Here is a 144,179-nt window from a genome sequence, read left to right as displayed (position 1 = left end):
GAAACAAAACATGTGTCAAGGCTCTACTATGAGCCAGACCCTATACTAGGCACAAAAGGCATTCAACAATATAGTTAATCAGGGCTCATAGTCGTTGAGGGTTTACTATATGCCACGTTCTTTGTGTGGATTTTCCTTTTTATTCTCAAAGCAACTACTACGGGGTGACAAACAGCAAGTCCAGTTTACTTGGACTTGCTGTTTGATGATAAAACTACTTCTCAGAGTGGTTAAACATCTTTCCCAAGATCACACAGCCAGTAAGTGGAGAAAGCAGAAATTTTACCCAGCTCTTCTAACTCCAGAGTCCGTATTCTTAACCACTAACTTACTCTGCCTTCCAAAGATGAATACGATTAGATAGAACCTCCTGTGAAGAGGTTCACGGATGAATGGAGGAGAAAGATTCATAAATAACTGCTGTGGAAGTACAGAGAAATGCGCAATTAAATTTGTGCAGAGCTGGAGCAAATGAATGTGTGAGAAAGTATTGCAAAGAAGGCAACATATGAACTTGAAGGAAAGAAACGAGGGATTAGAGATAGGCATTCCAGAGGCAACAGCGTGGGGCAGAAATACTGTAAATCTGTAAGATGTGTTGGGGAAGGAATTATGAGTAGCAGAGTGTGGCTTGAGCATAGTACGTTGGCTCCTTCTTTCCTAGGCTTTCAATGGCTGCATGGAACCTCACAACCCTGCCTTCCTAACACCTGTGGAGCAGGGAGAAATTACAACACCACATCAACCCCCTGGGAAAATGCCCACATGAGCAGGTCTCTACAGCTCCACTAGCCCCCAGCTTAAAGCATGAAATTTTGAGATAACCTCAGTTAATCTATAGAAGAAGGAATTTTCTCCAGTCATGGAACCAGCATAGACTGATTGTAGCTTTTAAGACCATGACCTCCTTGTCCCCCTTCATTTAAGTTGATCCCACACTCCACATGACACCAACCTATAGGCAACCACAACAAATGAGTTAGGGTTCAGAAATGGGTGTGAAGAATGCTACTGAAGATCAGACAATGGAGTAAGTAGAAAGAATCAAAATGCAAGCATACATGGCAAAAAAAAAAAAAAAAAAAATCCATTCAAAAACTTCTCAAGAGCCTAAAGTGATCCAGGCTCAGGTCTATGCTAGAAAGCAAAAATATTCCCTTTATTTGATATTATTTTAGCATTTAAATAAAGTGTAATGGAAGCCCATTGTGAAGATGGAAGAAAACTGACTTTTTTTCTTTATAACGGCATCCATTAGTTTCTGCCTCAATCTTCCACTTATAAGTGTAAGCTTGGATTCATTTAATCCAAGTTAAAGTTTTATCAATTACAACTCATAGGGGGTAGTTAAAATAGGAATCAAGGCAAAATATATTCTGGTCTGTTCCACAGTTGAGCATCCACTGGGTTTAAGTCCTGACCCCTTATGTTGTTCCCACATACCCAAAAGAAAACATTATTCACTTGATTTCCATATAGAAAAATCAAGGAGTCATATAGGAACTTATTTTTGCATGACTGGAGGGTAGTGACAACGTAAAATATTTGCTCTGTGATGAGTTATACTTAGAATGGGATAGATAAGGATTTAGACTTACTATCCTTAGACATCCAGTCTCCTGGTGTTTCAATCCATATTACTAGATGGACACCTTTGAATGTAATCTTAGAAATATTTTCTATAGGAGTTTAAGTATATTTTTACATGAGCTTGTGATACTGCTGCCTATAAGGCCTAATAAACAAAACAAGCAAAGAAAAAAGTGAGTGACTTGGTTTAAAAAAAAATCAGTAGGGAACCAAGCACAGTGGCTAAGACTTGTAATTCCAATGCTTTGGGAGGCCAAGTCGAGTGGATAACCAGAGGCCAGGAGTTTAACACCAGACTGGGCAGCGTAGGGAAACCCCATCTCTACAAAAAATACAAAAATCAGCCTGGCATGGTGGTGCACACCTGTAGTCCCAGCTACTTGGGAAGCTAGGGCCAGTTATGTAAGCCTGGAAGTTCGAGGTTACAGTGAGCTATGATCGCCCCACACTAGCCTAGGAGACAGTAAGACTTTGTCTCCGGGGAAAAAAAAAAAATCAGTGGAAATAGCCAAGCCGTTAACTTTATATATTAAATAAATTAACATATTATTTGCATTCTGAAAGGGATTTTGAATAATATTCTTGAATAAAATATCCAAGTTTATAATAATTATTGTGATAGTAGTAGGGTCTAAAATGAATAATTTTTCCTCTATTATTTTTAAATGTTGAGTATTTTGCACTCTGAGATAGTTATTGTCATCCTCGCCTTACACTTAAAGAAACTATGTCTTTAAGAGGTTAAATACCTTACCCAGGTTCATACAGCTTATAAGCAGTGTTACATGGACTCAAATCCAAATCTACAAATGCTAAAGACTGAGTATCAGTACTGTATTTTACTGTCTAAAATGAAGTGGCAGATTTAATCCCTAAAGAATATATAAACTCAGAAATCCAGATTTGCAGACAGCTTGCAAATGCTATATTTTAATGTTCTCACAAAATGTTTAATTATCTGCCCTATCCTTCATCTAATCCAAAAACTATCCACTTGTGGACTCAGAGAGCCATGGTCATCCCTGCAACCAGCTCTGGCCTTAGTTCAGAGCCATGTGAAGGGCTGAGAGCCTCAGGACCACTCAGCATCAAACTCATGTCTGCTGTTTACATCCTATGCTTGTTATTCAGATCTTTTGAATAGCTTCTAATCTCTTGTTATTGAAAGGTTTTGACCTGGACTCATGACCCCATGTTTCAAAAAAACTTTTTTTCACCTCCTGACCTTGTATGTTCCGGAATCCTAACCTCGGTATCTGATCCCTGATGCCTGTCTCCCTGGATTCTAGACCTCTTACATGCTAATCTCTCCCTCAGCTGACCTCTCTGGAATTAATCAGTGACCCACCTGCCAGTACCTTTTGTGCCTAACCAACAAACTCCCAGTCCTGGCCTCTTTGGCTTTATCTCTAGTCCATTGTCTCCCAAACCCTGTTAGAATATGCTTTGAAGAAATGGTCTGATTTTCAAAGATACAAAATCAGTTTGAAACTTTGTAACACATGACCCTTGAAAATAAGCCTAGGTACAAACTCCCAAACTGAAGACATGCTGACTACATGTCAACAGACCACAACACCAGTCATGAGTCAAAAGAGGAAGGTGAGCAGGAGAGGGGACAGATATCAAGGAGCCACTTGAATGCTAAAGTATTTTCAAAAACAGAATTATCTATGTCTGGCTTATCTATTCTACTAAATTATAATCTCCTTAAAAGCAAAGACTTGAACTTTTTTCCATATTAGATTCCACACAATGTTGGTCTGGTGCCTGGTACTAGCCAGGCACCATATTATTGAATTAATGAATATAGCAATTGATTAATGTTTAATGAATTGGCTTCAGATCTCCCCATCCTCTAGGATATCTTTAGCACCTCTGTAAATGAGTAAATAATGCACGTCTATGATCCTCTATAGTAATATACTGCCCCATGCCGTCTGGATTTCAGAAGCCAAGAAAAGACTGAAAGTGTTTGTCTTGTGGTCTAACATTCATCTGCACTTTCTGAAACGAAAAGAAAGTAAAATAAACTGAAAATAGGCAAAGAGAATAACACTAGTCATGTTGTTCAGGCATATTTACAAAAAAAAAAGTCTTTCAAGGTGTGTCTGGACAGATTAAAGTGAATTACAACTCAAGGGAAAAGCAAAAGAAAACACAACACTCCACTCTTAACATATATTTGAGAACAAATGGAAAATAACTCTGCAACTTTGAAAATGAGGAGTGTGGCCCTCAGGATTTCAAAATGGACTGCCTTCCTTCTGCTGGAACAACGGCACCATACTACTGAACAAACAGCTGAGGGGGCCATGTTCTATCCTGCAGCCCCCACATGTTTGCATTAGTGAGGTAAGCGGCTCAAAGGGGAACTTAAAAGAAGACTTGTATTGTTCATGGAGCCTTTCAAGCGTAGTAAGGGTGGAATTCCATCTGTTCAGTTCAGCTCGGTTCAGTGAGCCAGTTCACTTGTAATGGTTCACTGAGTTGTGACACCTAGTAGAAATTACAACCAATGTTTTTAAAAACCTTTATGTTATCATTTATGAAACTGTGTGGCTTGATCATTTTAAAGTTTTCATCTCCTTGTGTTTTTGATCTGTTGCCAGGGTACCTCTTCCCTGGTCTTAAAAAAAAAAAAAAAGTGAAAAACTAGCATTGAAAATGCCACTAAAAAGAGGAATATATTTGTTGAGCTCTGTTTTGCATACTGGCTTAATTTGTGCATGATTTCAGACAAAGACAGAAGTTACAAAGCTTTCACTCCGGGTTTGCATTCACCTTGTCTCCTAACCATGAGCTCTTTATACACATAAAGAGCCTAACACTCTTTGCAGCAGCTTAGCAGATATTCTACCTTGAGGAACAGGTAGAATTCCACTCTACTCGCTTGAATGACTCACTGAACAATACCAAGTTATTAAGTTTTTCAGGACCAAGAAGGTGATGGGGGAGGGCACTTCATTTGATATCTGCCCAGTGGCATCTTACAAAAAGTCTCTGTGCTTGCATGGAACTTTGCAGGAGGCCAAGTACCAATCAGCAATGATTATGATCTCAGCCAGATCATCATTTTCACTTACCTGGAGGAGAAGAAACAAAGTGGTAAAATGTGACAGTGATGTAAAGTGATGGATGGTTATTTGCAGTGCATTTTGCAAACAGCACATTGGGTATGATGAAAGAGGACCTTTGTATGAAGTTCAACAAATAACAAAAGACATTCCCACTATACTTTGAGTAACCTGCCTCAAAGGTGCCAGATCTATTTCTCACAGGGTGAAGGAAGCGTGCAACCTATTCAGAGAAAAAAAAAAAAGAGAGAGAGAGGAATGCTTAAGAAGGATTTCCACTGCATGCACTGGAGATCTGAAAAGAATGAAAGTAAATCTGTAAAGCAGAAATCTAAGGTAGAAGGAAATGCAGAAAGGCCGACCACATCAGGCACCTAGTCCAGTTGGTTTTGCCTTTAGCATCGATATCATGGTGTTTTTGTCTCATCTCATATCATATGCTTCAATTCACTCCAAAAAGTAGCTCCAGCATTTTCCTCTGACCATTGTTCACTAATGAAGGAGTATGTAATGCAAATGCACAGACTATCTCTGGTTCTCAACAGTAAGAAGCTTCCTGTTGAAAATCTCATCAGGTCAGGTAAAATGACCTTGATTTATTTTCCAAGGAAGGATAGAAAACTATTTAAAATAATTTAAGTGATACTTTTGCCGTTGTTTACTTCTTGTACATCTCTGGAATTATGATATTTATTCTTCAGCTCAATTCACCATACTATCATCCTGAGACTGTTCCTTTGAACTGTGTCCTTGCCTTTCTTCAACATCCCTCCAGGTATCGTATCGTAATGGCCACATCAAAGCAGGTAGGGTAACAAATGTTCACTGCACAAAAAAAAAAAAAAAATCTGATATGTGCTTTACTTTTCTAAGTTCTACTGTATTACAGGTAAAATTCTTTCCTCTGGATTTTTTGGCTGTTGCTTGTTGAATGTTTTCATCTTGGCTGTGTCCATTTGCATTTGTCTCAGACTCTAACTCTCGTAACTATCCTCATCTTCCATCACAGTGACTGCATAGCTCATAGCTCATTTTCAACATTTAGTAAGATAGGTCAACAGTGTGGTCACTATTAATATTGAGAGCATTTGATAGTCTTGCTCTTAATTCCTTTTAGCATATTTTCTCCTTTACTAATCTTTCTTTCCAAAGCTTCTCATTTTCAAGAGGTAAACTCTATTGATCAAATTAGTTCTTATCAGGTGAAAACTAGGTGGCTTGTGAAGTAACTAATAGATTAACTCTATCCTTTTTACTTTTCTTCTTTTAAAAGAAAAGAAATTTACGAAATGCTTTGCGTGTGAATTACACCAAGAAACAGTAAGCGCCAGAAAAAAATACTGTAATGATGCCTGAATTTTTATCAAAAGATATAATAGAAGGAAATGCTTCTTTCCAGTAATGAATATAAAAATAAAATATAAAAACAACACATATACTAAGAATAATAAAGTTACATGCTTCTGAGGACTCTGGAAAGTGTAGATTAGACATTTATGTGTCTGTGATTTAAATCTTTGTTTGACTATGTCAGAAGCTAACCTGAGTGGCATGTAGAAAATCACAGCATGATTAAAGATTGCTGGCATGCTTTACACAAAGAAGAGAAAAAAAAAGAGGAAGGCCAAGCCTCACTAACTTCTTGGAATTTCTGGAAGACACAACTGACCGTGGAGACTAGGAGAATAGAATGAACACTCTATTCTTTGAATGTTTTGTTGTTATTGTTGTTGTTGTTGTTAAGGAAACTTTTTGACGGTGGTCTGTTAAATACTACAAAAAGTTTTAAAACAGGTAGACTACTTAACGCAAAGGGAAAAGTTAGAAAATGTCCAGATGTTTCCTGAAAAAATGGTTTCATTTGCCCACTCAAAAGGTATTGAATGTCAGAATGTATGTGCAAACTTCTCAAATAAAAAAAGAAAATAGGCACTTACTGGACACCTACTGTGTTCTAGGGATGTCACATGCTCACTCTCATTGAATCTTCACTCAGCCCTGGAGGGTGGATATGATTGTCCTCATTTACTACATGAGGAAATTGATGGTCAGTGAGATTAAGTAGATTGCCTCCAGCCACCCAACTGGTAACTGAGTCGGGGAACAAGGATTCAAACTCAAGTCTAGCTGGCACCAACCCTTGTGCTCTTGCTGCTGTACCACACAGGCTTCTGGAGAAGTTAACAGTGGTGTCTCCAGCCCTTGAATTCTCCAGCTCTCCTCCTCCACAGGACAGCCTCTGTTTCTGAATCACCTTGAAATCACTTCCAGTAGCCTCTGCTTCCAGATCCCCAACTAAACAGATCCTGGTTTCTTCCTTCACATAAGGTACAAATGTTCTATTTCCACTTTGTAGGTATTTGGATTTCCCTGAAGTTTTCAACCTTAAACTGAAGGGATTTTGTTCTAAGAGGAAATTCTGGCATCTACAGGGAATGAAGGGAAGATTTCCTGCTCCTTGTGACCTACTCCTGGCTCTGCACAAGAACCCCTTTGTGCATTTATAACTTTAAATATGTGTGTGCAGTGTGCCATGCAGAGTTCAGCAACATCTTTTGGCTAACTAGCTGACATTTTGGCTCTTAATAAAAATGGACAGAGCCTGGGGGAGTCAATTACAATAAGAGTACTGAGCTAGAACCTTGCTAGAAAGGATGAGAGAAAAAAAACAACAAAAGAATACAGTGGCTAGAATTGAAGAAAAAGTGTAACAGGTGAGCTTCAGTAATGATTACATTAGTTCATATCATAGCCAATTTCCCTAAAGCCATGAGATGCCTTTTAATGTTTTAATATTCATATCCCTCAACTAGTAAATTTTAGACACCAAATATAGTATATTTATATATACATATATGTATTTATACACACGCACATACATGCACACTTCTAAAAGCCAATCATAAGTAAATACTTACAGCCTTTTAAAAAATTAAAAGAAAATTAAATTTGACACTTACGTTTTTATAATCATCCCTTGAGATAGTTTTTGCATCCTAGGGTATCATAAAATCAAAGTACCTTATGCTCCAGTGCTAGAAGTATTTTGGCCTTCAGAGAATAAATGGCCTGAGGAGTTTATCAGAGGGATTAACTAGTAAGGGAGAGTCCTTTCCTGTGGATATGCAGGAAGTCCATTAGCAAACCCGACCACTGCTCCAGAGGGATCCTTGATGATGTTCATCAGGGTAATTTTAACCTTGACCTGTCACGTTCAAACATGACATTTGGCCAAGATTGTTAAAGTCTTCCTAAGAGAGTATGATTGAGAAATAAAAATGTTACCAACAGTAATTGTCTTATATATACTTCACACCAGTGATTCTCATACCTTTTGCTTCGGGAAACTTCTACACTCATAAAATATTGAGTACTCCAAAGAGATTTTAGTTACAAGGATTATGTCTATTGATATTTACCTTACTAGAAATAAAAAAGTAGACATTTTTTAAAGTTTATTAATTTATTTAAATATAATAAACATGTTATATGTTAAAATGAATTATGATTTTATGAAAAGTATATTATCCCAAACAAAAGTTAGCAATAGTGGCATTGATTAATATATTTGCAAATTGTCTTAATGTCTGGCTTAATAGATGACCACCAAACTCTCATATCTGCTTCTGCATTCAGTTTGTTGTAATATGTTGCTCTGGTGGAAGCATATGAAGAAAATCCAGACTTACACTGACATGTAATTAGAAAAGGAAGAACCATTTTAGTAGCCATTTCAGATAATTTCAGACGTCATTTTTAATACTACACCAAAACTCCACAAGTGGTAGTTTCCTGTAGATTAGCTGCAATATGGAATATGAACTCATATTAATTAACTTTTTATACTTGGTTACATTAAAATCCATTGTTATTTCATTTTCCTTGAGTCCTTTACTGTTGTATGATTTTGTATTACTGAGCATCAGTGTTTGGAAAATGTTGCCACATTGAATTATTTTTTTAAAAATCTTCTAAATGACCACATATCATCATACAATATTTTTAAAAAGTCCATTAGTAACACTACCAATCTCTTTAGGAAAATGTTTAAGTCAAGTTCATGGTGGTGTATACATGTTTTTCAAAATTTGAATTTTCACTGGAAAGTTCAAATTTTATCATGGTTAATACAGTCAGTTGTTTTCTTTGAATGTACAGCTTTACATTATTCATTGTCAAGAATGTTTTCACCATATATCCAAGTCTGAAGAATATCCGTCAGTCTTTCTTTCAAGTAAAATCATGTTCCATGAAAAAGTGGCTAGTTTAGCTTGCAGCTCAAACAATTGCATAAATGTTCTTCCTCAAGGCAAATGCTATACTTCAGTATGCAGGAGAGCTTCTCATTTTGTCACACAGAATATTTAAAAGTATCTATTCAAAATTAAGAGTTAATAAAATCAATACTTTTTCATTAAAGACTTTTTACAGTGAGACTGATGATTTATTTAAATGAGAAATGCACCTTTTGTGAAAGATCAGCATTTGAGAATACAATGACTGGTAGGTCAGCTTGGTGCTGCTGCTTTGATTTTTAATAAGGTACCACCAGTTTTACCGACCATTGCTTTTCTACCTTAAGTACAAATGTCAATACAGTAGAAAAGGCAAATAAAATCTTTGAATTATTGTAAACACAGTTTTGACTTCATGGATCCCCTGAAAAGATTTCAGGTACGCCCAGGAGTCTATGGACCACATTAAGAACCACAGCTCTACATAAATAATTTATTGTGCCTGTGGCTACAAAAAACATTAGAACCTATAGCTATTAGAAGTTCTGAATTCTTGCCTTTAAGCCTCCTCTGTCTGGTTTACCTGTGGTGTTATTTACAAGATGTGCATGCTGCATATGTGTAATGCACATCTTGTAAACAACAGTCCCTTAAGGTGAGAGTGTTTCAGTTAGTGCTTTGCCTGCTGGCTATTTTCATTGCCTGCTTTTAGTTCTGCAATCAACAATTGCTTGAGTTTTTACAGCTGTCTGTCCTTCTTTTATGTCCTGCAGAATTTGAATGCTGAACTGTTCAAGAGCAGATACTGTGTCTTGTTAATCTTCAAAATCCTAGCACATGATACTTAGTTCAGGAAAGGCTGGGGTTCAGTAAAGTAAAGGATAATACGATAGTCGTATTTGTTTATTTATTTATTGAGACGGAGTCTCACTCTGTCACCCAGGTTGGAGTGCAGTGGCGCGACCTCAGCTCACTGCAAGCTCCACCTCCCGGGTTCACGGTATTCTCCTGCCTCAGCCTCCCGAGTTGCTGGGCTACAGGCGCCTGCCACCACGCCCGGCTAAATTTTTGTATTTTTAGTAGAGACTGGGTTTCACCACGTTAGCCAGGATGGTCTCTATCTCCTGACCTCGTGATCCACCCGCCTTGGCCTCCCAAAGTGCTGGGATTACAGGCATCAGCCACCGTGCCCGGCCGATAGTCATCTTTCAAGATAATATTGCATCCTTAGGAAACTAGACGGTGATGAGGAAATTTTCAAAGAACCGAAGTTAAGATCATTTGTGGACAACATCATTCACTTGCTTAGTCAACCTTACTTCTCCCTTAAAAAACCCAATGCTACACTCAGGTTACTAAAGGACATGCAGGCTTTCTGAATGCACTTATCTAGTTCCTAGACTTTTAGTGTAGCAGAATTCAACAGGTGGCAAGAAGGCCCACTGACCCGTAGTATAAATGTCTGTGCATATGTATGTGTGTCAGTGTGTGCCTGAATTTATGTGGTTTTTTTGTTTGTTTGTTTATGTTTAGCTCTTAGACAGGCTTTCTTTTGAATTACTAGGGAAGTTTGTTTGAATTTCCCTCATACAAATTTATAAAATACCTTGGTATTCTCTCAAATTTTATGTGCATCTTTAGCGGCACTAACTGAAGAAAGTCAGGTAATTAAACTTGCCTGGATTTGTCCAAATGTGTGCTAAGAAAGAGTGATCCCCCAAATATAATTGTTTGTTTTATCAAAAACTAATACAACTACCCCTTGTAAATTTGTTTAAGTTCCTTGTAGATTCTGGGTGTTAGCCCTTTGACAGATGGATAGATTGTAAAAATTTTCTCCCATTCTGTAGGTTGCCTGTTCACTCTGATGGTAGTTTCTTTTGCTATGCAGAAGCTCTTTAGTTTAATTAGATCCCATTTGTCAATCTTGGCTTTTGTTGCCATTGCTTTTGGTGTTTTAGTCATGAAGTCTTTGCCCATGCCTATGTCCTGAATGGTATTGCCTACATTTTCCTCTAGGATTTTTATGGTTTTAGGTCTTATGTTTAAGTCTTTAATCCATCTTGAGTTAATTTTTGTATAAGGTGTAAGGAAAGGGTCCAGTTTCAGTTTTCTGCATATGGCTAGCCAGTTTTCCCAACACCATTTGTTAAATAGGGAATCCTTTCCCCATTGCTTGTTTTTGTCAGGTTTGTCAAAGATCAGATGGTTATAGATGTGTGGCATTATTTCTGAGGCCTCTATTCTGTTCCATTAGTCTATATATCTGTTTTGGTACCAGTACCATGCTGTTTTTGTAAGTGTAGCCTTGTTGTATAGTTTGAAGTCAGGTTGTGTGATGCTTCCAGATTTGTTCTTTTTGCTTAGGATTATCTTGGCTCTATGTGCTCTTTTTTGGTTCCATATGAAATTTAAAGTAGTTTTTTCTAATTCTGTGAAGAAAGTCAATGGTAGCTTGATGGGGATAGCATTGAATCTGTAAATTACTTTGGACAGTATGGCCATTTTCACAATATTGATTCTTCCTATCCATGAACATGGAATGTTTTTCCATTTGATTGTGTCCTCTCTTATTTCCTTGAGCAGTGGTTTGTAGTTCTCCTTGAAGATGTCCCTCACATTGCTTGTAAGTTGTATTCCTAGGTATTTTATTCTCTTTGTAGCAATTCTGAATGGGAATTCACTCATGATTTGGCTCTCTGTTTGTCTATTATTGGCGTATAGGAATGCTTGTGATTTTTGCATATTGATTTTGTATCCTGAGACTTTGCTGAAGTTGCTTATCAGCTTAAGGAGATTTGGGGCTGAGACAATGGGGGGTTTTCTAAATATATAATCATGTCATCTGCAAACAGAGACAATTTGACTTCCTCTCTTCCTATTTGAATACGCGTTATTTCTTTCTCTTGCCTGATTGCCCTGGCCAGAACTTCCGATACTATGTTGAATAGGAGTTGTGGAAGAGGGTATTCTTGTCTTGTGCTGGTTTTCAAAGGGAATACTTTCAGCTTTTGCCCCTTCAGTGTGATATTGGCTGTGGGTTTGTCGTAAATGGCTCTTATTATTTTGAGATATGTTCCATCAATACCTAATTTATTGAGAGCTTTTAGCATGAAGGGGTGTTGAACTTTATTGAAGGCCTTTTCTGCATCTATTGAGATAATCATTTTGTTTTTGTCATTTTTTCTGTTTATGTGATGGATTACATTGATTGATTTGTATATGTTGAACCAGCCTTGCATCCCAGGGATGAAGCCAACTTGATCGTGGTGGATAAGATTTCGAGATGCTGCTGGATTTGACTTGCCAGTATTTTATTGAGTTTTTTTGCATCACGTTCATCAGGGAAATTGGCATGAATTTTTCTTTTTTGTTGTGTCTCTGCCAGATTTTGGTATCAGGATGATGCTGGCCTCATAAAATGAATTAGGGAGGAGTCCCTCGTTTTCTATTGTTTGGAATAGTTTCAGAAGGAATAGTACCAGTTTTTATTTGTACCTCTGGTAGAATTCAGCTGTGAATCCGTCTGGTCCTGGGCTTTTTTGGTTGGTAGGCTATTATGAATAACATGGGTTTGAACGACACAGGTTAACTTATTATACACACACTTTTCAAACTTATACACACACTTTGAAAACTTTTAGGGGGGATCTGTGACAACTGGAAAAATCTCACAGATGAACTACATAGCCTAGAATTATTTTTAAAAATTGAGAAAAAGTTCCATTAGGTCTGTTATGAATGCATAAGATATATGTAAATCTTAGTCTATTTTATTATTTACTACCATAAATTTATACAAATCTATTATAAAAAGCTAAAATTTGTCAAAATTAACACTCACAAACGTTTGCAGACTGTCACGGCATCATTTGCAGTTGAGAGAAAGGCAAACAAATGTAAAGATGCAGTGTTTAACCATACTGTAATAATTTTTTAGCCACCCCCTGTTGTTACTGCAATGATCACAAGCATTAGGAGTATCCACTTAAAATGCCACATGACACTAACAATCTTCCTGTGACCAGTCCAGTAAATTACATAGTGCAATAAAAAGTGATCACTTGTGGCTCTTGTGTATTTCTCATTGTGTTTATCACAACACTAAAAGCATTGAATTGAATACAAAGTGGCACTAGTGATGCTGGAAGTGTCCCCAAGAAAGAGAGAAAAGACATGACGTTTCAAGAAAAGGTTGAATTGCTTGCTCTGTAACATAAATTGAAGACTGCAGCTGTGTTACTAATCATTTCATGGTAAATGGATCTAGCCTAAGAATCATTGTTAAAAAAAAGAGAAGGAAATGCATGAGATTGTTGTTGCAGCTATGCCAGGAGGTAAGAAAACATTACACTTTTTGTGAAATACCTTTTTATCTTATATTGAAAATGCAACTTTTGTGTGGGTGCAGGATTGCTATAAGAAAGGTGTGCCTATAGACTGTAATGTGATTCGAGAAAAAACGGAGTCATTATATGACAGCTTAAAGCAAAATAAAGTAAACAATCTAAAGCTAGATAACTCAATACCAGCAAAGGACAGTTTGATAATTTTAGAAAGAGATTTGGCTTTAAAAAAAAGTCAAGATAATAAGGGAGGCAGTTTTTGCCAACCAAGAGACAGCTGACAAATTTCCCAGATGCCATTAAAAAAGTCAGGAGAACATGGATGGAACTGAAGGTTATCGTCCTTAGCAAACTAACGCAGGAACAGAAAACCAAATACCACATGTTGTCATTTATAAATGGGAGCTAAATAATGAGAATACAAGGACAGAAAGAGGGAAACAACAGACGTGGGACCTACTGAGGATGAAGGATGGAAGGAGGGAAAGTTTCCAAAAAAAAAAAAACAAGCAAACAAAAAAACAATGACCTGTTGGGTACTATGCTTAGTTCATGTGTGACAAAATAATACATACACCAAACCTTAAGTCACGAGTTTACCTATGTAACAAACCTGCACATGTACCACTTAACCTAAAATAAAAGTTAAAATATTTTTTAAAGGAAAAAAAAAGAAAATCATTGAGGAGAAATGATGTTTGCCTGAACAGGTTTTTAATGCACATGAAAATGTCCTATTTTGGGGGGTGTGGGAAACACACACAAAGGACATTAATTAGTAAGGCAGAGAAGTGAGCACCAGGATTTCAGGCAGGAAGGGGTAGGCTAACTCTACAATTTTGTGCCAATGCAGTTGAGTTTATCATCAAAACTGCCCTTATGTATGAAGCTGCTAGCTCTTGAGCCTTGAAGGAAAAGATAAGCATCAGCTGCCAATCTTTTGGTTGTACAATAAGAAGCCTTGGACAAAGAACTCTTTTTCTGGATTGGTTCCATTGATGTTTTGTCCTTGATGTCAGGAAGCACTTTTCTAGTAAGAGCCTGTCTTTTTGTTTTTTGTTTGTTTGTTTGTTTGTTTGTGACTGAGTTTCGCTCTTGTCGCCCAGGCTGGAGTGCAATGGCACGATCTCGGCTCACTGCAACCTCCACCTCTCAGGTTCAAGCAATTCTCCTGCCTCAGCATCCCAAGTAACTCGGATTACAGGCATGTGCCACTACACCTGACTAATTTTGTATTTTTAGTAGAGACGGGGTTTCTCCACGATCGTCAGGCTATTCAAACTCCCAATATCAGGTGATCTGCCTGCCTCGGCCTCCCAAAGTGCTGGGATTACAGGCATCAGCCACTGTGCCTGGCCAGGCCTGTATTTTAAAGTTCCTTTGACATTGGGCAATGCCCCTGGCCACCCAGAAACCCATGAGTTCAATACAGAAGGTGTTAAAGTGGTCTACCTACCCCCAAACAAAATATCTCTAATTCAGCCTCTAGTTCAAGAATCATAAAGACCTTTAAGGCTCATTACACACTCTATGGAAGAGAACCCTGATAGAACATCATGGAAGTCTGGAAGAATTACACTACTGAAGATGCCATTGTTCCATTGTTGCTATGGAAAAAGTCATGAAAACTATCAAGCCCAAAACAATAAATTCCTGCTTTAAAAAACTATGTCCAGATGCTGTTCATGACTTCACAGGATTTATGACGGAACCAATCAAGGAAATCATGAAAGAAATTGTAGATATGGCAGAAAGGTGGGGGTGTGTGAAGGATTTCAAGATATGGATCTTGGAGAAATTGAAGAGCTAATAGACACCACATCAGAGGAATGAACAGAAGATGACTTGATGGAAATGAATGCTTCTGGACCCGTGCCAGATGATATGGAAGAAGACATAAAATATGCATTGCCAGAAAACAAACTGACACTAGACAATCTGACATCAGCTTTTTAATTACTCAAGACTGTTTTTGACTTCTTTTATGATATGGATCCTTCTATGATATTGGCACTGAAACTAAAGCAAATGGTGAAAGAAGAACTGGTAATGTTTGGAAGCATTTTTAGAGAAATGAAAAAGCAAAAAACTCAGACAGAAATTACGATGTATTTCTGTAAAGTTACACAGAGGGTGTCTGCCTCTTTTGCCTGCCTTTCCCTCACCTCCACCACCTTCATCCCTGAGACAGCAAGACCAATCACTTTTCTTCTTCCTTCACAGCCTACTAAACTCAAAGATGATGAGGATAAAAACCTTTATGATAATCTGTTTCCACTTAATGGATAGTAAATATGTATTCTCTGCCTTATGATTTTCTTAATAATATATCCTTTTCTCTAGCTTACTTTACTGTAGGAATACAGTATATAATATATATAACATACAAAATGTGCATTAATTGACTGTTTATGTTTTCAGAACGTTTTCACATCAACAATAGTTAATTAGTAGTTAAGTTTTTAGAGAGTCAAAAGTTACATGCAGATATTTTACTGTGTGGGTGATTAGTACCCAGACCCCCACTTTGTTCAAGGGTCAACTGAACAATATCAACCAGTATTTATGCATCATTTTATTTTTATAAATTATTTCATGTACCTTGTTATTTTCTAACAATAAGAGCTATTATGTATGAAGGACTTTCTGTTTGCTAGTCATTAGGCTAGAAAATTAATATGCATAGTTCTGTTTGATGTTAAAAACTCTCTAAGACAAGTATTATAATTGCCCCCAATTTATAGATTAGAAAACTGAGGTTTAGAGGAATTGATAACTTGGCCTTATAGCTAGTAAATTACAGAGGTGGAAATTGAGCCTAGTTTTCTAACTCCAAAACTTGAATCTTTTCTACTAAAACACACTTTGGAAATTTAATTTTGTGTTATTCTTATTGAAAATTCTCCAAATTCTTTATCAGAAGTTTGTTTCAAAACACTGTGGTTTGGGATTTGCTGTTTTTTGGAAAGCTTACAAAAAGATTAAGAGTCTTAGAATTGATGTTATTTTTTAAAAGTCACAGAGCTAACAAAGAATATTATCAAACTCTGAAATATTTGGTTAGGACTACAGTCCTGGAAAGGTACTTGGTTAATGCCTTTTACAAATTTAGCATTTATCTAGGTGCTTGGGTTATTTTTTAGAGGTTTTTTATTTTCCCCCATCTTCTAAGACTATTTTTAGTTTTTACTTTTAACGTTTTTAAAAAATACTAGTTAAGCTACATTTAATAAACTATTGAAGTATAATACTCCAATTTATAAGTATAATTAAAAATGTACTTAAAATTATTTAAATCAATTCCTAAATGTTGTATTTATGTTCTCAAAAAATTATGTTCTCCTATCTAATAGTATTTAAGAATAACACAGAAAGAATACTGGTCTCATCCGTGTGACTCAGTAGCTATCCTGAGTTTGTGCTTTCTATTAAAATGAAGACAATAAGTCAATCTTTGCAGTGCATCTGTAAGTCAGTAAGTATTAACCTTTGTCAAATGTCTTAATGTTAAAGTTATGGTTAGAAAATGGAAATGTTTAAAATAAGATCTCTTCTCTGTGCAGATGGAATAGACTTAAAACTCCCATAGATTTTCCCCCTAATTCATCAGTCAATCACAGTTAATTAATTATGCATTTAGGTGTTCATTTATTTAAAAATATATGTTTTAACAAGTATAGTTCCTAATGCTAGAGAAGCAGAGAAATAGAGACAAAAAAAGAAGAGTAAGACATGGCTCTGCAACAGTTTGTGTTTATGATTCCTTTCCTGCAATTTAATTGCATTGACTCAGATGGTGTATTTGAATCTATTGCATAATCAAGTAAAATTTTATATGTGTTAGCACTTTGAAGACTGAAAAAATGCTACACAATTTAAGGTGTTATTATCATTAGTGCTATTTTAGTACAAATTGAATCATCTTATTGCCTGGCCCAGTTATCTGTAGGCTGAAGATGGATGAGATAAAAGTAATAATATAATTAAATGTTTGATGGCCAACATGTGAGAGTTTCTCTAGGATTTCACTGGAGTGGATACATTAAGGAATATTAATTTATAAGCATTCTTGATGGATTGATTTGAAGATATGACTAGACTCACTCTAGAACACTGATTCTCGAAGTTGAGCAGGCATCAGAATCACCTAGAAGGCTTCTAAAAACACAAATTACTGGGCCCCACCTTCAGCGTTTCTGACTCAGAAGGTCTGGGGTGGGATCCAAGGATTTGCATGTCTAACAAGCTCTCAGATAAGGCCAATGCCAGGGATCACACTTTGTGAATCACTGTTCTGTCATAATCAGGGTCACACCCAACATTGGAATGTGAAATTTAATAACAAATTATCTATGCAAGTGGATCTGTTGGCATCCCATTAATGAATGTATTAGTAAAGGTAATTGTGTTAACAGTTGTAACTGCATTTGTAGCAGAAAGAGAAAGAAAAGAAAGCAGGATTCAGGGGAAGCCTCTAATAAATAACTTCAATAACTGAGCCAACTAGTGAAGGAAATAGAGAATCTTACTTTGCTTGCTGTATTTACACATCATCTTATCTTAAAAGTCAATAAGGTTTAGAAGGGCTGTACCTCCACAAAGATAATGACTTGATAGCATCAACTTTGGAATTAGAAGAAATAAAAACCTTAATGGGAGAAAAGAAATATAGTTTTTCCATCCTTAAGGTAAAAGAAACACTTTAAGGAAGCTTTGAATGTCTTTAAGACACTGCATTTCATCCATATGTAACAGTCTTTGCCTTAAGTCTGATAAAGGTTAACTTCATGGAGCATAGAGGGCACCACTAAATGATCAATTGCATTAACAGACAATCGAGATTCTTGTATGTACAGGTGTCCTTGGGGCTGCTGCCCTCCCTAGACCCCCCTTGGCCAGCTGCAACTGCAAACCTGCGTTCTGTGGGCACAGCCAAAGGCACACATACCTTTCTGCAATTGTAAGCAAGACCAGGAGTAGGCCTCTGACTCCTGAGCCCCCAGAAACTTGACAAAATCACTACCGGTATTCAGAAACACTCTCACCCTCACAGTCAATACTAATGCTTGGGAAAAGTCGGGGTCATCTGAAGTGGAGAATTTAGCCTGAAGTGAATTTATAACCCTAAATGGGTTTCTGTACCAGTTAGTAATCTCATTCATCTACGAATAACAATGATCCTGTACCCTCCCCAACAAGGGATAAAATATGCAAGGTTTTAACTCTTTTCATGTAAAAAAAGGTCCAGTCATAGGCAATCCAGAGCTAGTTCAGTGGGTTCACAAATCTTCAGAGACCCAGAGCCCTTCCAGCTCTCTGACCCACCAGTCCTAGGTATGAGCCTTGTCCTCCCAGTCCAGGCTATGCTACTGAGCTGCAGCAGATAGAGGCACATTCTAAGCAGAAGATTGAAGGAAAGGAAGAAAAAGGTCACATGCCCATCCTTTGAGGGAGACTTTGTAAGTCCCATACAAAAGCCCCCTTTGTATCTAGCTGTCAGGGAGGTTGACAAATGTGAACTGGGCAGCAAGGAGCTCAGGGAGAAATTAAGTTTCCATTACTAAAGAGAAAGGGAAATATGAATATTGGGTAAATAAATAGTAACTTATGCCATCAGGTTCAAGAAAATTAACATTCTTCCTTTCCACCATAGAAAGTGGTAAAAGGAGCAGCACCTCAAAACACACCTACATGACACTGTAGGTCCCACACTTTGGGGAATGTAAGAGCTACCTGGAATACTTGTTAAAGTCCAGAATTCTGGAACCCTCAAGATCCTAATTTAGCAGGTTTAGTGGTTATTGTGATTCAGGAGGTGCCAAGGACCACACTTTGAGAAACACTGCTTTATGGTTTTATTACCATTTGTCAGCCAATTGCTGCTGCCTGAGTTGTTATTGATTATCCTTGGTAACAAATTCTGTTCTGTCCCTTTTGAACTCTTCTATTCTCCATAATTAGATCTTGTAAATGGATTGGACATGCTCCCCAAATGTTTGTTCCATCAGTACAGCAAGATTGAAACAATAATGACAGGTGCATTTTTAGCAATGAAATAAGTCCTTCCTTGAAGGCGAGCAACAGAAAGCTTCCCCAGGAGGAGTTAACCTGGGTTCCAGAGTGGAGCAGCAGAGTCATGCCTTGTGGTGAGTCCGATGGCTAGAAGCAGCCAGGGTCAGGCATGACAATCAATCTAACAGTGATGATTAATAGCCAAATAGAATCTCTGGAGCTTTATTCCTTAGCCTCTGCTCTGCCTCCTCTTTAACACTCAGGTAAATGTCAAAAAAGGAACTAGGGATTATAGCTGACAAGGGGTAAATGCCTTCATGTTGTCCTCCAAAGGTTAAGGTTTCCCAGACTTAGTGGAAGCCCCAATCTCCAATAACCATTAATCCACTCTACACTGGTAGGAGTGAGCATATTTATGACTACAGTCACTAAAGGGTGAAATAAAGATTAGTTTTTAGTTAGGAACGCAAAGCTTTTGAGATCAATACAAACACACTGCCGAAATCAATCTAAAGTTTGGAATTTTTAAGTAAAGATTTACTAGGCTTCTTCGTACAGTTAATTTTCCAAAGGGAAAATAAGCTCAGAAATGTAACATAGTAATCAAATTGAGTAAACACTAGTCAGTTTGTAAACTGACCTTGGTTATGCGCATATCAAGTAAGTGTGTCAAGCAATAAAAATGCCCATAATGTGGACGGTAAATTTGCCAATAAACAGGTAAAGCCAAAATACACATATAGATTTACATGATAAGAATACTAGCAGCTATATTTGCCTGTTTGAAAACATAAATAATCAATAGACGTTAATATTGAAGTTATTCATTCATTTCCCTATTACTGTGCATAGTAAGTGTTTCAATTATTTCTACTTAGTTTGATAGACAAATGTATAGCCATATTTTATGAAACCCTTTAAAAAGAATATAGAACTGTTCTCAAAAACAAAAGCTACTGTTTGGATGAAAGAGCAAGTGGACTGGAAATACATAGCTTGTCACAGTCCTCCGCTGTTCATGTTTGATGCATGTATACAATTTATTATGCAATTTCTTGAGATTTGACAAAGTAATTGTCTGGCAAACCATAGCTTTAATGACTCTTTTTCTGTTTCATATGAAAAGACTGTAGGTATTTTAGGAAAATGGCTTAATAGATCCGTGTCTATAAGTACTCTTTTGCTTGTTATGTATCTGTAGGTTGCGGAGACCCAGAGATATTTTCAGAGGAGTGTGATTCCATGTAGTAAATTCATTTTCTTCAGCAGAGTAAGTGCATGAAAGCTTACAGTCAGCTATAACTTGCAGAAATTGTTTAAGCTACCCACAGGCCCTTATAGAGGAGCTGCATATCTTCTCAGTAGAGAATGGAGAAGAAAGAACGCGACAGCACCTCCAATGGGAAGAGGATACTGGAATACAGGCACAGCCTTCAGTTAATGTCACTAGGCTACTGTGTAACAGGTTGACGTTATCTGCAGTTGTTAGAGGGCAGAATTACCAACCACACTCTAACTGACTCTGCAGCTGAGATTCATTTGCCACTGTTTGCTGCCTGGATGCCAGAGATGGACTCCTAAAGCTCATTTGCCTAAAGCATATTCCGTCCGTTCACCCGGTGCTTTGGGGCAGAGATGTACAGAAATTTGGGTTCAGGAGATTGATGTTGTCCTCTTAGAAATATTTAGAGAGCACAACAAAATACTTTTAGTTGCTTAATGTCAGCATCTGCCACCTAGTGCCACACTCTTGGGAAATAATGCCAATATTATTATTTGAATGTGCCAATAATTCACACTCAAAGCCAGTGAGCACATATGTGTACATATTCTTAAACAGTAAAATCCACACTGGTCATAGGAGACAGTAATTTTTGCTCTACTAATGCTATCACGTAGGTCCTAAAACAACATTTTAGCAGAGCATACTCTCCAAGAAAGAGTAAAACAATTCTTAAGTTTTATGAATTGCACATATGCAGTAATTACAATACTACATACACATGTATATGCACATACATAGAAATGTATTGAGTAAATACCTATATGTTTGTGTAGCATACATACTATATATGTGCACACATATACATATAAACATAGACATATACATACAAATAAAATCACTATGTCTGCACCAGGATAGAGAACTTGACACCCAAATTGTTGTTCAGGTGTTTTGACCAATGATACGTCACTTTCCAGAATAATTCAGCAAACTTTAAATTATTTTCATAAATTTTACTTTTAATTAGGAGATTCATTTAGCAATCAAGATGATCCACCCTCAGATTCTGAGTGTTGATGACATGTGACAATTGCAATAAAGCAGTTTGGAGTGGGGATAGCTAGGTTGCCATCATGAATCTGTATAATTACAAGAAAAGCTGGATTAAAGTTATGATACTGGAAGAGTTCCCAGGTTTCTGTAGATTTCAGAACCATATTGATGAGTAACAGAGGGTTTAAATGATCAGCTTTCCTAGCAGTACCAGTTCTTCCACTGTACAAGTCTCTAAACATTTGCTCTAAGAATCAACATATAAACACAAAAGCCATCTTACATATAGCACTAAATGTTTTGTTGAACAAATCAATGAATCAATGATAAATGCATAGTGGAATCCATCTATGAATCAGCACAACTAGAATAAGCAAGTCTAAGTCTCCAATCCCCAGTGATGACAAGCTAATTTCCTAAGTGCCTTCCAATAGTTAATTGGGCCCTTGGGAGCCACAGTATTCTTCTAGGTCAGTAAGGGAGGAGGTTGCACAAACAGAAGGAGAAATCCTAAGAGCCCAGGATTCCTAGGAGAAGGAAAACACTGAAGGTATGGCTCTAGGAGCTTCCAATTCTCATTTCTCAAGAGAAGATTCCTGAAATGTAAAGAATCTAAAGAAAAATCTATATTCAGTCCTACATCTTTGTGTGCCAGAGAAATCCATCTATTTCCACAGCTACTTGTTACAGGATTCTATGTGTTGGCAGGATTCTCAAAGAAGCAAACGTAGGGTAGATACAGGGGCAAGTACACATTCTATGGTGCATAACATTACAAATTTTTAAAGCTAACAATACCATAAACATTGCCAAATCCAGGAAAATAATGTAACATTAACTAATTAACTGTGTGACAGACCTGTACAATATTCCTTTCCCTGAAATTTTGGCTTCATATTATTAAAGTAGCAAACTGACAAAGATTTTAGAATGCCATTTTCTAGAGAAAGAAAAGTAGATCAGTTAATCTGTCTTCTAATGTGATTGATCAAAATTTATTTTCTAAGGCTGAGGCAGGAGGATTGCTTGAGCCCAAGAGTTCAAGACCAGAATGAGAAACATGGGGAGACTCCATCTCTACCAAAAACAAAATAAAACAAAAAACTCAGGTGTGGTGTCAGGCACCTGGGGTCACAACTGCTTAGGAGGCTGAGGCGGGAGGATCTCTGAGGTCTGGGAAGTCGAGGCTGCAGTTAGTGGTGATCATGTCACTACACTGCAGCCTGGGTGACAGAGAAAGACTGTGTCTCAAAAAAAAAATAAAAAACTACAAAAAAAATTTAATTGTTTTTATTATTAATAGCTTAGAAAGCTTTTTTTTTTTCAGCTTCCCAAAGTTTCTCTAGAGTTTCATGTCTTGTTGCTATGTAAGTCAGCACAGTGGGAAGTCAGAATATTCCTAGTAGTCCTTCCTACATCTGGTCAGCTTGCAACAATTTAACTCTACATGGAAGCAGTTGTGAACCACATAAATGCATCCTTCTACATCAATCCAAACACGATTCCCAAATCAACTTCCCTTTAGCTATGTCTCAAAGTATTCACAACTCCTCCAAAGCCATCTGACATGAGGGGAAGTCAGAGTGGAAACAGCACTCTTAGTTGATTACAGTAAAAAAATCTCATTTTTGTAAATTTTACACATTGCAAGTGCCCCTCCTAGACCCTTGGAGGGGGCCCGTAAGAGTGAAGTGCCTATCTAGTGGACAATTGCCTCAAAATCACTCAATTGGGGTGTAGTTTTTCTGTGGCCCCTCATAGCTAAGTTGGGAGGGCCACTTATATCAAGGGAATTTACCCAGGCCCTGTTACGAACTGGGATCCCATATCCCATGCACCAATCAGCATTTCCAAAAAACAGAGAGATTCAGAATATGAACTTTAGAGATGGAAAGAAAGGACATTAGCAACCACACAATCCCCTTTCCACCCCTCAGATGATTAAACTGAAATCCAAGGAAAGTTAACATGTAGATAGATTTATTTCTCAGTTGTCTTGTGAATCAATTATTTGGGGTTTACTAAACCAACATTGAGTATTTTCCATGTACAGGGCGTTCTCCCATCAAATCCTTACAATGAGCTTATAGGATAAATGAACCCCATTTGACCTATAAGAAAAGTGAATCAGAGAAATTAAGGGTCTGTCTGGCCTTATTTCACACAATTGGTAAATTGCATAGTTCGGGTTCACATTCTTGCCCACTATGCTATGGCATCTCCAATTATCCAATGGGTATGATCTCCTCCCACTAAAGATAATATAAATAATAATTCTTTTGTATTATTTTATTATTTCACATATTACTTTCACACTTCACAGTTTTCTTAATTATTACACTGCCGCTTAAAATAAATTTTGTAGGAATTAATACTATCCACTCTATGAAAAACTAAGGTTTAAAGACACTGGGATACTTGTGTTACCAATAAATGATGACAGTGAGCCTCAAGTCCATTTTCTTTCTAGTCTAGGTCCTACATTCTTCCTCCTACTCCCACTGGTCGGTGAGCCATTAGGTGCACTGTAGCTACAATCACCCCTCTTATAGAAAATTTCAGTGACTGTCAAAAGCCATGGCCTATAAAAGTAAAATCAGCATCAACTGAGATCCTTTTCTTATAACTTTCTCCCAATAGATCTGTGTTTGAGGCCTTCTTCTAAAGCTAGAAGAGCCTTACAACTCTCTTATTGGAGATAATGGACTTCAGTTGCAAAGTATTTATTTTCTGCATGTTACACTAAAAGTATTTGAAGTGTAACCCTAGTAAATAATAAAGTTGAAAGTTGTTGTTACAGGATGTAGTTTATTCCTTCATTATGTCCCGTGAGAGCTCAGTGTAGTCTGTGGACGCATCAACCCCAAAGTAGGAACACTGTGTTGCCTGTTCTTCCTTCTCATGTCTTTCCCATATAAACCTGTTAAGTTAAAATAAAGTTGGCCTGTAATGTATTAGGGTTGGAGACATGAGTATAATCTCACGTTTAGCTTTATTTAAATATAGATGGTTACACATATGTAAACGTGTATAGATATGTGTAGATACAGGGTTAGTATACACACATATTTCCTTGATCTTTCAGCTCAGAGACTCTAAACGAAGCAACACCTCAGTAGCAATGAGCACAATCAATGGCCAGATTTTTATTTCCAATACCATTCTCCAATAACAGGATGCAGCATTCCTTCAAGAAATGATTGATTCTAAGATTGGGGTGTAAAATATACAAGATGAGCCTGCAGTATATTCTTGAGAAAGAAAGAAGGAAGGAAGGAAGGAAGGAAGGAAGAAAGGAAGAAAGGAAGGAAGGAAGGAAGGAAGGAAGGAAGGAAGGAAGGAAGGAAAGAAGGGAGGGAGGGAGGGAAGGAGGAAGAGGAAAGAGAGAGGAAAGAAAGAAAGGAAGGAAGGAAAGAAAGAAAGAAAAAAGAAAGAAAGAGAGAGAAAGAAAGAGAGAGAGAGAAAGGATGAGAAAGAAAGAAAGAAAGAAAGAAAGAAAGAAAGAAAGAAAGAAAGAAAGAAAGAAAGAAAGAAAGAAAGAAAGAGAGAGAGAAAAAGAAAAGAAAGAAAGGAAGGAAGGAAGGAAGGAAGGAAGGAAGGAAGGAAGGTAAGAAAGAGAGAGAGAGAGAAAGAAAAGAAAGGAAGGAAGGAAGGAAGGAAGGAAGGAAAGAAAGAAAGAGAGAGAGAGAAAGAAAGAAAAGGAAGGAAGGAAGGAAGGAAGGAAGGAAGGAAGGAAGGAAGGAAGGAAGGAAGGAAGGAAGGAAGGAAGGAAGGAAGGAAGGAAGGAAGGGAGGAAAGAAAGAAAGGCAAGAAGACAGGAAGGAAGAAAGGAGGGTAGGGAAGAATGGATAAAAGGAAAGAAGGAAGGAAGGAAAGAAGGAAATATATGTCCTTTTAAAGCTGGAATAGTTTAATCAGGAAAATAAAGCAGTATTGGATTATAACCAAAGTGTAAAATAAATATCCACGAGTTTCTGTTGATATAAATAAATAACTGGGGGTGGGAATAGACAAATTTTTCTTGCAGGTGAATTACAAGTAATTTATGTAAATACTCCACTCAGAAGGAACTGAAGAAGTTGCTCTCCACTCCTTAAGATTGGACTGTGCATAGTGACTTTTTTCCAAGAAGTACAATATGGAAAGAGTAATAACAAGAAAATAATATCTTATTGTGGAGAAACATGACAAACACTAAATCAGCTATGTGAACAAGTTTAACATCAGCAGTGATGGGCCATATTTGTCACATATATCCCTGATATTATGTAATGAAACAAGACTTTACCATGGTGGTCCTCCTCCCAAAAACCCATAATCCCAGTCTAATCATGAGAACATCAGACAACTTTTAACTGAGGATCATTCTACAAATTATCTGACTGATATTTCTCAAAATCATCAAGGTCATCAAAAACAAGGAAAGTCTGAGAAAATATACAGTCAAAATGAACCTAAGGAAACATGACAACTAAATGTTATGTGGTCTCCTGGATGGGATCCTAAAAACAGAAAAAGAACATTACATAAAAACGAAGGCAATCTGAATAATCTATGCATTCAGCGAATAATGATTCAGCTGGTAATGATTAATTAATATTACTCATCAGTTATAACAAACGCATCATACTATTGAGATATGTTAACAAAAACTGGGCAATGGGTATATGAGAACTCTGTATTCTCTTCTCAATTTTCCTGTAAATCTAAATATGTTCTAAAATTTAAATGTTTATCTTAAAAGTACTCTGTATCTTAGAAAACAACTAAATAAATATTTTTAATAATAATAGTTTCAAAAGATGAAGTTAGCACATACTAACAGCTACCCATGCTGAGAAATACTAACTTTGGGAAACAACAGCAAACACACAAACACACACAATTTCACTTTCAAAATTAAGTACTGTACATATTACCTCAATAAAATCATTATATTTTAGTTTTCCCCCAAACAGCTACAATACATTTCATTAAATAGGCAAATAAACATTTACATATAAGATTCAACTGACAATTTTTTCCCATTTCAGAGACTCCATAGAATTTTGTGTCAATAGTATATGTATTTCAGGTTTATGGAAACAGTTACATTAAAAGCATCTCTCAAAGATGACAGTTGTAAAAATCTGCATCTTACACAATTAGAATGTTTCTCTTTCACAGGGAGTGAAATTCTCTCTGCAAGTATTTAGCTGCTTTTGACACTACTGTTAGAAAGTCAAGAAAATTAATACACATAAAAAGGAATAAAACAAGACCAAATATTCTAGCAGTTGGAATTTAAAACTCTACAGAAAACTTGAATCAGTCCTTATCTTGACCCATGTTTTGCTCTAAGCTCAATTAAGATATAAAGACAAAATGAAAAGACTTCAGTGCAGATTTATCATGTTGTGTTAGCTGTGACTACATGTTACTATTTGATTTTGAGAAAATATATCCTTTAGTTCCTGGGTTATCTCTAAACAACTAAAAAGAAATACTCATCAGAATTCTTGATTTGTCACCTTAGACAATCGACTCCCCAACTTTATCCAAACTTTCAGACAATACTTCAATAATTACTATATTAACTCAGAATTTGAACAATTTGAACAACTTTACTGGTATACTATGATATATGGTATTATAAAATAAACAATAGAAATGGAAATAGGATTGGGTATACTGGGGTGGAGTGGAGGAATAAGGAGGATAAAGATAAACAGAAAAACAGAAATATTTTTTTAAATGGAAAGTTGGAGAGATTTGCACTAACATCAAAGAAGCAAAGAGCAATAATAAAAAATACCTCAAGATATAAACAGGTCACCTGTAGGGAATCTAGCACTGCAGTCAAGGTAATAGATCCCTGTAAAGATATAATGATATTTGATTACTATCTGGGCATATAAATATTTGACTAAGAAATTTAGATTATTTATTTCCATTAACTGTAAAACTTTCAATGGGCTGCTGAATATTCCAGCATAGCAATACATATATTCATTTTTAAGAATTGGTAAGAGAAAGAACAAAATTATTGCCACAAATGAAAGAAAAATTTGAGGGTGGAGAAGGTGATTTTAATAATTTGCAAATTTGGATGATAACTCTTTATGATAAAGATTCATTGTCTTGCTTATAGAGAGTTTCATACCCTTCTAAAATGAGCACTCAGAATGTAAAAAATACTTTCCAATAAACTCCAATCCTTTGAAAACTTTTGATGCATATAAAATAATTTGTGAATATAAGTAATATAATTTCTGCCAATGCACTCAAAATACATTTACATGTTTTACTTGTTGTTTGTGATGATTTCCACAAAGATGACTGGGTAAATTCTTCTGACCTCTAGCTTCTGGGAAGTTTTCAAGGGGAGAAGAATATGTTCCTCCTTATTCTCTTGTTTAACCTCCAACTTATCCTGCAAATCACTAGGAGGGCTCCCAATTATACTTTGGGGAACATTCAGTTCACTTTTTCTGAATGCAAGCCTATACAGTAGTTAAATGAAGGAAACGCTCTCTCTCTTCCCATATGGGAAAACTGAGACCTGAAAAAAGGAAAGTGATTTGTCTAGAGGCCCAGGTCATGTCAGAGACAGAAGCCAATCACAACATCCTCTCTCATCTCAGTCATTGTCATGAAGGCCTAGTGCCAAAAAGCTACTTTTCAGAGTCCTGCATCTATTCAGCAACCTGTTATTAAATCATCATTAGTAATAAATATCCTTAGTTTTTAATATCCAATTGTGTTTATTGGGATCGTTCTCCATCCATCTTGATTCAGAATGCTTTTAGTGCTGCTTCCTCCTGCAGGAAAATCTATATGTCCTGCTTTTTCTCCTGTAGGCTGGTGGAGGACAGTGTAGCAGTCAACACACACAACCACCATTGGTGCATGGCTAAAGACCATGGCGATTTTACAGCATCTTGAACATTTCACATCCACAAAGTAAGAAATTGAGTGCTGCATCAGGCACTTCTTGTGTTTCCTCTCCTCCTTTTTTGAATAAGGATGAAGAATTTCCTTTACAAGAGGCATATTCTCATGGGGAGATCATCACTGCCAGAAAGGCGAAATATCCTTAATTTTTAAAAATCTTAATTACTCAAGACATGCGTGAAACACCAATGTCCCCAGAGGGAAAGGGGTGATGGTTTTTAAAACTACAGGTAAACAATATATATAGACATACAATATCTAGAGAGCAAAGCCAAAAATAGTAGTACTTTCGTTAAAGTGACTAGTTGCCTCTTGAGTAGCATCATGAATCCTTACAATCCTAAGAAAAGTAGATGTATTCTTTTCATCATTCAATATTTGTTAAGCACGAGGCATAATCTGTAGAAAAGAAAAAAAGGAAAAGTAGGAAGAGAATTCTCTAGCTACATCTGTCTACTTTTTATTTAACAAATGTTCACAAAGCATTCACTATGTGTCTGGCACTGTTTTAAGGACCTACAAATATTTACAACAATTTAAACACCATAAGATCTGTTGAGATAGGTGCTATAATTATCCCATTCTCAAATGAAGAAAGCAGGCACAGGGAGATTACTTGCCCAAGGTCACACCGATAGAAAGTGGCAGAACAGGATTCAATTCCAGGGAATCTGCTTCCAGAATTCATGTACAGAATTGCAGCTCTGTGCTACCTTTGTTGAGTAGTTTAATTACTATTAAAGCAACTACTCTCTTCAAAGTTTTAGAGAGCTTTGCTGGGTGATTGTGGCTATAGGTAAAAAATTTGGATAAAGCACTTACTAAGGTCCCATCAAAGTCTTAGCTATGTGCTGTAATAATTTCACAATAGAATAAATATTTTATTAATTTTAAGACAGTAGATCATTATAATCTGGAGATTGACTAATACCAGTTTAGTCAAATACCTGACAGTCTCTGCTTGTTAAATTCTTCCCTTGTTCTCTCTGCTCTTTCTCTGATACATTTGAAAATTCACCTGCAATAGTCCATCAATGTATTTACTGAATAACGGCTACGGGCAGGACACAAAGTTATGTACTATGGGAGATTTTTACCAGAGAGAGGGCTTTTTCTCCCCTTGATGCTTATAATCTAGTTAAGATGGTAACAGATTTCCCTGAATAAGCAATTAACAAAGCAGTAAATAATAAATGTTGAAAGAGTGTTACAGATAATAAGTACTCTGAGGAAGTTAGAGACGTGTTTCTTTCTGCTTCAATAATTTCTTATACACACTCTTATCAGAGCAATTATCAAGTATAATTATTCACTTGCTGAAGCTAATTTACCTGCTTGTCTCTTCTACTAGAATGTAAGCCTCTTGAGGACAAGAATGCAGTTTTATTCATCATTGTTTCCTTGATGTTTAGCACAGTGTTTGGTATTCAATAGATACTTAATATATACTTGATGAATGAATGAATGCATGAATAAATAAATAATTGTTTCCTAGAGGCAGGCATTTCTTTTGTGACCAGTGCAGTAGAATGGTAAATCCCTGGAGTCAGGCTGTGGTGGTTTGAACCTAAGCACTACTTTTGAAAAGTTGTGTGATTCTGAAAGATTTACCTGATTTCTCTGCATTTCATTTTGCTCATTGGTAAAATGAAAATAATAGTACCTTTCTTCAGCAGCTAATTTGGCTATGGAACAAATTACCCCAAAAGCTAATGACTTGAAACAGCAGCCATTGATTTAACTCAGGGTTCTGTGGATCAGTCATTTGGAGTATGTTGGTTCTCCTTTCTCAGCTGGGCTCATTCATGTATCTGAGTTCAGCTATTGGGCAATCTAGGGAATGTTTTGTCCATGTGATGTGTCATCTTCTACCAGGCTAGCCTGGGCTTCATCACATGACATCTGGCAGGGCTCTAAGAGGGAGAGTTGAAACACACAAGGTCTCTTGAGGCTTCGACTCAGAATTGGCACAAGGTCGCTTCTGGGGCACATTCCATTGGTCAAAGCAAGTTATAAGGCCAGTTCACATTCAAGGATTGGGTAAGTCGAATCCACTCTTGATGAGAGGAGCAGCAAAGCCACATTATAATGTGGTATGTATGCCAGGAAGGGTGGAGACATTGAGCTGTTTTTTCAAACTGCCATACTCTTTCATAGGATTAGCAAGAGGATTAAGAACATAAAACATTTAAAGGATTTAGAACAGTGTCCACCACGCAGTAATAAACCCAATAAGTAGTAGCCATTGTTATTCTGTTGGAGGTTGCCAGGAAAAGTTTTATAGTGGAAAGAAATCTGAGTTTACTCTTGAGAGGTAAGTGGGATTTCTATTTGTAGAGAACGAAGGCCTCTCAAAAGGACACAGCCTCACAATAGGTTCTGTGGTTTAACAGTGGAGCGTGTCCAGAACAGGCTGCCCAGAGGAGCTAGAGCTAAATACTGGGAACCTAGAATGCCAGCCACAGAGTTGGGCTTGACAGCAGAGCAATATCAAACCATTGGCTTTTGCCTAAATGTTGGCCAATAGCACCATTTCTTATTGTTATTTCAGATGCTGTGTTCTTTAATAAGCTTCTCAGTGCTGATGGTTCTGTGATATCTTTGACCCGTCTACTCAAGATTAAAACAAAAACAAAAACAAAAACCTAGAAATCTGTGAGTTGTGTCTGGATTTTGCTGCTCCCTAACTTTGAAGGAGCTATGTGGTCCTTCTTTACTCAATTTTATTCCAAGTGTAAAATGGAATAATTTCTTGCTTTATCCATCCATTCCACAATAATGGTAATCTTAAAGGTCAGATCACATTGAAGTAGTGTTTACTATCCAAAAGACACAGGGGAGACCAGGCTCTGATGTTTATGCAATTTGATGATAACTCATAAATCCTAAGCAGAAAAGTCAAGAATAAGGAAAATAAAGTTTCAGTGTGGCTGCACCTATATGTCAAGCAGCAAAACATTTCTAGAACTGCTCTAAAGATAATCTTCAGTGCCTCCAGTCCAGTGAGACGATCCTGAGCAACTGGAGCCACTGATAGGCCTGGATCTCTGCCACCTTGAAGGCTGACCAGACCACTAGAAGCTAATGGCAGCTCTAGTAGACTGCTCAGTGGCCATGGTTTCAGAATCTTTCCATTGTACATGGTTTAAATGCAAATTCACTAATGAATAATTTTGATAATTCTATGGAAGTATGAAAATGACTTGCATTAGGCGACTACACAATCATATTTAATTTTTTTAAAAAAAGACAATTCTGGCTCTTCTTATGCCATGTGAAATCCATCCTGCTGAGTGCTCCTGACTAGTCACGTCCTTCCTGCCATTTTAAAAACAATAGTGGCAGAGATGCAAGCTGCTGATAGTGCTCAGCAGGACAGATCAAACACACAGATGCAATTTCTGTATGTTGAACACTGAAGTAGGATAAAATTCAAATACTTACAATCGCTTAGTAGCTAGCATCTGATTGCTGCAAATTGAATCTTTCTTAACGAGATTTATTGTAAATAGTGTCATCTCATTTGTGAGTTCTGCAATAATTTCAGTCAGAGTCAGTATAAGATACTGGAGGTGTGAGATTTATATGACATATATGTTAGTTTATGCACAGATTATGAAGGGATGTTTTTATCAGTATTTTTTTAATTGCTTATAAAATAACCAGAATTGCATTTTTTTCTGAAACTTAAACATTATCAGATAACTTTAGAATGCAGAAGAAAATGTTTTTATCCACTTCAACAGACATTTTTAGAATTGCCAGCTCCCAATCCCACTCTCTTCCCCTTCAACCCTAGTTGTTAAATAAGCATTAACATTATAGGTAGCTAAAATGTTTGAAATGTGGCTTTTATATTATTTGGAAGCAATAAAGAGCCTGGTAATCATAATTTGTGACCAATATGTCCCATCCATAGAAAAATAGAAATTTGAAACTAAGCTATTTTGAGGCCTACAAACATACTTTCTTTCATGATAAAACAGGAAGGTGGCCATAATTTAAGTGAAATACTATTATTGCCTTTGGGCTTAGTTCCAAATACTTCATGAGAAGTCCATAAAAGATCAACATCAAAAGCATAAATAAAAATCGCACTTTACATGTATGAGAGTTTTGTGACACTCCACATACTTAATAGCTTTAATTGCTAGTGACATAGAACTCCAAAAATGTTCTATCTTAGAGTCACATGATCGTCCCATTCAACACCCAAACAAGGGAAATTTTTTTAAAAAATCAAAACAAATAATAGGGCTGGGAGAATTGAATAATCTGTTCTCTTTCCTCTGCCCTAAACAACAACAGCAAAATTCTTTTACATGATTTAATCATGTACTAGGGCATTTCCATTATAAACATAAATATGAGAATGCAGCATCTCAACAGGATCTGAATAAAGAAATCTTACTCTCAGATAATCTAGAACCTTGACAAAAAAAGGGGGGGGGCTTTTGTGAGGGTTAAATGTTTCAGTTTGATCCTTCTTAATTTATTTAAGAGTGAATATCCCATGTACATGTTAACATTATCATTGTAAATGGGGAATCTCTATTTCTGAACCTCAGAATTGTTAGTTTTCCTCCCTTTCCTAAGCAGGTGTCTTTCCATCTCTCACAAATCAAAGAGAATGATGGGGGGTGTGAATAGATGTCTTGCAGTGGTGCCCTGATATGTATTTTAATAAGTTTACTCATCAGAGCACATATAAATTAGAATGAATCATATTCATATATTTAACAGCAAACAAAGCTCAATTTAGCTCATGTCCAGCTTTCTTCGTGTTCATTTTACTTAAGGGCATGCCTTCCTTTTTCTGCTTCTTTTTTTCTTTCTTTCTTGGACACCTCCAACCCCCATTGATGACCGAAATGCAGGGCTATAAATGTAAGGGTGCAATACATCATGAGATAAGTCTGGAGAACATGTCCTCTACCACAATGCACATGAATCTCTGGTACAGCTAAAATTCCAGAAACATGCTGGGGTTCCTTTTGCATGGTAAGCAGGGTCAAAAATGTGAGCACTAGGTGGTTGCCCTTACATATCAGATGAGTTCCAAAGTTGAAAGGTTACATTTGTGAAATTGCAACTGGGTTTCCTAGCACTTGATTCTACCTCCTGCAAAACAAACACTCCTAATTGAAATACAAATCCAACAATATGATAATCTTTCAGTAAAAAAAAAATATATATATATGACTTCTGCACCCTTATCTGCTGACGAGCTGACAGAGAAGTTCAGAGGCAGTTCTTTCACCAGACAAAATGATAGAGAAAATATGTTTTCAAATAAGATCATAAACCTTGAATAGTGCTTTATGGTAAGCAAATGTAAAGCAAAGGGCTGTCCTCTATTCTGTCTACCAGCTCTACTCCCACCACCCTGGTGTGTATCCTCAGCCACTCACCTTTTAGGCAAGGGCTAGTATCTTCCAGGTCAGACCCAAATCCCAAATACCAAAACAGAATAAAGTGATATCTTAGCATACTTTGAGATCAGACTGTTTCTGCATTTCATAGTGCTGGGGGTGAGGGGGAGGTGTGGGGGGAAGGGAAAAGCAGCATACCAATGTAGTGAAATCTGGAAACAACAGCATATATACAGACACAAAAAAAGTTTGCATATTGCACAGAGCGCTTGAAGATCATAAATCTATGCATGAGAAAGATGTAGTGGAAATTTTGGGGGGGATTAGAGTTTATTTTTGTCATCTCTGTGAGACAGCTACTCATTCATCCAGATCACAGCTAAGAAAAAAGCTGGTCACAGAAATTAGCAGTTTCAGCTCAGCAGCGAAGTCGCCAGCCTGTGAAGGCAGAGAGAAATTGACTAATTAGCAATGCGCACTAAAACTTGACGGTTCTTTATAGAGAGAGAGAAGAGAGAGGGAGAGAGAGGGAGAGGGAGGGAGGGGGGCCTCGCTTTTTCCCCTTCTTTCTTCCAAAGATGTTTGAAATCGCAGTCATTTACGCTCGACAATTTTTACAATAGCCTTGAGCCATAATTTTGCGAGTCTCTCCAGCATCCATCCCCCTGTATGGTCTCTCTCTACTGGCCAAGCACGACCGTTTCTCTCCCCAACCGTGGATTTCCTATTACTCTCGTTACGACTCACTGAGCCCCAGGCCCAAGGATAATGATGTGTTGTTTCTTGGTAGCATAATTTGTCACACGTACATTTTTTCTTCTTCTTCTCTTGCAGAAAGCTCTGCTCCCTCTCTCTCTCTCCCTCTCTCTCTCCCTCTCTCTTTCTCTCTTTTCTCCCTCTCCTACATTTTCTTGCTGTTGCTAATTCATGGTGATCAAATGATGTACGACAAAATAAATTGTAAAGAGTGACTGCCTGGAGTTGGGAACCAGAAGGTGTTTTCCCCCTCCCAAGGAGAGAGCAAACCTTTAAAAAGGAAGGACAATTGATTTTTGGGGGGAGCTTAAGTGAGCCTTGACTTTGCAGCTGGTTGAGAGCAGGTAAGTTTCTGGCCTTGTGTCTGCCTTGTGTGTATTTTGTTCTGTCTTTTGGGTTGTTGTAGGGGGAAGGGCCGGGGAGGGAGTCTTTCAGAGGTGTTGGGGGTGGGGGTAGTTGTATGGCAAACGCTCATAAAGAATAAAACTCCTACTGCAAGAAATAAGCAGATGAGGAGGAAAGGCAAGGGAGGAGAACAAGAAGGAAGGGGAATAGGAAAAGATGGGGGGGGAGACAACGAAGCGGAGAGAGCTAGAGAGAGGTATGACCGGGTCCTCTTAAAGGGAGAGAGACTCTAAGATGTTTCAGGCAAGCCAGAGCTTTGGGGGCGGGCGTGGGGGTGCTGCCGGGGGAGGGACCGCGAGGGAGGGTAGGGTCCACCTGGAACGGGATGGTAAAGTGAGTCGAAAGGAGCCCAGTCTGGTATAAATAGGAAGCCGGCGATCCAGGACCGGCGCCAGGCAGGGCAGAGTGAGCCGCAGTGGAAGGGGCAGGTCCGGCGGGATCCCTCTGAGCTGGGAGGCGGCGGCGGCGGCGGCTCTCCCGGGCGGGTGGACGGGCGGGCGCGCGGGCGGGATGCGAGCAGAGGGTCCCTTTCTGCTCAGCCCTGGAAGGTGCAATTACAGGTTAAGGACCGGGCGTATCGATTTCGCCTCGTCTCCCCCACCCTGCCCTCCTCCGCCTAGATGCCGGCGGCTCAGACTTTTTACAGAAGTAGTTCCAGGGCCGGGGGAGTGGGGGTGCCCCAGTAGGGGGCCGCTGGGGGCTCTACCGAGGGGGTCAGAAGGGAGCTGCGGCAGCCGGCCACGATGCTGGGTGGGGCGCAGAGACCCCGCACCCCACTGCGCCCCCGCCCCCCCCCCGTTCTTTCCACAGCCCCCACCCCTCCCCCCAACACCTGCCTTCTAACTTGAACTTCTCATAGTTACTGGAGTTAAAGCGACTGCGCCTGGTGCCCGGGAGGGAAAACCGTGCACACGAATCCCTCCCGGCCTCCTGGCCTCCCGACTCCCGCTCCAAACGCGTCCTCGCAGCCCCACTTCCTCCCCTTGGGTCCTCGGTGCCGCCCCGCGCTGGAAGGGGAGATAGATGCCCGAACTTCCGCGCTTTGAAATGAGCGAGACGGGGGAAAGGGGGCCACCGGGTCGGGGTGGGGGTGGTGGAAAGATTCTCCTGCCAGGTTTAAAGGCGTCTCTGGAAAATTAGCCAAACTGAGTGGTGACGGGGAAGCCAACAACAGTTTGCGAAGCAGGGAAGCGGGCAGGGCCAGGGTGAAGGAAATGAGCTCGAATTGATAAGGACAGCTCCCGCCTCTGCCGAGTCCACTGAGCCGGTCCTCACCGCGCTCCGCTGCACTTTCCCGGGAGAAGAAAGGGCTTTATCTCCTCCCTCAGACTACTAGCCTAGGAGTTTCTCGGGGCAGCATGGATAATCGAAGGGGGTCCCAGCTTTTGGAGAGCTAAGATTCGCCCACCCCGCGCGCTTGTCGGGCCCCTGTTCCTACCCCCTCCCCCAAACTGGACCAACTGCGAAGAGCAAAGCTTCGGGCATAAGTTGACCTGAAACCTTCGCCGTCGGTCGCCTCTGCGCTTTCAGGGCACCCCGGGCTCCCCACTCCCCGGCCTTTCCCTTCTTCCGGCCCGGCATGGACACGAGCCCACGAGGTGCCTCGGCCTCAGCCGCCACTTTGCCGTCGCTGCTGCCACTGCTGTTGCTGCCAACAGCTGAGGTGGTTTTAGGAAAGTGAGGTACGAAGTGTGTGGGAGGTGGCGAGAGGAGTCGCAGGGAGCAGAACCGGCGCCGGGACCCCAGACAGGGCCCTTCTGGTGGCGCTCACGGATCCAGCGTCTTCGGACTTTCCTCCTAGGGTCGGGGTCCGGAGCGCGCCAGGAGGGAGCCAAGCTGAGCCTTGTTTCTTGTTCTTCGCCCTCCCCTCCCCTCCACACCCTTCCCCACCCCGACCACACCCCACCCCATCCACCACCCTGCTCCCCTCCCTCCCATCCCCCACCCCTGTCTGCCAGGTTGGAGGAGGGTTTAAAGCCAGGTGCACCGAGTCAGCTCGCCATGTCCAGATCCGGGGACAGGACCTCCACCTTCGACCCCAGCCACAGCGACAACCTGCTGCACGGCCTCAACCTGCTGTGGAGGAAGCAGCTGTTTTGCGACGTGACCCTGACGGCCCAGGGCCAGCAGTTCCACTGCCACAAGGCCGTGCTGGCCTCCTGCTCGCAGTACTTCCGATCGCTCTTCTCCAGCCACCCCCCTCTCGGGGGAGGGGTCGGCGGCCAGGACGGCCTGGGGGCCCCCAAGGACCAGCAGCAGCCGCCGCAGCAGCAGCAACCGTCACAGCAGCAGCAGCCGCCGCCGCAGGAGGAGCCCGGGACTCCTTCTTCCTCCCCCGACGACAAGCTGCTGACCAGTCCCCGGGCCATCAACAACCTGGTGCTGCAGGGCTGCTCGTCCATCGGGCTGCGCTTGGTGCTCGAGTACCTCTACACGGCCAATGTGACCCTGTCCCTGGACACGGTGGAGGAGGTGCTGTCGGTCAGCAAGATCCTGCACATCCCCCAGGTCACCAAGCTCTGCGTGCAGTTCCTCAACGACCAGATCTCGGTGCAGAACTACAAGCAGGTGTGCAAGATCGCCGCGCTGCACGGCCTGGAGGAGACCAAGAAGCTGGCCAACAAGTACCTGGTGGAGGATGTGCTGCTGCTTAACTTCGAGGAGATGCGCGCCCTGCTGGACTCGCTGCCGCCCCCCGTGGAGTCGGAGCTGGCGCTCTTCCAGATGTCCGTGCTGTGGCTGGAGCACGACCGCGAGACCCGCATGCAGTACGCGCCTGACCTCATGAAGCGCCTCCGCTTCGCGCTGATCCCGGCCCCGGAGCTGGTAGAGCGGGTCCAGTCAGTGGATTTCATGCGAACCGACCCGGTCTGCCAGAAGCTGCTGCTGGACGCCATGAACTACCACCTGATGCCCTTCAGGCAGCACTGCAGGCAGAGCCTGGCCAGCAGGTAGGAGACAACAAAGAGGAGGGCGGGGGTGGCGGGGCGGGGGGGTGGGGGAGAGAGCCAGAGAGGCCGGAGGGAGGGGAGGGGGCAGGGAGGAGGGGAGAGGTGGGTGGGCTGGGCGGGTGGCTCCAGCAGGATGAAAACAAACGCAAACAATTCAGAGTGTGTGGGGAAAGTTGATTTCAGAGTCCCTGAAAGGTCAATAGGGAACTGGCCTAACAGCATCCCTGAGCGCTCAAAAGACGAGGTTCTAGATATCTCCAGAGCCATAAACATGGGAATTGTGGACTCAGACTGAAATTGACAGGCAGGTGGGGCCAAAGGCCAGGAGAGTCAGAAGTGTAGCTTTGGCAGTTTCTCTAAGCCAGTTCTCCCTACAAATCTCAAGATGGGCTTGCTCTAGAAAAGGGATCCTGTGGTGAGGAAAGCCCACTCCACCCCTCCTCAGTTCTGCCTTAGGTGAGCAGAAGAGCCCAGGGGATGCTTGTAAAGGAAGGCTTTCATGGTCTTGCTGTCACACACTCAAGTTGCTTCTTCATGACTGGGATCTGCTCCCTGTGGATGTCAGAGCTCCAAAATGCTTTGTCTATTAGGGTCACTATTGGAAATGCTGGTATCATGTGCCCAGGCAAACTTTTCTACGTTGTGGAAAGCTTTCCTTTTCACTTTTAAAGGAGAGTAAAGCAAGAGATTTCAGGGTGATGGGGTGAATCTTGCCTAGTAACTCCCATTTCTGAGAAGAGTGCAGTTGAAAATTGGGGTGGGGGAGTGGAGAGGCTTCTAGCTCCACTTGGTCTGTGTGCCTGCTCACCAGTGACAAAGAAGTTGGGGAGTTGTTGCTGCTCCTGTTGTTGCTAGTTAGAAACGTGGATGTGTGTGTTGCAAGTAGGATTTCAGGGGAGAGAGAAATGATGCCTTTTTAAAATGCTGCTGAGATAAAAAGGTTGTAGGAATTGACAATCGTGTTTTATTGGCTCCAATTTTAAAACCATTTTTAATGAGCCCTAGCAAAGGGTTTCTTTCTCTTTTTAGAAAAGAGAAACAGTATCCTCTCAGTTTCTCATGATAAAACATCATGATTCCAGATGCCAGGCTACACCAGCCTAACCATCAAAGTGTTACATTAGCAAAGCACATGGTTTGAAAATCTAGCAGGGCATTTTCCCAATCAGAATGATGTCTAAAGGATGGGGCCCACCTTGTGCAGCCTTATAGAATTAAATGGAGTGTGTGTGTGTGTGTGTGCGTGTGTGTATGTGTGTGTATTTGTCATTATGTTTCCACCAGACCTAGGTAACTAAAGTTTCAAGAAATGGAAGATATTCTCTACACTTTTTTAGGCAGCTCTAGTGTTAAGGAGAGGCCAAGAGTAGGCATGAGGAATTTTGAACTTGTAACAAAATCCTGTAAGTTGATTTTTCTAACATCTGTGGGAGATGAGTTAATGAATCGGGGTGTCAAAAGATGATAATAGGACAATAGAAGAAACAAGAATCTAAATCCCCATGTGCTTTTAACAGTGAGCACAAGAGGCCAATGAGGAAAAAACATGAAAAGTATTTTTATTTTATTGGAATTTTTCGCTTGTCTAAAGATCCAAATGGCAAACTCAGTGTGATGGGCAATGGGCATTGGTGATTAATATTCTGTCATTTTAATATTTACCACTTTTAAATGACCTACAAGTATACTTCATTTAGCATATATCATACATAGTCAGTAATTCAGACAACACAGTTATAGTTCTGAACATACATTTACTCATACTTTAAAAAATATGTATAATGCGGTATAAATTCAGAAACCCAGAGGAATAATAAAGTTAAGATTTAACTTATTCTAAAAGTAATTTTGGCAGAGGAGCTTTATAAATTTGATCCAGTAAATAATTTCTGAAGCTCTCAATGCACTTTTATTTAATAGGTATGTCCTAAGATTCGATGTTAGAAGAGTTTGACTTTCAAAATGCAAAATCCATTTCCCACTTTAGTCAAGATTCAGCACACCAGCTAAGGCCTGCTGGCTCTGTCCTGGTGGATGGCTGAGATACCAGGCTGCCTGGCTCCGTGACGACACCTTCCAGCTTCACTGGGCCACATCATTTGAAGGATATGTAGTGGTGTCTGGCCACTAAATGCTTACAAGTGTCATGGGTGCTGCAAGAATCTGATACTTCTGCAGTAGGAAGAAAGCTGTATTTTCTTTTAAAAGAGAAAGATACAGAAAAGAAAATAGTTCATGCGAACCTATCATTGACCTCAAAATAATATAATTTGGGTTTTATTCGATTATTCGTAAATGTAGCACTTTGAATTTTACAGACTAATTACATTATTTTAATTTTAATTCACAGGAAGAATGCCAAAATAACCATGACGTTCCTAACTTTAAAGTAGACAAAAATGCTGTAAGTTGCAACCAGCAGTATTAAATCAGCCCATTTATTATAGCATCAGTGTAATATAAAAATGTTCCCTCAGCCTTATGTGTCGCTTAACAGGGATAAATGTGTTAACCAATTGGTTTTGAGATTACATCACTTTTATTGAAGACAACTGAATAGAAGGACCTTGTATTTATTACTTTTTATCCACCTGTAGTTATTAAACTCTAAATATAAAAGAGTTCATTAAATTCAGAGAGGGAGATGAAAATGTCAAATTGACCAGTCTTTTGGAATAAGTACAAAGTATAAGCAAATAGAATAACTTCAAAACAGAGTTCACTTGTTAAAGAATATATTATCTATAGAAAGTAGAGATATTAATATAATCACAATTTAAGGATTTTAAAGATTATTAAATAATTTTGAATTTTTATTAAGTCTAGAAAAGTAAAGGAACCCAAGTATAAAATCTTTATACAAATGCTCAAATTAATTTAAAAGATTCCCTCTTGTTGCTTAGTTTTTTCTAAGTTTACCAGTTGCACTCAAATTCGTATTCCGTTTTACCAAACTTGACATAAGGACAATAAGTAAAATAAGAAACTTGTCACTCTGTATTCAAATACACACGTAAGTAATTTAAGATGACAAGACTTGACAAAGGATATAAAGTTTCAGTTAGACAGGAAGAATAAGTTTTAGTGATCTATTGCGTCAACAACGTGACCACAGTTATTAAAAAAGTATTATATATTTCAAAATTGCTAAAAGAGTAGATTTGAAACATTCTTAACACAAAAACATGATAAAGAGGTGAGGTGATGGATAGATTAAATCAGCTTGATTTATTCTTTCTGCAAGTCAATATTAACATCATCTAAAGCATGAAAATTTAGTTTCATAAAGTGACGTGATATGCAGTGTTCAGTACATTACATGTAAATAACAGAAGACTTATAGTCTAAATTTAGCTTAAGTAACCCCAAATTTTTTTATTTGCAGTTTGAAATTTTAATGTATAATTTAGCAATAATCCCAAATAAATCAAATTGGACTAGATATTAACTAACTGGATAAAATTAACTGATGTTTTACATTTTCATTGCACCTCACACAATGTAACATATAAATGCTTATTAAAAGTTGAATGAATTAAGATTATGAAATAAGGCTCAATGTTGTACTTCATCAATACGTTAATTTACGTTACTATTGCACATAACAAAAGTTTACTGAACCTTCTCCAAGAAAACACCTGTAATAGAAATACATTCATGAAATAATTATATTTTTTAAGCATTTAATAACTAGCTATTATGTCCTGTGTGGGGTTCCATATCAAAGTGTAGTTTTAAAGAAATTATATTTTATAAACAACAGGAGACTACCTAAGATTTCATTTACTACAAAACATAGTCTATTCATAGATTTCTCATAAATTAATGTAAAACTCTATTTAAACATGAAGGGTACTAACTATCTATCTGCTAAAATGACTTGCAATAACTAAAATGCCATTACATTTCCTAATATACAGTTTTGATTCCTGGCTTTGGTGCTTAGAAAGTGTTTCATTAAATGTAGGACAATATTTTCTATTGGTTCTCTTTCTAAGAACTGAGTAATAACCTTAACAAAGCAAACTAATCTTGTATCCATGCATTCTCTAAATTGTTACTTCCCTTTATATCAATTTGATACCCTCAGATTAAAATTTGTTAGATAGTTAAATTTTGTATCAGAAATTATTCAACCATTCAGAACACAATTTGTTTATTATCTGAAACAGGACCATTGATTACAAAATCACATCAACCGGTGTGGGAGTCAGATAGTTACATCCTACAATCAGAAGGCAATTAAAAAGGATACCAATGTATTGTGTTGAAATAGAGGACTTACTGTTAAAAGTGGACATTTTCCAGTTTTAATTCATGCTTGTATTTTTACCATTTTTATGAACATGAGTTTCACTCATTACCTTAGCAAATTCTAAGTATCCCAATTTTCTTAACTTAAAAAAACAGTAAAAAATTTGTTACCTTTTTTACAACTGCTACTGGCGTAACAGGTGATGTTGATGCACTTCACAAAACATTAATTAATTGAATTTTCATAATAACCCAAGGTATGAGTACCATCATTAGCCTCATATAGATAAAAAACTGATTCACAGAGAAGTTAAGCATTGCTCCATGATTGCACAGCTGAACCCAGGCAGTGTGGCAAGTCTATGTTGTCATTCACAGTATGCTGTTTTTTACTATCACTCCTCAAATGCTAGCCAGGCTGTAATCTAGTAATTGACTGAAGAATTATATGTAGACTTAAGACTTTTCTTTTAAAAAAGAAACTTGTGAGGGTTAAATATTAATTTATCTGACTTTAAAAAAAAATTAGGAGAGTTGTTTTTCCAAGCCAGGGTTCAGCAATTTTTTTTCTATAAAAAGCAACACAGTGTTTATTTTTGGCTTTGGGGTCACAAGGTCTCTGTTGCAACTATGCTACTCTTCCCCTATAGTGCAAAAACACAACTGACAGTACATAAATGAATGGGCATTGCTGTGTTACAGTAAAACTGCATTTGTGGGCACTGAAATTTCATATAATTTTCACATCATGAAATATTATTTTAATTTTTTCAACCACTTGAAAACATAAAAGACATTCTTAGTTTTCAGGCTATACAAAAATGTAAAAATAAGAGGTGGACTGGATTTATTCTGTGAGCCACGGTTTGCCAACCCATGTACTAGGCACTTGGGATGTATCAGTGAAGAAAATGGACAAAAACAATTTGCCCTTATTTTAGTGGAAAAAAATCCCCATTAGTCTTCATCCTTCCGTTTGGAAAGAACTCAAGTCTAAATAATTCTACCGTGCTAAGTTAGAAGTTAATTTTTCCAGAATATGACTTAAGGATTTGAATAGTGATCCTTGGAAGCTAAATAGTGATTAATTAAAACAATGGATGAGTTTCTCATTTTTTCAAGCATACTGGATATAAAACCTCCTAATGTAGAATGGTCATCATTATTCAGAAGAAGCTTAAATATTGTTTATATGATATTTTAATCATTTCGAGTAGGAAATCAAAGTAGGCGAGTATATTTAACACACTATTTTTCTGAGATTAATGGGCACATATTCAGCAAACTAATCTAGGCAAACTAATCTAAACTAAATGAACATGTGAACAATTATTTTTCTGAGTGTCAGTCTGTATCTCCAGCTGCTTTGATCAAATGGCATGTGTTATCAGGATTCCTGACTTCTGAGTGGATCAACTGGATTGGGTATAGATCCTCCGTGCCTTCTGCAAAGTGAACAACCTCTGGAGGAATACTTACCCCATCGTAGGTTTGTCTTATGTGTCTGTCTCAGACCCCAATAGACAGTGACTTCTCTGAATATTTGTAACCAAAGCACTTAACTCAGTGCCTGACCCTTGATCTAAAAATGTGAGTTCGTTATATATTGCTATTGGTCTTAAATATAATTGAGATAGACACTTAAGGTTGGCTCAGTGTCAATCAACAAAGCTAATGTGCAATAAAAATATAGGTAATTTTAAAGATGATTACACACACGCAAACACACACACAACCTGTTATTTGCCAATAATAATAGTAGCTATCACTGACTGCGCAACTACCACAAAGCTTGATTTATCACTTACAGTTTTTCTTATCTTTACAGCACCCTTTCAGCCTTTTTAAAGATTAGAAAACTGGGACTCAGAGAAGATAAGTAATTTACCCAATTATCTGAATAGGGTTGAGTCAGAGGTCCTTATCACCAGGGGAATACCCTGCCATTATGAGTGTATATTGGAGATGTGGCATCGACAAAAGACAAACTCTGATCTACACCTTCCACTTCTGTTTTACCACACCACAAAAGTCATTAAAAGTTCCTGCCATCTAACTCTTCTTCAGGCCACTCAACCAATGAAGAATGAGGGGAAGACATTAGAAAGTCAGAATTCTATCCTTCTGGTCTACAGCACTTAATTATTAGTTCTGAATTAAGGGGCTAAATAATAAAGTTGCTGAGATTTGGCACTATAATATTGACTTACTAAAAATAGAATGAGCCAATGCACTTTAAATAAAGAAAGAAAAATAAGAACTTTCAGTTTAACTATGAAAAATAACTATGAAAAAAAAAAAAAAAAACCTTGAAGCTTGAATTTGAACCAAAAGTTGTTTTTCCTGGATTTCTGTGCACTGAAGTACTAGAGGGGTGTCAGATTTGTTTTTGTGACTGTAAAACACTATTCATGTTGGTGATGCTTTCAGGTGATTAAATAACCAGGTAGAAGCTGGAATTATAAAAATACCTGTATATTTTAATAACATAAAATAAGATCGCTCTAACTGAAAATTTATTCTGTCTATGTTTTGTTTCAAGAAAATCATTTTAACAATTATTAGATCATAAATGTTTGTCTTCTCTCATTCATTCAGAATTCAGAAAATATGTTCATTTTCCATGTCCTTTTCATTGATTTCCAAGATAATTCACAATACATGAATTACTACTGATGATTTCTTTAAATTAAAACAAAACAAAAACACTATTTTGATATGGGTAGGAGGGTGACTTAACCAGAGAAAGGCTATCTGTTGTAATATGATGATATAATGAGTGTGTTCATTTTACTGTAAATACCAGAGAGGTTTATCTATTCACAAATAATATTAATGCATATAGGATTAGAACTATTTGCAACATTAGAAGTAAAGCAGAAAGGTACTAGGGAATGCCTACCATAAAAAGAGAACATAAATTACAGGGTAATGAGAAAAAGAAGAAAAACAAGAAGTAAGAAAAATGCAAGGAATAAGGGGTATCAAACAAGTTATTAAGAATGTGAACTATCTGAAAAAGGAAGAAAAAGAAGATGGGCAAGAAAGTTCTAAAGACTGGAAATTAGGTGTTCAATATTTACAAATCAAGATAAGTACAAATCAAGACACACTTAAATCATGGCATACCCAACCTTATATAATTTAAAGTTATAGACAGAGTTCCATTAAAAAGAAAAAAAAAAAAAAGTCAGTCCTCAAAAGAAAGAAAATATTGTCACAAGAAAAAAATGTCAATCATGGTACCTTACCGCCTATAATTCCATTCAGGTTCAATAACTATGTATATGTAATCTGAGTTAATAAGATTTTTTCTTGTTTTTTTTAAACCCATTGTTGTGCTAGGTAATGCAGTAGTTTCAGAAGTGTCAGAGTTCAAGGGGGACAACCCGTTATGTGAATATAAGGAGATAAACATATAACTGCATTTGTTGCAAAATCGTCTTAATTCCCACTGTAATCTGACCTGACAAAAGACCTGAGAAGCAAGGAGAACTTCAGGACCTCTGACAGCTTTTTAAATGCAGGCCGATGACTGTGTCACACTGATAGTGAAAACTTAGAGTGATGTGCTGCAATTTACTACTAATCAGAAGTTGTTCTGTGGAATATCCCCCACATTTGTATTGAGCATATATGGTACATCAAGCTCTGAGCTAAGTTCTGAGATACAGAGCTGAACAAGACAGACACGTTACTGACTGCATGCAATTTACAGTAAAAAGAGAAAGAGTAAATAATAACACAAAATAATCACACTGGCAATACATAATCTATAAGAGAAAAGTGACATGGGCTGGGACACTTTGTAACAGACAGCGGTAACCTTATCCAGTGACTGGAGAAGACTTTCTCTGCAGCAAAGGTATAAGATGAGCCTGAAAGATAAGCCATTCTAAGTAAGGGGCCTGGGGAGAAGGCAAAGTGTGCAATTGTAGCGGCAAAGCTGAGAGAAAACCACGTGCAAAAGCTCCCGGGCAGAAAAGAGCTTGGCACCTTCCAGGAATTAAAAAAAAAAAAAAAGGGTGTGTGGCTACATTTGTGGCAAGAGGGGTTGTCCAAATCATACAGGAAGTTGTAGGCCCTCCTAAGGATTATTTACAACATAGATACATTTTAAAATGGAAAAATCAGCATGTTTTTCAGTTGAACTGAGAAAAGAAGTAATACTATTGTGGAAACACTGCTGCCTTTGAAATCATAAACCTAAATGGGCCTGGTTCCACTTTAGTCAAGTCCTGAAGCAGTAAAATGGGCTAATAATTATGGTTCTAACTACTTACCAGGGTTTGTAGAAAGATCAGCTGAGGTTGTAGAAAAACTGAACATAAAATGCTGTTTTAAGTTTGTGTATTATTAATTTTAAAAGACATATTTAGCAAAATTTACCTGAATGCACTTTTGCCTATCAAAAAAACACTAGGACGTATTTGTGATATCACTGATAACACAGAAATAGTCAGAGACTGTTAACACCAGGAGAATGAAGTTGGAGGGAACCAGAGGTGAAACCAAAGGCATCAGAAGGAAGTGGGAGCATTGGAATTTTCGACAGCTCTCAGCAATTTATATTTCATTCTTCAAAAGGAAAATGATGGCTGGTTGAGTTACAAATGTCTTTCATTTCTTCCTTTCATAGAAGAGAGTTCCTCTTCTTTTTAATCTCATAAACTTAAGCTTAGAGACTTTCTTTTCTGCTGCTCCCAAAGCCTTTCACATGCATATGTCTGGCTTCTTTGCTCCCAGAGCGCCTGTGAGGGGGTTGGCAAATGGCACCTGCGTGGGGACTCTGAACTTCCTCAGAGCTCAGCTGGGCCACCGTATGGAGACTGGCTCACTGGAGGCTGCAGAGAAGTGAACTGAAGAATTACAGTCGGTTTCACTTCCCTGCCTTATGTGCCTTCAGGTGCCTCTGAAGACAGGCGAGGCCAGTGAAATGGAGAGGAGGAAAAAGAGAGAAAGCAGCAATATCTGAGAAGAAAAAGTCCTTGAAAATGTAGAGGCGTTGTTGAAAAATATGGAAAGATGAATGTGTGTGTATGTGTGTTTGTGTGTGTGTGACGCCTGTGTGTGTGTACACAGTCCAATCGCATATTGTTGGGTGCTCCCTGCAAATTTTCTATAGAGTGATTTCTGAGATGTGTTTTTATCAGATAAATGTCTATTTTGAATGTCAGGGTCAGGGTGGGATGGTCCACAATTCACAATCTGGCACTGAGTGAGGAATTATTGGGCTGGGACGGTCAATTTGTCACCAAAAAGAAAATAGTCATATTTGTAAATCCTTCTTAGAGCAAAACAACAGACGGCTGTCTGGCTCTGATTTTGAGCACCCCTCAAAACCAACCACATCAGAGCATCCCATGCAAAATGATGGGATTAAAAGAGGGAATAACCTCTGAGTCAGAGAGGGAAACTTTAAAGGAAACACTTTAATGCTATCAGGTGTACACTAGGCCCTCACCACTTTCTATTTCATATGCATTAACAGGAGTTCACTGATACAGTGAGAGATCCCAGTCAGTATGGGTGTATTACAGAGGCAGAAGTGTGTGCCCAGTAGCACAGATGAATTTGGTGGATTGGTTACTATAGCAACTGTACCACCATGTCAGTGGCAATTCCTGTAATCTCTGTCTCCTAAGGTTTCATAAGCATTCACTCCAAAATGACGAGAGAGAGAGAGAGAGAGAGAGAGAGAGAGAGAGAGAGAGAGAGAGAGAAGGTTACAATGCAGATATCTTAAACAGCTGTATTGTGTAGTAATTAAGACCTGAAAGTTAGACAAATGCTAGTTTAAATCTCACCACTACCACTTACAAGCTGCTTCTCCTTGGGTAATTTACTTAACTTATTTTCAGATTCCTTACCTATAAAATGCACATCAGAATACCTACTTCATTCGGGCAATTTTAAATGTTTAAATAATGTATGTACATCACTTAGTATAGTGCCTGGCTATAAATATTCAATGATTGATAGCTTGGATTTTTATAGGAATCGTTCCATTTACATCTACTTACCTTTCTGTTCAGTTGTTAGGACTTTCACTTCCATACAAAATGTTTAGAATTGGATTTCCACATGAGTCCTGACACTGTTCTGATAATGATCATGCTTCTGCTGAAGCATTATCCATTTTAGTCATCATTTTAAGTTTATGTTCATTTTATCCACCTTCGAGTGATGTACAGAGCCCAGGCCAATCCTGGAATTTTATTCCATCTTTTTGATCTATTCATGCAATCAGAAAATTTAGAAAACCCATGGTAGATTCACATTGAGCAGCTTTATTGAGATGTAATTAACATACTATACAATCCACCCACTTAAAGTATACAGTTCAATGGTTTTCAGTATATTCACAGAGTCGTGTGGCCATCACCACAATTTTAGAACATTTTAATCATTTCCTCCCCCTAAAACCTGTATCTGTTAGCAATCACCAATCATTCCCTCACCACCACCGTAATCTTCCCCACTCTTAGCCCTAGGTAACCACTAATCTACTTTCTGTCATCAGAGATTTGCCTATTCTGGACATTTCATTTAAATAGAATCATACAATATATGGGTTTTTTTGAATGGCTTCTTTCATGTAGTGTATTTCCAAGGTTCATCTATGTTGTCACAGGTAATACTACATTATTTATTTTTATGGCTGAATAATATTCCATTGTATAGATAAACTACATTTTGTTGTTTATCCATGGACATGTGGGTTGTTTCCACTCTTTGCTATTATGAATAATGCTGCCCTGAGCATGCCTATACAAGTTTTTGTATGAACATATCTTTTCATTTCTCTTGAGTATGCATACACCTAGGAGTGGGAATGCTGCCTCATGTGTTAATTCAGTTAACATTAAACAAATATTTAACCTTTTGAGGAACTGCCAGATGGCTTTTCAAAGCAGCTGCACCATTTTACATTCACACCAGCAGTTTATGACAGTTCCAATTGCGCCACATCTTCACCAATACATATCCGTCTTTTTCATTATAACCATCTTAATAGATGGGAAGTAGTATCTCATGGTGGTTTGCATTCCCCTAATGGCTAATCATGTTGAGCACCTTTTCATGTGCTTATTGGCCACTTGCATATCTATTTTGAAAAATGTCTCTGGGCCTGGTGGTGCATGCTTATAGTTCCAGATACTCGGAGGCTGAGGCAGGAAAACTGCTTGAACCCAGGAGTTTGAGGCTGCAGTGAGCTGTGATCGGTCCACTGCACTCCAGCCTGGGCAATAGAGCGAGACACCGTCTCTAAAAACAAAAAAGCAAAACAAAACAAAAAATACAAAAGAGAGAGAGAGAGAGATGTCTATTCAAATTCTTTGGCCATTTGTTTTTTAGTTGTGCTATGTGTCTGTTTATGATTAAGTTATAAATATCCTGTAAGCATCATAGGACTTCTTATGGTACCTAGATCACAGCTGGGGCTACTTTCTGCAGGAATAGGTTATACTATTTGCAAAAATGAAAAGAAAATACATGCAGATGTACAGTGAAAAATTCTCTAGATGATTTTATATGACACTTATGACTATTATTAAAAATCTTGGTATTTGGTATGGCAGAGAAAAATATCTGTGATTGATTTTGGTATTGTTTATTTTCCTCTTCATGTAATCATTTTAGCTTTGATGACTTGGGCATCATATTCCTTAAATGATATCCTGGACTTGGATAAGCAAATCTTTCATTTCAAGGAAAATATTTTCATTACTTGAGTTACTTAAATTTTCTTAAAGACACATAAGAAATATTTTTTTCAAGCAATGTTAATACAATAATTACTTTAGGAAAATAAGGTGAAATTTTTTTGACTTCCAAGACATGATATCTGATAAGAAGCACTATAGAAGAAGAAGTACTGCGTGTCAAAAGAAAACAAAACAAACAAAAAACAGCAGCTCTCAATTTAAAACGTTCCTTGTGGGGATCAGCAGGAAACAGCAAAGCACGGGATTTTCAGTCAAGGCTGAGATTCGATGGAGGGCTTCACCACACATAGCACCAAGTGGATTCCAACATGGAAAAGCTAAATTTATCGTGAGAATAACTTATCTGATTTCATCTTTCCTTTGCTACAGTCTCCCGGCAGTTTTCCTTGGGGACAAAAACTGCTGCTACTGCTGCTCTTGAAGAGAAATTACTTTTACTACTCTTAGTAAGTTGGGTACTGTTACTTCATTGTCGCTTCTAGTGTGTGGATATGGAAGACTGGTCAACAAATTGTTTCTTGGGCTTAATGTTTATGCTGCTGAATAGAACAATTTCTATTTTGATTATGTATTTTCATGAACAATCAAATTCTTGCTTTCTCTGGAAAGATTTACATATTTGATACTTAAGAAAGAAGACTGAGTCACCATGACAGCTCTCAGAGCAAGATGGTAGGGATTGTAATGTGGATTTCTTTATATGTCACGGAGACAAGGTATTATCAAAGGATGTGATTATTTTACAGGTTTTAGAATGCATTTTCAACAAATCCCAAGAATGCAGAAAACCTCTTGAAATTAGTCACAAGTTTTTGTCTTTAGAAGACATTTTCTTCCCTTGGCAGAAGTTCTAGTCATGTAGAGAAGGTACCAATTCTAGACAGTCACTTCAGAACACCTGGAATCTGGACAAACTTCAATTGGCATTCTTGTATTCAAAATTGAAAAGTGAAAATAGACAATGCAAAACTGAAATCGTTAAACACCACCCTTGATGCACTCAAATAAATTCAAGATTTGGGGTTTTTCCAGGGTTAAGGAGCAGCAAACGAAACCAACAGCAAGTAGTCTAGGTAAAAATCGATCCCAGGAAAAGGGACACCTCTCATGCAGGAAAGAACCCCTCAAGCCTTCCATCAGTTTAATCAAACTGACAGTCCAACTTCCAGGAAACAGTCATTCTTTTGACCTATTAAGAGAAGGAATCATTTCACCTTAGAAAGGTTTTTTTGCATAGTGTTTCACATTTGCATGCATGTGTGTGTGTGTGTGAAGAAAAGTCTAAACCCTAAAGTCTCCAAGCGGCTTAATGAAAATTTATTGTCTCCAATTTCTGGTGGTTGGAAGTTCAAGACCAAGATGCCAGCAGGGTTGATTTCTGTGGAGCTTCTCTTCCTGGTTTGCAGACAGCTGCCTTCCTGCTGTATCCCCATATGGCCTTTTCTCTGTGCTTACATGCAGAGAAAGATCTGGTGTCTCTTCCTCTTCTTATAAGGACACCAGTCATATTGGATCAGGGCCTCACCCTTATGACCTCATTTAACATTAATTACCTCCTTAAAGACTCTATCTCCAAATATAGTCATTTTGGGGGTTAGGGCTTCAACACATGAATTTGGAGAGAACACAGTTTAATCCATAACAAGGCCAAGTCTAGGACACAAAATTAGAAAACAGGGAAATTAACTAAAGTACTACTTTTCAACTAGATCCATACAAGCAAAGTTATCTAGGCAGTTGAGCAGTTATCCAAGTCAGCAGTGTATAAGTAGCTCTTCCAGTAATGTAAAGCTACTAGAGGAAAAAAATGCAGATCCTTTTTCCTCATTTCCAGATGATCTTGCCTAGACCAGTAGCTTTTTAAAGAATCAACCATAGAGTTTTTTAATAAAATATATCTTCTCTAGCTCCACCCCAGAGATTCTAAATAAATTGATCTGAAAGGAGGTCCCAAGAACCTGCATGTTTAGCAAGCGACATAGGTAGTTTTGCTACCAGTAGATTTTGGACCACATTTTGAAAATCATGGAACTAAACAAATCATTGCTTCTGTTTTTTGAATTTGCTACATGTCTATAAAAGATAGGAGAAAATACTGTGAGTAATTTATTAAAAGATAAGTTCGGGAAAAATTTTTGCAAAATTAAAAGAAATTTGATTAATTGATATGAGAAAAAGGGAAATGAGTCATAGGGAAAGTTGCTGGAATGACCAAATTCTGGGGGATTTATTTCCTTGAGATGAAATTTGGGTCCCTACCATGCTAGAGAATTTGCAGAATAATTCAAGCCACACAGTATAGCATCCACAATTCAGCTTCAGAGAACATGGTAAACTTTTCAGAATAATTTGTTGCTGCATGTCAAAGATCTGATAATGAAAAGAATATTGCTCCAGATTAGCTGATTGGGTGAGTCTCAGAGGCTTCTGTGAATTCCCTTTCCAGCAGTGGATGACCTTGAAGGGTTTCCTAGATACCACGGAGCCCTCCACCTAGGGTTCATTGTGGCACCATAGTCCCTCGAGGGTTGGTGATATAGCAAAGAAGAGAAAGAACTGGCTCCCTACAAGGAGGGAGAGGAAAAGCAGAGGAAGATAAGAGATTCCATTTCACCCACAGCAGCAGGGTGTCCCTAAGCAGGATTCCACAAGCCACACTTCATTGTCTCCACAGCACACACATCCACCAGGGCCTGCCTCCCTCCCTTGCTGCAGACCTATCCCAAAATAAGGATAACCTTCTTCTTTTATCTTTACCCCAGGATGATTTCATAGAATTTTTCTTTCCCTTAAAATAAATGTTGAGTCCTTTTAGAAGGAATCCACTGAAAGTCCCTTCTTGAAAATGGACACCTGTTTGTTGCCATGAATATTCCAGGAGAAGCCTGGAGAAAACTATCCTGTTACTAATTTTTCTCACTATCTCCCTGCATGGCCACTCCTGCAGTGACTCTCTGACTGGAAACAGCCTGCTTGGCAGGAGGCTGGCTCCAGTTCCTCAGAAAGAGCCTCACAGTTTCCCCACAAGGAACCTCTCCCTGGAGTTAAAGTAATGAATGAAACTGGACTTTAGATCAGGAGGCTGTTGTCCCACTCAGCATCATCTTGAATGGCTGAACTCCTTTCTTCAGAATGTCATGTTGCTGTCAAAATATTCATTTCTACCATTATGTCTCACTCTCTCAGAGATATAATTTTAGTGGAAAGATGTTGCATCCTTCTGAACCTGAATTTTCATTATTATTTTGCGACCTTGGTGTCTTTCTGCACTTTTTCTTCTGCAGCAGGTGCCAAAGTTTCCTTAGGTCAAAAAGTCATTCTTATCTCTTCCAAAAGCCAGCCAGATGGGAGGGAGAGATAAAAAGAGAGGACGAAGTCTCAGTAATGAGATTGGCCCTCAGGAGGCAGCATAGTCTAATAATTGGGCCTTTATTAGGAATTTAAATGCAGGCATTACTTACGAGTCCATCACTAGCCTGAGAGTGATGCTTTATCTCCTTTCGTCACTAGGCTATACAGAGCTTGAATGACTCCACTGTGACAGGCTGCACAGAACCACTTCTCTCTTGAACAAAGAGAAGAGCTTTCTCCTGTCACGCACATATTGGTTGTCTCCACCAGCTTGCTCAGTAGCAAGCATCTGTGCTAGAGAGCAGCAGGACCCTGCATTGCACTTGCAGGCAGGAGGATTAGTCTGAGAGCTAATGCTTGCCACGCAACTTCCTCACAGGGATGTGGGGAGGATTAATGAGATGCTATTTCCATTGCAATTTATGCTCTTCAGAAGAAAGGTGCTAAGTACTAGGTATTAGAATTAGGGATTATATAGGTAATCAAGCAAAGAAGATATTCAACTGCTTCTAGTTACTAAGGGAAGCTTTAATCTGGGAGGTGGGGAAGGAGGGGGAAATGCAGTGAGTATAAACTTGGCTGGAAGCCATTGTCCCTCATGAAGCAAACGACCAAGAAAGAAGTGTCAAGTGCTATGTACAGTATAAAGATAAACTTGACCTGATCCTTGGGGCTTATGAGCTAAGCCTTGGGTGGTGGGGGTGGGCTACATTTCATGGATTCAGATAAAGGTCTTATGACTTTTTTGTTATATCTGCCGCTGCCATCACCAGCCAGTCTACAAGTTTGGTGCCTAGAGGAACGTGGCAAAAGCATAAGCCAACTACTCTAACGGCATGCTAGAGGACACAGTAACATTCTGGAAGAATTGTGGAGGAGTGTGAGCCACAGGGGCAGGATGAGAGGTGAAGGGGTGGCAAGATGGCTAATCAAAATTGCAGTGTGTAAAGCAACAGCCAACAAAGATGTTGATCTTCACATGGTCACACAGACAGGAAGTGGCAGAGTTGGAATGTAACAGGTTTTCAGAGCTTCAGATATTAAAGTCCTGGTTTCTTCCATTTCTTATAGTGTATCCCCAAGTAGTATTTATCTGCCACTGGTAGAACGTGAGACAATTTCAGATGGTACACAAGAAATCATTTTAACATTTATAACAGGCTAGGTATTGTTATATTTTAATGTGTGTTAGAGATAAAATAATTAACCCATGAAGCCCATGATTTAGTAAATATAATTGCTTAGAAACATGGTTCTCAATACTGGTTGCATGTTATTAATAGAATCAGTCAGAAAGCTTAAAAGACACACACACACATACACACACACACACACACACACATGCACACACAAACGATGCTGGGTCCCATCCCAGATCATTGAATCAGAGTCTCTGAGAAGTTCTGATAGCTTATAAAAGTTCCCACAGCCCATATTGGGAACCACTACAATAGCCTGGGATTTTTAAGGAAGCATTTTTTTAAGTGAGGAGTTTTAAATAAAATATTTAGTAAATAATTTCAAAGTGTGTAGCTATGGCAAAAACAATGAAAGTCCTTTGTTGTACTGGTAACTGAAGTTTGGCAAACATTGTACTCTGTCATGGTAGGCTCCTATTCTATAAGACAACACCAGACCTAAAGAGCAAAGATAAGCAGAGACATCCAAAGAAGAATGATGAATGTGATAATGTAACAAGAGAAAGACTCATTATTTGGACATGCTCAGACAGGGATAAAAGGTGGAGGGTCTAGGGCAGTATATAGTAAAAATAGCAGCTTAGATTTGGGAGTTCGTTGATATGAATGTCCTTTCCCCCAATATGTAGTTCTCTGAGTCTTCCACCCTGTGGTTCAGAAATGTCGCTTTTTCCTTTTTCCCAGTTGCCTTTTGACACCTCTACCCCCACTGACTGAACCTTGAAACAAGTAAGGAAAAAAAGGATGTAAAGAATCTATAACAACTTCCTGGATAGTGGGATTACAAGTGACTTTTAGTCTTCCCACCTATTCCTTCTTTGTTGTTGTTGTTTTTTGTTTTGTTTTGTTTTGTTTTGTTTTTTTGAGATGGAGTCTCACTCTGTTGCCCAGGCTGGAGTGCAATGATGTGTCCTCAGCTCATGGCAAACTCCACCTCCCAAGTTCAAGTGATTCTCCTGCCTCAGCCTCCTGAGTAGCTGGGGTTACAGGCACATGCCACAACCCCCAGCTAATTTTTGTATTTTTAGTAGAGACGGTGATTCATCGTGTTGGCCAGGCTGATCTCGATCTCGAGCTGCTGACCTCAAGTGATCTGCCTACCTTGGCCTCCCAAAGTGCTGGGATTACAGGCATGAAAAACTACGCCGGACTCTATTCCTTCTTTTATTCATCATATCTTCATTTATACAACAAGCATTTATTGAGCACCTACTATGTAGTAAGTTCTTCTTGCTTTTAAGTATACTGAGAATTTTTTTCAGTGAGCATGTATTATCTTTATGATATGATCAAACAAATCTTAAAGTTACTTCCATCTTAGGAAAACTAAATAATAGGCAAATGACTGACCATTCTCCAGTCACCACATTGCCAGACTCCACGTCTGAGGAAGAAGGGGAGCCCAAAGTCAGACTCTGGGAAGTAAGGCATTTTCAGCCACACCTGAGAGCCAAAAAAAGTTGTGTGAGAAAACCCTGGAGATGTTTCCTGTGTGAAATGGAGGAAATAAAACCCATCCTGCAGCATTGGAAAAGCTGCTCAAGCCCCTTTTCCTCTAGTCTTTCATCTGTTAAATGGGGATAATGATACTTTGTGTTTACCTACCTCAGAGAGGCATTATCAGGTCTATTTAAAGGCTCTTCCGATGAAAGCTGCTGTGTAATTACCAAGAACAGCTATGATAAAGAAACCTAAATACAACAGCAAATCAGCTGGAACAAACTCTCAAGAGAGTTTACTTTGCTGGAAAATTTTAAGAGAAGGGTAGCATCTCTCCTTGGGGGGGTCTGGGTACCATTCTGGCTGGAAGTTTAGGGAAGGCCAGCTGACTTTCAAAGCTTCCTTCTGGCCAGACCAATTACTCGGAATAGAGGAATCTACCTCTGTTTACTTCTTCCCCATGATCTGAGCAGTTTCCAGTCTGAAATTCCCCTTTCACATTTCTCCAGATCTGGACCCACAAACTCTTTTATCCCTCAAATGAAATTCCAGGAAGACATTTACCAATAGGAGAAAAAAAGAAAGGAAAGAAAGATTGTAATAAGTAATTGGGAATTCAATAGTTTTTATGAAGAGGACTGATGTAATTGATTATTAATGTTTGGCTTTGCTAAAATTCATTTGACAAAATATGTAGTGTAGATTAGATGGGGATAGGGGCCCAGAAAGCAGGGCTACCACTTTACAACAGCTCAAGGGAGAACCAACACAGCTGAATCCAGCTGATGGCAGCTCGGCTGGAATGAAGAGAAAGATTTAAGAAATATTACAGCCTTAGAAACGATACAATATAGCAAGAAAATGGAAGAGTCAGGGATACCTTGAAATTTTGTGACTTGGATATCGTAAGATTTGGTGACTACCCTAACAGAGGCAGCTGGCAGTGAAGAGAGTAAGTAGATTATATTTTATGAATGAGATCTGAGTCAATACCATTGTAGGAAGTCCAGTGGTTTTATATTCTTGTTAAACTTGCTTATGCAATCAACGTTCTGGCTATTTATATACAATGTAACATATGGTATCTGCAAGGCTTCTAAGCAATAAAAACTCCAAAATTCCAAATTTTCAAATGAGTACTTTGTAAAGTTAATAATTACACATAATAATAATAGCTATCATCTATCAATTTTGAACTATATAAATATTTTATTTCTATGTAACCCAGATTTCAGCTGGAGGCATAACAGATCTGGTAAAGAAATTGCTGTGAACCCCTATAATCCTATGGCCTGTGGAAAACCAAAACTATTTTGCTATGGTCTAAATGTTTGGGTCTGCCCCTTAAAAATTCATACCTTGAAACCCTAATCACCAGTAAGATAGTATTTGGATATGGGACCTTTGGAGGTAATTAGGTCATGAGGGTGGGGCCCTCATGATGGAATTAGTGGCTTTGTAAGAAGAGAGAGGAGGGCACACACATGTGCACTTTCTCTCTTTCTCCTCTCTTTCTCTCTCTCATTGCCCCCCTCACCATGTGAGGACATAAACGGAAAGTGAGCCCTCACTAGGAACAGAATCTGCCAGCACTCTGATCTTGCACTTTTCAGCCTCCAAAATTGTGAGAAATAATTTTCTGTTATTCAAGCCACGCAGTCTATGGTATTTTTGTTACCGAAGCCTGAACTGACTCACACACCCATCCTCATGTCTGTGAGTCCCTGGAGCTTGTGTTTTCCTGGCCTTTTCTACCTCCCAAATCACTCCCATACATTGCTGCTGTACCACCAGATGTGCAACTGCCCATTTACTGCTTTTACGCAATACTAACCTATCAAGGGTTTAGTAAAGTCCACTGAAATTGGGAGGACATGGAAAAGAATCGAAACTTCTTTCCATTTTCCACAGCCCCTTCCTATTGGATTATGTTGAAAGTATCAATATTTTCCCCATTCAGTATGCAGAGACATTCATCTTTCAAGGTGTCAGCAGCAAAAAGGGCCTTTCATTCGCTGGAGGGACTGCTCTACAAGGTGGTTTTGGTTACAAGCAGAAGGACATTTATTTTCCTATTACACCTAGATGACTTTATTTAACCCTTACAACATTCTTGTAAGAGGATACCATTATTCTCACTTTACAGATGAAGCAACTGAGGCTTAGAGTCAATCCAAGGAGATAAACATAAGAAAAGGTAGAAGATTTAAATCCAGGTCTGATGACTCTTAACTTGCAATTAACTTGGCTTCTGAAAGATGGGATAATGATTATCTACTCTGGATCACTTTGCTGCTTCAAAATTGCTTCTTGTTGTTGTCGTCGTTTTCCTTTTTTCCTTTTAAACTTTTTTTTTCAATCAAATCTCCATGTTTCAAAAAATGGTCATACACTCCCAAAGACCCTATGCAGGGAATTATAGTAAAAATTCCAATGATTTAGTATCATTTCAGGAAGAATGAGTTAGCATAATTAAAATAACAAAACAATTGAAGTACAACTCTTTATTATCTTTAAGTAATAAAACTGGGATGGGGACATAGGCCACCTGCTTGTCAAACCTGCAAATTACATAAAGGAACAGATAATACTGATGATAATGATGAGGATGAGGAGGATAATGATGGTGTCAATAACTATGAAGATGATGATGGTGGTAATGATAATTAGCATTTATTTAGCACTGTTTTAAATGTTTTACATATATTGTCTTTTAATTCTGAAAATTAAAGATGCCTGTGCATCTTGTTAGTGTTATCCCTATTTTATAAATAAGGTTAAAGAGGGGCAAAGAGGCCAGGCTCAGTGGCTCACGCCTGTAATCCTAGCACTTTGGGAGGCCGAGGACAGGGGATCACTTGAGGTCAGGAGTCAGAGACCAGCCCGGTCAACATGGTGAAACCCTGTCTCTACTTAAAAAAAATAAAATAAAAGCCGGGTGTGGTGGCTCACGCCTATAATCCCAGCACTTTAGGAGGCCGAGGCGGGTGGATCACCAGGTCAGGAGATGGAGACCGTGAAACCCCATCTCTGCTAAATATACAAAAACTTAGCCAGGTGTGGTGGCGGGCACCTGTAGTCCCAGCTACTCGGGAGGCTGAGGCAGGAGAATGGCCTGAAACTGGGAGGCAGAGCTTGCAGTGAACCAAGACTGCGCTACTGCAATCCTCCCTGGGTGACAGAGCGAGACTCCATCTCAAATAAATAAATAAATAAATACATAATGCAAAAATTAGCCAGAAATTGCTTGAACCCGGGAGGCAGAGGTTGCAGTGAGCCGAGATCATGCCACTGCACTCCAGGAGACTGGGCAACAGAGCAAGATTCCATCTCAAAAAAATAAAAATAAGAGGGGCAAAAAAGCCAGCCTAAGTTCATTTAGAACAGCTGAAAGCAGGGATCTCACCTTAGCTAAGAGGTCTGCACCCTTAACAACTAGGCTACTTTGCCTCAAAGACTGTGATGGCTTCTATAGATGTCCCCACTAGGCTCTGCCTCAAAGACTGTGATGGCTTCCATAGATGTCCCCACTAGGCTCTGCCTCAAAGACTGTGATGGCTTCCATAGATGTCCCCACTAGGCTCTGCCTCAAAGACTGTGATGGCTTCTATAGATGTCCCCACTAGGCTCTGCCTCAAAGACTGTGATGGCTTCCATAGATATTCCCACTAGGTTGGAATTAAGTACCACAATGAACAGGGAATTTACTCCTCTTGTTCCCATTATTATCTCCAATCCTTAGAACACTACCTGGAACATAGTAGGAACTCAGTTAATTGCTAACTGTAAACGAATTGAAGCAAAGTGTCTAAATCAGTAGAGGACAAAAAATGTTAAACAATAGTCATGCATAGCTGTTCAAAATATCTTAATTAGAAGAAATATAGGATAGGAAAAACTTGGCTTGAAAACACTTGTTTTTGTTAAAAAAAAAGATCGATATTGATAATCAGCTAGAAGCTGAACAGGGGCCCAACACTGCACTGTGACTGCTAAAAGACTACTGTGATTTTAGAAAGCCTTAAAAGAAAACTGGTATTTTAGTTTTCTTTAGTCCGTGGCCTGTTAGGAACTGGGCCATACAGCAGGAGGTGAGTGGTGGGCGAGCGAGTGAAGCTTCACTTATATTTACAGCTGTTCCCTATCACTTGCATTACCACCTGAGCTCTGCCTCCTGTCAGATTAGTGGCAGCATCAGATTATCATATGAGCGCAAACCCTACTGTGAACTGCATATGTGAGGGAACTAGCTTGTGTGTTCCTTATGAGAATCTAATACCTGATGATGTGTCACTGTCTTCCCATCACCCCCAGATGGGACTGTCTAGTTGCAGGAAAACAACCTCAGGGCTCCCACTGATTCTACATTATCGTGAGTTGTATAATTATTTTATTATATATTACAATGTAATAATAGAAATATAATAATAGAAATAAAGTGCACAATAAATGTACTGCATTTGAATCATCCTGAAACCATCCCCCTGGTCCATGGAAAAACTGTCTCCCATGAAACCAGACCCTGATACCAAAAAGGTTGAGGACCACTGCTCTAGGAAACCTAGGTAGGTTTTTCAGCTCAGCATAAGAGGAAAAAAATATATCTAACACAACTGTCCAACAACTTTTAACAACAGAGTGTATTTGAAAATCTAAGATTCATTTCAAATTTCCAAATACATAAGAATAATTACTTATTTAAAAAACTATTAGAAGGATTTCTACATTATGTAGGGGACTAGACCAAGTCAATGGCTCCAAGTCTGGCTGTGTGTTAGCATCAACTGGAAGGCTGTGAAACAGCATTGATTTTTTAAGACTCATCCTATTGAATCATAATCTCTGAGAGACGAGAAGTGAAAATCTATACCTAGAATCCAAAATTTCTAATGCCCTCAGTTGATCCTGGTAACTTGCTAGGGTCTGGGAATCACTGAACTAGATTGCCTCAAAGTTCTCTTCAAACTCTATGAATTAATGATTCTTAGAACATTGCAGAATATCTTCTTTCATAAATGAGAATTATTTGTTACCTGTAAAATGAATTTTGCCTAAATGTGCATTGGTGATTATAAAGTGCCAACATATCAGCTGATTTCTTAAATAGGTTAAACGTTTTTTTGCAATCTAGTTCATGAAAACTTTTCTCATGTATCATGGAAAGGAAAACTTTATCTGGCCTGTTTCCCAATTATTGAAGTTCCAAATCACTGAAATATAAATAAATGAGATTTTACAGTACTTAGAACACCAGTATGATGAAAAATTTGTTTACACCAGGAGGTGTAGGTCATCCTTCAATCATTCATCCCGGGAACCAAAGTATGTATGCACGCCAGCACTCACGCATACAGACGCACACATACGCCCAAATGTGACACATGGTAAATGTTGGGCAGTTACTGAGATGGAACAAAGGAGACCTTCAGATTCCATCGCCTTTGCAACCTTACATTTTTCTATGCAAGAATCAAGGAACTCAAATCAAAGACATTCAAATACTATCAACCACGATATACTCAACGTTTTGTTTACATTTCTATTATTCCTTGTCTTTCAATACATACTTTGGTCTGGGTTGGGCAAAATGGGTAAAATGAAGAGTGAAAGGAGTATTTTAAAATAATAAAAGGTATGAAGAGAACATATTAATTTTGGCTAAATTGGTTCCCTATGTATAGAGCTTCTGAAAAGTATAATATGTTGCCATGAGAAGAAACTCTAGTGATTGCAATGAGGCTACATTTATAAATTTTGACTAATCTAAAATTAAACCTGTAAAGCTCTGCTGGAATTATTTTTAAAAAGAATAATTAAAACCCCCTTCAGCACAGTTAGTTCAGCTTCTCTTCATTTTACTTTTCTAGTTCACAGGTATCTTTTTTTATGGTGTTTACAAATTGAAGTTCACACACATCAAATAAATAGTATGATAATCAGAAGTTCAGTACTCAATACGCATTCATTATTAACTGTCGTTATTGTCATTGTCACTATTATAATTGCACATTGTAAAAAGAATGGAAGCTTTTCCACAGGAATTATTCACGTGTATTGCTTTCTAGGAGTAATTGAATAGTTGACATTGCATTTTATATCAAAGTAAAATATGTCATGGTTATTTTCATTTGTATTATTCTTAAGCAATAAGAAATGTAAAGTAATCTCTATTAGGTTTCTTCATTTGGATTCAGAAATCTTCATAGTTTTCTGTAATGTCCAAATGTGTACTTTCTTATAACAGCTATGGGAACTTTCTCTCCTCTCTGTAAAATGGAGAGTTATATCTACCACGTTGAGCTGTTTTGAGAGTCAATGGAGAAAATAGTGAGAAAACCACTCAAATGTGTTTTGTTACTTGATGTGTTCTTTCCTCTTTATGATCCAACTTCTTACATGTTTTATCTTATTTTGGGTTTCGATTTGGTTCATCTTCACAAAGTAGAGCTTCAAGTTTTATTTAGAATTAAATAATATTGAGACTGGCTTGGAAAATTGAATAACACAAGATTTAGAGAAAAAATACTCTAAGTAAAATGTCATGACAAATTGAATGAATGATGATGTAAATATAACAATGCAAAAGATTTGGAAGGCATCTTGATTCACTAAGAAAGCCATACATAATGGCTTCAAAGCACTGCCCCTTTGTAGAAAACACACAGCCATTGAGGGTAAGTAGGATTTCCTTTTCCTCTACGTAATTCTTTATTACAGTCTCTGCAGAGGCCTGAGTAGCTTAGAAATTTACCTTAGTTATGTGGAATCTTTCTTTGCTGCTATGCTAGCTAGCCCTTGAATCATGTCACTGTTGGCAGGGGTGGAGGGTGTTACCATTTGCCCACTGTTCACTGGCTTTTGTATTTGTAGTCAGTCCAGTTCTTAGAGGACAGATGGCAATGGCTGGCAATTTGGGCAGAGAGAACAAAGACATTGGATCCTCTCCTTAGCAGCAGAGATGGTCCCTCTAAATCAGGGTGGAGAATCACCAGTGTAACTTGTCCAGAGAAGTTCCTCTTATCAATGAATGAAACGACCTTACAAACATGTGTGAGTCATGCATTCATCTCCCTTTGCCATCCATTAAACACATTTTTTTTTGAGATGGAGTTTTGTTCTTGTTGCCCAGGTTGGAGTGCAGTGGCATGATCTCGGCTCATTGCAACCTCTGCCTCCTGAGTTCAAGTGATTCTCCTGCCTCAGCCTTCCAAGTAGCTGGGATTACAAGCATGTGCCACCACACCCAGCTAATTTTTTTTTTTTTTTTTTTTTTTTTTTTTTTTTTTTTTGACATGGAGTTTCACTCTTTTTGGCCAGGCTGGAGAGCAATGACACAATCTCAGCCCACTGCAACCTCTGCCTTCTGGGTTCAAGAGATTCTCTTGTCTCAGCTTCCCAAGTAGCTGGGATTACAGGCGCCCACCACTGCACCTGGCTAATTTTTTGTATTTTTAGTAGAGACGGGGTTTCACTATTTTGGTCAGGCTGGTCTCGAACTCCTGACCTCAGGTGATCCACCAGCTTTGGCCTCCCAAAGTGCTGGGATTACAGACATGAGCCACCATGCTGGGCCCCATTAAACACATGTTTTAAGCACTTAATTTATTTATATACTAAAACATATTTAATTATGTTGCTTTTGTCACAACCACCACTTCAGTGAGTTCTTTCCTCTGTGTCTATCCTGTTGATATTGATCTACCCCCAACTGCAGTCTGGTGGCATGTGGACAAGTGATGTTAGGACAGCCACAGAATCATGACTTCCAGCTGAACAGGTCTGTCTACACATGGTCATTTGCAGCAACCTAAAAAGAGTATTTGTTTTCATCTTGACTTCTCTTACACACACAGAGTGGTTGATTATTTGGACTAAAGACTACAGTAAGAAAAAAATATTCATATATCAGCTCTGTGGCGATGCATTTAGGAGATTATATAGCATGTGAATTATGCATGTATGTTTTCTAAATGAAAGAGAGGTACTGACTGCACTGATTTTTCTTAACCCCTCTTGCAAAAACACCCTGATCACTGAAATCCTCCAAGTATGGGGGCTCTTTGCTGTTGTATTATATTTGCCAACTACTAGTCTATAAGGCATATGGATACAGTTCGAAGGTACTTCAAATTCAGTTTTGGTTTGTTTGTTTTCCTTGTGGCTCAACTATATCCACAGAGTGGCAGAATTAACACTGCAAGCTGCCATCACATGACTCATTCCTCTGTAAGTACAGCTCCCTCTATCGATGAGTGTCTAATATGGGCAATTCTCCAGAAGGTATTTTTCCCACTGAGGCATAATAATGCATTCAATGGCACCAGAGTTTCATCAAAGGAATTCTCTTGTTCCCTTCCTTCACAGGGAGATGTCATTAACTGTGTCAAGTTAACTCTCCGAATGTTAGGTTCTTAACCAACAAACAATGCTTCTCCACAAGGGCATACTTTGCCAAGCATTCTTGAATCAGAACGAGCTGAATATGTAATCATAGATTCAGAGCCACTCCGTGGCTTGTGATCATCACTAAGAGGAACCCTTTTGTATTTATTGACTTTTTTCCTTCAATCATTGTTGTTCCGTTTCTTCCACCACCACCTTGAGCCTTTCAGGTACATGAAAAGTTCAATTATATGTAAACCGACTGTTAAATCAGCAGGCCCTTTGTGGGGGTCTGGGCCTCCTCTGCCTGCTTCAAGCACAAGTGTGCTCAATCCATTACTGTTCCTGAGGATTGTACATCCATCAGGTCGAGTGTGCCGGCCAGGGTGCATCTTACAGCTTTTACTGCATATGAGACATTGCAGGCCTTTCTCAGGAACTGCCAGGCGGACTGGGAATCACGGTCACGGTTAATAGCAGCGAATTGCCAGCTCTTGATGGGTGGGTAGTCACTCCTTTCAGTGGTTGCCCCCTGGGGGAGAAGGTAGAAAAACAGAGGGAGGGAATTAGAGTGACTTTGCACAGTTGAGCAGGTTCATGCCGCTGGATCAGTGGCAAGCATTGGCAGGGCTCCACTCTGGGGAGGCTCACAACAACATCACAGTCTCATTTTTACCAATTGGTGCTGCTATATCGCCAGTGGTGCACAGGGGGAGAGCAGAGGGGAGGGTGAGCTGGGAGTGGGGGAAGGGGAGGAAGGCAGAAGTCTAAGCTAAATTAAACAAACAAAAAAATTCATGTGCAAACTGGTTAACCCACCCCAGTTAGCCCTGTGCTACTAATTGTACCAAACTAGTATTTGAAGTTCCCTGGGTGATTAAAGAGTTGGCTCACAAACTCCCAGCATAACCTTAATTTTTTCAAGGTTCTTTGAGTGGAGAATGGCTTATAATAATGATTTTGACTAATACGATTTTTGACATGCAACTTTAATGCTTAACCTTAGTACAACTCCAGAGCATTTCATGTGTACTGAGCTGTAAAGAGTGATGATTTAAAGGGATAATATAAGAAAAAGGTCGTTCTAGAATGAACCTCTAACAAATTGCATAAAGGGAGCTTATTATTCTATGAGTATGGGGATGTGCAGCTCTTCTGATCATTTTTCTGCTTGGTTCAAAAAAATTGTTGAGACATGAATGGGGGAAGAAACAGGAAAAAATGAAATAGATATCTGCAAGCAAGGAACATTCTTTGATGGTTATGATTTCGTTGCCACTAAAAAGACTCTACAATAATGTGGTTATTCATCTCCTCTTTTGTTTTGGGTGAAGAATTCGCTCTAACAAGAAAATGCTGTTATTGGTTGGAGGGCTGCCTCCTGGACCGGACCGGCTCCCCAGCAATTTGGTTCAGTATTACGACGATGAAAAGAAGACGTGGAAAATACTCACAAGTGAGTGCGTTATTTATTTATTCACTCACCTATTTATTTCAGGTTAGAGCTGTCTTGATGAATTTGAAAACATGGTTAATCAAATTAGACATTTTATTGATTTGTTCCCCTTTGGAGGTTTGTTTATGTATCAAGGGGGATTTAGAATAAAAGACTAAATTAACATTGCAGAGGTGGCCAATTTGGTAGTCGAGTAGGCCTAGCCTAAAATCACTGTACTGGTTTTTGTTTCTGTATGTGCTGCAATGGAGGGTGTGGGGGAGGAGCAAAGATCTTCCCCCCAAAATTCTTCTGTTCTTTTTGTTGTTGTTCATTGAAAAGCAAAAGGTTGGTTTGTGGCACCTACTAGTAAATTTTCTCACATCAAAATGGTTGTTTAGTTCCTTGCCTCTGTAACTAACATTCATTTTGCTTTTCAGGCATTTTTGCTCATTAATATTTAGTCTGTGGAACTGGGTCTTTAGAGAAACATCTTCTTATACTGCTGCATAGTTTGAATGGAGAGATATATTTGTGGCCTATTCCAGCTGCAGGAAATTGTGCTTGCAAACTTCTACCCGGGAGTCTTCTCCTCCCCTTCTTAAAGGGCAATTGTGTTTTACAGCAAACCTCTTGCCTTGGGCACTGAGATTTGGAACTTATTGTTATATTGGTTATGATTCCCAATCGGACTCACTCATGGAATCAAAAATCATCGTTTCTTGAGTGCAGCAGGCTGTGTGCACCAGTCCCCTTGTGGGCACAGTGGCTGCACTGGTCAATAAAACTAAATTTTAACTGTCAAAATTGCCTAGAGCTGTATAGATAAAATAATAAATGAGCAATTTTAATCCATAAATCAAAGCCATACATTTAAAACCAACAAAAGTGAATGTTAGATTTTCTTATTGCATGTGTCTTAAACAGTTATATATTTTATCATGTTTATTTTTCAAAAATCATTTCCTTTCTTCTTCCTGAAAGCCCTTTAAAATAATAGAAACTGGACAACAGTTTACCCATAAAAGCAGAAGAGGAACAGAGACATGTGTGGTGGTGCTTGAAATAAAACATTTTGGAGCTGGCGTCCCCCAGCGAAACCTGCAGTAGCATTGTCCAGGAACTGCAACAAGAAAGCTCCCTGGACACCAATGTGCTACGGCTGTAGTAAAGAAGTAGTGGAATAGTAGCAGCGAGATTAAGGAGAAGAAAGAAAAAAAATAAATTAGTGATGTCTTAAAATGATTTTTACTTCTCTTTTGGACAAAACTACCATTAACAGTGGTTTAAACATCTGAGTGAGTTGCCAAGCTAAATTTTAAACGTTCATCAGAAACAAATGCTAAAGCAAAACCAAGGAATTTATTTTTTAATACTTGACCAATAGCGAGAGCTTGCATAGAAAGAAACATGGAGACTAGGAGGAGGAGAGAGAAAAGAGGAAGGACAAAAGATTCTCAAAGAGAGATGACAGAGCGATAATACACCCGACCAGTAAATGATATTCATTCATAAATCCATTTGTTTTCCCAAATACACCAAGCTAGGTCCAATTTGTTACTTGTTTGACATCCTTCAGTAAAGACAACAAGATTAATTAAAGCATTGTGAACAATACCTTAGAAAAGTCTTATGTGGATTTTAAACCTTGCTCAAAGATAGGTTGATTGCTAAACATTGCCCATACTGGAGCATTTTCGAGCATGAAAGGGGAGTCTATTAATTACGCTACGACAACAGGTATAGACTGGAACATATGGTCACCTGACTTCAAGTTTTCACATTGCCTGAATTAACTCTCTGCTTGGAGGGATGTAGGAAGAAAACATGAACTTTGAATCAGACAGACATTGTTGCAAACCCAGATCTAGGACCTTGAGAAAATCATACAAATATTGGGAGTCATGGTTTCTTCATTTTGTGCAAGTCATTGTAGTATTTTTAAAATAAAAATGGTGCTTTTAAATCATCTAGCACATAGAATGCACTCAAAAAATTGAAGGTACTACTGCTATTATTGTAACATCACTATCAACATTAGCATAAGGACTGTACCTTTATACCTAGAGGTATCAGTGAATCACTGCAAGCTCTCCATGTAGACAAGTAACACAGCAACAGACATACCACTTCAACCCACTGCCCCGGAGTAGGGAGCATATTCTCCATAGTTTTCATATGTTAGATTTAATAATGTATAGACTAAGAAGTAAAGAGAAAAAGGTATCTGTTGACTCTATTTATTAGATTTGAAATTGAAGGAAATAAATTATGTGCGTGTGTGTGTGTAAAGTTCTAATAATGGGAACATATTTAAAGATCTTGAACTCTTTTTCTATACTCAGACATATTTATGGCTTTGAAATAAATGTTTACTTAACAATGTTCATTTCACTGGGACTTGTATTTAAAAATATATAGTTTATTACCTGCTAGGCTATGACTCTATGGCCCCAAGTGAAGGCATATTTTTTACATTTGTTAAAGAAATGTAGACAGTTTACCTAGATAATTTCTGCTTGCTTTTTTTAAATTAAGATATCTTATTCTGCAAAACTGAAAAAGGTAACTGACAGATTGCTATGCTTTGGGCCATGTAATAATAAATGAAGAAATCTTTCTCATCAGAATCCCAGATTCTTCCCAAATCTAATAAAACCGAAGGGTTTGGAGAACTTTCCACTGCCATCCTTTTGCCCCAGAAGAAATACTAAACTAATTTGTTAGGGAATTGAAGATGACAGTTAAAGGTAGGAGACAGTCCCCTGGTTTGGGGTCTACTTATTTATTGGATGACTTTCTCCATGCAAACTAACAAATTAACTAGCAGATACCTAAAATATGAGGGTGGCTGGAGTTTCTGAATCTCAGCACTTTGCCCACTTACGTTGAGCAAACATTTCTCAGTGTGCCACACAGACATGCTCCTCTTAGAAACAGGCCAGCCCACAGGCAGGTGCACATATACTCACTCATGGGAGCTGCCACTCCATTTACACACCTTATATCACAGAAGAATTAAGAGGAAGGCTAGTTTTCTTTAGATCTCATCCTGTTATGTTATTTCTATTTCGGAAATATGGTGTAAGGGGTACAGTTAAGTAATAGTGAGTTGAATGGAGTGGAGGGGAATAGGAGTGAAAAAGTGGGTCTATGTAACACAAGGAAAACAACATTTAAATAGCCAGCCAATCAGTTGTTCCTTTCCCAAACAGTAAAGGAAACAATTATTCTCACCGAAAAGATTGTTTTGGTAACATGCTGGCACAGACTGCATGTTTATCTTCCTTTTTGGAAACATCGTTTCATATGTCATCATAAAAACTGATTATAAAAAAAGCTTCTATCAGAAAAGTATGGAGAAATAACATGTAAAAATGATGCAACGTCTTTTTGTAAATGTGAAGTGTTAAGTAATAACATTATGAGTTTGGCATTGTTGTTCTCTCGCCTGTTAATAATAAAAGGGAAGTAGAGATGCACTTTTGTTCATCTTTATTTCTCAGCACTGCTTTTCTTGCATCTCTCACTCCTGCACGCAGTCTCCCGTTTCATCTTAACTTATTAGAAAGCAGTACAGGAGACATGAATACTAAAACGGCCAATGCAAAAATCATGCCTCTTGCACTTTGCAGGCCCTAAATCCTCTGTGCAAAGACTAAACAGAACAATTTCTGGGGCTACCGTGTACTTTGGATAACAGATTTCTTATATATCAAAGTTTTTATGAAGTCCACATGTGGAGACCCTTTTTATTTCTCCCCATAGGGCAGCATTGGAGAGCTCTCCATTCCATTTTTATTCCCTGTGGACCAATTTCTTTACTAATGGGCAAGGTATTTTCCAGGAACTGGCATCCTTTTCCCAATGTTTCAAATAAGAGATTCTATTTATTAGTTGTTTCTTTGTTGCCTTTTGTGACCAATAACAGAAAAAAAAGGGACTTTAAAATACAGATTTATCCTTCCATGTACCAATGATGATTTCTTTTTAATAACATTAGAATGAAAATTATGGAGCTAAGTAGAAAGGCGTGTTCCTTCTCTTGATAACTCTAAGTTCTCTTTGTTAAACGTAGAGGAAATGCCTTTTGTTTCTCTCCCCTTCTGTTGATTTACAACTCTTTTCTCTTCTTTGTAGTGGAAGGATTTGGGAATTCTCTATTGTTCAGTCGTGAACACCCGAAGGAAACTGTTGGGTGGTGGTTTCCTAGGTTGTCTCCTCTGGCCCACGAACGACATTTAACTTGATCCCATCCAAACAGGAGGGGTCCTGGGTCTGGTTGTTATTTATTTCTTTAAGAGGAGTCACAAAGATCAGAAAACTCGTGGATTCTTCACACTTTTGAAAAAATATGCTTTCTATAAATGGTGATGGAATAGTCATAAGCAAACAAAGCTTGTATGAGACATTGAACTTCAGTTCTTTTTTTTTTTTTTTTTTTTTTTTTTTTTGAGACGGAGTCTCGCTCTGTCGCCCAGGCTGGAGTGCAGTGGCCGGATCTCAGCTCACTGCAACCTCCGCCTCCCGGGTTTACGCCATTCTCCTGCCTCAGCCTAGAGACGGGGTTTCACCGTGTTAGCCAGGATGGTCTCGATCTCCTGACCTTGTGATCCGCCCGTCTCGGCCTCCCAAAGTGCTGGGATTACAGGCTTGAGCCACCGCGCCCGGCCTGAACTTCAGTTCTAAACGATAAATATAGGTTTGATCATATTCAGTAGCCAAGCAATGCAGAATGGTTTAGTTGTTGCTTATTCAGGGAATAATTAATACACCTGCATGCTGATACATTCAAATGGACTTCTTTCCTTGGCCCTTCTGTTTCTTGATTTCAGTTCATTTCTCTTCCCTAAGGATATAAAGGGAGTAAAGTAAAATTAGTCTAAACCTAATAATCATTTATCATTATTTGTTTTGAAGAAAATAAAATGTAAGTTAAATTAAGGGCTTTGTACCTGTGCGTTTCCTTTATTCATATTATCTTTATTACCAAGAACTAAAACCCACAAACCATTTAATTTAATGTTATTTCTAGACAGGTAGGTAGAGTTCATAGTTAGTGCATTTCTCATTGCAGAACTGCAGAAAATGACTCTGAAAATGCCTAGGAAGAATTTAGACTTATTTACAGACCTCATTCCTTTATACAATAAGCAATTATTGAATACCCACTCTGTGTTGGATGGTAAGATAGAACATGCACAAGATAATCTCTCCTCTCAATAACCTAAGGAAGTAATTATAATACAGGGTGCTAAGAGATACATGGAGAAATTCTAGGGTGCAATGGGAACACGAAAAGGAGCCCCTGATGTAGACATGAGTGGTTAGGAAAGCTTTCTTAAAAGTAACCATCTGTAACTCTGAAAAAATGGGTAGGAAGTACCTAGGCAAAAGGTAGATGGGGCAGTATTTTAGTTAAGACCACCCAGTACTGAGAATGCCAAAAGGCAAGAGAGAGTATAGTGCCTTTTGGCAACTGAAATAAATTTGTGTCTCTATAGGAAAGTCTGAAGTTGGACTAGTAAGTGATGGGGCTGCAGAATTAACCAAGAACCTTATCACAGGGAGACTATTTCAAGGAATTATCAAGACAGATTCAATAATTAAGAATTGCAAGTAGGGATACCCCTCTAATTTTTGTTTTCAGTGTCACTGAAAACACAGTGATATAAATATTACATACAGTATCATAGCAGTTGTTCTCTCTTAGCTTGGAATTTTTTGTTTCAGTTCCTGGAGCAATTGTTTCCATGGCTTTGGACAAAGAAGGAGAGACAATTGTGTTTGGACTTTTTAAATATGTCAGCATCTAATTTTACCTTCAATGAGCTCAATTCTAATTTGAGATACATGGCTGCACATTGCTATATATCTTGAATTATTTGCTACTGTGTATTCATGCACCAGTGCATTAGTGGATTTCTCATAGATTTTTAAGAAAATATGTGTGGTGGTCACTCCAAATACTGTATTTCAAGGAAGCTGGGTACCTAGAAAAACTGGTTGACCTTCTTTGGCCATCTCTCATTTATTTCTGGCTTACACCTCTCTTGAATATAGCAATTGTTTTTTCTACAGAGAACAGCATGTGTACAAATAATTCTGATACCTTCTTTAGACACAAGCTGTGGTATGTGCTACTGAATCCGAAATTAAGGAGGTATGAGTCACGCAGGCTGTTTAAATTTGCTGTGTGTCATTCCTGGGCAAATTACAGACTAAGTCTGGCAAACCACTGAATGTGAGTACTGAAAGATTAAATGATCTGCATGCCCAACCCTCTCATTTTACACACTCATTTCATTCATTTAACAAATATAATTGGTATCTCCTATGTAACAGAGATTGTGCTAAGCACAGAGGATACCACGCCGAGCCAAAACAAGTATCACCATGTTAATAGTTTAGAGAGGGAAACCAGCATTAATAAATAATCCCAGGTAGCAATATATAATAAGAAAATGTGATAGTGCTCTGAGAGAAGGGTATAAAATCTATAAGATCTGGCAATGGAGAGTCCTGATCTAATCAAGGAGTCATGGAGAATATTACTAAAGAAATGGCATTTGCACTGACAACTACAGGATGAGAAGGAGTTAGGCAGTGTGCAGGTGAAGATGTGAGATAAGTTTGCTCCAGGTTAGTTAACAGTAAAGGCAAAGATGCTGCAAAAGGAAGGTGCACAGCTGAACTCAAAGAGTGAGGGGGAAACAGATAGGAGATGTAGCTAAAGACACCAGCAGAGACCAGGTCGTACAGGAACTTCAGTGGTGGGCTCACAATTTTTTCATTTTGGCTTTTACTTTAAGTTATGCAAAGAGAGGAGGTGCTGTATACCTAGAGTCACACAGTGATTTAGTGGAAGGGTAAGGAACAGAACACTGGTATCTGTGTTTCCATCAAACTATGCTGCTCCAGATCCCACACCAATTCATCTCACCAAAAAGTGCCATTAGTAAAAAAGTCCAAACAGGTGAATGGAATTTAATCTGTGCTCACCCATTTCACCCATGAAAATCTAAATGGATCCAATGTATTTGATGTAGTACGATGTTCATAGACTAGAGTAGAATAGGCTAAGTGAAATAACAACCTTACTCTTAGAGGTCAATAATATAATCTTGGTTTATGGACTAAACTGCAAATTACGATGTTTAAGTGACAAAATTTGCATTTAAGATTATGGACAGACCACAATTCAATGCAACTTCTTGACATTTTAACTGTCTTGGAAGCAACATAGTGTCAAAAATGAAACAGCATGTGCACACACACACACACACACACAGTAACATCTTTAGAGACAGATAGACCTGAATTGAAATACACACAAGATATGTGTTGACTCTGTGACTTTGGGAAACTGCTTACTCTCTGATCTTTTAATCTCATCTGCAAATTAAGGAAAATTGTACTCACCTCACAGGGTTATTGTGAGAATTAAATCAGACAATACAAATAAATGTCCAGGCGCAAGATCTGGAATTGAGTTGTTCCTCAATACATTTTTATTGTATTTTTGCTAACTTTGCATTATTTTTTAACAAAATAAAGAAAACCAAAATATTGAATCTTATCTTCTGCTCATCTAAAGTTTGAGAAAGAAGACACAGTTTGATTCAGAATGAAATCTCTATGTCTAGCATGAAGTTTATGTGTATGAGTCAGGATGGGCTAGATTATGCTGCAGTAATAATTCCAAAAGTCTCAGGAGTTTAAACCGACAAAAGAAAATGATTTCTTGCTTATTCTACATGTCCAACACAGGTCGATAGAGAGCATCTGCTCTGCAGAGTCATTCAGGGATCCAGGCATATGGGGGCTCCATCTTGACATTCATTTCCACCATGGATGCAGCAGGGAGAAGAAAGAGCTGCAGGGTCTTGCACCTGGTGATTAAAAGTGACATATATTATTTCTTCTCAGTCACAGGACTACACCCCATTTCAGGGAAGCAGGAAAGTGCAAGCTTATCAGGGTTCAGAAGGAGGAAAACCAGAGAGTTTTCAAACAACGCAATGTGATTATCATAATTATACTACTAGACATCAAATATTCAGTGTACTCTTCTGCTGTGCTCAAAGCACTCTCGCCTCTCCTCCAAGGGGAGATTACCCCAAATCATCAAGCTCATTGTGGAGGATCTCTGGGTGAGAAGAATAGTCATCCCAACATCAAGCTGATTTGAGACTCCTTTTGATCCGGAATGAATAAACTAAAGAGACTAATTATCTAGTCCCTCACACATAATGCACCGTGATGGAATAGGGACAGGATCACCCCAGTCAACATGTTCATTTGGAAAGACCATAGCCATTTGGCAATTCTACCAAATAGACATTTTGAAGGGCACCTGTCCAAGAGGCGGGTTGTGTACCTTGATTAGGGTCCTGCCCAATTCTGTTCATTATTTTTTGCTGTTCTCCCATGGTCCCTGCTTCTCCCCATGGGAGATCCTTCTTTTCCCGTTATCTTCATTGGCCATGTCTGAAGTGACCCTGATGAATATGCTCTTCCTGGGAATGGAAGAATTTGCTAAGTACATTCCATGTCTGTAAACACTTAGAGGACCATAGTGGTTTTAGGCATCAACTTGTCAACAGCTTCTTTTACTCAAGGCTGGCAGTTCTTTCGGCAATTAACTCTCAGGAAAACTTAGCTGTTTTCTTATGTCTCCAGCTACTCCAAGGTCGGTGACCATGCTACATTTCTTTTCTGGTAAACTTCTCAGATTGCTTTTTGCTTTGTTTTCTTGTGCCCTTCTCTCTCTCTCTCTCTCTCTCTCTCTCTCTCTCTCTCTCTCTCTCTCTCTCATATCTTTCTCTCTCTTTCTCTTTCTCTGTCTCTCACACACACACCACCACCATTTAATACTCTTTATATTTCTGTATCTGTAAGACTTTAGTGGGAGATTTTCCTTTTAACTCTTTTCTCTGAATTTTTAGAATTTACTGGTGGTTGTCTCAGCCTTAATTGAAACTTTCTTCTAAGACATCCCAACTCAGTGAAAGTCACATTCTTAATTTTTTCTCTCTCACTAAGCTGAGTTTTAACTTACCTTACCCGATGAAATTGAAAAACATCCATCTTCCAAGGCTACACACCTTAGATTTCTGGACTCTGTTCCCTTTCAATACTGCTCATAAATGGGCCAGCTTTGTCTGAGATCATCTCTTTTTTTGTAAATCTTGTCAAGTCCATCCAACAGCAACCAACACATACAATCAACATTCTGTTTTCAACCTCTTCCCTTGGAAGTAGAAGTTCATTAAATAACTGATTAGCCTTCCAAGTAAGAGCAAATAACAGTTGTACCCAGTGATGTTTCTCACCGTGATATCCGTTTCTATCTTTCCACTCTTCCATCTCAGTTTTCTTATCAGCCACTGGACCTTCCTTTTAACAGCACCTGTATCAGTCAGGTTAGGCGGTGACAGCAATCCCCACATCTTAGTTGTTTATGTAAGTAAATAGTTATTTCTTTTCATGTCACATGTCTATTGCAGGTTAACTGGGAGCCTGTTCCACATCTTCTCATTCTAGTCCTCAGGTTGATAGACTCCACTATTTGACATATGACCATTTTCATGGCAGAGAAGAGGAAATGTCACACTGACTCTTGAAATTTCTGCCCTGAATAACATGGTGTATCAGCAAAAATAAATTGCTCAGCCACATCTAATTTCAAAGTAGCTAGAAAAGTGCAATCCTTCCAAGGTCTCAGAAGGTGGATAATCAAAATATTTACTAGCTCCTAATGTTTATAACAGTGCACCTTTATGTTCCCAAATATTTGTTTCACTCTTCTTGTCGCATGCAAAATATTCTCACTTCTCCCACAAGGGGAAGTTATTAGTCAGAATACAATTGTTCCATGTATCTTTCTATCACTTTCTACATAGGACTTTATTGTCAGGAATGATATTCATTACCAGGATGTAAAACAATTTCTTTTTTCTTTTTATTTTTTTTGAAATGGAGTCTTGCTCTGTCTCTCAGGCAGGAATGCAGTGGCACAATCTCAACTCACTGCAACCTCCACCTCCCGGGTTCAAGCAATTCTCCTGCCTCAGCCTCCCCAGTAGCTGGGACTACAGGCGTGTGCCACCACACCCGGCTAATTTTTGTATTTTTAGTGGAGACGGGGTTTTGCCATGTTGGCCAAGCTGGTCTTGAACTCCTGACCTCAGGTGGTCCACCCGCCTCAGCCTCCCAAAGTGCTGGGATTACAGGTGTGAGCCACCACACCCAGCCAAAACCATTTCTATTAAAAGAAAGTTTAGAAAAACACTCTGAATATTATTATGATGCATTTTGAGTGAATTTTTAAAGTCTTATTTCCCTCAGATAGTTTTAATATGTCTGAGTTTATATAGTTGTCATTGTTTCTAGTATTTATTGTATGTAAACTATTATACTTCTAAAATATAGTTATGAAAATATGTATATATATAAATTATTTATATAGATATATACACATAGATCTCATAGAACAGGATGGTTTTCAACATTTAGAGAGACCTCATTTAAAAAACCAGCTGAAATGACTTTCTTTTTTTTCAATTTATATTTTAGGTTTGGGGGTACATGTGAAGGTTTGTTACATATATAAACACATGTCATGGTACATATTATTACGTCACTCAGGTATTAAGCTCAGTACCCAATAGCTATCTTTTCTGCTCCTCTCCCTCCTCCAACCCTCCCCCTCAAGTAGACCCCGGTGTCTGTTGTTTCCTTCCTTGTGTTCATAAGTTTTTATCATTTAGTTCCCACTTATAAGAGAGAACATGCAGCATTTGGTTTTCTGCTCCTGCATTAGTTTGCTAAGGACAATAGCCCAAAATGACTTTCAACATGACAACAACAACAAAACAAATAGAAAGATAATTTTGGCCAGCAATTATTATGTGTACATGTCCCCATCAAAATAAAGATGTAATGAAGGCAAAGTACAAATAAGTCAACTGTTTCTTTTCAAATCCATGAGATGACTCTATGGTAACATCATTAACTAAACCTACATTTTAGGAATAGCCAGCCACTTGGAATTTTTGGTTTTGTGGACCATACATAAATTGACTCCATTGCTGGGGAGTGTGTGATTACTCTACAAGCAAACCTTTCTATTCATTAAGTGATTCCAATGGAGCAAAGAGCTGTGCTGATACCTTAAGGACCTGGCCACATTTAGCTGGGTTAAGGATGGTTTTGTGAAAGGGGAGTGCTGAGCAGACACTTTCATACCTCTGTGTCTGGTTGTCAAGGCAGATGACCGCTCCTCACAGCGTGTTCTAATTATTAATCCTACCGACCTGCCTTGTTTGGTCATTAAGTCTTAATTTATTTTTTAAAACATTGAGATTGAATTCTAGTTATTTAGCTAGAACAATAATCTTTGTGAGTTTCAAAGACCAAAATGTTCCCACATTTTTATGTTGAGAACCGCAAAGCACTTTCAGAAAACCCTACTGCTAAGGCAATGATGTATCACTTTCACTTTCATTATATGTTTTTAATCAGAGCGTGACTTCACACTAGACAAAGCGATGCTTTATGCATGGTCTCACTTGTTTTTGCTAAAATCTTTTGACATGATTAATTTTACTTTAATGCTTTTGTCTTGTTGTAATGGTAAGGATGATGGGTATAAACCAGACAAAAATACATGCTTTTCTATTATAATGCCTCTGAGCATTAAAAATATCTTATATGAAAGGGGAAAAAAATCACAGGAGACTGGTCTGACTAGAATTAAATTTCTTGCTACCTGAACACAGAGTACATGAGATTTTTGTTTTAATGGCTCAGTCATTGTTTTTAGTTTTATTTTTGGTAGTTTCATAGCAATTTATTCATCTGTATGATTAGATCTGAAGAGGAGGAGAGAGATCGTAGCTCACGGATTTCTTGATCTCATTTGTTGCTTTGCAGCATTTACCTCTTTCACAGTGTTAAGGGATCAAAACATTAACCAATTCTCTACGAGGTGTATCTCCAGCAGATCAAGGGGAAGCAGTCTATACTTCTCCATGCTGATCTCTGTCATTAGATATAAGCCAGTTTCTGGCTATACTGGTTTTCAGTCTAAAAGAATTGAATATAGTAAATACCCTTTGTTCAAACCACAAAAAAGCAGTGATGTACGTGACTTTAAGATGAAAACAATAGACTATTCAACAAGTGAGACCTGCCTCGTGTGCAGCTGTTGAAGTGTCAGTTCTACCATATTCTCTCTTCCTTTTTCCTTAATGAATTATGGAGTTGCTTGTCTGTATTACAAGAGCATCTAAGTGTAGTGAGTTGAACTGTGTCCCCATGAAAAGAGATAATTACTCCCCTTACTCCCAGTACCTGTGAATGTAACCTTATTCAGACATAGCTTTTTTACAGACAAAATCAAGTCAAGATGAATCCTGTTGGGTTGGGTTGGGTCCTAAAACCAATGATATTATGACAATGACATATTTCCATTTTCTACCCAACCTGTCTGCTTACTGTCCTTGTCTCCTAAATAAATCCTATTACAATGTAAATATCATCTAGCACAGGCCAATAGCACTTTACACAGCGATGGAAATGTCCTGTATCTTTGCTGTCTAACATGGAAGTCACTAGCCCCATGTGACTATTGTATGTATTAAATATGACTAGTATAACTGAGAAACTCAATTTCTAATTTTATTTTTTGTAATGAATTTAAATTTAAGTAACCCCTGTGGCAAGTGGCTTCTGTATGAACAGCACAGCTCTAGGTAGTAGAGATTTCACATTCCCACAGAGGCACTGCCTGCCATCCTCACCCTGCCCATCTCTCTACAGGCAAGGAAACAAATAGGTGACCCCCATGAAATAAAGAAAGTCAAAGAACACCCAACGAACCACGTGTGAGCCTCATTCTAGGTACTGAGATTTCATCTTTTGGCTTCTCGTTTTCTCCTTCCACAAACCCCAACTTCTAGGTTACCTGTAGGATTCGTTTTCCAGGGCTGCCATAACAAAGGACCACATATTGGGTGGCTTAAAACAATGGAAATTCATCCTTTCACAGTTCTGCAAAGTAGCTGAAATGAAGGTGTCAGTAGGGCCGTGCTTTCTCCAAGGACTCTAGGGGAGAAGACTTGATCTTCCTCTTTCCTAACTTCTGGTAACTTCCAGTCCTCCTTGGTATTTCTTGATGACAGCTTCATCACTTCAATCTCTGTCTCTTTCTTCACATGGGCTTCTTCCCCGTGTCACTCCTCTGTATCTCTGTGTCTAAATCTTCCTCTCCTTTCTCTTATAAGGACTTTAATGCTTTTGTTTTGTTGTAATGGTAAGGATGATGGGCAAAAATGCATCCTTTTTTTTTTTTTTTTTTGGCCAGGCAAAAATACATCCTTACCATTACAACAAGACAAAAGCATTGGTGTTAGGGCCTACCCTAATCCAGTATGACCTCATCTTAATGATTTTATCAGTAAAGACTCTTTCCAAATAATATCATGTTCACAGGTACTGGGAGTAAGGACTTGACATAACTTTTCATGGAGACACAATTCAACTCATTACACCTAGAGAATGACACACATAAGAAAAAGGTATAACAAAATTCTAAGCACTTCACTTGTGTTTGTTAATTTAATTCAGACATCAGCCGTCTACCATGGTAGGCACTATTATTTTTCTACTTAAGATGCAGAAATAGAGGCACAGAGACATTAAGCAATTTGCTCAAGGTCACACAGATGGTAAATGGCAGACCCAAAATGTGTACCCAAATAAAGCTTCAGAGCCTGCAGTCTTTGCTATTTCTCATTACTGTAGTTAACAACAGAGTGCATGTTGTAAAAAGACTCAAAGGTGAAGCAAGACGAACAGGCTACTTCAGCATTTTATGCAGAATAAAATTGAACATCCTCTGCACAAATAGAATATACCAATATCCTAAATATACATGTATATTTGTTGAACCTTCTACTATCCTCTTTGTTATTAATTAAAGATTGAAGAAAGAATATAATATTAGATTATTTTCTAGATGAAAATTATTTTAGAATGAGGCGATCACTTCCAGGGGAGTTGCAACTTCCACCGTTGCTTTCTGTGTATACTTCCTCATTTGCAAAAATCACAATAGTAAGGTCTGTGTTCCAAGACGTCACTTTCTAAAGAGAGAAAAACTGTATTTGTGCTCTTGGTTCTCTGAGGACTAACAACATGGGGGTACTCCTCTGTTTAATACATATTGGTAAATCTCAGATCTTTGTTTTGTGTTCATTCATAAATTTGTTTGAGGTTTTTCATTACCATAATCATTAACTTCATCAAATATCAGTAGCTGCTCTTGTGTGTACATAAACATTTCATGGGATTAAATTACTTCTTCCACTTTAGAGCTTTCAGTTTAAAAAATAATAAAGCATCCTTTTTTTGTCCTTATTCTTGTTAAAAACCCAAATCATTTCCCCCACCTCAACAATAATGAAAGGACGTACATGCACATAAATTAAGGGGATGTGTAGTGGTTATTTGTTTTCAATCTATCATTACAATTTGCAAAGATTCAATATACTATATTGTGTTTATCACAAATACATGTAAATAAGTTTCTAGATGTGATTCCAAAGATAATCCAGGATGGTTCTCACAATTTATATGTATCTTTAGTGCCCAGTTCATCTGCTAATCTCAGCACTGGGGCTTCATCTTCTGTGTCTTACTCCATCTGATGTCAGCCCTAAACTGAAAAGCCTGAATAGATACGGATGCAATGTACACCCAGGAGGCGGGCACCACTGAGCACTTTTGCTAGACAGGATAACCTCTCTTGGCCATTGGAAAATTGTTAAGTTCCCCATACTTTGTTTAAAAAAGACCAGAATTATAAAATATATACCTTTTTCAGAAGCAGCTTTTGTTCCTTTTACCAAATAAAATTTAGTCATTCACAAATATGGTAGCCAACACCTGATTCTATTGCAGGCTGCATAAAGCCAAGGATGGGAATTCACTCCCCTTTATAGCTCAGCTGCCTTCTCATATAGGGAAATTCTTTCTCCAAGCCACAGGCTGCACCCCAACCAGCTTGCCCCTTATAAGCATATGTGACTGTGGATAACGGAAATCCATTGAAAGAGAAGATGGAACAATGCAAATCCAGGAACACTACTGGAAAATAACAGGACGTTTATTCTGCTGAAAGTGGGTTAGTAGCATCATCCTCATGCATGATGCTTCTTTAAGCAGAACTGATGAGGATGAAGAGAGCACATGCTAGAGCCTTCTGAGGCCTTCTCGGTTGCACTTATCGCAGTGTGTAATATGTCCCTTGAAAGAACGCAGAAGCATGAATATACACATATTTCCCAGAATAAATAATTGCTGTCCAATTTTCTCTTTGGAGAAAAATATGTTTTTATTTTATTTTATTTTTATTTATTTATTTATTTTGAGACAGAGTCTTGCTCTGTCACCCAGACTGGAGTGCAGTGGTATGACCTTGGCTAACTGCAATCTCCGCCTCCCAGGTTCAATTGATTCTCCTACCTCAGCTTCCCAAGTAGCTGGGATTACAGGCACCCACCACCACGCCTGGCTAATTTTTGTATTTTTAGTAGAGATGGGGTTTCAACATGTTGGCCAGGCTGGTCTCAAACTCCTGGCCTTAAGTGATCCGCCCGCCTCTGCTTCCCAAAGTGCTGGGATTACAGGCATGAGCCACCGTGCCCGGCCGAGAAAAATATTTTAATAGTAGTTGTCTATCCAGGGGTCAGTCAGCAAACTTTTTCTGTGAAGGACTAGGTAGTAAATATTTTGGGCTTTGTGGCCGTAAGGTCTCTGTCACAGCTACTCAGCTCTCCCATTATAGCACAAACACAGCCATAAACTATACCTAAGTAAATAAGCATAGCTGTGTTCCAGTATGACTTTATTTATAAAAATAGGTAGAGGGCTGGATTTGGCCAGCAGGCCATATTTGCTAATCCTTGCACTATAATCTAAGGTCATAACTATTTCACTCACAAATCACACCACTTGGTAATGAGACAATACTGATAGTAGTAACTCTATTTTTTTATTTTTTTATTTTTTGAGACGGAGTCTCGCTCTGTTGCCCAGGCTGGAGTGCAGTGGCCGGATCTCAGCTCACTGCAACCTCCGCCTCCCGGGTTTACGCCATTCTCCTGCCTCAGCCTCCCGAGTAGCTGGGACTACAGGCGCCCACCACCTCACCCGGCTAGTTTTTTGTATTTTTTTTTTAGTAGAGATGGGGTTTCACCGTGTTAGCCAGGATGGTCTCGATCTCCTGACCTCGTGATCCGCCCGTCTCGGCCTCCCAAAGTGCTGGGATTACAGGCTTGAGCCACCGCGCCCGGCCGTAACTCTAATATATTAGACTGACTGGGCCACTTACATGTGTTAATTCATTTAATCGTCACATCAACCATATGATGCAAATTCTACTAGAACTTCCATTTCATAGCGGATGAAACAAAGACACAAAGAGGTAAAGTTGTACCACACCATGACTAAGAAGCAAAGCCAAGAATTAAACTCAGATAGTCTAACTCCAGAAATCACACCTAAAGTCACAAGCTGTACTGATTCTCAGGGGATATTTTGTGACCTTCATCTTTAACTTCAGAGGCAGACTTTGTTCTGATTATAAAAGAAACACTTTCTCTGTCAGCAACATGAGGGCAGATATTATGTTTACCTCCATGACTGACAGCTCCCCCATGCCTAGCTCACCGGACATATTCCACAGACACTGGACAATACTTAATCAGGGAATTAACTCTCATGCTGTGCCAGGGCCATGGGCAAGCACCAAAGGGGGCCAGACATTGGCTCATTAGCTGTGGGTTCCTCCAGTGGAGCATCTATCTGCTGGTTGTACTGAGACAACAGCAGCCTTTCAAAGATATGTCCAGCTCTTAAATGTATGTAGTGAGATTTTTCTTCTTAATACTCTCTTTGAACTGCAAGTATCTGTTACATAAAATGAGCCTATTTGATGACTCCATACGCAAAAGAAGTAAGGAATAAAAAGGCAAGGAAGGCCAGATTTGGTGGCTTACACCTATAATTCCAGCAATTTGGGAAGCCAAGGTGGGAGGATTGCTTGAGCCCAGAAGTTTGAGACCAGCCTGGGCAACAAAGCAGGATCCTGTCTATAAAAAATTAAAAAGTAAGTAGTCAGGTGTGTTGGTGTACGCCTATAGTCCCCTCCCAGCTACTTGGGAGGCTGTATCAGGAATATTTCTTGAGCCCAGGAAGTTGAGGCTACAGTGAGCTCTGATCACTGATTGTGCCAGTGGACTCCAGCCTGGGCAGCAGGGTAAGATCTTGTGTCTAAAAAAAAAGTAGGGGGAAGAGGGGAATTTTTACTTTAGCAACACCATGCTAAACATGGTAATGGACATTTTAATTGAGCACTTATTATGTGTCCAGCATCCTGTCCAACACATTACAAATATGGTTTCATTTAGTTCATAAGGCAGATGTAACTAGCTTGATGAGGATGGAAACAATGAAAACTTAGAAAGATTAATAATTTGTCCAAACTTAAACAGTTAGTAAATATATAAGTTAATATTCCAAGGTATAAAACTTTTACTTTGAAATCTGGATGCTTAACCACTGTATGACACTCTGCATTGAAGTGCTCTCTCTGCACCTCTAATGGCTTGAGGCTAACATAGACAAAGAACTTCTATATACAAGACATTGTGCTCTGTTTTTAACATAAATTATCTCATTAAATACTCAGAGTAACAATGTGAGGTCAATAGCATTACCATTCCTTTTGTGTTGATCAGAAAACTAAGGTCAAGGATGTGTCCAAGCTACTTTGTTCTGGAGTCCAAGCAACTGGCTTCAGAGCCTGCCTCTGAAACCCTACACTGCACTACTTTTATCTGGTTGCTGTGATTTTAAGGATAAGAGTAAGGACATGTATTGAGGGCTCTCTAGAGTAATGGAGGTTCACACATTTATTTATTGGATAAATGTTATTCTCATCACCACTCTGGGTAACATCCCTGTGTAATCTTCGCAGTTGGAAAGCACTTTCAAATCTGTCATTTATTGGTTCCCCCATAATAGCCTCAGGAGATAAACAGGTCACTGCTTATTATCACTATTTGACATATGAGGAAACTTAAGATCAGAACAGTTAAGTGACTGTCAAGGTCACGCAATAATTGATGAATTTGTGACTTACACCCTTGGCTTCTGACCTACTTTAGTTCAGTGTTCTTTCTATTAAGCCATGTTCTATGAAACCTTATTAGGAGTTCTTTGACCTGTAACTGACATTATTTGATCTCTTTCTAACATGATATTTTTTTTCCAACTGGATTTATTCAGAAAAGTGTTTATATATCAGAAGCTTTTAAATCACTATGACCACTTTGAAATGAAAATAATTAACTCTTTGTTTGCAAATAATGCAGAGAGGAGAACCCACAAAGTGCCATATTAGAATTGAGCACGCTTGGTATATAACATAGGGTTCCAACAGGAAACAGATGACACAATGTAATAACAAGAGAGGTACTTTGAGAGCTGTGGTCAAAAGGCAAGAATATCTTAGAACGAGTGTACCCCTCTCTCCAATCCCTGGTGCTAGTAAGAGAGGCACTATTCAGTTGGGCTCATAATTTGACTCTAGCACGAAGTAGCTTGGACACATCCTTGACCTTGGTTTTCTTATCAACGCAATGGAGATAGTAATGCTACTGACCTCACATTGTTACTCTGAGTATGTAATTTAAGCCCTCAATACATGTCCACAAGGGAAGAGAGGATTACCAGAACCAGACACAGAGAGGGCTCTGTGGAAAGGGCCAACTGAGGACCTTCATTAAGATGAGAAAGGCAGCTTGCACTGACCCAGAAAAAGAAAGCAAAGAGTAAATACCCTGACTTTCCTCTCCTACCTCCCTCAGTCTTCTGAAAGCAAATCCATCCAGAAGCCAGAGGCAAGAGAGCCCCTAATTTGGTCAGTGGAAGAACAGAGTGGAAGAACAGAGCAAAGACTTGGGGTGGAGAGTGCATCTGTAGGGTCAAAATCAAAAGATGCCAGCATCCTTGGATTTACTATCTGTGAATACTACCTTTCACTAGAGATCAAAATCAACTATTTAAAATGTCAAAATACAGATACATTTCTGGTTCTTTGGAACTGTAATATCTAGTTTGGCTTAACCAAGCTCCTTAAAACCTTAGCTGCTTTATGTTTTCTATTGTGTCGAACTGGCCCAATAGCAAATAAACAAATTGAAATAGAAGCAAAGGGGAGTGACATGATTCCACTGCACAAGCCTGTCCTCCATTGAAGGAGGAGAAAACCAGTGTTATCCTAGGCCCATTCCCTACAGTGAAAATGACCACATCTGTTAGGTTTTTGTTTTTGTTGTTACTGTTTTTATAAAGACAGGGTGTCACCCTGTCACCTAAACTGGAGTGCAGTGGTATGGTCATGGCTCCCTATAGCCTCCAACTCCTGGGCTCAAGTGATCCTCCCACCTCAGCGTCCCAAATAGCTGAGACTACAAGTGTGTGCCATCATGCCTGGCTAATTTCTTAATAGTGAGATGGGGTCTCACTATGTAGCCCAGGCTGCTCTAAAAATCCAGGCTCAAGCAAATCTTGCCTCAGCCTCCAAAAGTTCTGAGATTACATGTGTGAACCACTGTACCTGGCTGGATTTTTAAGATGGATTACTTTTTTTTCCTTTTCCATGATTTTCTTTGCCGGCTGAAGGTAGTCATGGTACAGTGTTGTGTTGTGCACACATTCATGGTTATGGAGACAGGTTTGATTCACCTGTTTCAGAACGTACAAGTGGCATATTCGTGGTGAGAACTGAGACCATGGTGTCTTCAGTACCATGGCTCCCTGCTAGGCTCTAAGAGTTTTTATTTGAAGAGCTCAGCTCTGCTGTGATATCTCCTCTCCATTTTCCCAGGTTCCTTCTGGTTAAGCTTCTCTCGGTTTTTGGTTGTTGTTGCTCACAGCATATTAGGCTTGAGGCTGTTTCTAGTAAAGTCACTGCATATTTGACGGATGGCACAGGTTTGAGCTGGAGCCTCCTGATGGTCACAGAATGCTGAAGGAAAATGTATTAGTGTGTTCTCACACTGCTAGTAAAGATATACCTGAGACTGGGTAATTATAAAGGAAAGAGGTTTCATTAACTCACAGTTTCACATTGCTTGGGAGGCCTAACAAGCATGGTAGAAGGCAAGGAGGAGCAAGTCACGTTTTATATGGTGGCAGGCAAGAGGGTATGTGCAGGGGAACTTCCCTTCTGTAAAACCATCAGATCTCATGAGACTTATTCACTATCACAAGAACAGCATGGGAAAGACCTGCCCCCATGATCCAATTACCTCCCACCGGATCCTTCCCAGGACATGAGGGGATTATTACAATTTAAGGTGAGATTTGGGTGGAGATGCAGAGCCAAACCATATCAGAAAACCATGGCCAGGATGATTCTGGAGAAGGGTCACAATTTTTAGGTCACGTGGGTATTCGTGGATTTAAATAGGTGAGTCAGGTAGGCGGGTTCACTATGGTTGTGATTTGAAGAGACATGATTGGTAAAATTTTTCCCAACTTTGTTTACACTGGAGAATTAAATATAACCTTTTTCATCACATGAAGAGTTTCAGATTAGTACCTGAGGAAAGCCAGTCATGCAAAAAAGAAGAGTTGGAAGAAGAGTTTGATTAATTATCCATTGAAAAATAACGTATCAAGGTTGGGAGGGAAGATCCCTTCTCTCGAGTGAACAGAAAATAGGTAGAAATACAAATTTCATGTGAATAAAGCCTGAACAAATGCTCAGTAAGTGTAGATATCAATAATGAATCATTTTTTAGTATTATTAACTTTAAAAATTCCAGTTTGAAAATCACTTTTTTCCTTTCTTGTATCCCTGAAATAGCTCCCATTAGGAAGAGCTTATGTCTTATCTCTTAGCTCTACACATTCTTATGACAGGTGGCACAGGGGTATCAGAGTGGCAGACAACTGCTGCATGCCCAGCCTCTCTAACAGTGCACAAAGGTGAAGATTTCTCTGCAGACTACAAATAGAAGCCTGTGTTTTCTCTCAGTAGGATATCAAATGTAGGTTTTGCCCCTTTTTTTGTCTCTTGCTGCTGTGGTTATCTAAAGTGTCCAGAGGCATGGAATTGAGGGCATGATTATTAGAGTGCCCAAAAACCGCCAGCCTCAGAGCACTGCCAAGCTCCTGGCCCATGTGGAAGTCAAGAGCCTTCTCTGTAGCAAACACACTTTGTTGGCAATTGTGCTTTCATTTTGCCACTTTGCCCTCTCATTATTCTCCCATATTTCCATTTGATGAAACCAATGTGAAAAGGATGATCTTAAAATACACATGCTACCAAAGGAGAAGAGGAAGGACTTGAGGAAGAGGAGAGTAATAGCCATTGTGAACATGTGAAGAAGGCTGATGGGCCTGGCATTAAAATCATGAAGAATGCAGAGTATTTTCTTTGTTAATGACTTCTGGTCCAGAGACAATTCATTTCGTACTTGTAGTAGTGGTGAGATGACCTTCATCTCAGTGAAAGTTACATCTCTCTGGCTAAGTCATCTACTTGGAAAGCACAGCTTTGTGAAAAATGTGCTTCCTCATGTAACTTCCTGGATGCCTTTTTAATTCTAGTTACTCTTGAAGCATTAGTGTTTGGCAGCATGTCATCCCAAGCCCCCTTCTCATCCTGAACATTTGTCCTTGTGACAGCAGCCATAAGAATTGTTGGGTGACCACTAGTCTGAGTTTCCTTCCCAGACTTCTCTCTTGAGTCAGACTACTGTATTTCTGACTGCAAATAGAAACCCCAACATCTCCAGTTGGCCTTAAAATTACCTTGCATTTGAACCCATTCTGTCTTTGTTGTTCTCTGTTGGGAGAAATACCATCTTCATCTCTCCAACTTGAAATCCTAAGTGTCATCCCTGACCCCTCTTTCTCCTCCAGCCCCTTCCTCAACTCATCATAAGTACTATTGCTATGATCTTCTGCTTCCATTCTCATCCATTTCCTCATCCCATTCTCATTGTCAAGCCTTAGCATATAATCTTTCAATGAATCTTCAGAATGTGCAAGATGAAATCCAACTCTTTAGCAGGGCTCCTAAAACCTGCCTTCTCAGATTTACTTTCTCCTGTCTCTCCTATCCCACACATCTTCCTCCAGTTTTTGCTGAATACATGCAGACTTCTAAAATGTGCTGCTGACATCCAGGCCAGTGGTCATGCTTCTTCTTCTGTATGGAATGTTTTTCAGTCCTGTTTAATTCTACAGACAATTATGCTTTGTGCAGGAATTTTGGATACAAATACAAGGCCCACATTATGAAGGTCTCCACAATTTTCACAGAACACATAAATTAGTCAGTTACATATGCTGCCATTGGCTGAGAATGAAGTAGGTACAGGCTATGAAGGGAAAACATCCCATTACACCCACCTGGCTATGCACTTCCTTCTGACCAAGCACCAGGGTAACTCCTGACCCACCTCTGACAAATGATCGCTGTTTCCTCTGTGTTGTCACAGTTCCCTGTCCATAGGTACCTTAGAAAGCTTGTTGTTTTGTGACATAGTTGTTTAAATGTCTGCCTGCCTCCACTGAAAGCAAGGATATCATGCCTTTGGAAAATCTTTTAGCCACTGTGTCAAGCACATGCAGTAATTATTGAATAAATGAATGAATAGTGCCTAAACGACAAGAGCAGCTTAAGAAACCCTAGCTGTCTTCAAACTGATGACATACAAGTCAGTTTATCTTCACATCTTATTTATACAGGGATCAAGTCAGATGCATTATATCAACTCGTTTGACATATGTAAAATGTTCTATAGTGAGGCCTCAAATGCTTATAGTTGTTAATAATGAGAGAAGTATCCATTCATACATTCATCCTCATCTTTGACTCATTCGTGGACTTACGAGATGTAGACACAGTATACTTCAAGTTCAAAAATTCTAAATTTTTAAAATGTATTCTTTCCTATGGCCAGTTTTATTAAGTGCCTGCCATTGGTGTACAAAACAGGAATTAGCTTAACATTAGTTGAAAGTGCAGGTTTCCAGCTTGGCGCAGTGGCTCACGCCTGTAATCCCAGGGCTTTGGGAGGCTGAGGTGGGCGGATCACCTGAGGTCGGGAGTTTGAGATCAGCCTGATCAACATGGAGAAACCCCATCTCTACTAAAAATACAAAATTAGCCGGGTGTAGTGGTGCATACCTATAATCTCAGCTACTCAGGAGGCTGAGGCAGGAGAATCACTTGAACCTGGGAGGCAGAGGTTGCGGTGAGCCAAGATTGTGCCATTACACTCCAGCCTGGGGGACAAGAGTGAAACTCCATCTAAAAAAAAAAAGAAAGTGCGTGTTTCCATCAAATTATAGCATGATATAGTGAAAATTGAGATGAAAGTAGCAGATACCATTTTTACAAAATGTTTATGGAAGCTAGACTGTGTCGATATTGTCAGTATATCTGTATCACTGTAAAGATAAACAAAGTTTAAAAAGAAGGTAGAGTTTATCATAATAGCTATAAAATGTTGAAACTATTTTTTAAACTCTGATTAGTGTTATAAATCAAAAGATACACAGAATTTTAAAATGGGCTTTGCTTTCTGTGTAAAAGAAACCCTTAGATTACAACATATGACACCAAATATTAATGGAAATCTGTATTCTGAATTCATGTTGCTGGTAAAATACTACACTTCATCCTAATCTGTTTTTTGGTGCTACTGCCCACTGATGTTTAGTATCTGGGCTCTCTTGCTAATCATAAGCAAGATTAGCTTGCTCAGTATGTCACCTACACATTCAGAACCTTAACTCTTCCAGCTTAAGTTTGGGGGGAAATATCTCTGCCTACCTCACAGAAGGTGCATGGGAAATTTCACTGTAAACTGGAAAACAACATACAAATGTGATGGGTTCTTATTGTGCCAGGAGAAAGAGAATAATGTGAGCAAGGCAGAATTTCACATTGCATTTTAAATTCAGGAAGTTGCTCAGAGTTGGGGAACTCATGAAAGGTGGGTTGAGATCAGGTGTAAAAGATTATGTGAAAAGCATTTGGATCCTATTCTATAGTCAATGGAGAGTCACCAAAAATCTTTGAGCAGATAAATAACATAATTAAATCTGTGTTTAAAAAACTAATTTAGGATGAATTGGAAAAGGAGAGATTGGAGGCAGGGTAATCATTTATTGCATAACCCAGACTAGGGATAATAAGGCCCTGATTTACGGCAATAGCTATGAAAACAATGAGACACTAGCAAATGTAAAACTCACTTTATAAATAGAGTTAGACATCACTTGGTAACTGCTGGGCTGTAGAAGTAAGACAGAGCCTGGCTTGGTTGGCCAAATTGAGCTGATGCCTTTGGTCAAAAGATGAAACCAAGAAAATGAACTTTTAGAGGAGGGTGGAATGCAGTTAGTCTTCAGTATGTCAAGTCAAAATATCTACATTCATCATACTCAGACTTGCGCCTGGCACATGATAGGTGTTCAATAAATATTTAGTGAGTATATCAATGAAGGAAGGAAGAATATTAAAGACTGAGAGAGATTTAAGGGAAGTTCTACAGAAAGAACTAAAAAATGTTGGTCTATGTGACAGAAGAGAAAAGAGTAGAAATACCAATTCAGAAGTCAGCATTTAAGCAAATAGCGTCATTGAGATCTGGAAGGGGGAAGAGATAGAGAGGAAAGGGGACAAAATACCCAACTCCAAGAAAATAGGATTACGTATGCCCAATCCTTGGCATAGAATAGGGTTCAATAATAATCATTCATTGACTACATGATTGAAGAAATGCATGAATACCAACTTTTCAGGGGTAGATGAAGAAAGAGCAGCTGGGAGTCTCATAGTAGCCCTTGGTGTTTTCTGAGGCATTTCGTATGAATCATAGACTAATTCTACAGTTCAACATCTGGCTCCCATGAGGATATGTGAATGACATACTCTAAATTTCAAGCAACCATGAGGAATTTCTTCCCCTTGTTTTTCTCACTTAGACATGCTTTATTTTTTATTTGACTTATTTACTTAAATCTACCATCAAATTGCACTTGCAACAGATTATTCTTTCCTTAAGATTTCACATACTACATCAATGACAGAAATTTATAACGTTTTCTAGCGTAACTGAACGTGGGCCAAAGAGAATAAAACTATTCATTCCATTCACTTCATTTACTATGGTACAATCCGGTTGACCAGAGGTTTTGGAGCTATTAGTTCAACATCTTGCCCATTATTTGGTAAAGCCCTCCAATTTGGAGAGAGAGGATATTTCAATCTCGTTCTGAGTTGGCCTTTCTCTTATAGGCCCAGTCTAGACATCTGTCTAGTAGATGAGGATAGTGGGACAAATAAGAATATGTAAATAATAGAAAATTAAAATTAAACTAAAGCTTTTAGGAGTCATAATGTAAAAGGCTTATATCTACAAAAGTCATATTTGAAAAAAATAAAAATATAAACTAGGTATAAAACAATGTAAAGGAAAAGTGATCAATTTTTAAATATCAACTATATGACGTGAAGGTATAAAATTGATTGTTAAAAGTGAAGCAAGCTAGGGCTGGGTGTAGTGGCCCATGCCTGTAATCCCAACACTTTGAGAGGCCAAGGTGGGCAGATCACCAGAAGTCAGGAGTTTGAGACCAGCCTGGCCAACATGGCAAAACCCCATCTCTACTGCAAAATACAAAAAGAAAAATTAGCTGGGCGTAGTGGTGTGTGCCTACAATCCCGGGTACTCAGGAGTCTGAGGCAGGAGAATCACTTGAACCTGGGAGCAGAGGTTGCAGTGAGCCGAGATCGTGCCATTGCACTCCAGCCTGGGCAACAAGAGTGAAACTCTGCCTCAAAAAAAAAGCAAGCAAGCTAAAAGCTTCACAATTTATAATAATTTTAACTTTCATCATTCTGTTCTCTCACCAAAAAAAGCCAGTGTTTTTTAACAGCTGATACATGATTGATAATTTGCATTTACCACTGCCCTTTGGCTTTGCCCACTCTCTGAAGAATTAAATAACAAAAAGACAGGTTGAAAGGAGCTAACTGAAGAAATAATAATATTGGAATAATATATAAACCAGAGCACTGGTCATTGAATAATCATGAGTTGACTATATTTTAAAAATATAGTCATCGTTTATCATTATAATCCAAGAAATCTTGTTTCTCAGGTAATAAAAATTTTTCCCATAAAATGACTTCTAAATGTCAGATGAATGTAATTCAAAGAATGAGAACATAAAATTAGTGTCTGTTTTCAGAAGCACCATTAAGGCCTTTTAGTAATTTCACTGACTTTTTAGATTTTCCAATTGAAGATCCACCTATAGACATTTCTTTCAACTCATTACTGTGTAGTAGAAATAAACTTTGGGCAGCTCTTGTCAGCTCAAGAGCCCTGACTGGTTTGAAAATTATTTTCCCTATAAAGGTTGATTATACAGATTTGCTACAGTCATCTTTGACTATTAAGGATTAGAAAGTTAACTGCTACTCGAGGTGAGGAGCTATAATTCATAAAGGATCTAGGTTAAGATGACAAGAAAGATTAGAAGGTATGTTGAAACTGTTTAATGAATAAAGATCACCCGTATTGAAATATATGTGTATTTGCAAAAATCTGAGAGGGCACCTTAAGGTAACTTAAAGACTTTTTATCTTTTCAACTTTGCCATTAAAATGTTTGCTCCTAACATAAAATAATTTATTATATAAAAAGGTGAATTCAATAAAGTAAAAGATAGGTTGAAGCTACTAAAAAAAACCATCCATCGGTAAATACCAATGCATTTATAAAAACCTGAGACACCTCTTTAAGGTAAGGAGGAAGACTTTCTCTTTTAACTTCTCTAAAATGTTTGTCTCTTAAAGCAATTTACCCAGTTTGAAAAGTGAATTTAATGTGTTTGACTCCGGTGTCAAATTATTCCCTGAAACTCAAAGAAAACCATACATTTTTCCAAACACATATACACACTATCTAGAAATGCAAGTTTATATTGAAACATGGATCAAAGTTGCTTATAGACTAAAGGGCAGAGCTAAATTCTAGTTCATTACATCTCTGCTATGTCAACACCACAGGACTTATCTGCAGAGTTTTCAAGATATTGAGAAATCTGACCTATTTTTAAACATATATGTTTAACAATATTAGCATAGCGTATGCCTGCTAGGTGTCTGTACATATGAGTTTCTAAAGGAGAAACTATTTTATAATGCCTTCAGGACTCATGTATGAAATTCAAAAATAGGTTGCTGTGAAAGGTTGAAACAGATTTTGGTCCAGCTCAAATATTTGGTACACTAAGGAAGAGTAGAGTCAAGAAAATAATATTGACATTCTCCAACTTAGTGTAATCTGCAACAGAAAAAAAAAAAAAAATATGAGCACCAGAATTTTAAAAGAGATGCCCTTAATTTTGGCCTTAGTGTTGTAAGTTTTCCTCTGTTTTTGTTGGCCTTGGAATCCTGTACCTGAGCACAGTTCTTGATGCTTTTTCTAGGGGGTAAGCAAAGAACAGTGTACACCATCTAGTGGCTCAGTTCAAAATTGCTGCAGTTAACGAAGGCTAGTTTGAACAGGAAGCAGCAACGGGTGTTTGCAACCATGGCAATTAACAGACCTCATTCTTCCTTCTACATTTCTCCAAGAGGCTGAGAAACGCTGAAGTGGTTGCCATGAATTCCAGAGAGAAGCTCTCACAGTACATAAAAAGATTCAGGCCGGGCGCGGTGGCTCAAGCCTGTAATCCCAGCACTTTGGGAGGCCGAGACGGGCGGATCATGAGGTCAGGAGATCGAGACCATCCTGGCTAACACGGTGAAACCCCGTCTCTACTAAAAAAAAATACAAAAACTAGCCGGGCGAGGTGGCGGGCGCCTGTAGTCCCAGCTACTCGGGAGGCTGAGGCAGGAGAATGGCGTGAACCCGGGAGGCGGAGCTTGCAGTGAGCTGAGATCCGGCCACTGCACTCCAGCCTGGGCGACAGAGCGAGACTCTGCCTCAAAAAAAAAAAAAAAAAAAAAAAAAGATTCAATCTAGGAAGTTAATTTAAATAGCCCACAGTTAAAATCCTACTTTATTTCAACTATGTATCTATAATTACTCTGCTTTAATGAGAACTTTCTACTTGCCTTCTTAGTACCAGAATTAGTATTACTACTGTAATACTTCATTCTATCAGGAAGTGGGCAGCTTGGATGAAAGAGGAAATGCGTTCCATTTGTGATCATATGCTAAATGAATTGCTTCTTTAAATAATCACCAAAGCTGTGGTCGCCAGCCTTTAAATTCATAGAGAGCCATGGAGCTAACACATAAGGGATTCCTGAATCCACAATCAGAGGCACATTCTCTATAAATTGAAAGTATAGTGTCTTCTATGTATACTGGGTTCACCACTGCAGTTCAAATGCAATTAGTAAAAAAGCATTACTAAATTATCAATAATTTACTTGTTACGTAATTTTCATCAACAAATATTAGTATATCACCGTCATCCAGGAACATGCAAAAATATGTTTGTTTATATGTAAATGTTATCAAAGATAGATTTTTTAAAAGAAATTTTTTTTTTTTTTTTTTTTTTTTTTTGAGACGGAGTCTGGCGCTCTGTCGCCCAGGCTGGAGTGCAGTGGCCGGATCTCAGCTCACTGCAAGCTCCGCCTCCCGGGTTTACGCCATTCTCCTGCCTCAGCCTCCCGAGTAGCTGGGACTACAGGCGCCCGCCACCTCGCCCGGATAGTGTTTTTGTATTTTTTAGTAGAGACGGGGTTTCACCGTGTTAGCCAGGATGGTCTCGAACTCCTGACCTCGTGATCCGCCCGTCTCGGCCTCCCAAAGTGCTGGGATTACAGGCTTGAGCCACCGCGCCCGGCCAAAAGAAATTTAATGGTGTTGATTCCTGCAGTCCCAATTCTAGGAATTTACTCCAATAAAATAATTATTCACATGTTCCAAGATACTCATTTCAGTGTTGTTTATAACAGCAAAAAATTAGAACCAAAATTAAGTGTTTTACAATTAGAGATGGTTGAATAAATATTAGTTTAGCCATACCAAAAGAAATAGCATACTACTATTAAAAACTATTAATGAACATCTACATTTATTAAACTGAAAATAGCTTACCATATATTTAGGTGAAGACAGCATATTACAAAAGCATATACACCATAATTCATGGTTATGTATTAGTGAGTGGGCAAAGAAAAATGTCTAAAGGTTGGTATTTTCTTTATAATAGAGATGGGGTCGCCCCATGTTGCCCAGGCTGGTTTCAAACTTCTGGGCTCAAGGGGTTCTCCCACCTCAGTCTCCCAAAGTGCTGGGATTATGGGTGTGAGTCACCATGATCGCCTAAAGGATATTTTTTATCTCAAGAGAAATAAGTCATTTATTTTACAAAGCATAATAGAAAGAGAGGAGTCAGGATGACCCCAAGACTTTTGTCCTGAGCAAGTAGAAGGATAGAGTTGACAGTGGCTTAGGTGGGAAGGGGAATATTTGGAGAGAAAAGTCAGGGGTTTGTTTGGGGGCACTGGTAAGTTGAAGAGCCTATTTGATACTCAAGTGGAGTTAGATTGAGGTTTTTAAAGTCATACTCTGGAGTTAACTTTATTAACCTTTTCTGGGAGAAGGAGGATAGTAGATATTTTATGCTTTGCATGTCATTAGGTCTCTGCTCCAACTATTCAACTCTGCAGTTGTGGCACAAAAGCAGCATAAACTGTTGGGAGTGACCATGTTCCAATAAAACTTTATTAACAAAAACAAAGTATTAAGTGTGGATGGAGGTGAGAAAGATTTAAAAGCAAGCTCTTGGAGCATGCTGAAGTTTACAGATTGAGGAGATGAAGAGCAACAAGCAAGGAGTATGAACAGGGAGCAGCAGCCAATCAGGTAAAAGGAGGATCCAGAGAAAATGATCTCCTGGAAGAACACATTTGAAGGCATGATCTATTAGGTCAAATGTTTCAGGTAGATGATATGAGATGAGCGTCGAGAAGTGACATTAGATTTAGCAACATGAAGGTTAATTTAACAACACTGTGTCCATGGAATTATGAAAATGAAAACCTCATTGGAACAGGTTGAAGTGAAAATGGGAAAAGACACCCTAGAAATCTTGAGCAAAGACAACTTTTTTGAGGACTGTTTATATAAAGGTAAAAAGAGACATGGGATAGGTAGAAAGAAGGGGATATTGATTCAAGAGATGTCTTTTTTTAAAGTGACCAATATAGCAGCATGCTTCCCTGCTGATAGGAGAGATCTGATAAAGAGGAAAAATTAATGATGCAAGACATGATAAAATTGCTGGAAAAAAAATCCTTGAGTATTTGAGAGGACCTAGTACACAAATAGAGGGCTTGACTTTAGAAAGGAGCATGGAAGTTCCATCCATGCTAACAAAAGGCAGGCAGAGTACAGGTCTACTGATGCGGGTAATTTGGTAGGTATGAGGCAGGGAGGCTGTGGGAATTCTTTTCTAAATGTTTGTATTTTCTTAGTGAAATACAAAACAAGGTTATCAGCTAAAAGTAAATCAGGGAGCAGATGTTAGAGACTTGAGGAGAGAGAACAAATGTGAAATAGTCATTTAGGACAAAGGTAGGCAAACTTTTTCTGTAAAGGGAAAGATAGGAAATATTTTAGACTTTGCAGATCATTAGGTCTCTGCTGCAACCATTCAACTTTGTGGTTGTGGCACAAAAGCAGCCAGAGACAATACATCAATTGTTGGAAGTGGCTGTGTTCCAATAAAACTTTATTAATAAAAACAAATGGTAGGCCCGTTTTGGCCCATGAGCCCCTCGATTTGAGAGAACAGAATAATTAATGGACTAAGACAACATAATAGGAATTTTAGGCAACAATAACATGAATGCAAAATGAGGCTTATTCACATAGTGATATAAATTTATCTAGTCACATTCAGCCCTGTGGGTGTTCACATGGGACTGAATATAGGCAAGATTTGGTTCAGCTATACAACTCTGAAGAATAAAGCAAGAGGCAAGAGAGTTGAGTGTGTATACCAGGAAATTACTGCAAAGATGAGCTATGAAAACTAAACTGAGTCAGGAGGGAATAAGGATATGATGGTATGATGTGTGAGGAACAGTGAAAAAGAGTCAGGCTTAATGGATTTAGGTCTTGCTACTAGCCCTTGATGCTCAGATACTCTTCCTGAGGGAAGAGAACAGTTCATTAACTACTTTATTAAAGAGTAAGAGATAAATTGTGACTCAAATTTGTTGAGTGACTGCATAGAACAGCCAACGTTTTGCAGGGTAAGAGTGATGTTACTCCCCATGTTATCACCAGGAAAAAGAGAATCCAAATCTATTCAGAAGTAGTATTTGAATAGATTTGTACTGTAAACACAATACATTGAATAGATTTGTATTGAATAGATTGTATTTTAAACAGTCTTGTTTATAATAATATCTAGTTTCTTAGTTATTAAAATTACTCCTTTTCTTCCTCTTTATACTACATAAAGATGTTCTTGCCTATTCCTTCTCCCCAAATACTACATATACCCATTGTTACATGCCAATTAATGGTCTTTTTCTTTTGCTGTCCGGCATTTTCTTTGCCTCTTAGCTTTTACATGCAGCTGTGCTTTACTTTTTCTGGGCTGTGACTTGAAGAGGTTTATACTCTTCATATTTTTTCCCTAGAGACCTTTCTTTTGTTGGATGTCCACACTTTGAGATGATGGCTTTTTTATTTTGGCAGATTCTGCACAGGTGATGAATGTGAACAAGATCTAAGGAGGGGGCCTATTTGCTGTTCATACAGTTCAGGATTTACTCCCCTCCTTAAACTCTTCCAGGCCTTTCTGCTGAGAGCAGCACAGTTTGTGGAATTCAGGGACCTCCACCATCTTGGCTCTTGTTATTTTTCCACTTTACATCTTATTGCTCCTTACCTCCCCTACACACCAGCCAACTGTTAGGCACCCAAAGCTGCCTAACAGTTCTCCAGCCACCATGCCTTTGTGCACACAGATGACATTGATGGGACCTCCCTGAACCCCTCTCCATCTGTCCACTTCTCACCCTTCCTTCAATGCCCCAACACAGATCCACCTGTAGTTATTATTTTCCAAGACAACTGAAAAAAGCAATTACTATTATCATGCCTCATCTTTTCCTGTGCTTTGGACCTCTATTACATCATTAACTACAGTCAGCTTTAGGTTAAATTTACATGTGCATATAAATTTTCTCTCTCTGGGACATGAGCTCCTGGTAGAGATGCTTACATTCTTTTCTGTTTCATATATAGCACATAGTTGGTATCTGATATATGTTCATTAAAAAATAAATGAAATCCCTTATCCTTCTCATGCAAATGTGAGTTGTTAGCTAGTAAGTTTAAACCAATGTAACTCTTAAAAATATGGGTACTTGTGGCACTTCATCCTATCCACATGTCCAGATATCATCATCTTCTAGAAACCATACATTCTTGCCCCCTTACAACTCAAAATAGTATTATGATTCAGTTCTGTGGTAAATCCATGCTTCAGCAAACTTTTGTTAAATAGTTAGCATCTCAAAGAAACTTTGTTTATTTGGGGATGTTTTGCTTGGAGAATATTTGTGAAGAAACTAGAGAAAGGGGACAATGAAAGAACAATCTTTTACAGTTTGTAATGAGCCTTGTACTTTACGTAAGTTATCCAATTCAATAGAATTCTCACAATAGCTGTGTGAGTTAGATATTATCATCAACATTTTACTGATGAAGAAAACCAAGGCTCCTAAACTGACACAGGTAAATGATATCAAACCTGGTTTGTATGACAATACACTGTCTTCCATTTTAAAAAGTAAATTGTACATAAATCTGTAATACTGAACCAAGTAGCTAAACCTACATACTTATTTAATTACCTTTCCATCTTAACCAAATTGTTTTACTTTCTCTATTTAACATTTTAAAGTATTATTTGCAAATAACAGAACTCTAATTCTATATCATTTTAAACTATTTTGTCTTTAACAAACACTTGTTGGGCATCCACTATGCACAAAGCATTTTTCTATGCATTAGAATTTCAGTGGTGAGCAAGACAATCCTTGTCTTACTTATGCAGTTAATACACTAGCATAAAAATAAATCACTTGAGGCCAGGAGTTCAAAACCAGCCTGGACAACATAACGAGACTCCATCTCTGCAAAATATTTTAAAATTACCCAGATATGGTGGCACACACCTGTAGTCTTAGCAACGTGGGAAGGCTAAGGTGGGAGGATCCCTTGTGCCCAGGAGTTGGAGGCTGCCGTGAGATATGATCACATCACTGCACTCTATCTCAGATGACAAAATGAGACCCTGTCTTAAAAAAAAAAAAAAAGTTCTAAAGGTAGGCATTATCAAGTGATATCGAGATCACAAAGGAAGGGTAAGGGAGCAGATGATAGGCAAGGGCTTTCTAAATGGCACTGCCAGGAAAGGTCTGTCTTCCAGCAGACACCTGAATTAAATGATAGAGTGAACCATGAGAATATTCAAAGGAAAAACATGTCAGAGGCAGAGAGAAGAGCAAGTGCAAAGGCCTGATACAGGAACGTGTTTGGAGTGTTGCAGAAGCAAAGCAGTCAGTATGGCTGGAGCACCGTCAGTGAGGCAGAGTTTGGAAAAGGAGCTTGGAAAGGTAGCCAGGGCCAGGCCATGTGATCTTTGCAGACCGTTCTGGAAACTTGAAAATGTATTCCAATGAGAAGTAAGGAAATGACTGAATAGAAGGGAATGTCATCACCTGACTCTGGTTTTGGAAGGACCTTTCTCAGTAAATTGTGAAAAATAAGCCAAAAGGAGACAAGAATGAAAACAAGGAGACCCGTGAGGAGGCTGTCACAAAGGTCTATGGCATATAGGGGGTTTACTGGGCCACATGACCAGGAGGGCAAGGCAGTACTGGCCTAAGAATGACTAAGAAACCAAATTTCAAAATCCCATCAGGATGGCTTCTCTGAAGGTCTCATTTCTCACAACATGAGCTCCTTCTTTGCTCAGACCTGCTTCTGTATTACTGTAAGCAGCTCCAGGATTTGTGGTCAGAAAAGAAACAACTCTCCTTTCAGCTCCAGTGTAAAAACCCCTTGCAAGTACCTGGCTGGATCATGCAACCCTCCCTAGACCAATCACTCACAGTCTGCTGCTGTGTGTACAAACCTGGCTTGGGGGGTCAGGTAATGGGGTGCTCTAGAATGGGCAGCTAGAAGGGAGAGCAGGATGAAAGAAGTTTGCATTTTCTTTATTTTTTAAAGTTACAGCAGGGGACCTGTGAAGACAGCAGAAGAAGGTAGTGTCTGGGGAGAGATTGAAGAGGGCATGCTGCTACCTAACTAAGCCAAACCCCAGTGATTTCTCCTATCTCTAGATTTTTTTTTTGACATAAATCTTCTATACCACTGCCCTATTCCTTTCAAATGGCCTCATATGGATCTGTATCAGTGTTTCAAATACATTGCAAATGTCCCTAGGGAATAAAAAGGGCGATAATGCCAATTTCTCTGACAAATCCTCTAGCACTTCTGGTGGGACGGTGTTGGGCACTAGTGGATTCTCAGGAGAGATACGCACATTGGCTCCAACCAGAGGAAAGTGGAGCCATGCTTTCTTAAAAAGTGTTCTTCGGGAGCCCAGAAGCAGTTTGTCAGAAATACATCCATCCATCCATAATCAGTTTATTGAATGAGCTTCCAATACGAGGCCAGCCAAAAACAACTTGATTTTTTTCAGCCACCGATTTTCAAACCCTCTCTGTTGCATGATTTATCTCTCCCTGTGGGTTGTACCTTGAAAAGTTCTAAAGTGGACCCAGTCACTTTGGACCATTAAATCATCCACTAAATACATTTAAAGTGTCTCCATCTCCTACTGTATCAGGAATTCTCAAGACCACCCCCAGGTTCAGTGACTCACTGGGAGAACTAACAGGATTATGGAATAGCCATACTTACAATGGTGACTTATTACAGCAAAAGGATACAAAGCAAAACCGCCAAAGGTTAAAGGCACACAGGGCAAAGTCCCAAGGAAACCCAGCTCAAGCTTCCTAGAGTCCTGCTCCCGTGGAGTCACACAGGACACATTCATTTCCAGCATCGAATTGTGACAACACCTTGAAATGCTATCTACCAGGGGAGCTTGGTTAGAGACTAGAGCCAGGGGTTTTACTGGGGGCTGGTCAGGTAGGCATCTTCTAGAACATACCAAAATTCCAGACTACCAGAAGAAAAGGAAGTGTTCAGCATAAATCACATTGTTTATACCAACAGTTTGGGTACAGAGAGCTACTCTTATCAGCTGAGGTAGTGGGAATGCTCCTGAAATCTAAGTTCTCAGATGCCAGCCAAAGGCTAGTTTTGCAGGCAGCCCTTTCTGAGGAAGCAGCCTCAGGCCTGCTATGTGAACTCTTTCCTGCACACCTGTATTAACATGAGAGTGAGCCAGGCTGGCCTGCCCTGAAAGAAATCAGCCATGCTGTGTATTCTGGTTTCACCAAGAATACAGCTAGCGGCGGGTGTGGGGTAAAGGGAGAAAAGCTCTTCTTTGCCTGGTTTCCAGGATCTGGCTTCCTGCTCCTCAGGAGGCAACCGATAGAGCTGAGTTTCTCTGGTGATGAGCTGTCTTTATGAGTTTTGTTGCGAGCCTCTTTCTGAAGACATCCTATTACCCCATGGGCTATACCCACCACATAGCTTTTATTAGGGTCACCTTCGACTGGCAATTCATCTTCTTGTGGTGGGAGGGGGTGTCCTTTCAAAACAGCTCTGGCCAAGCAAGCCTCCACTGCACCAGCTTAGCCTGCAGGAAGGTACCAGATGCCATTGCCCCACCAAACCCAGAAGTGCAGGTGACTTCTTCCCCAGCTCCCCTTCACACTCTCATGACAGACAGCTTTCCCCCAGCCTCTTGCCTTCAGACGTCTCCCTGTGCCTGTCAAGCTCCAGGAGACATGCACACATCTGATTCAAGAATTGTCCCACTCTCTGCCTTGTCTTTAGGGTGGAGGGCGAGAGGATCATTATTTTCTCTTGTTGATGGAAAATGCACAGTATTCCCACAAAAAAAACTACTCACCAATTGTCTTCCACATCTTTGTACGTATAGACTGAATGCATATGTGTGGACACACAGACAACCAGTTCAAACCAGTTTTAGGGGCCAAGTTATCAAGTCCGGTATGTATCTTTAGATTGTCTTAGCACTAGGGTATCAGTCTATATTCTAAGACTGGAGAAGTGGCAAATATTCATATCACTCATAAATACATTCATAAAAAAATTACTTAGTATTCAGTGAATGTCTAGTTTTGCCAGTTAAAAAACAGTGCCAAAAAAGGGGTAAAGGGATTCATCATGTTGTTCTACATGCTCTGACCTGCATTGCTTTGGTTCTTCACCTTTTCCCAGCAATCAAGATTGCAGAACCTCCTGGAAAGATGGCTCTAGGCCTCATCATGGCCCTGACCATCCACCTTGGGCTCATCTCCTAAGATCACAGACTGCACCTTCATTTCCCTTATGTGTGACGAGCTGTTGACTCAATATAATCCTGATGTCCTGGCCCAACTGCTCTAGTACTTACTGGACATAGCACATACACATGCACACACCATGAAACGGCTGTTGGAAGACTGTATGACAGATTCTTCTGAATCTTTGCAGTGAAATCGGCTTTAAAGTCAAATAAGTGCGATGGCACCAATAACACACTGAGATAGCTAGAACAAATGCAATGACAGATTATCTAGAAGGAACAAAGGTATTGCTCACAGTTCTGATAATGCTACCAATTGCTTCCAGAATGATTAGGTGGCTCCACATGTCAGGAAAGATTTAATTAGAGCAGAGGCTGTGATCACTGGATTGTCTAAGAAGAGAGTGGTCCAGAAGGGAACCTGAGTAGGTAGCGCAGGCCCACTGTCCAAAAGGACAGTGTAGATAAAAGCATGTTCCTCTTATTTGCACCATTGTCTCCCAACACATTTTCTCAGACCTCAATTAAAAAGTTGATACTGTAATAATTTAACATTTGTTTATTTATTTATTTATTTTGAGACAGTCTTGCTCTGTCGCCCAGGTTAGAGTGCTGTGGTGTGATCTTGGCTCATTATAACCTCCACCTCACAGGTTCAAGTGATTCTCCTGCCTCAACCTCCCGAGTAGCTGAGATTACAGGCATCCACCACATCCAGCTAATTTTTGTATTTTTAGTAGAGATGGAATTCCAATATGTTGGCCAGGCTGGTCTCGAACTCCTGGCCTCAAGTGATCCACCTGCCTAGGCCTCCCAAAGTGCTGGGATTGCAGGCATGGACCACCGCGCCCAGCCATAAGACAATCTTTTTAAAAATTTTATTTTATTTTGTAATTGACAAATAATAATGTATAGGGTACACAGTGACGTTTTGCTACATATAATGTATAGTAATCATATTAGGGTAATTAGCACATTAATCATCTCAAACATTTATCATTTCTTTGTGTTGGGAGCATTCAACATTCTCCTTCTAGCTATTTGAAGCTATAGGATATGTTATTGTTAACTGCAGTCATGCTACAGTGATATAGAACGCTAGAACTTATAAGAAGATTTCAGACATTGATCTAATTCTAATAATTCCTTTTTAAAAAATTAAGCTAATATTTAAAAATTATATCACAGGGCCTCGCCCAAGGCCTGACACTTAGCAGGTGCTCAGTAAATATCTGTGGAATCTGTGTGCCTTTTCCTGATAATGACACTTACTGCTGCAACAGCCTGGAAAAATCTCTTTTCAACCTTATGATTAAGCTTAAGCCTCACTTTCTCACTGAAGTTTTAGTCATTTCCTCCCTAGAGCATCTATTGCTCTTCTACCTGGAGTACTCTGTATCCTATTTAATCTGATCTCATGTTCTCTCTCTCTCTGTCTACATGGTGAGCTCTGGGATGAAGGAATGGTATACAATTCATCTTCATATACTCAGAGGTTAGCATACTAACCAATAAGTACACAGTACATATTTTTGAATGAAATGAATTAGCTGCTTGAAATATGATTTTTTTTTTTTTTTTTTTTTGAGACAGAGTCACGCTCTGTTGCCCAGGCTGGAGTGCAGTGGTGTGATCTCAGCTCACTGCAACCTCCACCTCCTGGGTTCAAGCAATTGTCCTGCCCTAGCCCCCGAGTAGATGGGATTACAGGCGCATGCCACCATGCCCGGCTAATTTTGTATTTTTAGTAGAGACGGGGTTTCAACATGTTAGACAGGTTGGTCTCGAACTCCTGACCTCTGGTGATCCGCCTGTCTCGGCCACCCAAAGTGCTAGGATTACAGGCGTGAGCCACTGTGCCTGGCCCGACATATGATTCTCAATTAGACCTTCTGATACCTTGTAGGTTTTCAAGTGAACCACTAGAGTTCACTTTCCCATATTTGAGTATGTGGGTTTGCATCAGAAAACGCCTCTTATAAATCCTCATTATGTAGGCCGCACCCATTTCCTTCTGCCCTCAATAACTTGGGGCAACTATGGGGCCATCATCCAAGATAATTTAAACTACATAACAATCATTTTTGCTATCCTGTTGCCTTATCATCCACCTTATAAATCGCCCTGACTCCCTTCACCTTTGTCAAAGATTTTATTATCAAATGCTTAAAGAATATATGTTGCTGTACTACTTTAATTCATTTAGAAGGTTTACTATTTTTGACACGATCCTTTTGGGGTGTAGAACAATAAGAAGTATCAGAGTGATACTTTCTCCCAGAAAAATATGATCTGGAAGATATTGTGTTGACACTTGGAAAAGGGCAATCATCAAAGCTCTAGAGTGTTTCACTGACATGTGTCTGAAACACACAACACTTTGTAAAACAGGAAGAAAAACTAGCCTTTGAAAGAGATGGCAGCTTTCATTCCCAAAGATTTTTTACTCTCCAAAAGTAAAAGTAAAACTGTATTTAAGTTCCTACTAGCATGCCAGGAAGTATTCAAAGTAAAACAGTTGATATTAAAATAACATGATCATAATTTAGGAATATATTAGTGAAAATATTTGAACTAAGATAAAAATAAGACTTTGAAGGTCAGTTTTGCTTAAACAGGTAATAGAAGTCCAATGTGAAATCACATTAATCTCACTGCTTATTAGCACTTCCCCAAGTTAAGTGTTCAGAACTAAAACTGTAAATCAACAAGGTTTTACTGAAAACCTTTGCCCTTGGCACAATTAGGTGTTATCATAGTTCTGGAAAGAAATAATATATGGCCAGCCTTTGAAAAGCTTACAAACCTCCTTTGCTTAAAACTGACATACATGTTGCATGGTGACATCAATCCTAGAAGCCATAGAATCCTTACCAAAGGTACCCTTTCTTCTTCTTTTCTTCTTTCACTTCCTCCCTCCTTCGCATCTTAGGCACTCTCTAGTGCCTAATAGACAGGCACTCACTCTCTAGCACGTCATCCCATTGTATTTCTCCTTATGTCATCTGTCATCACCTGGCTGTGCTTCTATTTGTTATTTATTCATCTGTGTTGTTCTTCCTCTCTATCATCTAAGGTCTAGGAGAGCAGGGATGTTGTCTGCCTCGTTCAGTTAAGTATTATCAGCAACCGAAAAGGTGCCTGCACCTAATGAGTGTTTAGTGAATGTTTGTTGAATGAATTAACCATCAGAAGGAAATGGAATCAATTATAGAATGCCCATCAAATGGAACACTGTGCAGCCACTTAAAATAATTCAGTGGACAATAATGCCAGCATTATCTTCTGACCATGTCCTTCCACACTGCACTGGTCTGCCCTGGGCCTCTCTCCTCAACCTCATCTCAGATCCCTGTGTTCTGGTCTTCTTGCGTCCCCTCACACATTTCAAACCTGTGCCTCAAGGTCTTTGCATTTGCTATTCTTGCACCTACACCCTGGATAGCTCCCTCACTCACTTCATCTCCTTACAAATCATCTACTCAGAAAGGCCTTCCCTGAGCACTGGCAAAACTCACTAACCTTGCCACTCCCTCTCCCCGACCCAGATTTATTTTTCTTCTTACACTTATCATTTGAAACAAAAGAGCTTATTCCTTTGTGTCTGTGTTTATTATGTGCTTCTCCTGACTAGTGTGTACCTGGTTTGCTGCTTACCATGACCTCCCCTGCAGGTACAACATTGCCTGGCATGGAGTAGCACCAAAACAAATACTTGATTAATGGAGAAAGAATGAATTAATGTATTATTAAGTGCGAAAAAGCAAGACACTAAACAGTATGTCTATAGTATGCTGCTGCCATTTGTGTCAACAAAAATGACCCAGATATATAATGTCTCTGGAAAGAAAAGCCAAGAACATAATCACAGAGATTGCCTCTGTGGTAGAGAACTGAAAGGCTGAGGGCAGACCGAGGGTGAGAGGAAGACTTATTTGTTCTGTATGTCCTGTTTTTTTAAGATTGTATTTTTACCATGGGCATTAATTATTTTCCCAAAACAATTGAGAACTTTGTTATATCTGACAGTTTTGCAAGCTTATGTGTTTGAGACCAAAAATATCAAGGCCTTCACAAATGTTACATCTAATTGATAAACATTCAATAACCATCTATTTAGCAAGTCTATATTCTTGGCACAGCCCTATGCAATCTCTTGTTTGGATATTCATGAAAATTTGGGGGTTGCAAAGGATACCTATGCTTCTGCTGGAAGAGGTTTACATTAGATGTAAAATGTGAGAAGAGGAGACACAGTAGTGTGGATCTCTAGTACAATAAGGCCTTCAGGAATACAAACAAGACCCCTGGACATTTTATAGGCCAGGAAAACAGCCTCTGTAACCAAGATATTTCGAATCTACTTACAAGGTTGAAATATGTCCTCATTGCTTAAAAAAAAAAAAAAAAAAAAATCTGCCAACAGACTCTACCCACCCTTAACTGGCTGATTTTCTCAGTGTTTTTTCTGGCTCTATCAAACAAATGTACTCTGCTTTAAGAAAACCAACTATTTGAATATCCAGATTTATAGGAATATCCAGATTTATAGGAAATCATTTAAAGGAATGTCTTCTTGCTTTAAGGATTCATTCAAATATCATAGTAATAAACACGTTTAAAATACGATTCAATATAAAAAAAATACACAAATTTCAGAAACACCATCACTGAACACTCAGGAACTCAGTAATTACTTGCTGGATGGATGAACATACCTATTGAAAATCAGTAGAGTGAAATGGATAAGGGCGTGAGTTGGGGTCCAGATATCCCCATGTTTGGATTCTATTTCTGCCGTTCGGTACCTGAGTCTGACCTTCAACAAGTGACTTACCCTCTCAAGGCCTTTTAGTATTTCTTTAAAAATGAAATGAATGAGTAATGCCTCCTTTACGATTAGTTGTATTAAATGAAAGATGTGAGCCAATTTAGGTAAATATACTATCAGGATATTTTATCATTTATTATTTCCTTCACTTAATTTCTGCTTGCCCAAATGTGAACAAATGAATAGCAAGAACGCAACTGTGTTTGTATTTCCAAAGCCATAATATAGATAAATATAATTATGTATTTAATGTACATATATGTGGCACATAGTAAATGTTTGGTCAGTGCTGGTTGTTATTGCAAAAAATAACAGAGAATTCCCAGAGAGTTTGACTCCGTTTTCCCATCCACAGAGACCAATTTTGTGCATAAGATCTCAGGACATTTTATTGCTCTGGTACAGGGAGGGGTAAAAGACTGTGTAAATGAGATTTTTATGGCCTTAAAGTTATGGGGAAACAATTAACAGGTACATAAGTTAATTGTGGCAGAGATTCAGCTTGTTACAATTGCTAACATCTATTTCCTGTGTGATGATTAGTCATTCTGCAGAGTAAATACTGTGACAATATCCTCTCCAAGTTTATTTTATAGTATTACCTGATTCCTACTTTCTTAATTGAAAGTATTAAATGTAAATGTTTTATTTAATTTCCCAAGACTAGAATAGAATTTTGAGTGTTTGGAGTGGAAGGGGAAAATGGTACAAATTGCTTGAAATTTAGAGATGAAATGAAGTGCTCCTTCAGGTGATGAAAAGTGTTTTCTTCTCCAATTTTCTGGCTTTTTTTTTTCTTTCCTCCTAGCACTACCTGTTTGTTTAATAAAGTTGAGAAGTCTCGCAAAGGGCCTTATAAACACGTGTTATTAGATTTTAAATCTGATTTGAAAGTGCCTGTCTCCTACTCCCTCTGAGTAAAGTGACCTTTTTAAATGGAGGGAAGTGGGTTTAGATGACAGTCATGATAAATGCGGTCATGTTCACTCAATAAAATAAGGCCCAGTGCATTTGAGGATAAATCAGTGAAATGTACAGCCCCACCTGTCTGTCTCCATCATTCATTTCCACTGTCACTTTCACAGTGGCTGATGGATCACAGTTGCTGTAAAATTAGACAGCCTTTAATCTCATTTCATCCTGATTAGCTTCTCTTTCCCCTTTCCCTCTAACTCACTGACTGACACGCTAAAAACTCACACTGGGCTGTATGTGAACCTGGAGTACAAACCTCCCCCACTACCTGCTTGTGAGGGCGAGACACTTGTCCACCTCTGGAGAAATCTGGAAAGGAGCAGACATGTATCTGTGGTTATTTAAAAGAAAATCAATAAGTGCAGCACCCAAGGCCATTTTAAACAATTGTTTGCTCTTGTTCACTACCCTATTTATTCTGCTTTTCTTTGGGCTTAATCAGAAGTCAAAGAAATTAGGTCTTTTGCAAAATTCAAACATTGATTGAATATAGATTTTTAAAAATAAATTTGGGAGAGTTTTATATTCAGAATAATTTCAACGAGCATTTGAGTATATTTATAGCCTCTCAATTCACAGTAATAATTCAGAAAAGACAATAATTCAGGAATGAGAATACTGAAATGCTCAGCCAAGAAATATAGCAGACAGGTTTTAAAACAAGGGTAAAAATGTGTAAATAGATGAGAATTCCTTCAAGTAGCCTTCAAATTAGGACTTCAAAGACCTTCTTTTCTCTTATTTTGAAGAGTTCAATAGTTAGCTTAGTGCAATAGTTTCATTTGTTTGCATAAAGCATAACAATAGGGGTAATCAAATGAAAAGAGGCTTAAAAATAAATCATGTATTGTTTCCTTCACTTAATTTCTGCTTGCCTGAATGAGAGCAAATGAATGGCAAGAACAAAACACAAGTGTCATTTTATTTTCAGAGACTGTACTTTATTATGAAGCTGGACTTCTGGTTTAAAAAATAATAATACCATTTTTCATTATTTATAAGATCTGGGCAAAATGTTGAACTGACCAAAAGTTTAAAAGAAATATTTGAAGAGCTGTGGTCATAGAATAAGTTCGTTGTAGCTGATGGCCTCTATGACTGCTCTGTATCTCATGTGAATTGATGCATACAGCTGACAATTAATGCTGAGTAAGTTTACCACTGGCCAGAGGACATTACCGTCAACTGGAGTGGCACCAGGTTGTTCACAGTATAATGGAAGCTTCGTCTTGTTTTTGGTATTTTGGAACCAGCATTATGCTCCAAACAATGATGAACTAATTAAAGGGAAGAAAATCTTTCAAACATATTCCACCTCTGTTGCTCAATGAGCCTCACGTATACTCTGCCACAATGAATTCTGAGTAGTGAAGGCTGCAGGATCTACACAGGTAAAAGCGTTTTTCAAAGAGATAAACTGAGGATTGATGGGCTAAAGGACATTCTTGAGATGACTCTCGAAGTCAATTGACCTGATTCATGGACCGCACAAACCACTGCCCACCCAATTTCTACATTATCCCCCAGATTGGAGGTTTACCTACCAATGCCTTCCGCCTTGTGGGTATAAGTTCAAAAACAATGCATATTTGCTGTACAAATAAATAAGTCAGTAGGTAAATAAACAAAACAAAACTCCTAAAATCCCATGGTAAGAAGCTTAAATGATCTGATTTGCTCTTTCAGAGCTGTGTTGTAAGTCTCAAACCTGTGCCTGTTTCTTATTTTTTATTTACATATCTTAGCCAGCGTAAGTGCTTCCTGAGAAAAATAAAAGATAATAAAAACAAAATGAAATGAGAGCTATATAGCACCCAAAATAAGTCAGGCGTGAGATAGGTCTCCTCACGTTCTCTCTCTCTGCATTGGCAAAGGAGCACAAAGTAAGAGTTGGCCCTGACTCATATTGATTTCCCACTGCACTGGTTTCTTAAGTGCTCTGTTGATCCGTGTCAAGGAATAAGTTCCCTGCCTGAACATGCACATCACCTCCCCATTTGTCCTCACCTAGATTTAAGGTGCCCATATGTGAGCTGAACAAGGACATCATTTTTCCTACTGGGCCCAAACCACTGTAGGAGATATAACTAATGCTCTATACGTTTACATTTACCATAGGATATTATTGTAGCAGAGACTAACACTGCACTGCACAAAAGGATACAGGAGCATCCTATCCTGGTACTTTGTGTCTCCCTAAAGGAAATGTAAATCAGAACAAATACAGAGAAAGCTGGCATTAGTGGGTTTCTGAATAATGTCCCCTCCTCACATCCATCACATTTGGGCAGAGAGAAGGGAGAGGCAAGGAGAATAGATATTTGTGATGTTCCTGACAGTTTTCATCTTTGTTACAGAAGAGCTCCTAAGCAGATAGATAGAAAATGTGTGATTGTGCTGCTAATGACATTGTACAGGAAATTAAGCGTATACATTTGGAGGAGGCATTAAATCAGCAGGACCTTAATTTAAAAACTTAAAACTGTATGGAAATTCAGCTTGTTCATTGCTGTGGAATAGAAAGCTACCAAGCACCCTGAGTCTGTTTATGGAAAGACTGCCAGCAAACCGAGTTGGGCAGAGCATCTTAATGGCTCCAAGTGTATTCAGGGATACTTCTTCCAAGAAGTAACCCCAGCCCTGACCATTTAGGAGTGTCAGTCGTTCAGATCACTATCCACATCATCAGGCAGGTTAGGAGAACCTAGGAATTGAAAGCAGCATGACAGGTTGTTCTTGACTAATTTCTGGAATAACATTATGTAAAATTAGTCAAAAGGGGTTGGGTTTGAAACCGCTGGGAACACACCGCGGAGTCACTGCATAGGGATCCCTGGATTGGTGACTAGCGGCTTGGCTACCTGTGCGTTCTTCTTCCTCTGACTCAGTCTCACATTTTACGCACTTCAGTGAAACAAACAGCCAGTGAGCCAAGATAGCAAATCCTGAGATGGAAAATTTCATATGTCTTTTTTTTATTCTTAATTTCAGTTATGCCATACAACAGTGCCCACCACTGCGTTGTGGAGGTGGAAAACTTCTTGTTCGTGTTGGGTGGAGAGGACCAGTGGAATCCGAATGGTAACTATTGAACAACTTAATTGGAGGTGCTCAGCAACTATGTGTGTAATGAAGGGCATCAGTAGCAGTCCATTTTGTAATTAGTGTGGAAAATACATTTCTGTGCAACGGGGACAAATGAAGTAGTCAGGAAATGGGGCTGACAATTGGAGAGAGGGTCAATCATTGAGCTAACTGGGGACATGTGTAGCAGAGCGATCACTCATCAACTGTCTGGGGATTTGGCTTCGCAGTGATACCCCAGCCCCTCTCCTTATCCATCCCCTGAGGAATGCTACAAGCATGAGCACAAACTCCCTAGAGGAAGGGAGCAAGCTGCAGCTGTTAAGAATCCTCACCATCTTCTCCAACACCTTTCTCCCATTTTATCAATAGAATAATGTGGGTTGCAATACACAAGCATTATGTCCAGTCATGCCGCACATAACTTCAGCTGAAGTTATTTTGCAGCAGGTATTACTCGACACCCATTCCAGTTGCTCTACCTTTTGCAAGCACTTCTTCCATAGATTATCCACCATCCTCCTCGTTGATGTGATTACATCATAAACTTATTGCAAAGAGAAATTAAGCATTTTAACGCACTTCCCAAGTCGAACACAAGAAGAACATTGTGGCTTGCAGAATATGCAAAATTATCAAGATATTTTTGGAAAGCTTGCACATGAAGGAGGAGTTGCAGTTGTAGCCTTCTGTGTAACAGAGATAATTATGACTGAGAAACTATAAAACAGCTTGCAGGTACACATTTTTACTTTAAAACCCCAGAACATCCAGCTGAAATTACATATACTGCATATATTTTATTGTGAACGCTCTCTTTCAGCATCTGCACCAAGGCAAATTATAGAAAATTGTTACATCTGTTCACTCTAGAAAATCTTCAAGGAAAACAATCCAGGCCACCCTCCAAGAACATTTCTTTTAAGAGAGGGGGACATTCTTTCTCAAGACCTGCAGCTTTGTTGTGCCACATTTTCTAGTGTTTTAAAGAAGACAGTTCCTGGGCTCTGTGAGAAACAGATTTGGAACAGGAGCAAGGATGATATTTCATGTCTCTCCCCTAACCTACCTTTGTAATGATGGATTCGATATGTTACCAGAAAACCCTGACATGCGCACAATGCATTGTAAACTCCTCATTTACTATTTAACTTATCCTTCTTCAGAAGTGATTTGAACTGCAAGGAGCATTTGTAAGCAAACACACAGTGTGCAGCCACTGGGTTTATCTAAGCAAATAATCTGCAGAACATTCTTTTTGAAGGCCAGGTTAAAACTAAAACATGACAAGAGAAAACAGGAACATCTTCAGCCTACTGCGCTTTGCAGGTAGAATAGGGCTTTGTTAAAATAGCAGTCTTGGTGCCACAGTTCATCTCACAAAACACTGTGAATCTGCCTGACTTAAGGTCTTAAGTCAGACCTAAGCAGCAACACAGAAAACCTGTTCCACAGGCATATGCAAAGAAAATTAAATAAATAAATAAATAAATAAATAAATAAATAAATAAATAAATAAACAAACAAACCTGTAGCTACTTGCTGTTCAATTTCTAATCAAAGACACATCTGAGAGAATTGGGTGGGGGGAACAGGGGAGAGTTGAAAGGAAATATGCCTTCCTCTAGTCTAGAGAATCAAGATTTTATCTTTGAACTAATTCAGACTCCCATAAAATCATGCTGTTGGATTACACTGATTTTCTTTTTCCTGGCCCTGAGAGGAACAGCAGTTGGGTTTAAAGCCATCAGTGAATATGCTGTGAGAAATGACTAGAAACAGCACACAACTGGATTTACCATAGGGATGGTTCTCACCATTGCCACTCATGGGCTCCCTGTGAAGCCCCAGAGGATAAATTCTTTAGACCAAAGTCCTGAGACATTGTATGCTTTTGAAAATTATTACTAATGCTAACCACGTGACTATTGTGTCTCTTCTCTTTGCTTTAACTACTAGGATGCACAGAATTAAATTTTAGTATAACTTTAATTACTGTATTTTAATTTTACCTTTAGCCTTAATACAGGTCTAGGAGTGCTCTCTGTGTGTGTGTGTCTGTGTGTGTGTGTGTGTGTGTGTGTAAGATCCCTTTTTAGAATTTTGGAAGCTTCCACATGAAAGGCTGAGTCATTGTGTCCCTGACTCATTTGGCACATGAAGTCATTTAGCATAGATTTGGGCAAAGGAGGCTGGACCATGGGCTGGGCTCACCTAAGTAGAGGAGAACTGGTTACACCTTGCGGCAAGCAGGCCAGTCTTTTGCACATCATGTCAGTCATTGGCTAAAGCCTTCCCCCAGGTGGGGCATGAGGGAAGGCAATGAGGTGGCCTGTTCAGCAGCAGGAGCTGCTGTGACCATGAGCAGCCAGCATTCAGCAGCCAGGGAATCGGTGAATCGGTCTGGTAAAGGAATCTTGGCTAAGGACCAAGAGCATCCGCCACAATCCCATGAATGGTTTCCATACTCCATCCATCTGGTCAACCATAGTTTAACTTCATTAGTATTATTAGTAGTACTTATTGAGTACTCCTTATTGCCAGGAACTTTGCTAAGTACTCACCTACATCATTTCACTTAGTCCTCACAAGCATCCTGCAAATCATTCCATGATAACTCTAGTTTTACTATGAGAAGGCTAAGCCTGAAGAGGTTAAATGACTTGCCAGCAGACATAGCTTACAAGAAGCTGAGCTGATTTCAACCTATGTCTATCTGATTTCAGAGCCGTTGTCTTTAGCCACTGTAATATACTGTGTTTCATGTAACCATATGTATTTGGTTAGATGTGTAACAGTGACACTTTGTTTTTGATCTTGTGAAATTAAATCAATATTGGATCACATGGAAAGTGGCTCCCACTCACTCACAAGGAACTCTTCATCATTCCTCATTTTAAAAACTGTGAAGAGACTCAACCATCTCTAAAATTTGAGAGTCTTGTATTATAATACCTCATGCAATTAATACCAAAACATATAAAGGATAGCAATCCTATGATAATATATAACATGCTTTAACATCATTGCTGGCACAGAGAAAGCTTTTAAATCCGTGGGTTCAGATGTTATGTATGTCAGTCCCAAAGATGAAATCTTCTTAAGTTAAACATTAGTTCTTGGCCGGGCGCGGTGGCTCAAGCCTGTAATCCTAGCACTTTGGGAGGCCGAGACGGGCGGATCATGAGGTCAGGAGATCGAGACCATCCTGGCTAACACGGTGAAACCCCGTCTCTACTAAAAAATACAAAAAAAAAAAACTAGCCGGGCGAGGTGGTGGGGGCCTGTAGTCCCAGCTACTAGGGAGGCTAAGGCAGGAGAATGGCGTAAACCCGGGAGGCGGAGCTTGCAGTAAGCTGAGATCCGGCCACTGCACTCCAGCCTGGGCGACAGAGCGAGACTTCTCTCAAAAAAAAAAAAAAAAATTAGTTCTTATGAAAATGGTATCTGAGATGTGTGCCCTTGAAATACAAAATTGCGAATTTCAATACATGCTCATAAAACACAAACATATACTCTTTGAAATAAATATAATTATATCTGTTGATGATCTATTGATGACCACAACTTGAAGTCAGCAAATATATTAGTTATGGGAAATATAATCAAAATATACACATAAGGTTTTCTACTCAGATATAATTATTAACTCCTATCAACTCTCTTCATGTCATTAGTGATAGGAATGCATGATCGTATTCTAATAGGTATGCATAGACTCTGTCAGTGCCCCAGCTTATGGAAACCCAGTTTACATTTGTCACTTCCTAATAACTGGTTCCCAAAACAACTGCTCAAAGGGAACTTCTTTTCTTCCCACTTCCTTCTCCCTACATTGGCTGGAAACTGCCACCCTTTGCCCCATTTATCACATCAGCCCAGTGCTAAGCAACAATGGTGTTTGGTGACAGGTCACCAGCACAAAAAAGAAAAGTGGAGGAAAATGAGAAAAAAGTATGAAAAGGATGAGAAAAAACAGAATGTGTGAGGATAATCCAAAATTTCATAGCATATGGCCGCCACTCTCAGGCTGCTGGTAGCATCTCCATAGTAGCCACAAGGAAGGAGAATAACCCCATTTCATCTCACCTTCCTCACTCTACCACACTCATTTCTCCTGAGGTTCATTATCCTCTCTGCACCTCCTTTGCCACCTCCAGAATGCCTTCCTTCTTTTTGTCTTCCCAGTCCTCCATTCTTGCCCTATTTTTGTGTCTTCTTTGGGGGTTCTGGGGACAGGGTCTCACTCTGTTATCCAGGCTGGAGTGGTGCAATCATAGCTTGCTGCAGCCTTGAACTCCTGTCCTTGAGCAATCCTGTCACCTCAGCCTCCTGAGTAGCTGGGACCACAGGCATGAGCCACCACACCCAGACTCTTTTGCATCACTGACCCTGCCTCTGGAAACCATTTTCTCATCTCACATCCATGTTACACCAGTTTCTGCTTAGCCTCTTCTCTGAATCAAGGCCACTACCATTACAACCCGAAGTGAACATTGCTAGTTTCTACCACCACTGCTCAGCACGTGAAGGCACTCTTGGCTCCATTGCCAGGAGGAGGCAGATATCATCTTCCAAATGGAAATTCTAATCCAAACATCTAGAGAAACATTCCTATACACGGTGGGTAGGTTCTACTTTCCTATGAATATCATTAATCTTCACCTGAATTTGGGAATTAACCTTGGAACTTGACTAAGAATGATGATATTTTTTCTACACGGAAATGATTGCAGATTTCACAAAAACTCACTTATTAACTAGCTCTAGACATAATTCTTTCTTGAGTTGGAGCCTCCTTATGTGAAATACAAATCTTCTGAGTCTTCCTTTCCCCCTGATACTCTTATCTCTTCCTGTATGTCCCCAAATAAAACTCATTTTACTACTCAACCTAACCATCCAAACTTTCCCACATGATCCCTGCAACTCATGATCTCACATCAGCAAAATATCTATAATCCTTAAATTCTCCTCTGAATGGTTCCTTTAACTTCTTTTCTAACCAAAACCTAGCATTTTGTTTTGGTTTGTTTTTGTGGAGTCTCACTCTGTTGCCCAGGCCGGAGTGCAGTGGTGCGATCTTGGCTCACTGCAACCTCTGCCTTCTGGGTTCAAGTGATTCTCCTGCCTCAGCCTCGCGAGTAGCTGGGATTACAGGAGCCCGTCACCATGCCTGGTTAATTTTTGTATTTTTAGTAGAGATGGGGTTTCACCATGCTGGCCGGGCTGGTCTTGAACTCCTGACTTCAAAGGTCTGCCCGCCTCGCCCTCCTAAAGTGCTGGGATCACAGGCATGAGCCACTGCACCTGGCCAAAACCTGGCTATCTTCTGAGAGTACTGCTTTCCTAGCCACTCTTTCTAATGGGAGCCAGTGTGTATCTTCTTCCCCAACATACTTTATATTATTGGAGGCAAGCAGCTTCTCTGTTTTCTCTTTATTGCCATTCTCAATCCCTTAAAACCCCAAGCACTTTAAAGGATATCTGCAGATGATGCCATTTGCTGCCTCTTTATGTGGTAGTAATCCACTGTTTTGCCGGCAAAGCCACATTTTCACTGTCCATCATCCCCTCGTGACCTTACTTCCCATTTTACTGAGTTTAGCTTCTATGGCCCATCCCTATAAACACTCTCCTCATACACCTGCCGCCTTTTGTTCTCTCTCTCCTTCCTCTGAATTTGCCTGACAATACTAGTCCTGGTTAAACCTAACCCTCTTCCCTCTCTCCCCTGCCCCTGAGCAACTAAATGTAGATAGAGAAAACCACACAGCCAAGCTGGCTACTATTCAGCTCCACTGAATTTCTGTTGTCAATGTGCCTTTCTACCCTCCAAGGTAAATATATCATTCCTCAGTCTTTTCAAATGCCTCCTTCAGAGTCACCATCCTCACTCTCAGTTGATGGCGTTACTTTTTAATTCAATAGAAGCACTCAGAAGATAAACTCTTCATTTTGCTACCTCCAATCTATTCACTTATTTCCATTGCAACTTATATATTCTGTCTTCCCCCTACTATTGTTTCTGACCCAATCCTAAAGTCTATTCCTCATTCCTTCTTGCCCGCTCAAGGACTTTCCAGTGTGTCCGAACTTTAAAAACAACCAAACAAACCTTCCTTCAATGCTGCATCCTCCAGCTATAACCTTCTTTCTATTGCAAAAGTCCTAAGAAGCAATGCCTATCCTCTTACCTCCACTTTCTTACATCTTAGTCTCTCCTGAGTAGTCTGCATTCAGGCTTTCATCCCCTCCGGTTCACGGAAGCAATGCCTGTTGAGGCCACAAGCAACCTTCATGCTGCCAATGCCATAGTCACCTCTCAGCTGCTCACCTCCCTTCCTTTGAAACACTATTTGCTTTCAAAATACCACACCTTTCCCCCTATTTCTGAGCATTCTTTTCCTTTGTCAGTTTTGCTGCTTCTATTACAGGGTTCACTCTGAGGACCCATTGTCTTTCATTTTCATACAGTCTCCATAAATGGTTTCACTCAACCCTATGGTTTTAAATAACTCTGGACTAATGACTCCAAAATTTGCACCCATAGCCGCATTTAGCCAGTGGCCTACCAGACACTTCCTGTTTGAGATCCTATAGGTCTCTCAAGGTTAATTCCAAAACAGAGCTCATAACTTCTCTTCCCAACTCCCTAACTACTCCTCCTTGGTGTTCCCCACCTCAGCAAATTGCATAACCTTCCATTCAATTATTCAGGCTTAAAACCTAGCAGTCATCCTGAATGACTCACTTTTTCTCATACCAGTGTTCAAGCCCTCAGGAAATTTTATTTGGCTATGCCTGCACAACAGATTTAAAACTCAACCATTTCTCACCACCTCCACCTTCATTCAAGCCACCACAGCTCTTACCTTGATGATTGCAGTGGTCTCCTGACAGTTCCCCTCTTCCACAGTGGCCCCCCTATAGTCTACTCTTTACACAGCAGCCAGCGTGATAGATTAGACTGTTTTTCACTTGCTCAAAACTCTCCAGTGACTTGCTATTGTCCTTATAACAAAATATAAAATCCTGCATCAGCCCACAAGACACACTATGTTCTGGCCCTTGACCCCTTTCTGACCTCTGTCCAGTCACCCTAGCATTCTTGCTGTTTTTGAACTTACTGCCAGTCCAGCGACTTAATTCTTTCCCACCCCTTTGCCTGAGAGGCTCATTCTGTAGATACGTGCATGACTTGCAAAAGACGTCTGTGAGCAGGTGACTCTCCTACTTAAACTGGCCTCCCTTTATCATTCCTTGCTTTATTTTTTAATAGCATTCATCACTACTTCATATTATACGTTTGTTTATGCATTTATAAGGATACGGACTATGTCTATCTTGCATACCAAAGTATTTCCAGAGTCTAGAATACATAAAACACACAGTAGGTGCTAGGTGCTTGATACATATTTGTACAGGTAATAATTGTGTTGGGTGGACATTTCTGTGTGAGTACATGCACACACACTCACACACCCCTATCTGTTCAGTCCTGTAGTGAAATTTGGTACCCATCTCTCAATGTTTAGTTACACATATATAAACAAAGGCAGACTTAGAGTTAAGGCTTCAAGTCCTCTAGATGATTATCATCTCAGGTGCTACACAGAGAATGTAATATATTATTTTGCTTCCATTTCTTGTTCTAATGTCAACACGTATATAAAATAAGATTCATTTTAATACTTTGGAGGCATTACCATGCTTCTCAGGCTCAACAGAGGGGACAAGCTAGTTAAGCAGCTCAGAGGACTCATGTCTCCCATTTCAGCACATACACCTGTGTATATGTCACAGCAACTGTGCTTCCCCCAGATACACACGCAGAACTTACATGGTATGTGTAGAACAAAACTAACTTTCCCAGTCAGGCTCTTTTTGTAGTGGCTGCTATTATTGAACAGAGAGAGAGCAGACTCTCCCCCCGATAGCGAGGCCATGCACATGTGAGTGGAACTGATAATTTACAGACAATAACTTACTGTGTTTAAAGCATTAAAACACCAGTAACACCCCAGATATTTTTATCCTAACACTGTAATAAAAGCGAGTTTGGTAAATATAGTTGCTTTGATTCTTGTGGTTGATTTAGTTTTATCCTAACTCATTGCAAAAACAGAAAAAGGAAAGAGAAGGAAAGAGGAAAAACACTTGAGGCGGCACATTTATTTTTCCATTGACTCATCGCCTGCGCTGTGGTAGGCATTCCCTCTACTTAATTCACCTATTTGTTAAACCTGAGAACAGAGATGTCTTATAAAATACTACTATATGTGCAAATCAGCAAAAGAGTCTCAGTTTTAAATGTCTCAAATACATTTTTACAGGCAAACACAGCACAAATTTTGTCAGTCGTTATGATCCTCGATTTAACAGCTGGATTCAACTTCCACCCATGCAAGAAAGGTAAGTGTTTATTTCTTGCACCTGAAATGTTTGTGACGGCTTTACAGGGGCATGGGTGCTAGGTGATTTTTCATGAGAAGGAATGCTAAACAAAGTCAATGGAAGACATATGAGGCAAAATACAAAACTTGGCCTAGCCAATTTACATGACCTTCCTTGTTAATTCAATAGAGAAAACTAAGTCAATTATTTGTCCTAATGTAGGAAGAAAAAAAAATGTGTGACTGTCTTTCTTGATTATATTGATTGGTATTTTGCAAACAGAGCTAAAATTTCTCTGGCTATATCACTCTTTTTGGTGATAATATATTTAAACCCTAAAATTGAAATATAAAACACTATACTTGCAATGATGTGCATTTTGGTACAGACATTTCAATACTCAATATTAAATTATTTAATATTAAATTCAATATTCAATATTAAAATTCAATATTTAATATTAGACATTTAGATAATTAGATATGAAATATTGAAATTTAACATTTCAATAGTAAATTTTGTCTTGTTTGCATTTACCTCCCCAAATGTCTTTGAATCCATACATTCAAGAACAAGTCATTTGTTAAGTTTAAAAAAAAAATTAGTCTTCCAACGTGTCATCTCATTTTTTGCATAGAGTAGTTAGTTATCTCAGCCAAGTCTCCTGGCTACCAAAGGACAAGATGGCTACTATATTTACATATATTTTGTCTCTCCTAGCTGTTCCTCAGGCATGCCACCATGTCTTTATCTGCATATGCAAATTCACAGCCCAGATTTTGAACACTTGGTTCTTTTCAAATAATATCTAGACATCCTCTTGAGCAAATTCTCCAGTGAGATAGACAGTAAGCTGCATCCTATTGCCTCTTCAGCATGCACTTTGGGAGGCCAAGGCGGGTGGATCATGAAGTCAGGAGTTCATGACCAACCTGGCCAAGATGGTGAAACCCCATCTCTACTAAAAAATACCAAAAAAAAAAAAAAAAAAAAAATAGCCGGGCACGATGGCAGGCGCCTGTAATCCCAGCTACTTGGGAGGCTGAGGCAGGAGAATCGCTTAAACTCGGAGGGCGGAGGTTGCAGTGAGCCTAGATCACACCACTACACTCCAGCCCGGGCAACAGAGTGAGACTCCGTCTCAAAAAAAAAGGAATCATCAGCATTCTTTCTCTTTTCTATTTCTTACATGACCTCTCACCTGAATATCTCTCTTTTTATAACATTCAAGTAGATTACCCTGAGATTAAATTGGATTCTTAATCCTAAATTCTAAGCTAAAAGAAAATTTTCATACAATACCATTTATTGAAAAATGTACTTATTGCAGCAAGACAGCATGAATCCATGCTCTAATGAAACACAAGACCTAACTTTCTACTCTATATACAGGTAAATATATTAAAACTCCCTTAGAAGACTAAAGGCTATACAGTGAAAATGATGAGGCATGATACATTAAGGACCACAGACACTTTTAGGAATGTCTAGTTCAAAGGTACCTGAGGAAATAATTCTAAGTCAATTAATAGTTTGACAAACTTAATGAATCTGAAGCTTCCTGGTCTTTTTCTGCAGTGCACCCTGTTTCTCTCTTTTGGAGGTTATTTCCTGGTTGCTGTTATTACAGCTGCATCACTTTGCCCTTTAATCAAAACTATTCCAAAAAGTTTTACTTAAAAAACAACTATCAATACATGTTTGAAATGTCATCATCTCATCACCGCGGACCCCTTTGCTGGGGGCTGTACACCATGATAATTAACCTTCATGCCTTCGGCTTGGGAGGCATAACTCACGTCGTGGTCAATTATCCCACTGTAGAGCCCCTAAGGATGGGAAGTATTGCTGCAAAACCTAATTAGTAATTTTTTTGAAAATGTGTATTGTTTACTTGATAGTCTGTAATGACTTCCTCTGAGGCACTATGGCCTATCATGGCAGGGTCCTACTTAGACAATTTTTAGCAGCTCATTGACCTGATAAAAAGACCTGCCATGGTCTGTCGGTACCCGGCAGCCACCATTGACAGGATGGACTGTTTAACGTTTCTTTCTAAGTCATTATGGTATATCATGTCACGTCCCTAGTAAAAGAAGTTTTTTTTTAGATTTAGAACAATCAACTCGATAGACCAAATAAAGAGCTCCTTACAGCACTGAGTGGGAAAAGGCAGATCTCACAAATATCCCGTCAATCTTGCAGCTCCATCTCTCCTATGGGCTGGTTGACCCAGGCAACAATCCATAACTTAAAATGAAATTTTTCTGTCGTTGCCAAGTTTCCATTCAAAATAGCAAGTACAATCAGTTACTAGTGTAGATTAATTGGTGGTTTTAAAAAAAGAGGAAAAAGAATCTAGAAATATATGAGTCACTCTTCAGATCAGAAAAGTTGCTTAAAACATTTAGTTAATTTTACATTGTGTAGATCATGAATGAAACCGGAAGTTCCCCACCTACCCCCTTCCCTTATGCTGCTACCAAACTGCTGAAAAATTATTATGCTGAGAAATCACCAAACCAATTGAGAATAATGAAAACACATTGTAAGCCACCTCTGGGGTAACCTACCCTTACAGAGCTGTGCTCTGTATTTTGTATTTTGTATTTTGAATGGAAGCTTGGTAATGATAGAAAAATTTCATTTTAAGTTATAGATTGTTGCCTGGGTCAACCAGCCCACAGGAGAAATGGAGCTGCAAGATTGACGGGGCATTTGTGAGATCTGCCTTTTCCCACTCAGTGCTGACAGATTGAGTACCAGGATACCCTACCTAGCCAACCCTTCCAAAAGAATAGAGAAAAAGTGCAGAACACCTTCCCAGTTTAGCAGGGAAATGGGCACATGGCCTTCAGATTCACTCAACCATGAGTCAGCTCATGAATTGCATACCTGCTGGCTATGAATTTACTGTCAGAAATGAATAGATGAAAATATAAATTTAAATGTAGTGCCAATGACTTGTTTTGCTCTCAGATTTAGAATTTAATTCTTCAGTAAGGAGAGGAAAAAATTAAAAACTTGGATCAGTAGAAATGTTTTGGTAACTTAATTTTTTTTTCAGTAAAAATTGACATTTGAAGTGTTATTCTCATGGAGATCTTACCCCCTAGCTAATCTAAAAAAATAGAAGACAAAGTAGTTTGGGAAGCGTTAAGAACAAAGCCTCTATTTCACAGAGTAAATAAAAGACAAGAATTTAATATGTCAAAAATGCATCAATGTTTAAATAGTTTGTTTCTAGTAATATTTTGTGTAACAAGAAACAATGGGAGACAATATTCTTTTTAACATATCCATTGTTTTTAATCCAATGACAAAAGTCAAAACTTCAAGCTGGGTAAGGAGATAGTAATCCAATCTCATGCTTTAGCATATAAACTGACAACTCTAAGGGCCAGAGAGAACTTGTAAAGATCTGTAAAATAAGCCGGGTTTAAAGTATATTTGTATGCATTATTATTAATCTTTTTAAAACTTATCTCACAAATACTGAATATTGCTTCTGGCAGTGGGGAGCAGGGGAGGCTGAAGGAGGGAGAGATGAACAATTTGAAATAGAAACAGTGTAATCCCACTAAAAAATCTTTAACAATCTTGAACTTACTTTCCTCTCAAAATAAAATAGCCTAAACCTTGTATGTTCTTCATGTGGCAAAGAGGGGCAGGGAGCATTGTCAAGAGGGACCTGGTATGGTAAGATTTTAGCCTAGAGCGAATGTTCACAGTTGCTGGCAGACCATTAACTATCAGGTTCCTAAAATGCATTTCAGGAACTCTCGCTTTGGGCACTCAAGGGAATAAGTCAAAGATTCAGAATCTTTACTGTTGGAATTTCTACCTAAAAATGCACTTTTCATCAGGAAGTGAAACCTGCTGATTTTTTCCCATTTAGATCCTAACAGTGACACTGTGTGGATAAAGCTAGGAGTACACACGGAGTGTCACATGAAGAACGCCTTGGCTAGAAAATAAAGCAGGTTCTGACAGGCTGACCAGGTGTCATGGTGAGGAAGGAACCAGATCATAACAAGTGAAAAAACTGAATTTTAGACAAGAAAATGAGTTCACCAAAGAGAGATCTTCCTCTTATTCTCCAATATCTAAACTCAGTTAAATAGAAGGTTTTCATACTAATTGGCATCTTTTCTTCTAAACTAATGCTGCACAGAACTCACCATGACCAGCTTACAACCCACATAGTCCCAATTCTTTAAAGATGGCCCATTAGTGAAAAAGAAAATGTACTGCTTCAGAGGCTCCTAGTATAGAATCACATGGAAGAAGTATACCGAACTACCTTAGTGTCAATGGTGGAAAAAAAAATGTGCTACTTTAGGACGGATTTTTGTAGACATGTGTCAGTCTTTTCAATGAAACACTTAAACTTGAAAAGGTCAACGTACTAGTAGAATAACTTTGACCTACCATATTCAGTGAGAAAGTAACTGAAGTCTGGTTGAGGAAATAGAAGGAATCAGTAGTTTATCTGTATGCACTTAATTTTGCAACTGCTTTGAAATATTATTTATATTTAGATGAGTTTTTAGCCCCTCATACCAGAAAAATCTCAATTTTTTTAAGATCAGAAATCCCTTTGATGAACACATTGAAAAGCTGCCTCTGGCCAGGCGCGGTGGCTCATGCCTGTAATCCCAGCACTTTGGGAGGCCGAGACGGGTGGATCACAAGGTCAGGAGATTGAGACCATCCTGGCTAACACGGTGAAACCCCGTCTCTACCAAAAATACAAAAAATTAGCCAGGTGTGGTGGTGGGCACCTGTAGTTCCAGCTACTTGGGAGGCTGAGGCAGGAGAATGGCGTGAACCCGGGAGGCGGAGCTTGCAGTGAGCCAAGATCACGCCACTGCACTCCAGCCTGGGCTACAAAGCCAGACTCTGTCTCAAAAAAAGAAAAAAAAAAAGCTTCCTCCAAAAAATGCACATGTGCAAAAACATCTATCTACAGCATTTTATTACAATTTCAGAGCCTCACAAACCCCACAGAAGACATGGACCCAGTTAAGTCTTTACTTTATGAAACTGACTCATCTTCTCTTTATTTTATTCCTACTTTTCTCCCTCCCACTGTTTTCATTATTGTTGTCCTCACCATCTTTCTGAATTATCCAAGGCACATATTTCCTTCAAATATATCAAGAAAATCTAGAAAAAAACAAACATAGCTAAAATACTGCTCTGGCCGGGCGCGGTGGCTCAAGCCTGTAATCCCAGCACTTTGGGAGGCCGAGATGGGCGGATCACGAGGTCAGGAGATCGAGACCATCCTGGCTAACACAGTGAAACCCCGTCTCTACTAAAAATACAAAAAACTAGCCGGGCGAGGTGGCGGGCGCCTGTAGTCCCAGCTACTCGGGAGGCTGAGGCAGGAGAATGGCGTAAACCCGGGAGGCGGAGCTTGCAGTGAGCTGAGATCCGGCCACTGCACTCCAGCCTGGGGGACACAGCAAGACTCCGTCTCAAAAATAAATAAATAAATAAATAAATAAATAAATAAATAAATAAATAAAATACTGCTCTAAAATTATCAATGATGTCTATTAGGATAATTTCAGGACTATTAAAAAATGAATACATTACCATCCATAACAAATATCATGCCTGTGTGGTAGCAAATCATCTGAACGAATATTAAAGAATTTAGTTGTCACTTAAACATTATTCCGAAATGTTTACATGCAAACATGTTGATGGTCAATTTTTAAAAACCTTTTATCCAGGTAATATTAACTGGCAGTTCCTGAACATGAACAAAATGCTGGACACTATGACAAGCACTTATATGTATTTGCCAATAGCCCTGTGAGAAAGAGACCATTATCATCCCCATGTTCCAGATGAGAACCTGAGGCTGAGAGGGGTTGGGTGACATGTCAAAGGCCACACACCTAATACATCATCTAGCCAGGCAGTCTTACTCAAGAAGCCAAATCGTTAATCACCATGCTATACACTACCTCCTAAATGTTTTGGTACTTCATAAACACAACCTGGAAAATCTCCAAGCAACATGTTTCCTTGATAAAAACCTGTAGCACTCCTTGTCTTGCAATCAACATTCCACAAGAATCTTGGCATCTATTTTAATAGAGATCATTAATTCATTAAATATAAACTACATTATCTGAGGGACATGGCACTTAACAGCTATACTTATTCAATATTGGATCACGTTTTCCTTGTGAAGTATATTATTCCAGTAGTATCAATGAAGAAAAGAAGCAAACAGTCAAAGGCTTGCTTAAAGTTTCAAACTAGTCATCCTAACTCCCAATTTTTGATTGCTATTTGACCGTTATTCTCCCTGAGCTTCCATATTTTATTACTTGCCAAGTTTTACATTTTCTTCCTTTAAAATATCTTTTGTGTCACCCCTTTCCATTTTTTCTACTACAGCTCTAATTCTGGTCCTCAGTATCTTCAAATCTCACTCCTAAATTATGGCATATCTTAGGATTGTTCTGTCTACAGTCCTTCCAACACAGCTTGTATCTTTTGCTTTGATGGCATAATGGGATAATATAGTCAATAGCCTCTCTTAAAAAGGGACCTAAAATATCTTATAGCCTTTTAAGAATCAACACAAAAAGCTACTTAGATGAAATTCCTGAACTGGTTATATAAGTGCAAAATTTGAACATTATATGAAGTTCACAAAAGTTATTCTATTTGCAGTAGTACTAAGGGTAAAAAAAAAAGTGATAATTGAAGAAAAATTTTGATGATGTAGTTTCTTATAAATTGGGAACAATGACCCCTGAAGGACCATAAAGAAAGTGAATGTCAAGATAATTTATTATTGTTACATTATCTACTTCATTTTTCACTTTGTCTTACAGAGCTACGATATCCTTACAAGGTACCGAATATCCCAAATATTAATGAACACTTAACAGTGCATAAAAAGCAAGATAAAAAGGGCTGAAACAAAGAGTTGGTGAATTTCTCCTCTACTATTACTTTAATATCAAGAATATTAACCAGAAAGGGCAATACATATGATTACTGTAGAAGGTCTCAGACTTACAAGGTATATGTGTAATTTTTAAAGATTTGCAACCCTTTCTGAAGCAGAATGCACCCCTTTTCCTGACTAACTGGGTGGTGCTTACCTTATTTCAAAAAGTAACATTTCACAGCTCCTCTTGTGATTTACTGTGGGTTGTTTTCATTGTAGAAGAGCCAGTTTCTATGCATGTCGGTTGGACAAACATTTATACGTTATTGGTGGAAGGAATGAAACTGGCTACTTGTCCAGCGTGGAGTGCTATAACCTAGAAACAAATGAATGGCGCTATGTCTCCTCTTTGCCACAGCCTCTGGCGGCTCATGCGGGAGCAGTGCACAATGGGAAAATATACATTTCAGGCAAGTAATTCCTCCACTTTTTGTTACAAAGTTCAGTTCCAAAGCACTCTCTTGACTTGTATGTCTATGTTTATTTCACAGGGGGTGTACACAATGGAGAATATGTCCCATGGCTATATTGCTATGACCCAGTAATGGATGTCTGGGCTCGAAAACAAGATATGAACACAAAACGCGCAATTCACACTTTGGCTGTAATGAATGATCGCTTGTATGCAATTGGAGGAAATCATTTGAAAGGTCTTTTTTGTTGTTGTTTTGTTTTTTAGTCACAATAACATTTGCATCTCATATTTCTTGCTAAGGGGGTTTCTCCTTAGATAATGATAGTTAACCAAGTAAAAAACATGTTGATCTAATAAAATCTACTCTGTGTAAATTGGCAGTACCCTTGAGCAAGCATTTATTTTGGCTTTTCTGCAGATAGGATTATTTTTTAGTTACCATACACATAAAAGAAATGAATAATGATGTCTACAGAAAATAAGAAACAGGAGCATTAATAACTGAAGAGCACAAACAATTTGTTGTAACAATGTATTCACTGAAATAAATTATTTCTTATCACCAAAGTGGTAGTAATGAATTTTTTCCAGAAAACTATTTTTGCAGTAATCATAAAGAACTTTAGTCATAAGTGCACAAAGCTAACGTGATTTTTTAAAAGGTAATATTTATCAGATTCTTGTGTCTAAATTTAGAATTTTTTAAGAATTGAATAGCAAACTACTTATGATTATCAAATTCTGTTGTTTTTTTCAATAAAAATCTTAAAGCATAGCATTTTCAGAGATATGTTTCAGCACCTTTCCTGCCCCAGATATGTATGTGACTGTAACTTTTTGTAGTGTATGTGTACATATATAACATTATGTGCATGCATGTAACACTGAATGTGACAGGAAAACAGAGAGACCTATGATATCGAGAACATTATTGAACTGCTTTGGGCCTCAGTCTCCTCATCTGAAGATGAAGAAACTGCTCTATGCTCTCTAAAATCTCCTTCAGCTCTGCTAGTCTATGATCCCTGAAATTGAGCTAAAAGGGAAACAGGCTATCTAAGTATGGTAGATAACACACATGTGTGCATTTATTTTTTAATAGTATATACATCTTTTTAGATGGTTTAGACCTAGATGTTTTCTCTATTTTCCTAATACATGTTTACCTGTAAATGTAATAAAGTCTGAGCAGGTGTAATTTTTACGTAGATACTTCCAAGTTCATGTTCATTCAGTCAAGTTCATGTTCAGAAATGCCAATAGCCTAGAGCATGTCTGCTGTTCAGCTTAAGTGCTCTCTCCAGTGGGAAAAGATTTTATTTACTACTGTGACTCTTCCCTTTTTATTCTTTATCTCTTTCAATGGTGCTCTTTCATTTCAAGTCACACACCATTCCTTTATGTCGCCATGTTTTATATTAACTTTATATCCTTTTATGTTAAAATGTGATTTCTTTTCATTCTTCTGCACAAGATATTGTCTAAATGCTCTAGGATCTTCTAACATTTGAGGTTGCGTTTGGACAGAAAGACTTAGTAAATGACAATCTAAATGAGAAATACTGCACACACATCAAAACTGGGTTAGCTCAAGGAGGCATCATGGTGAGGAGAGGATATAGACATTGCATCTAAGCCCAGCTTTGATTTTAGTTTTGCACTTTCTAGTTGTGTGGTCTCACTTAAGACACTTAACCTCATGTCTGTAAAGGAGGGATAATTAATCTTGCCTTGATGGTTTCTATGAGGATCACAGTCCCCATGTATAACATTGGTACAGAGAAGGCATATATATCTTCAAATGATGCCTCTAAGGTCAGAACCTGGAATTTGCCCAAGTGCCCATTCTAAGTGTATATGCTTCAAAAATCATCATCAATAATCTTAATGGTAAAGGAAAGGAATATACTCTGGAGTTGCAGTGAGTACATTGTTCTGTTGTTCCACCATCTATGCGATTTATTTTCTGTAGGAAGTTAGTAACCGAAATAACCTGTCTACCTCTTCAAGACCAAAATTTCTCCACTTTTTGATTCATCTTCTCAATTATTTTAAAGAATCCAGTATGTTGGTTACTTTAAAATACACACTGTGATTGTCAGTTAGCAAATATCCATAGCCTGCATTTAACTACAGGAAAAAAAATAAATAAAAACATTAAAGGTTTGATCTGCTTGGTGAGTATGAAGCTCCCACTAGGTGTTTCTCACCCTTTAAATTAAAGGCAGGGCTCCAGTAGAGTCCAGGAAACTTAAGTTGTTCTCAGTGACCTAGGTACTGCCCCAGACACTGAGAACCCTATCAGAAGAGGTAGGAGAAGCTCTTCGGTGAAAGGTACTCAGCCTCCTACTCTAAACCTTGATTCTTGGCAAATATTAGAAACCATTTACATCATCAGAGTTGTTTATAAACATAGTCAAATTGTGAAAAAGGTAAAAGATGCTGAACAACATATTTTTAATTTATCAAAACGTTCTGAGAGAGTTAAATATTCATTTGAGAAAAAGCAATACAATTTAGTATGCAAGAGTTTGAGTTCTGAAGCCTCTCCTGGATTCAAATCTCAACCTGTCTACTTACTGACTTGTGACTTACTCAGGTAATTGACTTTCTCTGTCTCCAAGTTCCCTTATCTATAAAATGAAAGTAAGGACAGGGACTATCTCATAGAATGATGGAAAGGATTAAATGAGTTCATTTAAATAAAGTCCTTAGAAAAGAAAACTAGCATATTGTAAGTGCCCTGTAAAATGCTTGCTTAAACTATTATTTTAAGCCTTTTTAAATAAGGTTTTAATAAACTTTTTTAATAAGATCTATCCACATATAATCAACCTTCACTAATGACATCTGTTCAGATATTCTTGCTTTGAAGTAATCTAAAACAACTAGAGTTTCTTTGGGATTTTTTAGGTCTTTCTGACATTTCTCCCGATCTCAGTGAATTTATGCTTTTTTATCTTCAAAACCATAATTATCTATTTTGGCTTGAGACTTGTTTTTAAAAGAAGGCCTAGCCTTGAATTGGGACCCTGAGCATTTATTATTTTGTTGTTCCACTTTGTTCTGTCACTTAGGTTTCTCCCACCTTGATGTAATGCTTGTGGAATGCTATGACCCGAAAGGTGACCAGTGGAATATACTCCAAACTCCCATTTTGGAGGGTCGAAGCGGCCCTGGCTGTGCAGTGCTTGATGACAGCATTTACCTTGTGGGAGGCTACAGCTGGAGTATGGTATGTGTCCACATTTACTGCATGCTCCTTTATTTTGTTGGTGCTTACTTTTTCTGTATCCTTCCAAATGTGTTATCTTCCACACATGTACCTTTTAAGAGTATCATACTTACACGCAGGCAGTCAGTTGCTTTAGGTAGTAAAATAGTATCAATCTGGTGGCTGTTGAACTGGCTTGCTGGCTGATCAACAGCGTGACAAGGTGCGGCAGGTCTCTTTCTCTCCTATCTCTATGATCTTGTGATTCTGGCTTCCCAACTAAAAGTCAAACTGAGGTGATTTTACAAATGGTCTGCAGTTCATTAAGAGAGTCTGAAAGGTTTCTGACTGGTAAGGCATGAAAAATGGAAATTCATTCTCCAATATTCATGAAGTCTATTTAGGATGTGTGATTTGCCATTGATTTTTCCCCTTATTTTCCCTCTTTATCATGAAATTTTCTAAACATACACAAAAATCGAGATTAGAATGGGCCCTCATTAACCCATCATTCAGCTTCAACATCCATCAACATTTTGCCACACTTCATCTACCCCCTCTCTTAAAATCTCTGGCTCAGGCAATATGAAGTAGATCCCAGATGTCATATCATTTCACCCTAAATGCTTCAGTATTTACCTTTTAAAAATCGTTAGCTTACGTAAATACACTCATTCTCCACAAAATTAACAAGAATTCATTTATAACTATTTTTATATTCAGATATTTGCCACTGACTTAAAAAAAAAGATGTATTTTTCAAATTGACATATCCAAATCAGGATCCAGCAAATCTTTCTTATATTTCATCATTATTTCTCTTATATGTCTTGCAATCTAGAACATTACCCAGCCTCTTTTTGTTTCATGCCATTGACTTTTTGACAAAAGAGGGTCAGTTATACAGAATACCCTACATTCTGAAATTGGTTAATGACTTCCTTGTGGAGTCATTTGAAATAGTCCTCCGTCTGCATATTTTCTAGAGACTGGAAGTTAGAGATAAGGGCATAATTAAATTCAGCTTTTTCCTTTTTTTATTTCCTTTGTTAACTTCTTTCTTCTTTTTTAGCAAGAACACCTGAGAAGGTGGCTTTGTAGTTCAAATTACAGTACATCAGGAGACACATCGGGTCTAGCAGATTACATATTCACTTTTAAAATGATGAACATTTGTCTATTTTCCTAATTACCTGTGTTAGTTTTATAAGATTAATTTGGTGGTTTTAATAATATTATTTAGTTTTATTTCTTTTGCCTCTAACAAGATTGTGACATAATGTTTTGGGGAGCTTTAAAACATTATTAGTTATATGTAGGCAAATAGGTATTGACATATATAACTAGATATTCATATATGCACTTGTTTGCTTATACAAATTGTTAGCTGCAAGAATATATACATTTGGAAGTAGACATTGGGGCATTTTCAGAAAAATAATTATTAGGTTGGTTGGCATTTTTGTTTGTTTCCTGTGATAAACACAAAGCTGCCTTGGTTTGGGGAGGGAAATGTTACACAAGCACTAGCCTCTAAAGTTGACAAAGAAAACAAGATTAAGGACATTTTATTTCTCATGTGGCCTCTTAAAAATAAATAAATCAATATATGAGAAAGCTGACAAACTTTCATTTCCAGTTTACTTTAAACTGGTTTTCAATCCTAGCTCTGATTCTTCACAGTAGCAAAATAAAAATGGAGAAGTGAGACAACAATCTGAAATATCATTATCTTAACTATTTGAATGTTTAAAGTAAATTTGTTCTTTTTTTTAAACTTAAACCAGCTGGATAACTTTTATTTTTAGTATATTATTTTTATTTATTTATTTAAGCCAGGATCTTACTCTGTTGCCTAGGCTGCAGTACAGTGGCATGATCAGAGCTCACTGTAACCACAATCCTCCTGTCCTAGCCTCCCAAGCAGCTGGGGCTACAGATGTGTACTATCAGGACCAATTTGTTTTTATCTTTTTTGGTGTGTGTGTAGAGATGAGGTCTTGCTATGTTGCCCAGACCGGTCTCAAACTCCTGGGCTCAAGTGATCCTCTCACCCTCCCTACCAAAGCTCTGTAATTACAGGCATGAGCCACTGCACCCAGCCAATTTAGGATTTGTTGAGCATCCAGGATCCTCTAGGTATTTGACTTTTATTATTAGTCACACACACACAATTTTTTTTTGAAATGTTGTCAATCTTAACTTTTACCTTGGAATAGAACAGTTTAAAATCCATTGCTTTCATTTGGAATTATTTAGCAAGAATGGAGAACAGATATTTTCTTTTCAATATATTAATAAATGTGATCAGTAACATTGCCACTGCACTTCTCTGACTTCCTTCTCTAAATGCTCCCTCCTCTGTCATTACAGGGGGCCTACAAGTCATCTACAATATGCTATTGTCCAGAGAAAGGAACCTGGACAGAACTCGAAGGAGATGTAGCAGAACCGTTGGCAGGCCCTGCCTGTGTGACAGTTATTCTGCCCTCTTGTGTGCCATACAACAAATAACACCAGGAAACTCTGGAATGAACGGTATCACATTCTAGGAAGCAATGGCAGGTGACATCACTATTATAATAGGAACAATGCATTCTAATGGCACAACTGCCAAAACCCACCCCTGGTTTCTGATGATTTATAAGTAACTACAAAAGGAAGAGACCTGTTCTTGAACATATACTGTGTCTGTAACCCAGATCGCACCAAACTTCCTGTGGTGACAGACTCTTCCATTTCAGACTGGTTTTAACTTATCCCAGCTTTACAAAAACTCTTCATGTGAATCTTAACTTGCAAAAGGAGAAAAACAAAATACAGAAGACTGGCCCCAGAGAGACCTGAGATCAGTATTGTGCATTGTAGTCTATCTGCATGTGATCTATGTTGACATTTCGGGGATATTGTGTTCAAGAATGATTCCAAATTTGAGCCAGCAAAATATACGGCATTACAGAAATTGCCACTTGATTCTGTATTCTTAACCTTTGGCTACTTCACAGACTCCATTGGCAACACTGTTATTGAAAATCATATAAGATTAAAGAGAGGCATTTTCATTTCTTTACAACTTCATTTCATACACCTTCTGCCCTTATAGCACCTCATGGGATCAGAAAAGAGAAACATGTTGGCTCTTGTAATAAATGCTTTCTACCCTATAGGTTCTAAGCTAGATAGTGTCATCATTTCTGTGTCCTCAATTTTATCTGAAAGATTGAAACAAAACACATTATGTCACTATTCAGTTCATGGAGGTTTGTGCTTTTTCCTAACATGTTATTTACTTCAAAAGACAGGATTGACAAATTCAGTCACGTACTATTTTAGAGATTCTGTTATATGATATGTCTGACCCAAATTTAATCCATAATAAAAAAAAATGGGAGACGGTGTTCAGGAATTCAGGGATGAAAAGAAAGAGTAAGTTCTGTTAAGTACAATTCCAGTTGTCTTTCTGTTTCTAAAACACAGAACTTACAAGAGCCACAGGAGCCAGTTATAGCACCTGACAAAATACTTCTCCTCTTCCTCACCTTTGGGTAGCTCTAGACACTTGACTTACGATCGTTATTCCCCCAATTCATCATATTTTGCTTATTATCACCAGAGATGCTTGAACTCATTTAAGCGAGCAATTGCTAGTTGTCTTGAGGAGCATGAGGAATTCAGGAGCAGAAGGTCAGGATAGCATGAGATAGTCTCAGTGTGGCCAACCAAAAGGACAAAACTGACAGGAATGCACATTTGATTTTCAAGCCCTTCAGAGCTTGAACAACAACTTTAGGAGTAAATAAAAGCCTAAAATACTTTTTAACCATCCAGAGATGACGTTGAATCCTTCAACAGATGTGTCATTCAAAACAATAATTAAGGAAATCCCACAGATGAAAAATGCCTTGGTGATAAGCTTTCGTGGCAGAGCACGTCAAGATAAATGGGTATACTGGAATCCAATGCCGTTTCTACAGTAAAGTGCAATCTTCATTGTTTTTGTATTTATTTGTATGTTCAGATCCAAAGGATCCGTTGTAAAAATATATATATAAATATATGTATATCCAGTGCAATCAACTTTCATTTCTTTTTCCTTGAAAACATATGAGTATATAGAAAGAAAAGTTACAGTACTCTGTGGGAAAATCTCAGCTGACATCATGAATAGAACGAGGTCTGTTTCAGAACCTTTTGTTGTCAACTGTCACTGTTTCTTCCAAAAGTCACAGTTTATACAAGAACATTTGCTTTCCTTAGACTTGTTCTGCATTTTATTTTTTATTTCTCACCAAAATAAATAAAAGCATTTATGAGAACTATAAGTAAAGCTTTCTGTATTTCAGAAAGACATAAGTTACTAGAAAGTGAAAAGTGAATAAACAAGTCACAGAGAATGTAAATTTTGTACAGTATTAGAATGTGTAAATGAAGCTTGCTTGGAAGGGGAAAACTTTAAATAAAAACTTTATGTACTAATTCAACTGTCTCTCATATCCTACTTACATAGCATATGTATAAATCTCTACATTAAACTGTTTGAAGGTTTGTGATATGTAAATGCCTAAATATTTTCATTCTGAAGCTATGATTTACAAGTGTATTTGGCTTTCTCACAATATGTAAATGTATACAGTATGGACAGTGCTAAAATTATGGAATACTTCTGGAAAATGTTGTGAGTTAAAAATCATATGGAATCTGATGTTTTCACTACAAGGGTGTTATAATAAGACATAACTTACCTGAGATCAAATAACTAAATATTTATACACATTATTAGAAGCACCATATATGTTAAAAAAAATACCTGCACCCTTTTTAAAGAATAATGAATCACACATTTTATTAAATCAATTATCAAATACATAGTATTTAATTTTATTCTCTTTTAAAGATCTGATGAAGCAATTGTACAGGGCAATTAAAGGGGCTATGGGAGACACAGGGGGAACTAAGGCTTGTAGGTGAGGGTAGTAGTTGGGCAACCTTCCAGGCAAAGAGCTACGTAAGATCAGGAGCTAGGCTCGGAAGCCTGTAAGCTGGGGGGAATTTACTTTAATGCTTCCCAGCCAAATCTATCATTAGTGATGATTAAACTCAGAATTAAAGGATCTTTTGATCCTCCCTAGTATTCCACAAGAAAGAGTAATGGAGTTTCTTTCTCCTTCCATTGGATCTTCTCCTCCACATACTAGAGTAGCACATTGAAAGAAGAACCTTCTCCTGAGCCAATGGCTAGTTGCTGAAGTGCTTCTCCAAATCCCCTGAAATACCCAAGGCTCCAGTGCTGACTAAATATCATGAGATGTTAAGAAGACATGCTTATCTTTTTCCTAATCTCAAGAAACCACCCTGGTGTCCCTCACTAGACGGTACTTTCATGTTTTATATTTAGTTAGTTAATACTTGAAGGAATTTTGGGTAAAGTGGAAATATACTGAGGGGGCAAAAAAAGATATTTTTTCTGAGAATATGTCTTAAAACTGGCTAAAACTACAGACCAGATTTTTAAAATTAATTAAGCTGTGTCTGTGAGCTTGAAATTAGTGTCTGCATTTGTTCTGTCCTAGTCAGTCAGACTCATATTTTCCCAGCTCCTTGACACTTATATCACTTAACAAACTATATCATTATCAACATGGTAAGTATCAAGTATTCACTGAATATATCCCAAAGGGCATCATTATAAATGCCAGATTTCTGATTAAACTTAATTCTTCAGGTCAAAAGAGGTTTAAAAAACAAATAAATCAGCTAAAATAGCATTAGTAAAGCACACCGAAGCCAACTAATACACACTGATGAGAACCTTGATAGACTGAGTTCTCACAGAAAGGACTGATCATGACTGATCATGCCTGACTTTCTAGAAGCACCTAACCTTGAGGATATGAAAACTTCGGTGGGAAATATTATGCCAATAAGAAGCAGCAGAAGGGTCAATGGAGGAATAAAATATTCAAATGCATGGTATATTTGCTTTGTGTAGCTGTAGCTATATAGTGCTGCTCTGAATTATAGAATAAATATACACCAAATACAGGGTGGGGTGTCTTTATGGAAGTCATCTTAGTCCATTTTGTGCTGGTAGAACAGAATACCTGAAAGTGGGTAATTTATAATGAGCATAATTTACTGGTTCACAATTCCGAAGGCTGAAAAGTCCAATACCAAGTTTCCGCCATCTGTCCAGGACCTTCTTACTGTGTCATCCCATGGTGGAAACCAAGAAAGTGAGAGAGACAAGACAGGCCCAATGTGCCCCTTTATAACGGCACCAATTCCACCCACGAAGGTGAGACCCTGTGACCTAAACACCTCTGAAAGACCTCACCTCTTAACATTGTTACAATGGCAATTAAATTTGAATATGAGTTTTGGAGGGGACAAACATCCAGGTCATAGCAATGGTATTCTATATTTGTTGACTCCATAGGCTTGGTGCAATAACAAAAAGTGCATTTCTAGATATGCATAGTAAAAATGTGCTTCAATAACCCAACACAAAGTTTAGAATAAGAAAAATTTTTCTGTAACTTGAAGCTTGAGTGGCCTATTCTATTCTATTCATTCTATTCTACTCTAGGTTGTTGCCTAACATATATTAAGGACCCAGTAAATGTTAATTCTCAACATTAACAGCAGTAGTATTATTTTAGTGTATTTTAGTTCACTAATGATGCTAAAGACAGGACAATGAAGTAAATTAATGCATGGGACTGTCTACTCCTCAAGCACAGAAGAATTATATCACTTCAGATAAAGTAATAAAATGATCCTTGATTGTAACCTCCCTTTCCCTTCTTTACTTATTAAGCTGACTCTTATTCTGTGGCCTTCCAAATCCCTTATATACAACACAATGATCTGTAGGGGTAAGCTGGGGAAAGGTGAATATCTGGTTGCAGGGAGATAGCAGGCTCTTTGCTTCCAATCAAATTGCTCAAATCTGGAACACTTGACCCATCAGTCGCCTCAGCTGCACATGTGCACCATAATACCAGTCCCACAAAACCTGCCACCAGCACCCAAGCATACCATCAAAACCTGAGAATCACCCTGCCTCATCTGCCACCACTGACATCTGTGCACTCTTCTTGGAGGCCAGAGAACAGGCCCACCCAGCCTGCTACCACCACCGCCACTGGTACCACCCACACATGTCACCAGGGGCCTAGGGACTGCCTCACCCAGCCATAGCAGCCACCGCTGACACCAGTTCATGCCATCTGAGAGCCTGACGTTATCTTACTACTGATACTGCCATCATGTATGCCATACACACTGCACAGCAAACTGAGGCCTGCCCAGCCACCCAACCCATTGCTGTCACTGCCATCGTGTAGCCTGGAGGTCCAAGAATTAGTGGGTCTTCCTAGACCCACTAATACCAGTGCCCATGTATGCCACCAGGGGGACCCAAGGACAGGTATACTTAGCTCACCACTGCCACTACAGGGGCCCAAGGACTGGCCCACCTGGCCTCCCCACCCTAAGCAACGTCTCACCACAACCTTCACTAACAACTTCAGCCTAAGCCACTGAGGAAATCATAGACACCATCGACACTACTTACAGCCAAAGAAATCATAAACAATTACCCTACTGCACATACCCAGAATCAAAACTGAAGTGCCCTACCCAACTAATACCATAGATACATCTACAGGAAAAAGTCTTTGTTTATAAAAGGCAATCCAAAAACTGGAAGAAACAACTGTTATACCAGATGTGCAAATATCAACATAAAGACACAGGAAACATTAAAAAAAAAAAAAAAGGAAATATGACACCTCCAAAGGAACACAATTCTCCAGAAATAGATTCCAATGAAAAATAAATGTATGAAATGCCTGAAAAAGAATTCAAAATAACGATATTAAACTAGCTCAGTGAGATACAAAAGAACACAGATAAACAATATAAAGAAATCAGAAAAACAATTTAGGATATGAATGAGAAATTCACCAAAGAGGTACATGTCATAAAAAATTAACCAAATAGAAATTCTAAAGCTGAAGAATTCAATGTATTGAAATAAAATATACAACTGAGAGCTTCAACAATAGGCTAGATAAAACAGAAGAAAGAATTTCAGAACTTGAAGACAGGTCTTTTGAAATAACCCAAGTAGACCAAAAAACAAAAAAGCAATTAAAAAAAAAAAAGAATGAAAGAGGCCTATGTAACATATCGGACATTGTAAAGTGACCAAATGTTCAAATTTTGGGTGTTCCAGAAAGTAAAGAGAGTGGCAAAGGCATAGATAATCTATCTAAAGAAATAATAGACTTCTTTTAAATTTATTTTTTAAATTGTTTAAAAATCTATCTAGAAATAGATTTTTATAAATATAAATCTTTATCTTTATCTTTATATATAATATTTATAAATATATAAAATATTCATAATATATAAATATAAATCTATACAAATTTATATAAATATATATCTTCACAAAAATATTAATAAATACGTTTCTATAAAAGTTTATATTGATAAAAATAGATTTTTATAAATAAAATTCAAAGAAATAATAGATTTCTTTTTTTTTTTTCAAGGCAGAGTCTTGCTGTGTTGCCCAGGCTGGAGTGCAATGGCCCAATCTCGGTTCACTGCAACCTCTGCCTCCTAAGTTCAAGTGATTCTCATGCCTCAGCCTCCTGGGTAGCTGGGATTACAGGCATGTGCCACTACACCCAGCTAATTTTTGTATTTTTAGTAGGGATGGGGTTTCGCCATGTTGGTCAGGCTGGTCTCGAACTTTTGGCCTCAAGTGATATCCCTGCCTTGGCCTCCAAAAGTGCTGAGATTACAGGCATGAACCACCATGCCTGGTTGAGAAATAATAGATTTCTTTAAAATTTATTTTAAAGACTTCCTGAACAAAAGATTTAGATAAAACAAACTCAAAAATCCCCAGGTACCCAAAAATCCCCAAAAAGGTCTTCTCCAAGGCAGATTATAGTCAAACTGTCAAAAGTCAAAGAGAAAGACAGAATTCTAAAAACAGCAAGAGAAAATCATCCTAGTCCCATACAAGAGAACTCCCATCAGACTAATAGTGGGTTTCTCAGGAGAAATCTTACAGACCAGGAGAGAAAGGGATGATATATTCAAAGTGCTGAAAGAAAAAACTGCCAACTAAGAGTACGATACCTAGCAAAGTTATCCTTTAAAAAAATGAAGAAATAATCTTCCCCAGACAAGTAAAAACTGAGGGAATTCATTACTACTAGACTGGACCTATAAGAAATGCTTAAGGGAGTGCTATATCTAGAAGCATAAGGATGATATCTACCATCATGAAATCTGGGACATTAAGAACTGACTGAACTAAATTAAGAAAAGGAAATAAAAAGAAAGGGATTCAGTTAATAATTCAAAGTTATTATATTAATACTATCTTCTACAACAACATAAAATGTCTATTAACTTAATGCTTATTATGAATCAGGTCCTAGGCTGAACATTTTTTACATTTTCCCATTTGCTACTCTGAACAACTTTCTAAGATAAGCATTATTGAAAGTAAGGACACTTAAGCTCAGAAAAGTTAAACTAAATAGTTAATAGATAATGTCAAACAGCTGAGAGTGGAGCTATAATTAGTACGAGGCTTTATTCTTACGCCATTTTCTAACCATCATACTTGGCTGCCTACAAAAAAAAAAACTTAAATCAATTATTTTAAGTCATGTGAATTTCCTGGTGGCTGCCTTTTTCACACATAAATAGGATGTGCTAGAGAAAAAAGTGACCAATTATGATGCATTATGACAAATGCAATATATTTTTGGTGTGAATGAACAACTAGAAGGCACAATATGGACAGGAGAAGAAACTTGCTCTGTGATTTTGGAGGGTCATTTAGCTTCTCCAACTTTAGTTTCTGTTATCTGTATATGGGGTGATAATCTCTTCTCCAAAACATTATTATGAAGACCATATGTAAAGTATATGAAAATACTTTGCACCTTGTAATATACACATATTAGCTCTTAGAATGCAATGACCATGTCCAACTTTTAGCCTAGCATGCAAGCAATCTAAAATCTGGTCTCTACCTCACTTTCAAGTCACCTTTTTTTTTTTTTTCTACTTTGTTCATTGAGCAATGTGGATCTTTGCTGTTCCACAAACATAGCAATGTTTTTTTCATCTTTCCCCTTTTGCTTGTGCATTTTCTTCACAAAGAATGCCATTTCATGCTCAACAATAATCTATCAAATGCCTGTCCTTCGATGTCTGCTTCCAACTCTCCTGCCTTCAGTAAGCCTTCATGATCACAATAGTCTTACATGAATATTTTTTATCTGACTTCCTCTGGCTTTACCTATTTCACACTCTTTGTTAGATATTACATGTCTTACTCTCTTACTAGTTTTAGAGTTCCTTGAGAGTAGAAATAATATCTATTATGTCTTTGTGTCTACCATAAAGTCATTAAACAGTTGTTGAATAAAAGTATTGTTTTAAAAATTATTAATATAATAAAATTACAAAATGTTTAGGAAGTATAGGGGGAGAAGAAAATTATCTTTAGTCCACCATCTAACACTATTTTTATCTTCTGGGGTCTGAACTCTTCCCAGTTTTTGGTTTGCACTTTTTGCATCCTGTGTAATTGAATTCTATGCAATTAAATAGTACAACAACATAGTTCCCTGGTTTCATGTGATGAGGTGGTCTTTATAGTAATTATTTTTTTTTAAGGCATAATGCCTTGCTTTGTGGTACAGGCTGGAGTGTAATGGTGCGATCGCAGCTCACTGCTACCTCAAATTCCTAGGCTCAAACCAGGGATCCTCCCACCTCAGTCTTCTGAGTAGCTGGGACTGCAGGCACGAGCTGCCAAGCCTGACTAATTTTTTTTTTTTTTAATTTTGTGTAGAGACAGGGTCTCACCATCTTGCTCAGGATGGTATTGAACTCCTGGGCTCAGTCTATGGCCATATCACCCTGAAAGTGCCCGATCTTGTCTGAACTCCTGGGCTCAAGTGATCCTCCTGCCTCAGCCTCCCAAAGTGCTGGGATTATAGGCATGAACCACTACACCCAGACTAATATGCCGAATGAATATTTAAACATTGGCAAATTTTGATTTACATCCTGGTGTCACAGATAGTCCTCAAACAGCATTCTTATGTCTGTTGTTGTTTTTTTTTTTCTGATTTCCTTTCACCAGTTTCACTCTACAGTTCATGTTCTACCCAACTACTAATATAATTTCACCATAACACTTTGAAATCTCTAAGTTTTGGTTCTCCAGGGACACTGTTTATTTGGTTCATCTCTGATCCTTTTTTTTTCATTTAACATTTCTGATGAGAAACACTGCAGCTCCTTCCGCCTGCAGGCTCTTCCAGAATAGCTGTGGTAAATTGTACTTTTTAAATGAATGGACTTAGACCACCAAGCTTCCACACCAGGCCAGATGGCATTCATACAGTTTGGCAGGAAGTTCTTTACTTGTCTTACAAGTTTTTCTTAAAAGCAATTGAGACTATTAAAGCCAGCTGGGATGGAAAGACATATTAAGTTTATTCATTTCTCTTCCAACACAATGGGTTATACCAATCCAACTTACAGGAAAGAAATAAAAAAAGAAAAGAAAAGGAACTTTAAAGCCAAAGTCCCTTGAGGCTACATAAGCTACATGAGGCTATATGAGGTCCCATGAGAGGATATAATCCAGGTCTCTAGCAGGACCACCCACAGAATGGTCATTATCTCGTCTACGTCCTTGGAATATTTGCTAGCTACATTAGTCATGTAGCTTCTGTCACATATTTTCTAATATTGATGTTGTTTTATTTGTAATATTTATGCCTTGTTTTAACTATGCCCCTTGGTGTAGAAGGGGCAACGTCTGAATGTTGTGTTTCCCCACAGTGTTTTGCTCACAGCAGTGCTCAGTTGCTCAAATGGTGGTTGATTTTAGAGGTATTAGAATTCCTGGAGTAGCAGTCATTTCTGACTAAGAAATTTTATGTGCATAATCTTGAGAATGTAAGTTGTACATGGATATTCTAGAACCTAACTGCTACTGAGAGGTGACAACGTGCTAGCAGCCCTCACTCTCCGCACCTCCTCAGCCTCGGTGTCCACTATGGTGGTGCTTGAGGAGCCCTTCAGCTTGCCACTGCACTGTGGGAGCCCCTCTCTGGTCTGGCAGAGGCCGGAGCCAGCTCCCTCTGCTTCCTGGGAGGTGTGGAGGGAGAGGTGCCTGCGGGAACCGGGGACACGCGCAGCGCTCTTGGGCCAGCCCGAATTCCAGGTGGGCGCGGGCTCTGCAGGCCCGCACTCAGAGCAGACGTCAGGCAACCCCTGCCCCAGGCAGTGAGGGGCTTGGCACCCTGGCCAGCAGCTGCGGAGGATGCGCCAGGTCCCCCAGCACTGCCTGCCTGCCCATGCTGTGCTCCAATTCTCACTGGGCCTTAGCCCCCTCCCCATGGGGCAGGGCTCAGGACCTGCAGCCCACCATGCCCCAGCTGCAGAGCTCCCACAAGGCCCCAGCCTCCCTAACGGGTGCCACCCCCTGCTCCGTGGTGCCCAGTCCCATCAACTGCCCAAGGGCAGAGGAGTGTGACCATGCAGTGCAGGACTGATGGGCAGCTCTGACCGAGGTCCCAGCGGCATCCACTAGAGGAAGCCAGCTGGGCTTCTGAGTCAGGTGGGGACTTGGAGAACTTTTATGTCTAGCTGGAGGATTGTAAATGCACCAATCAGCACTTTTTGTCTAGCTCAAGGATTGTAAACACACCAATCAGCACTTTTTGTCTAGCTCAAGGATTGTAAACACACCAATCAGCACCCTGTGTCTAGCTCAAGGTTTGTAAACACACCAATGGGTACTCTGTGTCTAGCTAATCTAGTGGGGACTTGGAGAACTTTTGTGTCTAGCTAAAGAATTGTAAATGCACTAATCAGCACTCTGTGTCTAGCTCAGGGATTGTAAATGCACCAGTCAGCACTCTGTCAAAATGGACCAATCAGCTCTTTGTAAAATGGACCAATCAGCTCTCTGTAAAATAGACCAATCAGCTCTCTGTAAAATGGACCAATCAGCAGGATGTGGGTGGGGTCAGATAAAGGAATAAAAGCAAGCTGCCTGAGGCAGCAGTGGCAACCCGGCTGTAGTCCCTTTATGCACTGTGGAAGCTTTGTTTTTTCACTCAGCAATAAATCTTGCTGTTGCTCACTCTGGGTTGTTACTGCCTCTATGAGCTGTAACACTCACTGCGAAGGTCTGTAGCTTCACTCCTGAGGCCAGCCAGATCTCAAACCCAATGGGAGGAACGAACAACTCCCGGCGGGTTGCGTTAAGAGCTGTAACACTCACTGTGAAGGTCTGTAGCTTCACTCCTGAGGCCAGCCAGATCTCAAACCCACTGGGAGGAACGAACAACTCCAGGCGGGTTGCGTTAAGAGCTGTAACACTCACTGCGAAGGTCTGCAGCTTTACTCCTGCAGTCAGGGAGACCACGAACCCACCAGGAAGGAAGAAACTCCAAACACGTCAAAACATCAGAAGGAACAAACTCCAGACACACCATCTTTAAGAACTGTAACACTCACTGCGAGGGTCCGCGGCTTTATTCTTGAAGTCAGTGAGACCAAGAACCCACCAATTTTCGACACACTACCAATATAATAAGTCCTACAATAGTTTTTGATACGAGGATCTGCAAGTATGTGAACACTAGTTGCCTTTGTCATATTAACCATGTGTCTCTTATTTAATGGTGGTGAGAAACCAGAATTTTAACCCTACTATTATGAAAATCTTTTTTCCAAAAAGCAAATGATTCTGGTGTGATTCTTGCCTCCAGCTCAGGAAACATTCACAAATATTGCTTACTAGGTGATCTCTTCGCAAACAATGAGGAATAGTATGTAGTGACTCACTTGGTATCCCCAAAATGTAAC

At 38.8% G+C, this 144,179-nt stretch overlaps 1 protein-coding gene across 2 annotated transcripts; it reads left to right on the top strand.

Annotated features, from left to right (window-relative positions):
* Positions 1-34,533: 34,533 nt before the first annotated feature.
* On the top strand, positions 34,534-134,723 carry KLHL14 (kelch like family member 14). 2 transcript variants are annotated; one of them, XM_010365941.2, is made up of 9 exons: positions 34,534-34,943; positions 36,963-37,955; positions 65,646-65,767; positions 111,147-111,236; positions 119,576-119,654; positions 126,838-127,028; positions 127,110-127,268; positions 130,111-130,268; positions 132,621-134,723. In XM_010365941.2, the coding sequence occupies exons 2-9, from the start codon at positions 37,006-37,008 to the stop codon at positions 132,759-132,761; spliced, it is 1,890 nt and encodes a 629-aa protein (XP_010364243.1). In that variant the 5' UTR covers positions 34,534-34,943; positions 36,963-37,005; the 3' UTR covers positions 132,762-134,723. The 2 variants fall into 2 exon arrangements, with proteins under 2 accessions (XP_010364243.1, XP_030781964.1); XM_030926104.1 differs by lacking the exon at positions 34,534-34,943 and having other exon boundaries at positions 36,914-37,955.
* Positions 134,724-144,179: the final 9,456 nt, after the last annotated feature.

This window comes from Rhinopithecus roxellana, chromosome 21 (genome assembly GCF_007565055.1).
Source record: "Rhinopithecus roxellana isolate Shanxi Qingling chromosome 21, ASM756505v1, whole genome shotgun sequence".
NCBI classification, from domain to species: Eukaryota; Metazoa; Chordata; class Mammalia; order Primates; family Cercopithecidae; genus Rhinopithecus; species Rhinopithecus roxellana.
The sequence above is the reverse complement of the archived record's forward strand: the minus strand, read 5'-3'. Positions and strand labels throughout refer to the sequence as shown.

Bases quoted from the DNA above. Each gene is read 5' to 3' on its own strand.
- KLHL14 (XM_010365941.2), top strand. From the start codon at position 37,006: ATGTCCAGATCCGGGGACAGGACCTCCACCTTCGACCCCAGCCACAGC. The intron at 65,768-111,146 runs GTGAGTGCGTTA...TCTTAATTTCAG, and splicing joins GACGTGGAAAATACTCACAA to TTATGCCATACAACAGTGCC. The intron at 127,269-130,110 runs GTCTTTTTTGTT...TCTGTCACTTAG, and splicing joins TGGAGGAAATCATTTGAAAG to GTTTCTCCCACCTTGATGTA.